The sequence below is a fragment of the Anomaloglossus baeobatrachus genome, chromosome 9 (assembly GCF_048569485.1).
Source record: "Anomaloglossus baeobatrachus isolate aAnoBae1 chromosome 9, aAnoBae1.hap1, whole genome shotgun sequence".
Taxonomy (NCBI): Eukaryota; Metazoa; Chordata; class Amphibia; order Anura; family Aromobatidae; genus Anomaloglossus; species Anomaloglossus baeobatrachus.
The window spans coordinates 4,585,608-4,729,786 of record NC_134361.1 but is presented as its reverse complement, the minus strand read 5'-3'; the positions used below and the strand labels follow the sequence as shown (position 1 = coordinate 4,729,786).

Genomic DNA, 144,179 nt, shown 5'->3' with positions numbered 1-144,179 from the left:
GGCACTATAACTGTGTGGAGGCAAAGAGGGGGCACTATAACTGTGTGGAGGCATAAAGGGGCACTATAACTGTGTGGAGGCACAGAGGGGCACTATAACTGTGTGGAGGCATAAAGGGGGCACTATAACTGTGTGGAGGCATAAAGGGGCACTATAACTGTGTGGAGGCATAAAGGGGGCACTATAACTGTGTGGAGGCATAAACGGGCACTATAACTGTGTGGAGGCATAAACGGGCACTATAACTGTGTGGAGGCATAAAGGGGGCGCTATAACTGTATGGAGGCATAAAGGGGCACTATAACTGTATGGAGGCATAAAGGGGCACTATAACTGTGTGGAGGCATAAAGGGGGCACTATAACTGTGTGGAGGCACATAGGGGCACTATAACTGTATGGAGGCATATAGGGGGCACTATAACTGTGTGGAAGCACAGAGGGGCACTATAACTGTATGGAGGCATATAGGGGGCACTGTAACTGTGTGTAGGCATAGAGGGGGCACTATTACTGTGTGGAGGCATAAAGGGGTACTATAACTGTGTGGAGGCATAAAGGGGGCACTATAACTGTGTGGAGGCACAGAGGGGCACTATAACTGTATGGCGGCATATAGGGGACACTATAACTGTATGGCGGCATATAGGGGGCACTATAACTGTGTGGAAGCACAGAGGGGCACTATAACTGTATGGCGGCATATAGGGGGCACTATAACTGTGTGGAAGCACAGAGGGGCACTAAAGCTGTATGGAGGCATATAGGGGGCACTATAACTGTGTATAGGCATAGAGGGGGCACTATAACTGTGTGAAGGCAAAGAGGGGGCACTATAACTGTACGGAGGCATAGGGGGGGCACTATAACTGTGTGGAGGCATAAAGGGGCACTATAACTGTGTGGAGGCATAAAGGGGCACTATAACTGTGTGGAGGTAGAAGGGGGGCACTATACCTGTGTTGAGGCATATAGGGGGCACTACAACTGTGTGGAGGCATAAAGGGGGCACTATACCTGTGTTGAGGCATATAGGGGGCACTACAACTGTGTGGAGGCATAGCGGGGGCACTATAACTGTGTGGAGGCATAAAAGGGCACTATAACTGTGTGGAGGCATAAAGGGGACACTATAACTGTGTGGAGGCATAAAGGAGGCACTATAACTGTGTGGAGGTATAAAGGGGGCACTATACCTGTGTTGAGGCATATAGGGGGCACTATAACTGTGTGGAGGCATAAAGGGGGCACTATACCTGTGTTGAGGCATATAGGGGACACTATAACTGTGTGGAGGCATAAAGGGGGCACTATACCTGTGTTGAGGCATAAAGGGGAACTATAACTGTGTGGAGGCATAAAGGGGGCACTATACCTGTGTTGAGGCATATAGGGGGCACTACAACTGTGTGGAGGCATAAAGGGGGCACTATAACTGTGTGGAGGCATAAAGGGGGCACTATACCTGTGTGGAGGCATAAATGGGGCACTATAACTGTGTGGAGGCATAAAGAGGCACTATAATTGTGTGGAGGCATAAAGGGGGCACTATACCTGTGTTGAGGCATAAAGGGGCACTATAATTGTGTGGAGGTATAAAGGGGGCACTATACCTGTGTTGAGGCATATAGGGGGCACTACAACTGTGTGGAGGCATAAAGGGGGCACTATAACTGTGTGGAGGCATAAAGGGGGCACTATACCTGTGTTGAGGCATATAGGGGGCACTACAACTGTGTGGAGGCAAAAAGGGGGCACTATAACTGTGTGGAGGCATAAAGGGGGCACTATAACTGTGTGGAGGCATAAAGAGGCACTATAATTGTGTGGAGGCATAAAGGGGGCACTATAACTGTGTGGAGACATAAAGGGGGCACTATACCTGTGTGGAGGCATATAGGGGGCACTACAACTGTGTGGAGGCATAAAGTAGGCACTATAACTGTATGAAGGCATAAAGGGGCACTATACCTGTGTTGAGGCATAAAGGGGGCACTACAACTGTGTGGAGGCATAAAGGGGGCACTATAATTGTGTGGAGGCATAAAGTAGGCACTATAACTGTATGAAGGCATAAAGGGGCACTATACCTGTGTTGAGGCATAAAGGGGGCACTACAACTGTGTGGAGGCATAAAGGGGGCACTATAATTGTGTGGAGGCATAAAGGGGGCACTATAACTGTGTGGAGGCATAAAGGGGGCACTATAATTGTGTGGAGGCATAAAGGGGGCACTATAACTGTGTGGAGGCATAAAGGGGGCACTATAACTGTGTGGAGGTATATAGGGGACACTATAATTGTGTGGAGGCATAAAGGGGGCACTATAACTGTGTGGAGGCATAAAGGGGGCACTACAACTGTGTGGAGGCATAAAGTAGGCACTATAACTGTATGAAGGCATAAAGGGGGCACTATAACTGTGTGGAGGCATAAAGAGGCACTATAATTGTGTGGAGGCATAAAGGGGGCACTATACCTGTGTTGAGGCATAAAGGGGCACTATAATTGTGTGGAGGCATAAAGGGGGCACTATAACTGTGTGGAGGCATAAAGGAGGCACTATAACTGTGTGGAGGTATAAAGGGGGCACTATACCTGTGTTGAGGCATATAGGGGGCACTACAACTGTGTGGAGGCATAAAGGGGGCACTATAACTGTGTGGAGACATAAAGGGGGCACTATACCTGTGTGGAGGCATATAGGGGGCACTACAACTGTGTAGAGGCATAAAGTAGGCACTATAACTGTATGAAGGCATAAAGGGGCACTATACCTGTGTTGAGGCATAAAGGGGGCACTACAACTGTGTGGAGGCATAAAGGGGGCACTGTAATTGTGTGGAGGCATAAAGGGGGCACTATAACTGTGGGGAGGCATAAAGGAGGCACTATAACTGTGTGGAGGTATAAATGGGGCACTATACCTGTGTTGAGGCATATAGGGGGCACTACAACTGTGTTGAGTCATAAAGGGGGCACTATAATTGTGTGGAGGCATAAAGGAGGCACTATAACTGTGTGGAGGCATAAAGGGGGCACTATAATTGTGTGGAGGCATAAAGGGGGCACTATAATTGTGTGGAGGCATAAAGGGGGCACTATAACTGTGTGTAGGCATAAAGGGGGCACTATAATTGTGTGGAGGCATAAAGGGGGCACTATAATTGTGTGGAGGCATAAAGGAGGCACTATAACTGTGTGGAGGTATAAATGGGGCACTATACCTGTGTTGAGGCATATAGGGGGCACTACAACTGTGTGGAGGCATAAAGGGGGCACTATAATTGTGTGGAGGCATAAAGGGGGCACTATAACTGTGTGGAGGCATAAAGGGGGCACTATAACTGTATGGAGGTATATAGGGGACACTATAATTGTGTGGAGGCATATAGGGGGCACTACAACTGTGTGGAGGCATAAAGTAGGCACTATAACTGTATGAAGGCATAAAGGGGGCACTATAACTGTGTGGAGGCATAAAGGGGGCACTACAACTGTGTGGAGGTATAGTGGGGCATGATATCTAGCCCTTTGTGCCTCCCTTGGATATGAGAATGTTGGGGATTATGAGTCTTTGTGACTTGCAGCCCAGACTACGTTAATCAGGTTACTCAGTGCGGCGTTGTAGTTGATCTTATGAGGTTATGATGTGGATGTGTTCAGGGTCCAGTTGCATTCAGAATCATCCAGTTGGAGAGTTTGGACCTTGCTCGGAGTTGGGCTTTCACTTATCCGCCAGTGACTGGAGTCAGACATAGGTGTCCATCTCACCAGGGAGCCGGTGGCACGTTCTCATTGCCTTGTTATTAGTTTTGCATTCTGAGGATCAATGATACAGCAGGATGTGTTACTGACCCATGTGAAAATCAATCCAAAGCCATAAGGAGCACTTTCATCTTTCCCCTCGGTTCAGTGTCCTCGCACTTTTTGGATGGGGTCTTGTAGGTCTGATAGAAGCAGACAGACTGGAGCCATAGTCCTAGTGTTCAGGTATTGTAGATGAATCCTCCCGTTCTGGTCGTCTCAGTAACATCTAAGTTCTGTTAGATTTGTGCTTTCACAAACATCTTCACATTTCACTGCACCTCCTGCTTTTCAGCTTCTGCGCTCTGCTGTGCTTCTCTGTAGGGGGTTTGTCTATAACCACTTTCTCCATCTAATTTAATGCTTTATAATCCGCTAGATCCAGAGTGAAGAGGTGCTCAGTGGTTTCTAGGATGATCTCAGGTCTCTTCCATGCATACTTCATTTTTCTGTGTATTTTGTAACATTTTTCATAGTAAATTACGGTACCTGTGTGCACACTGCGTTTTTTGCTGCTTTTTTGTTGCGTTTTTGGTGCAGTTTGTACTCATAAGCTTCATGCAGTCCTTCCCCAGAAAAGTCTATCAGAAATCCGAAATGCTGTGCGCACGTTGCTTCTTTTTTCCTTACAGGATTTGCTGCTGTTTTTCTGCAGCAAAATAAAGCAGCTTGTCACTTCTTTTCTGCAGGTCCCTGCGTTTTCCCCTGCGTTTTGCCATTGATAATGTTTAAAAAACGCAGGGACAAAAACGCACCAAAATGCAGTACAACTGCATGTGTTATTTCGGTGCGTTTTTTCAGCCAGTGGTGCGTTTTTTGCTGAAGAAACAAATCTGCAGTGTGCGCATATAGCCTAAAGGGGGCTTTACATGCTGCGACATTGCTACCGATATATCGTCGGGGTCACGTTGTTAATGACGCACATCCGGCGCTGTTAGCGACATCGCAGCGTGTAACACCAAGGAGCGACGATCAACGATCGCAAAAGCGTCAAAAATCGTTGATCGTTGACACGTCGCTCCTTTTCATAATATCGTTGGTGGGGCATGCCGATGGTTGTTCGTCGTTCCTGCGGCATCACACATCGCTATGTGTGACATCGCAGGAACGACGAACATCTCCTTACCTGCGTCCACCGGCAATGCGGAAGGAAGGAGGTGGGCGGCATGTTCCGGCCGCTCATCTCCGCCCCTCTGCTTCTATTGGGCGGCCGCTTAGTGACGCCACAGTGACGTCACTATGACGCTGAACGCACCTCCCCCTTGAAGGAGGGATTGTTCGGCGGTCACAGCGGCGTCGCTGAAAAGGTATGTGCGTGTGACGCTGCCGTAGCGATAATGTTCGCTACGGCAGTGATCACAAAATGTCGCACGAACGATGGGGGCGGGTGCTATCACTAGCTATGTCGCAGCGTGTAAAGCACCCTTTTGTGTTTTTTTCTACATTTTCATTTTATTTATATTTTAACACATGAATATATGTTTTTTTGCCAAACTGGCAAAAAAAACCCCCACCATAACCAGAGCATGCTGGCACCAAAGAGGCGGGAGAAACCCACAGTCGGAGCATTCTTTAAATTTACTGTAACTTTTGCAGAAGCATGTTGGGGCAAGGAAACGTCGGCGGGTCATTGTCACCCTGTTTGCAGCTTCCTACCATCTGTTAGGCCTCTGTCACACATCCGTGCCTCCGGTACGTGTTTGCCATTTTTTACACGTACCGGATGAGGAGACACGGGGCTCAGTGGGCGCTCTCGTCCACTAAAACCCGCCGCCTTTAGAAAGACAGCGTGGCTCAGGGCTCATCCCAACTGAACGCCGGCCTCCTTAACCGTGGGCGTAACACTACTCAGACAACACAGGGTGAGGGAACCACAATAATTAGACTTTATTGGATCCCCAAACAATTAACGGCACATAACACATAACCAGCAAAACACACAAATGTAACAGGCAACAGAGTCTCACCCTTCCGCTGGCTCACCAGGGATTAGAATGTCCATGCCTCACAGGTTCCAAGCTGTCTGAGGTCTGCAAAGTCTGTAACAGGTGACTGAACTGTCCCAACCTGCGTGTCCTCCTTAGGTAGTCCTGGTTTGATGATAAAATCCTGGCAGCCGGAGTCGAAATCCCTAGGCTGTGGATATGGTCTCCAACCGGGTCCGGAGTCTCTAGATTGAAGCCATAAGATATCCTGATCCTCTAGTCAGCTCCAAAGAGCTTAGACTGGATCCATCAGCATCCATCAACAACCCCTGGTGGCTTAAAGAAGTCCTTTTTATAGCCACAACCTTCCACTTGGATACACTGCGTCCTCATCGATTGGTTGGACAAGATTGCTTCTCCCATTGGAGGAATTTCAAGCTGCATGGATAATGTTCATTTAAATGTGCATAGAAAGACTGAGGGTGTACATGTAAACTGGGAGTCACCGACTAGACAATGGCTACTAAGGTAATTACATTATCAATACACAACTACAATACAATGGTTACTGGAAATGTCTGGAGAAACAATACGTTTGGCTTTCAGTGGCCAACACAATTACATTGAGTCAACAAGAGTCTTGTAAAAACAATGAGGGACTTCTCCCCCATCTATAGACAATCTATCATGCTGTCTGGCTGGATTTTAAGAAACTTTAACCCATGAGAGTCCATGTCGTCACACCGGAGACACGTGCTCACGTGAAAACATTGCTTTTCATGTTGAAAACCACACGTCAGTATTTTTGCACAGAGCGTTTGTCTGTTCCGTACATATGTGTGTCCGTGTTAAAAATACGCTGACATGTCCGTGTTGCTCTGGGATCATGGACTCATAGAACCATTATATTCTATGGGTCCGTGTTGACACGTACGTGATGCGGATGATGTCCGTGTGCTACCGTACGGTCCGTGTGGATCAAATCAGGTTTGTTACATTTTTAAATACTTGCAGGTGGCAAATTGAACATATTTTTTGAGCTCAATTCTGCATTTTGCTGTGCAGAAGTATGCAGCAAGCCTTGTGGTGGTGCGCTAAAGGATTTTTTGCTGAATTTGACTCTCTTAATATCTTTAATGTTCATTAACTGTGGTTAATGATATGATTGTGTTAATCAAACACACCTGTGTCATTAATTCAAACACATTGTCATTATCTAAATTTGAAAAAGTGGAAAACGGACAGAAAACGGAAAGCATACAGAACACACACTGATGTATCACACGCAAACAAAAACCGCACACACGTACAACACACGGAAGGCACACGGAAACTACACGGAGGTGAAAAACGGACTACAAATACAGACATCGTCACACGTCCGTTTTTTTCACGAGAGTGTGGCACGGGCCTTAGGTTGTATGTAAGGCTGAAGTGACGAGTATGGTGCCCATGATTAATGGTTAATAGAGAGGTGCTGCAGTGAGATTAGGATAACCCGGGCGCCCTCCGATTTCGCACATGTGCCCTCTCCGGTTTCGCACAGGTGCCCTCTCCGGTTTCGCACAGGTGCCCTCTCCGGTTTCGCACAGGTGCCCTCTCCAGTTTCGCACAGGTGCCCTCTCCGGTTTCGCACAGGTGCCCTCTCCAGTTTCGCACAGGTGCCCTCTCCGGTTTCGCACAGGTGCCCTCTCCGGTTTCGCACAGGCGCCCTCTCCAGCCTGGGCTCTGCTCTTGCAGACGACATTGCATTTCTATACATTGTAATACATAAATACATTAAACTGAACTGCTGAATTGGTTACAAGCCCCCGAGTTAATGTGGATCATTGCAATCCTAGTCTGCGCCATCTGTTCCTTTTGCTTCTTTTTACAATCCCATATCAGCGTAATCCACCTCTGTTAATTTCATCTAAGCCCTTCAGTCTTTCTTCACCATTACAATTTAATATTTTAAGCTTTCCCCGCTCCTCCGTACCTCGACCTTCCATTACCCACGTCCATTTATTTTTATTAGTCATCAGAGGGCGAATTTGTCTCTCTGTAGAAATGGACTTAGTGCCCAGTAGATGAAGAAAAACAAATGTCTTGTGCGGTGAGTGGCATTTTCCTCTGCTCATACATATAATCATCTTATATCTCATCTGCAATCCGCGGCTGACCTTCCTTGTCTAAGCGTAAAGCCGTCTCCTCTTTATCTTCTTACAAAAAAAGTGCAAATAAAAAATAAGAATGTTTCCTTTTCTTTTTGACGATTATCTTCATTATAATAGAAACATTTGTATCTTTCCAGATCTTTTACCTCTACGAATAATTAGTTTTTTTTCTTAAGCTATTATATATTGAATAAAACAAAAACTAAATATGTAATAGAAGTTTTTTCATGTAAAATCCCGAATAGTTGCCCATAGTATAAAGAGGGAGCGGCGCGGATGTGGTGTGTGGCGAGTAATTGAAGGCTACAGAAGAGCAGAGGATTACAGATAACAAGGCTGCGCACTGCAAAAGGAAACGCAAAGAAAAATGGTAAAAACAAGCGCAGGGGTCACCGAAAAACACTAGGAAAGTGCAAATCCCCATCTGCGAGCTGCAAAATGGGTTTAGACTTCTACCAATGTCTTTACAACAAAAGGAAACCCATCATGGCTGCCGTCATGCTGGATCGAGGCCCCGTCTGTGGACAAATTGGCTTCGGCCTGTTGGGAATCGTCTGCACAGAGCAGGATGTTTTGGTGAAGTTTTGGTTTTCTATTTTTGCATACATTGTTTAATCTTAGAGTCTATTCAGTCTTATTCTTGGGGTATACTACTGCTGGACCCCCAAACACCAGAACAGGGACTTCTGCCCCCTAATTTTACCATGGTCATTTTATGGCAGTAATGTCTTGAGTGGGAAGAGTTGAGTAGAGCGGCAGGTTGTGATGATGCTCCAATGCCACTCCGAAAATAGCCAAGGCTCCCGTTCTGAAGATCAGCGGGACCCACATCAACCTAACAATCATCACTTATCCAGGGTGTCGTAAATAATAGCACAACCTACTAAACCTCCTGGATCCATCATAACTTGGAAAGGGAACCAGAGCTAGCACTCTACAATTGCCCTGACCTCTGTCCAGCTACAGTCCTCTGCTGTGAACAGGTCATTTAACTGGTTTATCTGAGAGAGCCAGCACAAAGTTTGAACAAAAGGTTCATAGGTGACACTTTCACTGTCACCCCTGTGTGGATAACTCATCCTCACCCTCTGTTCATAATTACATAGCATACAGGAGGGCACCAGATTCTGGTTATATATGGGGGTTTCTGTGACAGGTGTAGGTTCTAGTTACAGGAGGCACATTTTCCGCATTGTGATCCCAACGGGAATGACTTACAAGTTCTTGCATGACTGTGCGATCTGTGCATCATTCCCAAATTAATATTGTCTTGTGGGATGTGATTATACAGTTAGGTCCAGAAATCTTTGGACAGTGACACAATTTTCGTGAGTTGGGCTCTGCATGCCACCACATTGGATGTGAAATGAAACCTCTACAACAGAATTCAAGTGCAGATTGTAACGTTTAATTTGAAGGTTTGAACAAAAATATCTGATAGAAATTGTAGGAATTGTCACATTTCTTTACAAACACTCCACATTTTAGGAGGTCAAAAGTAATTGGACAAATAAACCAAACCCAAACAAAATATTTTTATTTTCAATATTTTGTTGCGAATCCTTTGGAGGCAATCACTGCCTTAAGTCTGGAACCCATGGACATCACCAAACGCTGGGATTGCTCCTTCTTAATGCTTTGCCAGGCCTTTACAGCCGCAGCCTTCAGGTCTTGCTTGTTTGTGGGTCCTTCCGTCTTAAGTCTGGATTTGAGCAAGTGAAATGCATGCTCAATTGGGTTAAGATCTGGTGATTTACTTGGCCATTACAGAATGTTCCACTTTTTTGCACTGATGAACTCCTGGGTAGGTTTGGCTGTATGCTTGGGGTCATTGTCCATCTGTACTATGAAGCGCCGTCCGATCAACTTTGCGGCATTTGGCTGAATCTGGGCTGAAAGTATATCCCGGTACACTTCAGAAATCATCCGGCTACTCTTGTCTGCTGTTATGTCATCAATAAACACAAGTGACCCAATGCCATTGAAAGCCATGCATGCCCATGCCATCACGTTGCCTCCACCATGTTTTACAGAGGATGTGGTGTGCCTTGGATCATGTGCCGTTCCCTTTCTTCTCCAAACTTTTTTCTTCCCATCATTCTGGTACAGGTTGATCTTTGTCTCATCTGTCCATAGAATACTTTTCCAGAACTGAGCTGGCTTCATGAGGTGTTTTTTAGCAAATTTAACTCTGGCCTGTCTATTTTTGGAATTGATGAATGGTTTGCATCTAGATGTGAACCCTTTGTATTTACTTTCATGGAGTCTTCTCTTTACTGTTGACTTAGAGACAGATACACCTACTTCACTGAGAGTGTTCTGGACTTCAGTTGATGTTGTGAACGGGTTCTTCTTCACCAAAGAAAGTATGCGGCGATCATCCACCACTGTTGTCATCCGTGGACGCCCAGGCCTTTTTGAGTTCCCAAGCTCACCAGTCAATTCCTTTTTTCTCAGAATGTACCCGACTGTTGATTTTGCTACTCCAAGCATGTCTGCTATCTCTCTGATGGATTTTTTCTTTTTTTTTCAGCCTCAGGATGTTCTGCTTCACCTCAATTGAGAGTTCCTTAGACCGCATGTTGTCTGGTCACAGCAACAGCTTCCAAATGCAAAACCACACACCTGTAATCAACCCCAGACCTTTTAACTACTTCATTGATTACAGGTTAACGAGGGAGACGCCTTCAGAGTTAATTGCAGCCCTTAGAGTCCCTTGTCCAATTACTTTTGGTCCCTTTAAAAAGAGGAGGCTATGCATTACAGAGCTATGATTCCTAAACCCTTCTCTGATTTGGATGTGAAAACTCTCATATTGCAGCTGGGAGTGTGCACTTTCAGCCCATATTATATATAGAATTGTATTTCTGAACATGTTTTTGTAAACAGCTAAAATAACAAAACTTGTGTCACTGTCCAAATATTTCTGGACCTAACTGTATATATATTCCATGTGTTGGAATTAAGTGTGTGTATACTATACATTACTGTGAAAGTGCCCAATAACCGGCCTAGTAGTGGAAGTCGCCATCACCTCGTCGATCACTCGTCAGTCAGTTGCATATTGTCCTGATGATTGGAGGCAGCGGAGTGATATCTGTGACATATTGGTGGCAGCGGTGGCATATCTGCCTGATCTCCCCGGCTGTCCTCTTGACACCAGGGATTGAAGACCATTTGCTTTTAGCAGAATGCTCCTGCCCATTATATTGGATCTTGTAAGATCCCATTGCACAGATGTGTAGTCATCACCATACGGACAAAGTGTTAATAGATAATAACGTTCTTTCAGGTGGTTTTAGCTTTTTTTCTCCCACTATTCCACAGCTAATGACTTTTTGCAGCTTTATGGGGTCTTTTCTCTGGATGGACATGCTGTTTCTTGAAGCACAATTTTTGGAATCATGTAGATGAAAGTGTCTAGTTTTTAATAATATGTTATTGGACACATGTTTTCCTTGTTCTCTGCTGACCTACAGATATAGCAAAGGTTATCATGACTCACAACGCACCATCGTGATAACTTCTCACTGAGGAGGAATAAGATATCTCTGCCCGGGACATTGACCCTTGTCAGGTTCAGTGTCAAATACACTGCATAATTCTGCGAGATATCAGGTGCTGCACCCTCTTATTGGCTGCTGGATCTCTACCTAACAGTGTGTGTGAGTATATACAGTATATATACACACAGTATATACACACAGTATATATACACAGTATATACACACACATTGATTCTTTTTTATTTTTTCAAATACAAACTTTTATTAAGAAAATAAGTCCTATATAACAGCAAAGTTACAACTATAAGATACTGAGGCCGATGATGACCACAATGTGCAGCGATGTGATGTGGTGTGAAGAGCGGCGCAGTGTCAGGGGGGAGGACGGCGTCTGTGAGTGACAGCAAAGCCGCACCCAGACATAAGCTGCAATAATCCACAAATTTGCAGAATATTCAGTCCATGTTGTGTCCATCATATGAGCAGTAATAGGATTATATTAGTGTATGTGGAGTTTAACAATAAATTATTTTTTCAATAGCTTGTGTTAATTTTCTTCCATTTTTGGTTTAGCTTCATTTTTATGTGTGACTGTCCGTACATTGTGTCCCCGCGATTACCTTCATGTTTTAAATGGTGAACATTGGAATGTGACAATGCATTACTGCAAAGAAAACATGAAGAATTTGAAAACATTTTGGGGGAAAAAAAATGAGTTATTTTCCAAATAAAATTGGCCACATTTACTTGAGCCCAGTTACCACGCCAAGGTGTAACTCTCCACTGGATCCTAATCTAAATTTCTGCCTCTATTCGTGTCATTCCCGACCTCTTTATAAGAGCTAGAAAAGAACCTGCAAAAGGAAAATTAAAACACCTGAGGTCACTGGGAGGACAAGAACATGACTCCATAATACAAAACACAAGAATTGCCGGCACGTCCTAATCTTATAGTCTGAACATAGCAGACATTATCAAAAATAGCAGCTGCACTCAAGTAAAGGGAAGGAGAAAAAACAAAGAGATGTAAATGGTGAATATTGGAATGTGAAAATGCATTACTGCACTTATAAAAGAGGTCAGGAATGACATGAAAAGAGGCAGAATTTAGATTAGGACCCAGTGGAGATTTACGCCTTGGCGTGGTAACTGGGCTCAAGTAAACTTGGCCAATTTTATTTGCAAAATAACTCAGTTTTTTCTGCAAAAATGTTTTCAAGTTTTTGCTGTTTTCTTTGCAGTAATGTCTTTTCACATTCCAATGTTCACCATTTAGATCTCTTTGGTTTTTTCCTTCCCTCTACTTGAGAGCAGCTGTTATTTTGGATAATGTCTGCTATGTTCAGTTTGCACCAGTTCAGACTATAAGATTAGGAAGTGCCAGCAATTCTTGTGTTTTTTATGCTATAGTTCGCCTCCATGCGATATCGCAGACCCTTTTATGATTACGTCATGGCTGCTCTTCTCCATTATGGGGGTCTGCAGGTGGGGGCTCGCACACAGTGTACTATTATAGATCTGCACATGGCCTAATGTCCCCAGCCTGTACCGGGGTGCCCCTAATGTATGGGGAGGTGCACCAAGGTTTTCTGACACGTACGAGAAAGAACTGATCCGTTTCATCCCAGGCATTTTCTGCGGAAGCATTGGATGGAGAGGAGAATGCAGCACCTCATTATGGCACCATATGGCGGTATAATAGAAATCCACAGGGACTCTTTGTGCCACTGTACAGGATCTATGCAGCAGTTTCTCTAGGCTCTTGGAGCACAATAGTCAATGATGAGTTCATTTTCGCTCCAGTTTACTGACATGGGCGATAAACGGATTTTATCTCTGTAAACTAATAGACACATTATAAATAATAAAATAAAAAATGTTCACACATCTTATAAGAATGTATTATCTCCATCTAATCTCCTCGGCTGCTACATGTAAGAAGCTGTAAATAAATCAGCGACTTGTAGAAGAAGAAGTGACGGTGATTGAAGATCTCCCCAAAGAAACAAGAGACTTAAAATAGCGTCTAATGCGAAAGTGAAGAAATCACAAAACAACAGAAAGCGAAAGAAGAAATGCCACAAAGAAGAAGAGAGAAGATAAGTGCGCGCTCATAAACACATCCGCGACAGCCGTTCTTCTCCTCGGCGGCGGAGCACACGCACATTTGGGATCTTCGCATTTTTTTGATCCATAAAAAGCTTCATTTAGATTGAACACGTTCATATTGAAATGTTATAGAACGTAAAAGGCAGACTCCGCGCGCCGCTGTAATGTCGCCAAATACCCTGCAGTCGCTTTGTTTTACCGTAGAAATCACAAGTTTATCGCTTCAGCTTAGAGCAAAGTGGAAGGAAGTATCTGCGGAGAAACGTGCGCGGCGCGATACTTTGTTATTAATACATATTTATTAGATCCAGCGACAGCCGGGGATCTCACCTGCAACAACGTCATCTACCCAAAGGGACAGGGACTGGGGATGTTTCTTGTAATATTGCTGCTCCCTGATCACAATTTACTCCGATCAACCAACTATTTGCTTAAAGGGTTAATTCCAAAATATCAAAATATTCCCCATAAGATGGTGAAAATGTACTGATCACACAGGGTCTGATCACATAGGGCCTGATCACATAGGGTCTGATCACATAGGGCCTGATCACATAGAATCTGATCACATAGAATCTGATCACATAGAATCTGACCACATAGGGTCTGATCACATAAGATCTGATCACATGGGGTCTGATCACATAGGGTCTGATCACATAGAATCTGATCACATAGAATCTGATCACATAGAATCTGACCACATAGGGTCTGATCACATAAGATCTGATCACATGGGGTCTGATCACATAGGGCCTGATCACATAGAATCTGATCACATAGAATCTGATCACATAGAATCTGACCACATAGGGTCTGATCACATAGGGTCTGATCACATAGGGTCTGATCACATAGGGCCTGATCACATAGGGCCTGATCACATAGAATCTGATCACATAGAATCTGACCACATAAGATCTGATCACATAGGGTCTGATCACATAGGGCCTGATCACATAGGGTCTGATCACATAGGGTCTGATCACATAGGGCCTGACCACATAGGGTCTGACCACATAGGGCCTGATCACATAGGGCCTGACCACAGAGGGTCTGATCACATAGGGTCTGATCACATAGGGTCTGACCACATAGGCTCTGATCACATAAGGTCTGACCACATAGGTTCTGATCACATGGGGTCTGATCACATAGGGTCTGACCACATAGGGTCTGATCACATATGGTCTGATCACATAGGGTCTCACCACATAGGGTCTGACCACATAGGGTCTGATCACATAGGGTCTGATCACATAGGGTCTGATCACATAGGGTCTGATCACATAGGGCCTGATCACATAGGGCCTGATCACATAGAATCTGATCACATAGAATCTGACCACATAAGATCTGATCACATAGGGTCTGATCACATAGGGCCTGACCACATAGGGTCTGACCACATAGGGCCTGATCACATAGGGCCTGACCACAGAGGGTCTGATCACATAGGGTCTGATCACATAGGGTCTGACCACATAGAGTCTGATCACATAGGGTCCCATCACATAGGGTCTGATCACATAGAATTTGATCACATAGAATCTTACCACATAGGGTGTGACCACATAGAGCCTGATCACATAGGCCCTGATCACATAGGGTCTGATCACACAGGGTCGGATCACATAGGGTATGACCACATAGGGTCTGACCACATAGGGTCCGATCACATAGGCTCTGATCACATGGGGCCTGACCACATAGGGTCTGATTACATAGGGTCTGATCACATAGGGTCTGATTACATAGAATTTGATCACATAGAATCTGACCACATAGGGTCTGATCACATAGGGTCTGATCACATAGGCTCTGACCACATAGGGTCTGATCACATAGGGTCTGCTCACATAGGGTCTGCTCACATAGGGTCTGATCACATAGGCTCTGATCACATAGGGTCTGATCACATAGGGGCTAACCACATAGGGTCTGATCACGTAGGGTCTGACCACATAGGGTCTGATCACATAGAATCTGATCACATAGGGTCTGATCACATAGAATCTGATCACATAGGGTCTCACCATATAGGCTCTGATCACATAAGCTCTGACCACATAGGTTCTGATCACATGGGGTCTGATCACATAGGGTCTGACCACATAGGGTCTGATCACATATGGTCTGATCACATAGGGTCTGATCACATAGGGTCTCACCACATAGGGTCTGACCACATAGGGTCTGATCACATAGGGTCTGATCACATAGGGTCTGATCACATAGGTTCTGATCACATGGGGTCTGATCACATGGGGTCTGACCACATAGGGTCTGATCACATATGGTCTGATCACATAGGGTCTGATCACATAGGGTCTCACCACATAGGGTCTGACCACATAGGGTCTGATCACATAGGGTCTGATCACATATGGTCTGATCACATAGGGTCTGACCACATAGGGTCTGATCACATAGGGTCTGATCACATAGGGTCTGATCACATAGGGTCCGATCACATAGGGTTTCACCACATAGGGTCTGATCAATGTAGAACACAGACAGAAAAGGGCCCCTGTGCAAAAGTGGGCATCTACAGTCCAATGGTTCACTATGGTAGGAGCGCCTGCTGCGCTGGGGGTGGGGGGAGCGGACCCCTGAACCTCTTGGGCCCTTGTGTGGCGGCACCAAAATGGTCCCTCCAGAGGTCCGGAGTGTGCTGGGCCTCAGCATCTGCTCCGTTCATTGTCTACGCAACAGCGGAGTAAACCGGAGCTCTGCGCTCAATGAGACCCCAGCGATCAATCGATCATCACCTTTCCGATAGGATAGGCAATGACGTCATATATAATATGTGAATATGAGTGAAGTCTGATTGAAGACCTGCTGTCTCATTGTAGACATGCTGCCCCATTGGAGACCTGCTGCCTCATTGTAGACCTGCTGCTTGATTGTAGTCCCGCTGGCTCACTGTAGGCCTGCTGCTTCATTGTAGCTCTACTGCCTCATTGCAGTCGTCCTGCTTCATTGTAGTCCTGCTGCCTCATTGTAGCTTTTTCACTGTCAACGGAGCACCAGGCCACGGCCACGGCCACCAACACCCATAACACATATAAGAGTTTCCGACCCATGCCCGGGGTCCTAAGTTCATTGCGCTCCATGTGTCACCCACATATACCAGGATGGGGGACATATATACCAGGATGGGGGACATATATACCAGGATGGGGGACATATATACCAGGATGGGAAACATACACACCAACAAGGGGCCCAGGATGGAGAACATATATACGAGGATGGAGGACTTATTTACCAGGATGGGGAATATATATACCAGGATGGAAGACATGTGCACCAGGATGGGGGATATGCAGTATATGGCAGGATGGGACAAAGCAATGGGAAAGATCCAGCTGGACTCCAACGGATAAATAAAAATTCTTCTTTATTTCAGCTTGATTAAAAAAATATCCATATTGCAAATGATGACACTGATGAATGGCAGATAAATACCACACACCACACCATACGTGTGGTATACATCTGCCATTCATCACTGTGTACAAGCCGGTGTCATCATTTGTAATATGGATATTTTTTTAATCAAGCTGAAATAAAGAAGAATTTTTATTTATCCGTTGGAGTCCAGCTGGATTGCTTTGTCCCATTGTCTTCTCGGCTTGCTGTCGTGACCCGTGCCGGACCATAGGATATTACCAGGAGGACTTATTCAGGCTTGTCTCTGCAGGGGTGAGCGGTTTTTCCCGTCTCTCTATATACAGTATAGCAGGATGGGGAACATAAACACCTGAAAGGGGCCCAGAATGAAGCACATATATACCAGAATAGGGACATATACCAGGATGGTGACATATATACCAGTATGGAGGGCAAATATACCAGTATGGAGGGCATATATACCAGTATGGGGGACATATATAACAGGATAGCGACATAAATACTCGGATGGGAGACATACATACCAGGATGGGAGGATGTATAATAATAATCTTTATTTCTATAGCGCCAACATACAGTATTCCACAACGTTTTACAATTCAGGAGGCTCATATACAAACAAGTAACAGTTATAGAACATACAATAATTATAGGGAAAAAAGACAACCCTGCTCATGAGAGCTTACAATCTACAAATATACCAGGATGGGGAGCATATATATCAGGACTGGGGACATACATAGCAACACGGGGGATGTATATACCAGGATGGGGGACATATATACCAGGATGGGGGACATATATACCAGGATGGGGGACATATGTACCAGGATGGGGGACATATGTACCAGGATGGGGGACATATATACCAGGATGGGGGACATATATACCAGGATGGGGGATATATATACCAGGATGGGGGACATATGTACCAGGATGGGGGATATATATACCAGGATGGGGGACATATATACCAGGATGGGGGATATATATACCAGGATGGGGGACATATGTACCAGGATGGGGGATATATATACCAGGATGGGGGACATATATACCAGGATGGGGGATATATATACCAGGATGGGGGACATATGTACCAGGATGGGGGACATATATACCAGGATGGGGGACATATATACCAGGATGGGGGACATATATACCAGGATGGGGGACATATATACCAGGATGGGGGACATATATACCAGGATGGGGGACATATATACCAGGATGGGGGACATATATACCAGGTAAACAGTAGACTAAAAAACTGAATTTTGACGTTTAAATCATTTCCTTTTTCCTCTTGAAAAATCATTTTTGCTATTTACTTTAATTAAACATTTTGCAGTGTCGCTTATTTACCTACAATTCAACTTTGATGTGGTCTGAGAGGAGGTCAGAAAATGGTACAAGTTCACTGAAGGATTCTCAGTTAACCCATTCTGCAGCCAGCACTAGACAGTGCAGCACAGAGGCTGCGAAACACAAGCACTGACACATTTCTAATTGTATTTAGATAAGAAAAAAAAATGCCTAAAAAGATGGACAACTCATTTAAGATTTAAGGCCCTTTCTGGCCTAGTTATTAAGGAGTTTATGCTTGTGGTGCATCTTAGTCCAGTGCCCAGGGGCGGACATATCAATGGTGCAGCCTGTGGACCTGCACAGGCTTCAAAAGATAAGGGATCCACTGCTACCTGCAAAACAGGTGGAATTGTGCACTATGATGAGTTATTGGACTGCACAGGGCCCATATACTGTCCTGCAGGGAGCCCATATACTGTCCTGTACAGGGGCCATATACTGTCCTGCACAGGGGCCCATATACTGTCCTGCACAGGGGCCCATATACTGTCCTGCACAGGGGCCCATATACTGTCCTGCACAGGGGCCCATATACTGTTCTGCACAGGGGCCCATATACTGTCCTGCACAGAGCCCATATACTGTCCTGTACAGGGGCCCATATACTGTCCTGTACAGGGGCCATATACTGTCCTGCACAGGGGCCCATATACTGTCCTGCACAGGGGCCCATATACTGTCCTGTACAGGGGCCATATACTGTCCTGCACAGGGGCCCATATACTGTCCTGCACAGGGGCCCATATACTGTCCTGCACAGGGGCCCATATACTGTTCTGCACAGGGGCCCATATACTGTCCTGCACAGAGCCCATATACTGTCCTGTACAGGGGCCCATATACTGTCCTGTACAGGGGCCCATATACTGTCCTGTACAGGGGCCATATACTGTCCTGCACAGGGGCCCATATACTGTCCTGCACAGGGGCCCATATACTGTCCTGCACAGGGGCCCATATACTGTTCTGCACAGGGGCCCATATACTGTCCTGCACAGAGCCCATATACTGTCCTGTACAGGGGCCCATATACTGTCCTGTACAGGGGCCCATATACTGTCCTGTACAAGGCCCATATACTGTCCTGCAGGGAGCCCATATACTGTTCTGCACAGGGGCCCATATACTGTTCTGCACAGGGGCCATATACTGTCCTGCACAGGGGCCCATATACTGTCCTGCACAGGGGCCCATATACTGTCCTGCACAGGGGCCCATATACTGTTCTGCACAGGGGCCCATATACTGTCCTGCAGGGAGCCCATATACTGTTCTGCACAGGGGCCCATATACTGTTCTGCACAGGGGCCATATACTGTCCTGCACAGGGGCCCATATACTGTCCTGCACAGGGGCCCATATACTGTCCTGTACAGGGACCCATATACTGTTCTGCACAGGGGCCCCTATATTGTTCTGCACAGGGGCCCATATACTGTCCTGCAGGGGGCCCATATACTGTCCTGCACAGGGGCCCATATACTGTCCTGCACAGGGGCCCATATACTGTTCTGCACAGGGGCCCATATACTGTTCTTGCACAGGGCCCATATACTGTCCTGTACAGGGACCCATATACTGTTCTGCACAGGGGCATATATACTGTTCTTGCACAGGGCCCATATACTGTCCTGCACAGGGGCCCATATACTGTTCTGCACAGGGGCCCATATACTGTTCTTGAACAGGTCCCATATACTGTTCTGCACAGGGGCCCATATACTGTTCCTACACAGGGCCCATATAATGTTTTTGCACAGGGGCCCATATACTGTTCTTGCACAGGGGCCCATATACTGTTCTGTACAGGGGCCCATATACTGTTCCTACACAGGGCCCATATACTGTTTTTGCATAGGGCCCATATACTGTTCTTGCACAGGGGCCATATACAGTCATGGCCAAAAGTTTTGAGAATGACACCACAATGCTATTTTCACATGATCTGTTGCCCTCTGGTGTTTAATTGTGTTTGTCTGATGTTTACGTCACATACAGAAATATAATTGCAATCATATTATGAGACCAGAAGGTTCTATTGACAGTTAGAATGAGTTAATGCAGCAAGTGAATATTTGCGGTGTTGACCCTTCTTCTTCAGGACCTCTGCGATTCTCCCTGGCAGCTGTCAATCATCTTCTGGAGCAAATCCTGACTGATCGCAGTCCATTCTTGCATAAGCAATGCTTGCATTTTGCCAGAATTTGTTGGTTTTTGGTTGTCCACCGTCTCTTGATGATTGCCCACAAGTTCTCAATAGGATTAAGATCTGGGGAGTTTCCAGGCCATGGACCCAAAATCTCTATGTTTTGTTCCATGAGCCATTTAGTGATCACCTTTGCTTTATGGCAAGGTGCTCCATCATGCTGGAAAAGGCATTGTTGGGCGCCAAACTGCTCTTGGACAGTTGGGAGAAGTTGCTCTTGGAGGACATTCTGGTACATTCTTTATTCATGGCTGTGTTTTTAGGCCAGACTGTGAGTGGTGCGATTCCCTTGGCTGAGAAGCAACCCCACACTTGAATGGTTTCCGGATGCTTAACAGTTGGCATGAGACAAGACTGGTGGTAGCGTCACCTCTTCTTCTCCTAATAAGCTGTTTTCCAGATGTCCCAAACAATCGAAAAGGGGATTCATCCGAGAAAATGACTTTCCCCCAGTCCTCAGCAGTCCACTCCCTGTGCCTTTTGCAGAATATCAGTTGGTCCCTGATGTTTTTTCTGGAGAGAAGTGGCTTCTTTGCTGCCCTCCTTGAAACCAGGCCTTGCTCCAGCAGTGTCCGCCTCACAGTGCGTGCAGAAGCCCTCACACCAGCCTGCTGCCATTGCTGAGCTAGCTCGGCACTGCTGGTAGTCCCATCCCGCAGCTGAAACAGTTTTAAGATACGGTCCTGGCGTTTGCTGGTCCTTCTTGGGCGCCCAGGAGCCTTTTTGGCAACAATGGAAGCTGTCTCCTTGAAGTTCTTGATGATGCGATAGATTGTTGACTGAGGTGCTATCTTTGTAGCTGCGATACTCTTCCCTGTTAGGCCATTTTGTGCAGAGCAATGATGGCTGCACGTGTTTCTTTAGAGATAACCATGGTTAACTGAAGAGAAACAATGATACCAAGCACCAGCCTCCTTTTAAAGTGTCCAGTGGTGTCATTCTTACTTAATCATGACTGATTGATCGCCAGCCCTGTCCTCATGAACACCCACACCTGTGTTACTGGAACAATCACTAAAACAATGTTAGCTGCTCCTTTTAAGGCAGGAATGCAATGATGTTGAAATGTGTTTTGGGGGTTAAAATTCATTTTCTTAGCCAATATTGACTTTGCAAGTAATTGGTGTTAAGCTGATCACTCTTTATGACATTTTGGAGTAAATGAAAAATTGCCATTAGAAAAACTTAAGCAGTAGACTTTGTAAAAATTAATATTTGTAGCATTCTCAAAACGTTTGGCCATAACTGTACTGTCTTTGTACAGGGGCCCATATACTGTTCTTGCACATGGGCTTCTTCTGTGCTGCCAGTTCCAGTCACCATGAATCGTGCCCCTTCCTCAATAAAGTCTCCTCTGTTGTGACGCAGGATAATAGGAAGTGGCCTTTGCCCGGCTGACTCTTGTGGCTGCTGCACTGTGGCCCCTGCACTGTGGCCCCTGCACTGTGGCCCCTGCACTCTGGCTCAGCACTGTGGCCCCTGCACTGTGGCTCAGCACTGTGGCCCCTGCACTGTGGCCCCTGCACTGTGGCCCCTGCACTGTGGCCCCTGCACTCTGGCTCAGCACTGTGGCCCCTGCACTGTGGCCCCTGCACTGTGGCTCTGCACAGCTCAGAAGTTGCAGGGACCCCGTAGACTGTGCCGATACCTGGGGAAGCTCCATTATAATTACGGCCTCCCGGGCACGTAAACAAATTCCTGCATTCAGCATTGCAGAAAATGAATAAAGGCTTCACTTCTGTGATTCATCCATTTACACAGGAGAGAACGCGGGAGAAAAAGGAAATAAATAGCCGAAATATCAATCAGTCTTCGGGGACTTTGTGCTGCAATCACGTTGTACGTCCTCCGATCTGTCGACAGCGTAAATGACACGTTTTGCCGCGGCGTACACAAATCTAATTACACAAAGAAATGTAATTTGGCATGTGTCGAATGAGTCTGTAAATATAAATTAAAATCATTCCCGATCATCATACATGCTTATTAATTAAAGCAAACAACTTTTCTGGCTGCTGATTGAGATGTCTGATTTAATCGGAGCATTGTGCGCCGTGATTCTCAGCCGGATGAGGGTGGGGGGCGCGGATCTAACCTGCAAGTAATTGTATTAATTGCATGGACGCCCCCACCCGGCCCCCGCTATATACCCGCACTCTGATACCGTCCTGTCCGGAGCCTCTGACAAGTGTCTGATTGTGGATAATGGAAGCCGCGATTGACAGTGACAGGATCTAGCCATCAACAATCCAGGTCACTTCTGACGCTTCCATAATAAACTCCAGAAAGTCGCTGGGAGGCGAAGGAGATGTCTCCGAACTCCACGATAAATAATGGAGAGGCGCCACAATGAGCCGCGGATAATTACTGCGCGACATTTGCATATTGAACAAAATAACAGTGTAAACAAATTATGCAAATTCTGAGCTCGGAATTGTCTTCAGCCAGCGCTCAGATACTTTCTATCACAGAAATCCCAGGTGGAACGTTCCTCATTTATTTCCATCAAAAATGGATAGTGTTCATTTATCAAATGCACAAGGATGGAAATAATATAAAGGAGGCACAGCCCCTTCATCAGTGACACAGAAGCCACGAGGAGAGGAGTCACAGCCCCTTCATCAGTGGCACAGAAGCCATGAGGAGAGGAGTCACAGCCCCTTCATCAGTGACACAGAAGCCACGAGGAGAGGAGTCACAGCCCCTTCATCAGTGACACAGAAGCCACGAGGAGAGGAGTCACAGCCCCTTCATCAGTGACACAGAAGCCACGAGGAGAGGAGTCACAGCCCCTTCATCAGTGACACAGAAGCCACGAGGAGAGGAGTCACAGCCCCTTCATCAGTGACACAGAAGCTACGAGGAGAGGAGTCACAGCCCCTTCATCAGTGACACAGAAGCCACGAGGAGAGGAGTCACAGCCCCTTCATCAGTGACACAGAAGCCACGAGGAGAGGAGTCACAGCCCCTTCATCAGTGACACAGAAGCCACGAGGAGAGGATCACAGCCCCTTCATCAGTGACACAGAAACCACGAGGAGAGGAGTCACAGCCCCTTCATCAGTGACACAGAAGCCACGAGGAGAGGAGTCACAGCCCCTTCATCAGTGACACAGAAAACAAGAGGAGAGGAGGCACAGCCCCTTCATCAGTGACACAGAAGCTACGAGGAGGGGAGTCACAGCCCCTTCATCAGTAACACATAAGCCACGAGGAGAGGAGGCACAGCCCGTTCATCAGTGACAGAAGCCACGAGGAGAAGAGGCACAGCCCCTTCATCAGTGATACAGAAGCCACGAGGAGAGGAGGCACAGCCCCTTCATCAGTGACACAGAAGCCACGAGGAGAGGATCATAGCCCCTTCATCAGTGACACAGAAGCTACGAGGAGGGGAGTCACAGCCCCTTCATCAGTGACACAGAAGCCACGAGGAGAGGAGTCACAGCGCCTTCATCAGTGACACAGAAGCTACGAGGAGAGGAGTCACAGCCCCTTCATCAGTAACACATAAGCCACGAGGAGAGGAGGCACAGCCCCTTCATCAGTGACAGAAACCACCAGGAGAAGAGGCACAGCCCCTTCATCAGTGACACAGAAGCTACGAGGAGAGGAGTCACAGCCCCTTCATCAGTGACACAGAAGCCACGAGGAGAGGAGTCACAGCGCCTTCATCAGTGACACAGAAGCTACGAGGAGAGGAGGCACAGCCCCTTCATCAGTAACACAGAAGCTACGAGGAGAGGAGGCACAGCCCCTTCATCAGTAACACATAAGCCACGAGGAGACGAGGCACAGCCCCTTCATCAGTGACAGAAACCACCAGGAGAAGAGGCACAGCCCCTTCATCAGTGACACAGAAGCTACGAGGAGAGGAGTCACAGCGCCTTCATCAGTGACACAGAAGCCACGAGGAGAGGAGTCACAGCGCCTTCATCAGTGACACAGAAGCAACGAGGAGAGGAGTCACAGCCCCTTCATCAGTGACACAGAAGCTACGAGGAGAGGAGTCACAGCCCCTTCATCAGTAACACATAAGCCACGAGGAGAGGAGGCAGAGCCCCTTCATCAGTGACACAGAAGCCACGAGGAGAGGATCATAGCCCCTTCATCAGTGACACAGAAGCCACGAGGAGAGGAGGCACAGCCCCTTCATCAGTGACAGAGAAGCCATGAGGAGAGGATCACAGCACCTTCATCAGTAACACAGAAGCCACGAAGAGAGGATCACAACCCCTTCATCAGTGACACAAAAGCCACGAGGAGAGGAGGCACAGCCCCTTCATCAGTGACACAGAAGCCACGAGGAGAGGATCACAGCCCCTTCATCAGTGACACAGAAGCCACGAGGAGAGGATCACAGCCCCTTCACCAATAACACAGAAGCAACGAGGAGAGGAGGCACAGCACCTTCATCGGTGACACAGAAGCCACGAGGAGAGGATCACAGCCCCTTCATCAGTGACACAGAAGCCACGAGAAGAGGATCACAGCCCCTTCACCAATAACACAGAAGCAACGAGGAGAGGAGGCACAGCACCTTCATCAGTGACACAGAAGCCACGAGGAGAAGAGGCACAGCCCCTTCATCAGTGACACAGAAGTCACGAGGAGAGGATCACAGCCCCTTCATCAATAACACAGGAGCAACGGGGAGAGGAGGCACAGCCCCTTCATCAGTGACACAGAAGCCATGAGGAGAGGATCACAGCCCCTTCATCAGTGACACAGAAGCCTCGAGGAAAGGAGGCACAGTCCCTTCATCAGTGACACAGAAGCCACGAGGAGCGGATCACAGCCCCTTCATCAGTGACACAGAAGCCACGAGGAGAGGAGTCACAGCCCCTTCATCAGTGACACAGAAGCCACGAGGAAAAGATCACAGCCCCTTCATCAGTAACACAAAAGCCACGAGGAGAGAAGTCACAGCCCCTTCATCAGTGACACAGAAGCCACGAGGAGAAGAGGCACAGCCCCTTCATCAGTGACACAGAAGCCACGAGGAGAGGATCACAGCCCCTTCATCAATAACACAGAAGCAATGAGGAGAGGAGGCACAGTCCCTTCATCAGTGACACAGAAGCCACGAGGAGAGGATCACAGCCCCTTCATCAGTGACACAGAAGCCACGAGGAGAGGAGGCACAGCCCCTTCATCAGTGACACAGAAGCCACGAGGAGCGGATCACAGCCCCTTCATCAGTGACACAGAAGCCACGAGGAGAGGAGTCACAGCCCCTTCATCAGTGACACAGAAGCCACGAGGAGAGGATCGCAGCCCCTTCATCAGTAACACAAAAGACACGAGGAGAGGATCACAGCCCCTTAATCAGTGACACAGAAGCCATGAGGAGAGGAGGCACAGCCCCTTCATCAGTGACACAGAATCCACGAGGAGAGGATCACAGCCCCTTCATCAGTGACACAGAAGCCACGAGGAGAGGAGGCACATCCCCTTCATCAGTGACACAGAAGCCACGAGAAGAGGATCACAGCCCCTTCATCAGTGACACAGAAGCCACGAGGAGAGGAGGCACAGCCCCTTCATCAGTGACACAGAAGCCACAAGGAGACTATCACAGCCCCTTCATCAGTGACACAGAAGCCACGAAAAGAGGAGTCACAGCCCCTTCATCAGTGACACAGAAGCCACAAGGAGAGGAGTCACAGCCCCTTCATCAGTGACACAGAAGCCACGAGAAGAGGAGGCACAGCCCCTTCCTCAGTGACACAGAAGCCACCAGGAGAGGTGGCACAGCCCCTTCATCAGTGACACAGAAGCCACGAGGAGATGAGTCACAGCCCCTTCATCAGTGACATAGAAGCCACGAGTAGAGGAGCCACAGCCCAATCATCAGTGACACAGAAGCCACGAGGAGAGGAGGCACAGCCCCTTCATCAGTGACACAGAAGCCACGAGGAGATGAGTCACAGCCCCTTCATCAGTGACACAGAAGCCATGAGAAGAGGAAGCACAGCCCAAACATCAGTGACACAGAAGCCACGAGGATAGGAGGCACAGCCCCTTCAACAGTGACACAGAAGCCACGAGGAGAGGAGGAGCAGCCCCTTCATCAGTGACACATAGAAGCCACGAGGAGAGAAGGCACAGCCCCTTCATCAGTGACACAGAGAAGCCACAAGGAGAGGAGTCACAGCCCCTTCATCAGTGACACAGAAGCCACAAGGAGAGGAGGCACAACCCCTTCATCAGTGACACAGAAGCCACGAGGAGAAGAGGCACAGCCCCTTCATCAGTGACACAGAAGCCACGAGGAGAGGATCGCAGCCCCTTCATCAGTGACACAGAAGCCACGAGGAAAAGATCACAGCCCCTTCATCAGTAACACAAAAGCCACGAGGAGAGAAGTCACAGCCCCTTCATCAGTGACACAGAAGCCACGAGGAGAAGAGGCACAGCCCCTTCATCAGTGACACAGAAGCCACGAGGAGAGGATCGCAGCCCCTTCATCAATAACACAGAAGCAATGAGGAGAGGAGGCACAGTCCCTTCATCAGTGACACAGAAGCCACGAGGAGAGGATCACAGCCCCTTCATCAGTGACACAGAAGCCACGAGGAGAGGAGGCACAGCCCCTTCATCAGTGACACAGAAGCCACGAGGAGCGGATCACAGCCCCTTCATCAGTGACACAGAAGCCACGAGGAGAGGAGTCACAGCCCCTTCATCAGTGACACAGAAGCCACGAGGAGCGGATCACAGCCCCTTCATCAGTGACACAGAAGCCACGAGGAGAGGAGTCACAGCCCCTTCATCAGTGACACAGAATCCACGAGGAGAGGATCACAGCCCCTTCATCAGTGACACAGAAGCCACGAGGAGAGGAGGCACATCCCCTTCATCAGTGACACAGAAGCCACGAGAAGAGGATCACAGCCCCTTCATCAGTGACACAGAAGCCACGAGGAGAGGAGGCACAGCCCCTTCATCAGTGACACAGAAGCCACGAGGAGAGGAGTCACAGCCCCTTCATCAGTGACACAGAAGCCACGAGGAGAGGAGACACAGCTCCTTCGTCAGTGACACAGAAGCCACAAGGAGAGGATCACAGCCCCTTCATCAGTGACACAGAAGCCATGAGGAAAAAAGGCACAGCCCCTTCATCAGTGACACAGAAGCCACGAGGAGACTATCACAGCCCCTTCATCAGTGACACAGAAGCCACGAAAAGAGGAGTCACAGCCCCTTCATCAGTGACACAGAAGCCACAAGGAGAGGAGTCACAGCCCCTTCATCAGTGACACAGAACCCACGAGAAGAGGAGGCACAGCCCCTTCATCAGTGACACAGAAGCCACGAGGAGACTATCACAGCCCCTTCATCAGTGACACAGAAGCCACGAAAAGAGGAGTCACAGCCCCTTCATCAGTGACACAGAAGCCACAAGGAGAGGAGTCACAGCCCCTTCATCAGTGACACAGAAGCCACGAGAAGAGGAGGCACAGCCCCTTCCTCAGTGACACAGAAGCCACCAGGAGAGGTGGCACAGCCCCTTCATCAGTGACACAGAAGCCACAAGGAGATGAGTCACAGCCCCTTCATCAGTGACATAGAAGCCACGAAAAGAGGAGCCACAGCCCAATCATCAGTGACACAGAAGCCACGAGGAGAGGAGGCACAGCCCCTTCATCAGTAACACAGAAGCCACGAGGAGATGAGTCACAGCCCCTTCATCAGTGACACAGAAGCCATGAGAAGAGGAGGCACAGCCCAAACATCAGTGACACAGAAGCCACGAGGATAGGAGGCACAGCCCCTTCATCAGTGACACAGAGAAGCCACAAGGAGAGGAGTCACAGCCCCTTCATCAGTGACACAGAAGCCACAAGGAGAGGAGGCACAACCCCTTCATCAGTGACACAGAGAAGCTACGAGGAGAGGAGGCACAGCCCCTTCATCAGTAACACAGAAGCCACGAGGAGAGGATCACAGCCCCTTCATCAGTGACACAGAAGCCACGAGGATAGGAGGCACTGTCCCTTCATCAGTGACACAGAAGTCAAGAGGAGAGGATCACAGCCCCTTCATCAGTGACACAAAAGCCACGAGGAGAGGAGGCACAGCCCCTTCATCAGTAACACAGAAGCCACGAGGAGAAGAGGCACAGCCCCTTCATCAGTGACACAGAAGCCACGAGGAGAGGATCACAGCCCCTTCATCAATAACACAGAAGCAACGAGGAGAAGAGGCACAGTCCCTTCATCAGTGACACAGAAGCCACGAGGAGAGGATCACAGCCCCTTCATCAGTGACACAGAAGCCACGAGGAGAGGAGGCACAGCCCCTTCATCAGTGACACAGAAGCCACGAGGAGCGGATCACAGCCCCTTCATCAGTGACACAGAAGCCAGGAGGAGAGGAGTCACAGCCCCTTCATCAGTGACATATAAGCCACGAGGAGAGGATCACAGCCCCTTCATCAGTGACACAGAAGCCACGAGGAGAGGAGGCACATCCCCATCATCAGTGACACAGAAGCCACGAGGAGAAGAGGCACAGCCCCTTCATCAGTGACACAGAAGCCACGAAGAGAGGATCACAGCCCCTTCATCAGTGACACAGAAGCCACGAGGAGAGGAGTCACAGCCCCTTCATCAGTGACACAGAAGCCATGAGGAGAGGATCACAGCCCCTTCATCAGTGACACAGAAGCCACGAGGAGAGGAGGCACAGCCCCTTCATCAGTAACACAGAAGCCACGAGGAGAGGAGTCACAGCCCCTTCATCAGTGACACAGAAGCCACGAGGAGAGGAGCAACAGACCCTTCATCAGTGACACAGAAGCCACAAGGAGAGGATCACAGCCCCTTCATCAGTAACACAGAAGCCACGAGGAGAGGATCACAGCCCCTTCATCAGTGACACAGAAGCCACGAGGAGAGGAGCAACATCCCCTTCATCAGTGACACAGAAGCCATGAGGAGAGGAGTCACAGCCCCTTTGTCAGTGACACAGAAGCCACAAGGAGAAGATCACAGCCCCTTCATCAGTGACACAGAAGCCACGAGGAGAGGACGCACAGCCCCTTCATCAGTGACACAGAAGCCACAAGGAGAGGAGTCACAGAACCTTCATCAGTGACACAGAAGCCACAAGAAGAGGAGGCACAGCCCCTTCCTCAGTGACACAGAGGCCACGAGGAGAGGAGTCACAGCCCCTTCATCAGTGACACAGAAGCCACAAGGAGAGTAGGCACAGCCCCTTCATCAGTGACACAGATGCCACGAGGAGATGAGTCACAGCCCCTTCATCAGTGACACAGAAGCCACGAGAAGAGGAGCCACAGCCCAATCATCAGTGACACAGAAGCCACAAGGAGAGGAGGCAAAGCCCCTTCATCAGTGACACAGAAGTCACGAGGAGATGAGTAACAGCCCCTTCATTTGTGACACAGAAGCCACGAGAAGAGGAGGCACAGCCCCAACATCAGTGACACAGAAGCCACGTGGATAGGAGGCACAGCCCCTTCATCAGTGACATAGAAGTCATGAGGAGAGGATCACAGCCCCTTTATCAGTGACACAGAAGCCACAAGGAGAGGAGGCACAGCCCCTTCATCAGTGACACAGAAGCCATGAGGAGAGGAGTCACAGCCCCTTCATCAGTGACACAGAAGCCACGAGGAGAGGAGTCACAGCCCCTTCATCAGTGACACAGAAGCCACAAGGAGAGGATCACAGCCCTTTCATCAGTGACACAGAAGCCACGAGGAGAGGAGGCACAGCCCATTCATCAGTGACACAGAAGCCACAAGGAGAGGATCACAGCCCCTTCATCAGTGACACAGAAGCCACGAGGAGAGGAGTCACAGCCCCTTCATCAGTGACACAGAAGCCACAAGGAGAGGAGGCACAGCCCCTTCCTCAGTGACAAAGAAGCCATGAGGAGAGGAGGCACAGCCCCTTTATCAGTGACACAGAAGCCACGAGGAGAGGAGGTACAGCTCCTTCATCAGTGACACAGAAGCCATGAGGAGATGAGTCACAGCCCTTTCATCAGTGACACAGAAGCCACAAGGAGAGGAGGCACAGCTCCTTCATCAGTGACACAGAAGCCACGAGGAGAGGAGTCACAGCCCCTTCATCAGTGACACAGAAGCCACGAGGAGAGGAGTCACAACCCTTCATCAGTGACACAGAAGCCACGAGAAAAGGAGGCACAGCCCAATCATCAGTGACACAGAAGCCACGAGGAGAAGAGGTACAGCCCCTTCATCAGTGACACAGAAGCCACAAGGAGATGAGGCACAACCCCTTCATCAGTGACACAGAAGCCACGAGGAGAGGAGTCACAGCCCCTTCATCAGTGACACAGAAGCCACGAGAAGAGGAGGCACAGACCCTTCATCAGTGACACATAGAAGCCACAAGGAGAGGAGGCACAGCCCCTTCATCAGTGACACAGAAGACATGAGGAGAGGAGGCACAGCCCCTTCATCAGTGACACAGAAGCCATGAGGAGAGGAGTCACAGCCTCTTCATCAGTGACACATAGAATCCACGAGGAGAGGAGTCACAGCTCTGTGATACCAATGTGATATGACTGAAGAATGAGTGTGATGTAGATAGGGATCATAATCAAAAGATATAGTGATCCTAGATATTATTTGATCCATCAATAATTCAGTATCAAAGAGAGATGTCCTCTGGATTACCAATTTTACCATGACCAAAGAATACGTGTCAAACAGATCTCAAGCAAAACCACGATAATGAGGAAGTAACATTTACAGTTCCACAGTCAGGAAACTTGTGGTTAGTTGAAAACAGGTGCAAGGAAGCTGGCATATAAAATTTACGGCTCATTGCAATATTTCCAGGAAAACTGTGGACAACTGGCAGAATGTACAGTAAATGTGCAGGAAGCTGCTGGTGCCCACAGCAGTTTGTGGTCAAGTTACATGAACATGACTCAGCTGTCACATGCTGGTGACCAATTAACCATTCAGAAAACACAACCTACAAAGTTTTCCTATAAAACTACACTGGACTCGTTTAATGATTTGGAAAACCTTCCAGGACATTGAAGTGTACGCTTTGCTCCTGTGATGCAAGAGGCCGGGTTGTTTTTCTTTCTCACATTAATCGAGTCCCTCCGATGAGAAAGGATTGTTTCAACTTATCGGTAATGTTGATGCATATTTCTGTTATTGTATAAGATTCTATGACTAAAAAAAGTAGTTCTAATGCCTATGTACCATTGACTATTCATGTGCTATTAAAATAAATAGTATCTTGCTATAAAGAATCTTAGTATTCGTGCATGATTAGGATATCAGTGAGCGCTTCGTAAGTACGGGCTTTCAGCCCCCTTTTTAGGAGAATTTAGCAAGACAAGCCCCTTCATCAGTGACACAGAAACCAAGAGATGAGGACGCACAGCCCCTTCATCAGTGACACAGAAGCCACGAGGAGAGGAGTCACAGCCCCTTCATCAGTGACACAGAAGCCATGAGAGGAGGCACAGCCCCTTCATCAGTGACACAGAAGATACGAGGAGTGGAGGCACAGCTCCTTCATCAGTGAAACAGAAGCCACAAGGAGAGGAGTCACAGGCCCTTCATCAGTGACACAGAAGCCACGAGGAGAGGAGGCACACCTGTTCATCAGTGACACATAGAAGCCATGAGGAGAGAAGTCACAGCTCCTTCATCAGTGACACAGAAGTCACAAGGAGAGTCACAGCCCCTTCATCAGTGACACAAAGAAGCCACAAGGAGAGTATTCACAGCCCCTTCATCAGTGACACAAATAAGCCACAAGGAGAGGAGCCACAGCCCCTTCATCAGTGACACAGAGAAGCCACGAGGAGAGGAGGCACAGCCCCTTCATCAGTGACACATAGAAGCCACGAGGAGAGGAGTCACAGCCCCTTCATCAGTGACACATAGACGCCACAAGAGGAATCGCGCATCAGACTGACATTATTATTTGGAGGGTTTCTCCATGGTGGATGACGCCCTCAATCGCGGACCACAGACTCCCAGTGATCAGAGAGAAGTGGGAACATTTCCTACAGCGCCAACACAGGACAAATTAGGCACTGCATGGATCTCATTAAAATCAATGGGCAGTCTACTTAATTCACAGATGCTCCTGTGGGGTGGATAAACTTTCTGAAATCAAGAAATCAATGTACTGTAAGTCCCAAGACAAAATCCTGGAGAGGCCCAACTCAGTATGGAGACTTATTTTAAAGGTAATACTCCATTGAATGAAAGATGCATGGCACCTTCCAAACCCCAGACGTCTCTGTAGATTGCGCTGTTAGAGGCTTTCTGCCTCTCATCAGAACATAGCAGGATAGCATTTGTCCTATTGGGATTATTAAAGGGGCGGTCGGAGGCCTCGTTAGTAGTGATAGAGCCCGGTGTTCGGCTGGAGCCCAGTGTTCTTCCTCCGGACCCCGATCACCACTTTAGTGCCATACAGTAATGTTCATACTGTACTCTTTCTTCATGCGTCTCTGACACGGTCACGGTTCTCTCAACCAAACTTCTTTACTTGTCGACTTCAAACACCGTCTCTTATCTCGCCTAAGGCGGCACAGTATACACAATCTTGTTTCCCAAAGCGGTTACCATTAGAAATAAATAATTCATACATTTTGGCAGCCGGCCGCTTTTCTAGTACTTGGGTTCCCATTGGGGTACCTCAGCTCCTCATCCTCTCCTTCAGCTTCATTAGTCAGCAGAAACAACCATCTTTCCGGTCAGTCAGGACCTACTCTTCTCTCAAGAACCCACTGACCTTCCACTGACAAAGGGGATTCGTTGGGTACCCATCAGGGAATGGCCACCCTCTGGGCCGCACCGCGTGTCCAGCACCCGGATTCAACCCAGAAGGTCACGCAAATTAAAGTTATTGGGGTCTTCCTCCACCACGTCCCTCACAGACGCCGTCTGCTTCTCTCCCTCAGGGACTCTCCTCACTCTGACTAAATCCCAACTGTCACCTCACTGTTGCTGGGCAGATTTAACCTTTAACTCCTTCAGCCCTGTTCTCCATCCCAACTCTAAGCTAAGGGACCAGGGAGCAGTGACACCTAGTGCCTGAAAACAATGGACCCCAGAGCTCACACATAAACAACTTTTCCCATACATAAATACACAAAATAACCATGATGCCTTCAGGGGGGCTGCAGGGCACCGGTCACCCTCCTACAAGATGATGGAAACCTTCCTCCACCTAGAGACGTTAGCAGTAACACTTCTTCATGCATCGTTCTACTCATATAGGACAATCTTTTCCACTCAGACACATGTGCGGCCTGTCCAGTCAATTAAATGATGGCCAACAGAGAGTGTAAATTGGCTCTAACACAATTACATTCGGAAATACGTTTTCTTAATAGTTCACCGAATAATCCTGCTGACTGCTTATCCTAACCAACAAGAATGAAGACATGGAGATTCTGCTGAAGTCCTCCTCCTTCTTGATGACCCTATCTTAAATAGGTGGGCAAGGAAAAGGTTATAAAACTAAAAGATATTGTAGTCACTTTGACCTCACTTCTCCCTGCTCCTGCAGCTCTCCTCAGGTCCACAGTCCACTCTCTTCATAAAGTCCTCGCTCACGACTGGTCTTGTTGTGAACATAAACTCATATACCGGTAACGGAAAAGGGGAAAGACTTTCTACAGGGAGACAACGCGTCTGCAGCCAACTGGTTCAGACTAGTAAAACCCAACTAACAGCACCACCTCAGACCTGGCTCCTTAAAAGGCTGTCGAGGGGTTTCTTGTACCTCCTGAAGGAGCAGAGGGGAGGCTGCCACACACTGCCTACAAGGGGAAAGTAGGGGTGCACAGGAGGATGCAAAAAACCCAGAGTGAGAGAGCAAAAAATGTTTATAAAAGGTGAAAGGGAAACAAATCGACTCACAACAGAAACTCAAGTGGTGTTTACTAAAAGGTAAGTCCAAAAGCTGAGGGACTGGATCTCCTAGAAACAAATCCACTTAGAAATATAGCCAGCAAAGAAGGGCAGTGACCAGCAAACGTATATAACCCATTCCAGGATATGATAGGGCAGACCAAAAAACTCAAATGAGAAACACCTGGAGAGACGCAAGCCAAGAAGGGACAACAAAGATGATAGGAACCATCAGTATTGAGACAGGGAATAAGCCAGCAGACAGAGGAACCAACTATGAAACAACAGGTCACCGAATCGAGTTCCCAAACCAATCCAAAACAGGTCTCTTCCAGAGCAGGTTGGACCGCATTGTGTGTTCTGTTATGATGTGGATCATCGTCCCAGACACCCATCATTACATCAGAGCCAAAATGTAGGCTGTACTGGTGTAGGGGGTTGCCCCTACAAGTGGTACACGTTGCCTCTAAGAGACAGTACCCCTGTTTCAGTTCTCATGGACTGGCCGGCTTAGTCGGCTACTTGTTTTCCTCAATGTGAAGCTGCACTCTTGGTTTAGTCTTCTGGAAAGAACAGGAAAAGGAGAGCAGGAGAGCGAGCGTGTGGTGGGCAGAGTCACAGGACGTGTTCAGCAGAGGAGCCGACTGGTTGTAAAAGATAGGAGTAGTGCGGTATCATATTGACCTCGCCCTTCTTCTTTCCCAGCCATCTCAGCTTCACGACAGTCCTCCACTGAGGGGCGAGGTGAGGTCAGTATGATGTTGTAGTCATTTTTTAATTTTTTTAAAACCTTTTCAGCTCATAAGATTCCAGCAAAATGGTGTCTGGCAAAGATGTTTCAGGACTCATGGAAAGATAAGTACCTAGAAGTTCTTATTGACTATAGGTCAATTTGCTCATCCATAATGACCGGTCTTTAATAGAATTCCTTGTTACTAAGATTGAGACTGTTTCACGACCTTATCCAGTCTCAGACTGCAGGATTAAGCGCCTGCCAGTAACCCATCCCCCAGGTGTAACAGGAACACTGGCTTTAAGGGGTACTTTGCATACTACGACATCACAGGTGCGATGTCGGTGGGGTCAAATCGAAAGTGACGCACATCTGGCGTCGCAGTCGATATCGTAGTGTGTAAATCGTTTTTGATACGATTAACGAGCGCAAAACGTCGAAATCGTATCATCGGTGTAGTGTCGGGCATTTCCATAATTTCAGAAGGACCGATGTTATGATGTTGTTCCTCGTTTCTGCGGCAGCACACATTGCTGTGTGTGAAGCCGCAGGAGCGAGGAACATCTCCTACCTGCATCCTGCGGCTCACGCCGGCTATGCGGAAGGAAGGAGGTGGGCGGGATGTTTACGTCCCGCTCATCTCCGCCCCTCCGCTTCCATTGGCCGCCTGCCGTGTGACGTCGCTGTGACGCCGCACGACCTGCCCCCTTAGTAAGGAGGCGGTTTGCCGGCCAGAGTGACGTCGCAGGGCAGGTAAGTCTGTGTGAAGCTGCCTTAACAATAATGTTTGCTACAGCAGCAATACCACAATATCGTATGTGCGACGGGGGCGGGGACTATCGCGCTCGGCATCGCAAGCATCGGCTTGCGATGTCGTAGTGTGCAAAGTACCCCTAAGGCTTGGATGTTCTGTCAGAATATGAGACCAGGAGACACTCAGACTAGTCTGGCCATGATTTGGACTTATTCAACTAGATCCACATTGGGATTATGAATAAAACCACAGGTCGGTCTTATCACCAATAATAAAGCACAAAAAAGTAGTCAGGAGGCATCTGTGGGTCAGAACCAGGAGGTCCAATGATCCATGGCAAATCCACAGGATGAAGCAGAAGCTGAAGTCCAAACCAGAGGTCAAGCAGGAAAGATGAACAGATATTGATAGATCCAGGAGACGAGGCAAGAGGTAGATGTAAATCACTGGGTCAAAACAAAGTGAAGAGTTAATACAGACTGGAGCCTGTGTCCGGCCAATGTCACCTGATACCCAGGAAAGGGTCAGGAATTTCTGACTTGTGGGACGATGAAGCCCTTACACCATTGTGATGCCGCATACTCACCGGGTGCAGGGAAGCAGTGACGGTGCGAACATAGCTGCCTCCATCCAATGTTTTCGGAGGTGAACCCCTGATGGCCACCTCTTTCTATCTCCATCCATTCACTTTCTCTGATCCCTACAATTTGTTTCCATAGCCCCTGCTCTGCCTTTACCACAACTGCATGGACCTCAAAGGACATGGCTGCAGTGGAGACATCTGAGCATGGCCGGCTCCCCCTGTAACGCACCCATCTCTGCAGCCTGCTCCCCCTGTAACGCACCCATCGGTGTGGCCGGCTCCGCCTCTAACGCACCCATCTCTGAGGCCTGCTCCCCCTGTAATGCACCCATCTGTGCGGCCTGCTCCCCCTGTAACGCACCCATCTGTGTGGCCGGCTCCGCCTCTAACGCACCCATCTCTGCGGCCTGCTCCCCCTGTAACGCACCCATCTGTGCGGCCTGCTCACCCTGTAATGCACCTGTGTGGCCGGCTCCCCCTGTAATGCACCTGTCTGAGCGGCCGGCTCCCCCTGTAGCACACCTGTTCATGTGGCCGGCTCCCCCGGTAAAGCACCTGTCTGAATACGATTGGCTCCCCCTCTAACGCACCTATCCATACGGCTGGCTCCCTCGGTAATGCTCCCATTTGTGCGGCCGGCTCCCCCTGTAACGTACCCGTCTGAACACGACTGGCTCCCCCTCTAACTCACCTATACATGCAGTTGGTTACCCCTGTAACGCACCCGTCAGTGCGGCCAGCTCCCACTGTAATGCAGCTATCCATGCGGCCTTCTCCCCCTGTAATGCACCTGTCTGTGCAGCCTGCTCCCCCTGTAACGCACCTGTCTGTGCAGCCTGCTCCCCCTGTAATGCACCTGTCTGTGCAGCCTGCTCCCCCTGTAACGCACCTGTCTGTGCAGCCTGCTCCCCCTGTAATGCACCTGTCTGTGCAGCCTGCTCCCCCTGTAATGCACCTGTCTGTGCAGCCTGCTCCCCCTGTAATGCACCTGTCTGTGCGGCCTGCTCCCCCTGTAACGCACCTGTCTGTGCAGCCTGCTCCCCCTGTAACGCACCTGTCTGTGCAGCCGGCTCCCCCTGTAACACATCAGTCTGTGCAGCCGGCTCCCACTGTAATGCACCTGTCTGTGCAGCTGGCTGCCCCTGTAACGTACCTGTCTGTGCGGCCGTCTCCCCTTGTAATGCACCCGTCTGTGCGGCCGGCCCCCCTGTATTGCACCTGTCTGTGCAGCCGGCTCCCCCTGTAACACATCGGTCTGTGCAGCCGGCTCCCCCTGTAACGCACCCATCTGTACGGCCATCTCCCCCTGTAACGCACCCATCTGTGCAGCCGTCTCCCCTTGTAATGCACCCGTCTGTGCGGCCGTCTCCCCCTGTAACGCACCCGTGTGTGTGGCCGGCTCCCCCTGTAATGCACCTTTCTGAGCGGCCGGCTCCCCCTGTAATGCACCCGTATGTGTGGCCAGCTCCCCGTGTAACGCACCCATCTGTGCGGCCGTATCCCCCTGTAACACACCCGTCTGAGCGGCCGGCTCCCCCTGTAATGCACCCGTATGTGTGGCCAGCTCCCCGTGTAACGCACCCGTCTGTGCGGCCGTATCCCCCTGTAACACACCCGTCTGTGCGGCCGGCTCCTGGTGTAACGCACCCATCTGTGCGGCCGGCTCCCCGTGTAACGCACCCGTCTGTGCGGCCTGCTCACCCTGTAACACACCCGCCTGTGTGGCCGGCTGCCCGTGTAATGCACCCATCTGTGCGGCCGGCTCCCCGTGTAACGCACCCATCTGTGTGGCTGGCTGCCCATCTAACGCACCCATCTGTGCAGCCGGCTGCCCCTGTAACGCACCCGTCTGTGCGGCCGGGTCCCCGTGTAACGCACCCGTCTGTGTGGCCGGCTGCCCGTGTAACGCACCCATCTGTGCGGCCGGCTCCCCCTGTAACGCACTCATCTGTGTGGCCAGCTCCCCGTGTAACGCACCCGTCTGTGCGGCTGGCTCCCCGTGTAACGCACCCGTCTGTGCGGCCGGCTCCCCCTGTAATGCACTCGTCTGTGTGGCCAGCTCCCCGTGTAACGCACCCATCTGTGCGGATGGCTCCCCGTGTAATGCACCCGTCTCTGAGGCCGTATCCCCCTATAACGCACCCGTCTGTGTTGAACAGGCGACCAGTGAACGCAGCGTTATGGTTTTACAACGCGGGATGTACAATTTGTTAATAAAAGTGTTCAACATTTATCTGACTTGTGTATCAAAATGTTTCACTGTCGTAAACATATTCTGCCATGTTCTCCATCGTATTGACTGTATGTAATTAGTTGTATCACCTTGAGAGCACATTAGCCAAGACTAGCGCTAATTTAATACAGACGTGTTATGTTTCCACAATTCCCACTTCTTTACAGTTAACTGATAGCTCCGAGTTTTTATTTGACTAATTAGGTGAATGTGCATGTGATCTGTGGATTATGTGAGGATCTAGGGTGGAAAATGCCGCTCGACGGACGGACGGCTCTGAGCATCCAGCCCAAGATAATCACTTTATAAAGATAGCATGGTACTCTACAAGCAAATCAATAGATGCAGCCATGGCCGAAAGTGCTGCCCCCCCTAAAATTGTTCCAGAAAATGAAGCATTTCTCCCAGAAAATGATTGTAATTCCCTACGTTTTGTTATACACAGGTTTATTTCCTTCGTGTGTATTGGAACAACACAAAAAATAGAGAAAGAAAAGTGAACTGGACATAACTTTATACAAAACCCCAATAATGGTCCAGACACAATTGTAGTGCCCCTCGGCTTAATATTTGGTTGCTCGCCCTCTGGAGTAAATCCCTTCCATCAGTCGCCTCCTGTCCCCGTCCACAGCTTCTTCCTCCTCTCACCTGGAGTCTCAGACTCTTCTTTATAAACGCCTCCAGGTCTCTCATATCTGAAGGCGTCTTCTCTTCTCTTTTTTCTTCCCTTTTCCCAATTTTCAGATCTCTCCACAGGGGTCAATGGGGTGTAGATCCAGACTCATTGCGGCCTCTTCAGAACTTTCCAGCGCTTTGTTTCCATCTATTTCTGAGGCTTCTGGAAGTGTTTGGGGTCATTGTCCTGCTGGAGACCCCTGACCCAGGACTGTACCCGGCTTTCTAGCACTGGGCTCTCCATTGCCACCCAGAATCCTAGGGTAATCTTAAAATTTCATGTCTTCCACACAGTCAAGACCCCCAGTGCCAGAGTCAGCAAAACAACTCCAAACATCTCTGACCTCCACCATATATGACTGTAGGTGCTGTGTTCTTTACTTTGTAGACCTCATTCTGCTCTCGGTAAACAGTAGAATGATTCGCTTTACCATACAGCTCTATGTTGGTCTCATCTATGTCTCATCTATGTTGCTCTATGTTGGCCTCAAAAGCCAGGGAAGGAGTCTTGCGAGGATAATTTGCATATTCCCAGTGCCTTCTGGGATAAGTGAAGAGTCACCGCGTGCTCAAGGAGAACCGGGTTTTGGCCGTTACAGCCGGAAGGAAGACTTCTGAAAGCCAGGGAAGGAGTCTTGCGAGGATAATTTGCATATTCCCAGGGCCTTCTGGGATAAGTGAAGAGTCACCGCAAGCTCAAGGAGAACCGGGTTTTGGCCGTTACAGCCGGAAGGAAGACTTCTGAATTTTAGCCTGTCTTCTTCATTGTGAGCGTGAGTGAGCAAAGTGTGAGCAAAAGTAAGTGTGAGTAGAATTGTTTGTATTTAGTTGTTTAATTACTTAACATTTGTTTAGTGCTATCCCCATTAGAAAATGTGCTCCACTATTGCTAATGCGATCCAGTGTACATCTTGTCTCATGTATGCAGTCCTTGAAAAGCCGTTCGAGGGTGCATACTGTTGTTGGAGGGTGCATACTGTTGTTGGAGGGTGCATACTGTTGTTGGATGGTGCATACTGCTGTTGGAGGGTGCATACTGCTGTTGGAGGGTGCATACTGTTGTTGGAGGGTGCATACTGTTGTTGGAGGGTGCATACTGTTGTTGGAGGGTGCATACTGCTGTTGGAGGGTGCATACTGTTGTTGGAGGGTGCATACTGTTGTTGGAGGGTGCATACTGTTGTTGGAGGGTGCATACTGTTGTTGGAGGGTGCATACTGCTGTTGGAGGGTGCATACTGTTGTTGGAGGGTGCATACTGTTGTTGGAGGGTGCATACTGTTGTTGGAGGGTGCATACTGTTGTTGGAGGGTGCATACTGTTGTTCGAGATGTGAGCAAGTTGCACATTTGGAAGCCCAGATACTGGATGTAAATGAGCAGCTGGCAACTCTGAGATGCATTAGCAATATGGAAAGGAGTCTGTGCTCACTGAGCAGCAGCTTGCTTGGTCAGATGTGGGGGAGGATCGTAGTAGGAAGCGGCAGGACGGTGAGGTAGGTAGCTGGGTGACAGTTAGAAAGAGGGGTAAAGGGAAAAGTGCTAGGAAGGCTAGTCCTGAACTGACACACCCCAATAGGTTTGCAAACTTGGCAGATGAGGGGGATGTCATTACAGGCGTAGCATTGCTGCAGCAAGGCATGACCTCTGAACGCCAGAGCAGTGTCTGCTCCAGTAAGGGGGGGAATAGGAGTGCAGGGCAGGCAAGACAGGTACTGGTAGTGGGGGACTCAATTATTAGGGGGACAGATAGGGCAATCTGTCACAAAGACAGGGATCGCCGAACAGTGTGTTGTCTTCCTGGCGCTCGAGTTCGGCACATCGCTGATCGGGTTGACAGATTACTGGGAGAGGCTGGGGAGGACCCAGCGGTCATTGTACACATTGGCACAAATGACAAAGTTAGAGGTAGGTGGAAGGTCCTTAAAGATGATTTCAGGGAATTAGGTTGTAAGCTTAAAGCATGGACCTCAAAGGTGGTATTTTCGGAAATACTTCCTGTGCCACGAGCCACACCAGAGAGGCAAAGAGAGATCAGGGAGGTTAACAGGTGGCTCAGGAATTGGTGTAGGAAAGAGGGTTTTGGGTTCCTGGAGAATTGGGCCGACTTTTCAGTTGGCTACAGATTCTATGCTAGGGATGGGCTGCATCTTAATGGGGAAGGTGCAGCTGTGCTGGGGCAGAAAATGGCTAGAAGGTTGGAGGAGTGTTTAAACTAGGAATGGGGGGCGAGGGTATTCACTTTATAGAAGGGGAATGTAGTGCAGATAGTGACCAGGGCACAAGTAATGAAATTGGGGGTGGTACGGTATGGTATGGTATGACAACAAACATGCTAGAAATAGGAAGAAACCCCTATGGCTAAATAGAGCTGTAAGGGAAGCAATAAAGCCTTAAAAGAATTAAAGAGGGTAGGTAGTGATGAGGCATTATATAATTATAGAAAATTAAATAAAATATGTAAAAAGCAAATTAAGTTAGCTAAGTTTCAGACAGAGAGACTCATTGCGAGAGAAAGTAAAAATAATCCTAAAATATTCTTTAACTACATAAACAGTAAAAAACTGAAAAGCGATAGTGTTGGCCCCCTTAAAAATAGTCTTGGTGAAATGGTGGAAGGGGATGAGGGTAAAGCCAACCTTCTGAATGACTTTTTTTCTACGGTTTTTATACAAGAAAAGGCCATGGCAGATGACATGACCAGTGATACCATAAATTCACCCTTGAATATTACCTGCTTATCCCAGCAGGAAGTACGCCGCCGCCTCGAAATCACTAAGGGTGACAAATCTCCGGGCCCGGATGGCTACACCCCAGAGTACTACAGGAATTGAGTTCTGTGATAGATAGACCATTATTTTTAATCTTCTCAGATTCCTTAATAACAGGGTCGGTACCGCAGGACTGGCGCATAGCAAATGTGGTGCCAATATTCAAAAAGGGGACAAAAACTGAGCCGGGAAATTATAGGCCGGTAAGTTTAACCTCTACGGGTGGTAAAATCCTTGAGGGTTTCTTGAGAGATGCTATACTGGAGTATCTGAAGAAAAATAACTTTATGACAGAGTATCAACATGGGTTTATGAGGGATCGATCCTGTCACACTGATCAGCTTCTATGAAGAGGTAAGTTCAAGCCTGGAGCAGGGAAATGCAGTGGATGTTGTGTATATGGACTTTTCAAAAGCTTTTGATACGGTGCCACACAAAAGGTTGGTACATAAAATGAGAATAATGGGGATAGGGGAAAATATGTGTAACTGGGTTAAAAACTGGCTCAGTGATAGGAAACAAAGGGTGGTCATTAATGGTACGTACTCGGACTGGGTCTCAGTTCATAGTGGGGTACCACAGGGGTCAGTATTGGGCCCGCTTCTTTTCAACATATTTATAAATGACCTTGTTGGGGGCATGCGGAGTAGAATTTCAATATTTGCAGATGATACTAAACTCTGCAGGGTAATCAATACAGAGGAGGATAATTTTATATTACAGGGAGATTTATGTAAATTGGAGGATTGGGCTGAGAAGGGGCAATTGAAGTTTAATGTAGATAAATGTAGGGTCATGCACTTGGGTAGAGGAAATAACATTTATGATTATGTACTTAATTGTAGAACACTGGGTAAAACAGACACAGAAAAAGACTTGGGTGTATGGGTGGATGGTAAACTTCACTTTAGTGGCCAGTGTCAGGCAGCTGCTGCCAGGGCTAATAAAATAATGGGATGTATTAAAAGAGGTAGAAGCGTTCATGAAAAAAATATAGTTCTACCTCTGTACAAGTCACTAGTGCGACCGCACTTATATACTGTGTACAATTCTGGTCACCTATATATAAGAAGGACATAGCTGAACTGGAGAGGGTGCAGAGAAGACCACCAAGATTATTAGAGGAATGGGTGGGCTGCAATACCAAGACAGGAAAAACGAAGGCTTAGGGGGGATCTAATCACAATGTATAAATATATGAGGGGACAGTACAGAGACCTTTCCAAAGATCTTTTTACACCTAGGCCTGCGACTGGAACACGGGGGCATCCGCTACGTCTTGAGGAAAGAAGGTTTAATCATAATCACAGAGGATTCTTTACTGTACGAGCAGTGAGACTATGGAGCTCTCTGCCGCATGATGTTGTAATGAGTGATTCACTACTAACATTAAGCAGAGCCTGGACGCCTTTCTTGAAAAATTTAATATTACAAGTTATGTATATTAGATGTTATGACAGGGTATTGATCCAGGGAACTAGTCTGATTGCCGGATGTGGAGTCAGGAAGGAAATTCTTTCCCCATTGGAACTTATTTGCCACATTGGGGTTTTTTTTGCCTTCCTCTGGATCAACATGTTAGGCTACAGGTTGAACTAGATGGACTTAGAGTCTCCCTTCAACCTTAAAAACTATGATACTATGATACTATGATCTGTCCACAAGACACTTTCCCAGAAGGATTTTAGATTTTTATGTCTCGGTGTCAGCAGTGGGGTCCTCCTGGGTCTCCTCCATAGCATTTTATGTCATTCAGACATGGACAGATCGATCTCACTGACACCGATGACCTCTGAGCTGCAGCTTGAATTTCTTTAATTGATTATAATCTTGTGAGCAGGGCCCTCAATACTCCTATACCTGTTGAACTCTTTGCTACTTTGTTTTGTTTTTATTGTTTGCACATATCCCTGCTTAATTGTAAAGTCCTGCAAAAAAAGTTGGCGTTATATAAATAAAAATGATTATTATTATTATTATTATTGTGGCGGCTTATCCACCATCTGGACTATCCAGCCTTATAATCTTTCATCAATTTTTCTATGTAATCCACGTCCAGGGAAATTAGCTACAGCATCATGGGTTGTAAACTTTTGGATTATGTTGCCCACCGTGAACATCAGATCTCTGGAGATGGAATTGTAACCTTGAGATTGTTGATATTTTTCAACAATTTTGGTTCTCAAGTCCTCAGACAGTTCTCGTCTCGTCTTTCTGCTCCCCAGGCTTAGTGCGGCACACGCAGACACAATGCAAAGACTGAGGCAACTTCTCCCCTTTTTATCTGGTTTCAGGTGTGATTTTCATATTGCCCACCCCTGTTACTTGCCACAGGTGAGCTTGAAAGAGCATCACTTGATTGAAACAAAATTGTTTATCCACAATTTTGAAAAGGAGCTGACAATTATGTTTAGTTTTTGAGGGTTTGTGTGAAATTATGTCGTTTGCCTTTTTTCCTCTGCTTTTGTTGTTGTTCCAATAAACACAAAGGAAATAAACATATTTATAACAAAACATGTCATTCAAATAATTTTCTGAGAGAAATACTTCATTTTATGGAATATTTTCAAGGGTGTGAACACTTTCGACCATGACTGTAAATGCACTACGCAGATTGTAGAAAGTTCATATTTATTAAATAGTTCACAATAAATAATTTGCAATACATATAGATATATATAGTTTTGGTGACATATCAAAAATGTATATCCGTGTGTAATCCTGGTAAAGAGTTGCATCATACAAAGGACAAGACTTCCTAAGAAGGACATCACCAGCTGCACTTTAAACCTATAAATATCCATCACATGACCCACAGGGGGGCTCACTTCACTCCAGAGGGTCGACGCTGCCGCAGCACATGTGCTAGGCCTCAGAAAAAGCAAGACCCCTTGACACCCTGATGGTGGACATATACAAGGCCAACGACATGACTTAATCCATCGAGGATTCAGGTATGGATGAAGAAGAAACAAACCCTCAAACAAGCCATCACGTAAGATAAATTAAAGTAATATATTTTTTTAACACAGATTTATTGACTTGGCTGGAAATGTACCAACATGGTGGCAGCTGCTGCTTCTTCTTGATACCTTGTTATGTATATATTTTCCAGTTTGGGGCTCCCTCTTGTGGTCAGTGCTGGCGGTGCAGTTGTCTTGTTGAATGGGAGCCAGACACCTGTGGAGGACTGGCAATCAGGTCTTTCAGATTGGGCCTATATTTCCATTTCCTTGCCGATGCTCAATGTATCTCATGTGTGTAAGGACATTCTGTAACCAGCCCTGCTCTCTACCAGAACTCCTCTCAGATAAGTTGGTCTTTGTACCTCTGCTTATTGTTTCCACTTTATTGTAGTTTTTTCTGTTTTGGTACTAATGCTTGATTACTGATTTTGCCTGTGTGGAGTTCTTGGTGGAGTTGGATCATTCCCTGCTGGGAGTGTCTGTATACCTAGCTCCATGTTCTGCTATGTATTGTGTTTTGTCATGCTTGGTATTAAATTCAGTCCCTCATCTATTTTAGTGTTTTTTGGATCCCAGCAACACCAGAGTACTGATGTAGAGGGGGGAGAGCCTGTGTGGGCTCAGGGGTTTTCCATATCAGGCGTGCTGAGATTTATTATGGTTTTTATGGCTGCAGTCAGTGCTCTTTTCTATCCTTTCCTATACAGATAGTTTGGGCTTCATCTTTGCTAAATCTGTTTTCTAGCTATGTATTGTGTTTTCCTATATCACCATAGTCTTTACATGTGGGGGGCTATCTATATCTTTGGGGATTGCTCCGAGACAGATTAGCTTTTCTTATATTTCTCTCTGTAATAATATTTAGTTCTCCGACTGTGTTGTGGTGACTAGGTTATCGTAGGCTCATCCCACGGCTACTTTTAGTTGTCTGTCAGTATTAGATCTGCAGTCCATTAAGGTGCCAGCCACTCTGGTTACTTTTTGGGTTTTTGCATTTTTGTCTTTTTTCTGATCCTCCTCGGTCACTTAATCATAACACACCTAAAGCCCAGACTCCCCGTAGGTTGAGGCAACATCAAACTTTTCAGTATCTGCTATATTATACTTTAAATAGCATAAAAAGGTAAAAACAGTATTTAATGCTTTGCACTCTCATGTGGCTTGAGTTTCGCTCGATCGGCTTCTTCTTGAGTGTGAGTCAAATGAAGCAATGAGGCAATCTCACCCTGTACTGCTTTAATACATTGTTTTTTACAACTATATTATTTAAGGAATAATACACCGGATGATGATGTTGAAACATTAGATACCCTCTTCCTGCAGACAATCTGGGCATTTTGTGTTGTCTTCAATGTTTATGGAGGTCGTTTTGAGCATGCGCTGGGTGGAGGTCGTTGTGAGCATTCACTGGGTGGAGGCCATTGTGAGCATTCACTGGGTGGAGGCCATTGTGAGCATGCACTGGGTGGAGGCCATTGTGTGCATGCCCTGGGTGAAGGTCATTGTGAGCATTCACTGGGTGGAGGCCATTGTGAGCTTTCACTGGGTGGAGGCCATTGTGAACATTCACTGGGTGGAGGCCATTGTGAGCATTCACTGGGTGGAGGCCATTGTGAGCATTCACTGGGTGGAGGCCATTGTGAGCATTCACTGGGTGGAGGCCATTGTGAGCATTCACTGGGTGGAGGCCATTGTGAGCATGCACTGGGTGGTGGCCATTGTGAGCATTCACTGGGTGGAGGTCATTGTGAGTATTCACTGGGTGGAGGCCATTGTGCTGTACTAGGGAAGGAGATGGGCTGTGACAATCATCGATATAGCAAAATCCAATAAAATCCAATTAAGGAGGAATGAATATGAGACTGTAAGAACCACGGTACTTAAAGAAGTGGTTCACCCATATTTATTATTTTCTAGATCGATATTATGTTGAGAAACAATGTTTCTCTCAAATACCTTGTGTTGGCAATACTGCCTGTGAGTGGCGCTATTGCAGTCCACTCTTCTCTCATAGCCTGACCCCTGGGCTCCGTTACCTTGGGGATCCGGTGATGTCACGTCAACTTCCTGCTCACCTGACATCACCGCGGCCGGCCCCAGTCTCTGTGAGTCACTGGGCTGTGGGCGGAGTTTCACTGCTCGTCACAGCCCAGCATGTCTCCTGCTTGCAGCGCTCTGCAGTGAGGGGCAGGGAGGTGCTGCACTGTGACGCTGGGCTGTGCTGAGCGGTGAAACTCCACCCACAGCCAATCACTCACGGAGACTGGAGCTGGTCACGGTAATGTCAGGTCAGCAGGAAGTTGACGTGACATAACCGGATCCCCGAGGTCACAGAGCCCGGGGGTCAGGCATGGGTAACAGCAGACTGCAATAGCACCTCCCACAGGCAGTATTGCCAATACAAGGGATATGAGAGAAACATTGTTTCTCAACATAATATTGATCTAGAAAATAATAAATATGGGTGAATCACCCCTATAATGTGGCTCTTCGTCTAATCTTTTTTAGAAGTTATATGGTGGGTGTTGTGGTCATGCTCTGTGATCTGTGCAGAGGTCCTAGTGCAGAAAGGTGATGTGACTGTCGATTCGTAGCTTCACTGGGAGGCTGCGGTGGGAGAGCGCTGCAGTCTGTGTGGAGGTCATTGTACAGGAGAGGGGAGCCGGTGACCTGGGACATCGCCTGTTGACTTCTAGGGGGAGTATTGTGAATGCTGGGTCCTAGTGCTATACAGCTGCTATCTTTTATGGTAAATCTATGTGATGGTAATGAGATGACGGCTGAGAATTGTTCATCCCATGAGGCTCCAAGGTCAAAGAATAAACTGATAAAAATGTACAATTTATTTTTAATATACATTATCAAATGCAAAATTAACATAAAATAAAAGCCAGCAAGGTGAGTTTAGGTGAAACTGTTCACTACCTAAACCTCTAAGCACCAGTCAGTGTCCTCATGAAAACCCCATATATCCCACCCAGATCTACCTCTCTGGCCCAGATGCCACATCTCTGCTGTCCAAAATCCCGAAATGTCTATCTGCTATATCCTCCTTCTTCTCCTCTCGCTTCCTAAAGCTCAATGTGGCCAAAACTGAACTAATCATCTTTCCTCCGTCTCACCTACACTCTCCACCTGATCTATCTATTACAATAAATAACACCACGCTCTCGCCAGTACCCAAAGTTCGCTGCCTCGGAGTGACCTTTGACTCTGCCTTATCCTTCATACCACACATCCAATCCCTCACCACCTCCTGCCGTCTTCAACTCAAAAATATTTCCAGAATCCGCCCTTTCCTCAATTTGCAATCAACTAAAATGCTAGTGCATGCCCTCATAATCTCCCGCCTCGACTACTGTAACATCCTCCTCTGTGGCCTCCCTGCCAACACGCTTGCCCCTCTCCAGTCCATCCTTAACTCTGCTGCCCGACTTATCCACCTCTCTCCTCAATACCACCCCGCTTCTCCTCTCTGCATGTCCCTCCACTGGCTTCCAATCTTCCACCGTATCCAATTCAAACTTCTAACACTGACCTACAAAGCTGTGCATAATCTTTCCCCTCCGTACATCTCCGAACTACTCTCCCACTACACTCCAACACGTCACCTCCGGTCCTCCCAAGATCTCCTCCTCTCCTCCTCTCTCATTCGCTCCTCACACAACCGACTCCAAGACTTCTCCCGAGCATCCCCAGTCTCCTGGAACTCGCTGCCTCAACACGTCAGACTATCCCCTACCCTTGCAAACTTCAAACGGAACCTGAAAACGCACCTGTTCCGAAATGCCTACAATCTACAATGAACTCGCTGCCGCCCGACCACCGTGCGGAGCTGCCGCCCGACCACCGTGCGGAGCTGCCGCCCGACCACCGTGCGGAGCTGCTGCCCGACCACCGTGCGGAGCTGCCGCCCGACCACCGTGCGGAGCTGCCGCCCGACCACCGTGCGGAGCTGCCGCCCGACCACCGTGCGGAGCTGCCGCCTGACCTACACCCCACCTATTGTCTCCTCCCCATAATCCTATAGAATGTAAGCCCGCAAGGGTAGGGCCCTCTTCCCTCTGTACTAGTCTGTCTACTGTAACTTGTATACGTATTTTGTATGTAACCCCCTTCTCATGTACAGCACCATGGAATTAATGGTGCTCTATAAATAAATAATAATAATAATATCCTTGTCTGTGCCATGCTTATACATCCAGAAAGGTCTCACAAATGACAACTCGCATCATGTAATTGCTTGAATTGGCCGCCGTTAATTTACTCATTGCTGAACATTGTGTCAGTAACACCAGGATGAGGAGTGGCCGTGCAGCTTTCCCCATAATGCAGCTGTCATGTAAAACTTTAAGGTCACTTAAAGCTTGGCTCTACAGCAGTATGATTTTACCATTCTACACAAGAAGGGTAGTAAGCATGGCAACGCTGATGGGCTGTCCTGGCAGAGGAATGCCAGCAAGGTAGGCTTGAGAGACAATTGGCTAATCAATCTCCCATGCCACCTCAAGAAGGGGGAGGTGTCATGTAAAACTTTAAGGTCCCTTATACCCCAAGGAGAGCTAGCATTGAGATAAGTGTAGCTGGGGCAACCTTATCTGATCGGCTCTTGGAATGCGGTATTTACGACCGGAGGATGTAATTAACTGGAGGGAAAATGTGTAGAGAAAGAAATCCCTTTGTTCTTCTAAGTAAAAAAGTTATGAACCCAGATTTCAGGTGCCATGTTAAAATTAGAAATATTAAAAGCATATTGTTGGAATCCTGGTGAAGCGGCGAATGCAATGCACTGTTTTGCTTTGCTGGGCGATCGCTGGTATCCCAACAAATAGGTACTGACCAATAAAATCAAGCTAGATGCGTCATGTTTGATATCTATGCGAAGGAAAAATCGGATATAAAATATGATGCTAATATCCCTCACCTGAGTGAAAAACTAGAATTTCCTAATTTTCTAAAGCTTTTGGCTCAGCCCCCAACACATCCCAAAATGAGGTCACAAAGGGGAGAGTGACCTGAGTTCATATAAGTCAGCTGTCTGTGGCATGAGTTTAGTAAGTTTCATGTTTATCCCTTTCATTTTTATGTAATTGTCTTTGTAGTATTTGTATTATTCCCTTTTGTAACATCTTGTATATTTTTTATAAACACTGCCTATTCTTTTGGATTAAATATATAAAATGTAATAGCTTCTATCCTCTTGCTCTATATACGATCCCCGAACCTGAAGAGCCTTATGCTATCTGAAACGGGTGACCGAACTACCTGTAAAGTTTAGTAGTGCTAGTGAGATTACTTTTGCGTAGAATTATTGGGCTGCCACCAGTAAGGGTACCGAGGTGTGTGTATATATATATATATATATATATATATATATATATATATTCCATTATTCCATTAGTGGGAATCAGTGATATATACATTACCCATGCTGTGAGACCTTCAATATTTGGCATAATAGTGGCTCAGCAGCCTAATTTACTTATTGTCTGGCAGTTCTGAAATTGACCTGCTGACAAGGGGGCGCTAGAGAGCAGTCATGATCATGACAAATTGGTAACAGTGGTGGGATCTTGTGTGACTTCCCCCGGCTGTTCATGACAAGTTGGTGGCAGCGGTGGGATCTTGTGTGACTCCCCCCAGCTGTTCATGATAGCAGCTATCACATGGCATAGCACAACCAATCAGGAGGGGCTATCAGAACCAGTATAAAAGCCAAGGCAGGGAATGCAGCAGCCATTGGAGGCTTTGCAGGACTTATGATTTTCATACTACCTGTAATTGAATTTTTTTGGGAAAACATGTGGCTAATCAGTGGAATTGAAATCGTGGTCTCAATTGTAATATGAACCAGGACCCCAGAGCCGAGATAGGCCCTGAGGAGCTCTTCCACATTAATCTTCTCAGACTTTTATACACATGATATAAAGTGAGTACAAAGCTCGGCTCTATCCCAATTCTATTATGGCATGGGCCGTGCATATTCACAATCACAAGAATGTTTTTCTTCTATTACTTGGTACATCAGAATAGCAGAAAATCCCGAGGTTAACGCTAATGATTGGAATAAACATTTCCTATAGAAAAGTCACTTATGGCAGGTCCATTGTTACCGTTTAGTATTGGAAAGCTTTGAAACATTTCTCCTTTCTCCATTATTGAGCCTCAAGACGCATGGCACTTGTCCTAGTTACACTTCAAGGTCCCCACATTACAATGCAGTCACAAGATTTTACAATTACATTATGCACGACCGTATTGTTAACGATTTGCCGAGCTCAGAGGAAGGACAGAACAAGCGCTGAGCGAAATGTACAAGAACGCGGCACAATACCAGACCTTAACCCGTCTTTAAGAAAGCATCGCTCTAATCGCTCCTTCCAAAGTCTGCAGCTGGCGCAAACCGATGATAAAATATTTGCCACAAGACAAAAGAGTTAGAGCGCATTGTATCCACCGCACACAATCATTTGTTTTTGGACCAAGGTAACGAGAGAAAAAAGTTCCAGAAGAAAAGTTCCAGAAGAGGGAAAAAGTGACTTTCCAAGTTACTGTGAAACCTCAAAGTATTGGGTAACTTCCTCCTACTCATAGACCCGCACCTACACACGGAATTGCGCTATGCTACTACTATGTAACTCTCGGACCTCCCAGAAGAGCCGCACACCCCTCTCCTGAAGTACTCTGTGCTGCTGGAGAACTCTGGTCCCTCCATTATGTAACTGTCAGTCTCTCACCTCTCTTAAGGACAGACCTTTTCTATCCAGAAATTCTCTGTACTTGTAGGACGCTGGCTCGCTCATCATCCTGACCACCCAGCAGTGGCTGTTCCATCTCCTGCCACCTCCTAGGGTCACCACATGCCTCACAGGCCTCCTGGGAGGTCTCTTAGGGCACACGCACACCCAGACGTTTCTCTCAACTTATGGCTGAGAGCCATCAGCTATTTAAGGCACCTTCCCCTTATGGGAGGTGCCTGGGCAACATGGTCTATTCCTAGAGCGGCATTGCTAGTTGTGCAGGTCCCTTATCTATGTGCTGCTGCTGCTGCATTGCTAAACAACCCACTGGCCATCTGTCACTCCTTCTACCTTGGACTAAGCTTCTTTACAACCAGGAGCTGACTAATACTACTACATTGGTAAAACCTATACCTTCAGCTTATCTATCTAATCTATTATTAATACATCTGCAATACATAAACATTACATTACATATACTTTACATTAAGAGGTCTCGATACTAAGTGGTGCCACCCGCTACACAGCTCCAGCTCTGCTACATCCAACAACTGGACTCACCAGCAGCAGCACATATCATTGCATACATTGTAACACTCAGCAGGACATGCAACACACTTGGCATAAAGCTTACACTTTATAACACAGTAGGACAGCACCACACAGTAGGGGTGGGGGCAGCACGACCACCTCCTACACAGAGACCAATGACATCATATGTGGGGGCGGTGCTGGTCTCTGCAAGCCAGGTTTTTGCCAGTGCACACTGCCAGTGCGCTCTGCTCTGTTCACGGCTTGTTACTAGCCCAGCTCCTGAAACGAGAGTCACTGATGATGCTTCATGTTAAGAAAGGTGAAGAGGCGGCAGCAGTGACTGCAGTCTCCCCCCTGATGACGCTTTGTTTGAGTATCTCGGTGAAGCGTCATCAAAGAGAAAGTGGAAAAAAATATAGATTAACAGTTAGATACAGTAGTGTAGTGAGGGAAGGAGAAGGGATTTTTACTGCAAGTACATTAGAAAATAGTTTAGATTATGGCACTAACTAGGGATTTAGAAAGTATTTTGGCCTTCAGACTCCCCCCTTTAGACCTTAGATGCGACTTAAAGGTATTGGTTGGAATCGCATCTTCCTTTCTGCAGAGAACGGATTCTGGAACCTCCAAGCACCGGATTATCTCTGCATTTATGGATAAGAAAACGCGTTTGAGTTCATGATCTCAATGAGAGAAGTAAGACTTCAATTACAAGTGAGAGCCGGGAGTCTTCTTCTCTGTAGGTGACTTGGTCCCACGCGCAGCACCAGGCATGGCCATCACTGCTTGGACTTCTGTCTCTGCATGTGTTAGTCACTGTCTGCGCCGGCCGTAATAAGACGTAATGAGGAAGATCCGTCTTTCCACTATAAAGTTAATTAAACTGCAACAGAGAAACTTTGTCTGGAGAATGAAGGTTACGGGAAGCACTCGCTGCGGAGCGCAATGTTTCTACCTTACACTAATTTACACTTCCCACCAGAACTTAACGATACAATGTTTGGATTTTTCCCCTGCAATTTACATCTCCCAAAAGGTGAGAACTTACAAAAAGCTCGCGATTCTCTGCTGATTGCTTAACAAGCTCGCGCAGCACTTTCCGTAGACGCAGCTGTGATAAATACTCATTCACTTTTTAAGAACTGTTGGCAAACTTTTATCCAGAACATATAATCGGTGCACGGAAGTTTCCACAAATAGATGACACTCGTTTTCTGTATTTATGTTGGATTTTATCATTTCAGCAAATCGACAATTACAGATAGCCACAAACATGAGAGGATCCGGCCGCCATAAAAAGGAGACATCAGACCCATCCAGAAGCACTTAAGCCTCGATTCATCATGGTCTGTGTGACTTTTATCTGTAGTAATAATGGTTTTATGCTGCATGCACAGATCCGAGTGCGCACGGTGATGCACACACTGTCTGCAGGGTCCTGGCCTGAACGTGTCCCCCTCACAGGCATATATGAGGCTGTCAGGAGCCCCGCGGACAGTTCAGTCATCATGGTCTGTGCTCAGCCCCTGCCACACAGACGCGTGCATGCAACATAGCGTGACTTTTATGTTTGTGTCTTGTTTATTAGTTCATTTACTTCTCTTTTCCATTCATTTTATGTTTTTTTATCTTTTTTTTACTTATTTTTTTAACAACATGGCTGCAGTTTTCCATATCTGGGTGTTTTAACCTAATCCATCACTTGTAACGTTTCAAAATTTGAGAACCAAAATTGTTGAAAAGTATAAACAATTGGAAGGTTACAAGTCCAGCTGTTACATCTCATAAGTCCAGCTACAGAGATCTTGATGTCCCTTTGTCCACAGTGCATAACATAATAAAGAAGTTTGCACCCCATGACGCTGCAGCTAATCTCCCTGAACGTGGATGGCAGAGAAAAATTGATGAAAAGTTGTAACGTAGGATAGTGCGGATGGTGGATAAGACCCAATCACGGTCCAAAGTAATCCAAGCTGCAGGATCAGGGGCATCAGTGTCAGGGCGAGCAGTCTGCAAAAGAACAGTCCAGAACTCCAGGTGAGAAGCTTGTAGACGGGTATAGGAAGCGACTGATTGCAGTTATTTATTGCCAAGGGTGCAACCAAATATTAGGTTGAGGGGGATAACATTTTTGTTCGGCCTATTTTTGCAGTTTTGTGTGACATTATGTCCAGTTTGTCCTTTTGCTTTGTGTTTTTTTGTGTTGTTCCAATAAACACAAAGGAAATAGACAAATGTATAACAAAACGTGTAACTGCGATCATTTTCTGGGAGAAATAATTTTCTGGAACAATTTGAAGGGTGCCAAGACTTTTGACCATGACATCATCTATTGATTTGCTTTCAGCCATGACTGTATAAAAGTATCTGATGAAATGAAGCAGCGTAGAACTTTTGTCCACTTTACATATGTAAAATAAGATATTGTGACCCTGAAATGAGTCCGTGGGTCGCTTCCGTTCCGGCTGCGCAGGCTGCACATCCAGATGACTGATCCGCCCTTACATTGCTGGGTCTTAAGAGTTAGATAATTCCATATTAATATGTATCTTCCTTACAAGCAGCCAATGTTTCCTTCTCCTCATTGCAATTTATTAGCATTTTGAGATAAAAGTTCTGGGAGACGCGGCCGTTCCACAGGAGCCTGACACATTGTAATTCTGTTCATTATGCAGCCGAGCAGCGCAGGCAGCAGCTCCGCGGCCGCCGCTCCCTCTTGACCCTATCACTTCTATTGCACCGGCTGCTAATCTAACTCTTTGGTTTCAGCATTTTTGTCTTCATCAGTCAACAGGTTTGTAATCGTTTGATCGGGTGTTTGTGATATCCCGTCCGCGCCGCGCATTAATAAGGAGCAAAGAAATGAGATGCACAACCAGTTAGCACTGAACCTTTGACCCCAAAGTCATTAAATTCGTGGGCTGACAAAGTTAGAACTAATTACTGTGGATGCCCAATTACTTATGTATTCTTTTGGGAGAAGGAAAGATGAGGAACATCAGTTTGTTCACAAAGTGTTTTTCTTTTTCTCCCTGCAATATTGACAATTTTGCATTAACTATTTTACTTGGGTATAAAGGCACCTGACCCGCTAACACTGGTATTAAGAAAACACATCAATCTGGGGGGGCCGCGCCGAGGAAATACTTTCCAAAGTTTAGAAAGTTCCTCCATTTGCTGATACTTTTTAATTAATGAAGGTTAAGACGTTGTAGCTTCTTTCTGGCGTCTTGTAGACGGATCCTTTGTTTTAACTACAGAGCTTTAATAAGAAGCTGAACAGAGAAAGGAGCCGGGATCAGAAATAATGATCAAGGATTGATGCAACTTTCCCGTCTCACCTGCTATTAAATATCTCACAGGGACACTTAAAGGAATCCGTCACAATAAGTGCAGCCTCATCCACACTGGATTATGTGAAGGAGAGGGATTAATATATAGATGTATGCAGAAATATTCAAGAACTTGTCATTTATTGATTGAAATGTATGCCTTTTCCATCTCAGGAGTCCAGTGGGCGGTGCTAATTAATGATTGACGGCATGATACTACATATGTAGCATTTCTTAACATAATATATAAACCATGGTGCTGGAAGCTCTTGTGTATCTTGGTATACTCATACAGTGAAGTCTGTCAATCAGTGGACTTCACTGTATGAGTATACCAAGATACACAAGAGTTTGTTATCATAAGTTCATTAAGAACTTTTCGGTTATAGTCAAACCTCTTTCTGATATGACCAAGAAGGGTGCTGCTGCTTCTTTTTGGTCACCTGAGGCTGTTGATGCCTTTGTGGCTCTGAAGATGTTTTTTTCTAAAACTCCTGACCTCAATCAAATTGTGGTTTGATTTGCCTTTTATGGTTGAGTTAGATGCCTCTTCTGTGGGGATGGGTGAGGTAGATGCCTCTTCTGTGGGGATGGGTGAGGTAGATGCCTCTTCTGTGGGGATGGGTGAGGTAGATGCCTCTTCTGTGTGGATGGGTGAGGTAGATGCCTCTTCTGTGTGGATGGGTGAGGTAGATGCCTCTTCTGTGGGGATGGGTGAGGTAGATGCCTCTTCTGTGGGGATGGGTGAGGTAGATGCCTCTTCTGTGGGGATGGGTGAGGTAGATGCCTCTTCTGTGGGGATGGGTGAGGTAGATGCCTCTTCTGTGGGGATGGGTGAGGTAGATGCCTCTTCTGTGTGGATGGGTGAGGTAGATGCCTCTTCTGTGGGGATGGGTGAGGTAGATGCCTCTTCTGTGGGGATGGGTGAGGTAGATGCCTCTTCTGTGGGGATGGGTGAGGTAGATGCCTCTTCTGTGGGGATGGGTGAGGTAGACGCCTCTTCTGTGGGGATGGGTGAGGTAGATGCCTCTTCTGTGGTGATGGGTGAGGTAGATGCCTCTTCTGTGGGGATGGGTGAGGTAGATGCCTCTTCTGTGTGGATGGGTGAGGTAGATGCCTCTTCTGTGTGGATGGGTGAGGTAGATGCCTCTTCTGTGTGGATGGGTGAGGTAGATGCCTCTTCTGTGTGGATGGGTGAGGTAGATGCCTCTTCTGTGTGGATGGGTGAGGTAGATGCCTCTTCTGTGTGGATGGGTGAGGTAGATGCCTCTTCTGTGGGGATGGGTGAGGTAGATGCCTCTTCTGTGGGGATGGGTGAGGTAGATGCCTCTTCTGTGGGGATGGGTGAGGTAGATGCCTCTTCTGTGTGGATGGGTGAGGTAGATGCCTCTTCTGTGTGGATGGGTGAGGTAGATGCCTCTTCTGTGTGGATGGGTGAGGTAGATGCCTCTTCTGTGTGGATGGGTGAGGTAGATGCCTCTTCTGTGTGGATGGGTGAGGTAGATGCCTCTTCTGTGGGGATGGATGAGGTAGATGCCTCTTCTGTGGGGATGGGTGAGGTAGATGCCTCTTCTGTGTGGATGGGTGAGGTAGATGTCTCTTCTGTGTGGCTGGGTGAGGTAGATGCCTCTTCTGTGTGGCTGGGTGAGGTACATGCCTCTTCTGTGTGGATGGGTGATGTAGATGCCTCTTCTGTGTGGATGGCTGAGGTAGATGCCTCTTCTGTGTGGCTGGCTGAGGTACATGCCTCTGCTGTGGGGATGGGTGTGGTAGATGCCTCTTCTGTGTGGCTGGCTGAGGTACATGCCTCTTCTGTGTGGATGGGTGATGTAGATGCCTCTTCTGTGTGGCTGGGTGAGGTAGATGCCTCTTCTGTGTGGCTGGGTGATGTAGATGCCTCTTCTGTGTGGCTGGGTGATGTAGATGCCTCTTCTGTGGGGATGGGTGAGGTAGATGCCTCTTCTGTGTGGATGGGTGCGGTAGATGCCTCTTCTGTGGGGATGGGTGAGGTAGATGCCTCTTCTGTGGGGATGGGTAAGGTAGATGCCTCTTCTGTGTGGATGGGTGATGTAGATGCCTCTTCTGTGTGGATGGGTGAGGTAGATGCCTCTTCTGTGTGGCTGGCTGAGGTACATGCCTCTTCCCTGGGGATGGGTGAGGTAGATGCCTCTTCTGTGGGGATGGCTGAGGTACATGCCTCTTCTGTGGGGATGGGTGAGGTAGATGTCTCTTCTGTGTGGCTGGGTGAGGTAGATGTCTCTTCTGTGTGGCTGGGTGAGGTACATGCCTCTTCTGTGTGGATGGGTGAGGTAGACACCTCTTCTGTGTGGATGGGTGAGGTAGATGCCTCTTCTGTGTGGATGGGTGATGTAGATGCCTCTTCTGTGTGGATGGGTGAGGTACATGCCTCTTCTGTGTGGATGGGTGATGTAGATGCCTCTTCTGTGTGGATGGCTGAGGTAGATGCCTCTTCTGTGTGGCTGGCTGAGGTACATGCCTCTGCTGTGGGGATGGGTGCGGTAGATGCCTCTTCTGTGTGGCTGGCTGAGGTACATGCCTCTTCTGTGTAGATGGGTGATGTAGATGCCTCTTCTGTGGGGATGGGTGAGGTAGATGCCTCTTCTGTGTGGATGGGTGCGGTAGATGCCTCTTCTGTGGGGATGGGTGAGGTAGATGCCTCTTCTGTGGGGATGGGTAAGGTAGATGCCTCTTCTGTGTGGATGGGTGATGTAGATGCCTCTTCTGTGTGGATGGGTGAGGTAGATGCCTCTTCTGTGTGGCTGGCTGAGGTACATGCCTCTTCCCTGGGGATGGGTGAGGTAGATGCCTCTTCTGTGGGGATGGCTGAGGTACATGCCTCTTCTGTGGGGATGGGTGAGGTAGATGTCTCTTCTGTGTGGCTGGGTGAGGTAGATGTCTCTTCTGTGTGGCTGGGTGAGGTACATGCCTCTTCTGTGTGGATGGGTGAGGTAGACACCTCTTCTGTGTGGATGGGTGAGGTAGATGCCTCTTCTGTGTGGATGGGTGATGTAGATGCCTCTTCTGTGTGGATGGGTGAGGTACATGCCTCTTCTGTGTGGATGGGTGATGTAGATGCCTCTTCTGTGTGGATGGCTGAGGTAGATGCCTCTTCTGTGTGGCTGGCTGAGGTACATGCCTCTGCTGTGGGGATGGGTGCGGTAGATGCCTCTTCTGTGTGGCTGGCTGAGGTACATGCCTCTTCTGTGTAGATGGGTGATGTAGATGCCTCTTCTGTGGGGATGGGTGAGGTAGATGCCTCTTCTGTGTGGATGGGTGCGGTAGATGCCTCTTCTGTGGGGATGGGTGAGGTAGATGCCTCTTCTGTGGGGATGGGTAAGGTAGATGCCTCTTCTGTGTGGATGGGTGATGTAGATGCCTCTTCTGTGTGGATGGGTGAGGTAGATGCCTCTTCTGTGTGGCTGGCTGAGGTACATGCCTCTTCCCTGGGGATGGGTGAGGTAGATGCCTCTTCTGTGGGGATGGCTGAGGTACATGCCTCTTCTGTGGGGATGGGTGAGGTAGATGTCTCTTCTGTGTGGCTGGGTGAGGTAGATGTCTCTTCTGTGTGGCTGGGTGAGGTACATGCCTCTTCTGTGTGGATGGGTGAGGTAGACACCTCTTCTGTGTGGATGGGTGAGGTAGATGCCTCTTCTGTGTGGATGGGTGATGTAGATGCCTCTTCTGTGTGGATGGGTGAGGTACATGCCTCTTCTGTGTGGATGGGTGAGTAGATGCCTCTTCTGTGTGGATGGCTGAGGTAGATGCCTCTTCTGTGTGGCTGGCTGAGGTACATGCCTCTGCTGTGGGGATGGGTGCGGTAGATGCCTCTTCTGTGTGGCTGGCTGAGGTACATGCCTCTTCTGTGTAGATGGGTGATGTAGATGCCTCTTCTGTGTGGCTGGGTGAGGTACATGCCTCTTCTGTGTGGATGGGTGATGTACATGCCTCTTCTGTGTGGATGGGTGAGGTAGATGCCTCTTCTGTGTGGCTGGCTGAGGTACATGCCTCTTCCCTGGGGATGGGTGAGGTAGATGCCTCTTCTGTGGGGATGGCTGAGGTACATGCCTCTTCTGTGGGGATGGGTGCGGTAGATGTCTCTTCTGTGTGGCTGGGAGAGGTAGATGTCTCTTCTGTGTGGCTGGGTGAGGTTGATGCCTCTTCTGTGGGGATGGCTGAGGTACATGCCTCTTCTGTGGGGATGGCTGAGGTACATGCCTCTTCTGTGGGGATGAGTGAGGTAGATGCCTCTTCTGTGTGGATGAGTAAGGTAGATGCCTCTTCTGTGGGGATGGGTGAGGTAGATGCCTCTTCTGTGGGGATGGGTGAGGTAGATGCCTCTTCTGTGTGGATGGGTGAGGTACATGCCTCTTCTGTGTGGATGGGTGAGGTTGATGCCTCTTCTGTGGGGAAGGGTGAGGTAGATGCCTCTTCTGTGGGGATGGGTGAGGTAGATGCCTCTTCTGTCGGGATGGGTGAGGTAGATGCCTCTTCTGTGGGGATGGGTGAGGTAGATGCCTCTTCTGTGTGGATGAGTGAGGTAGATGCCTCTTCTGTGGGGATGGGTGAGGTAGATGCCTCTTCTGTGTGGATGGGTGAGGTAGATGCCTCTTCTGTGGGGATAGGTGAGGTAGATGCCTCTTCTGTGTGGATGAGTGAGGTAGACGCCTCTTCTGTGTGGCTGGGTGAGGTTGATGACTCTTCTGTGTGGATGGGTGAGGTAGATGCCTCTTCTGTGTGGATGAGTGAGGTAGACGCCTCTTCTGTGTGGCTGGGTGAGGTTGATGCCTCTTGTGTGTGGATGGGTGAGGTAGATGTCTCTTCTGTGTGGTTGGGTGAGGTTGATGCCTCTTCTGTGGGGATGAGTAAGGTAGATGCCTCTTCTGTGTGGTTGGGTGAGATAGATGCCTCTTTTGTGGGGATGGGTGAGGTAGATGCCTCTTCTGTGGGGATGGGTGAGGTAGATGCCTCTTCTGTGGGGATGGGTGAGGTAGATGCCTCTTCTGTGTGGCTGGGTGAGGTAGATGCCTACTTATGTGTGGATCGGTGAGGTTGATGCCTCTTCTGTGTGGATGGGTGAGGTAGATGCCCCTTCTGTGGGGATGGGTGAGGTATATGCCTCTTCTGTGTGGCTGGGTGAGGTAGATGCCTACTTCTGTGGGTATGTGTTAGGTAGATGCCTACTTCTGTGTGGATGGGTGAGGTAGACACCTCTTCTGTGTGGATGGGTGAGGTAGATGCCTCTTCTGTGGGGATGGGTGAGGTAGATGCCTACTTCTGTGTGGATGGGTGAGGTAGATGCCTCTTCTGTGGGGATGGGTGAGGTAGATGCCTACTTCTGTGTGGATGGGTGAGGTAGACACCTCTTCTGTGTGGCTGGGTGAGGTTGATGCCTCTTCTGTGGGGATGAGTGAGGTAGATGCCTACTTCTGTGTGGATGGGTGAGGTAGACACCTCTTCTGTGTGGCCGGGTGAGGTTGATGCCTCTTCTGTGGGGATGAGTAAGGTAGATGCCTACTTCTGTGTGGATGGGTGAGGTAGATGCCTCTTCTGTGTGGCTGGGTGAGGTAGATGCCTCTTCTGTGGGGATGGGTGAGGTAGATGCCTCTTCTGTGGGGATGGGTGAGGTAGATGCCTACTTCTGTGTGGATGGGTGAGGTAGACACCTCTTCTGTGTGGATGGGTGAGTTAGATGCCTCTTCTGTGGGGATGGGTGAGGTAGATGCCTACTTCTGTGTGGATGGGTGAGGTAGACACCCCTTCTGTGTGGCTGGGTGAGGTTGATGCCTCTTCTGTGGTGATGGGTGAGGTAGATGCCTACTTCTGTGTGGCTGGCTGAGGTACATGCCTCTTCTGTGTGGATGGGTGATGTAGATGCCTCTTCTGTGTGGCTGGGTGAGGTAGATGCCTCTTCTGTGTGGCTGGGTGAGGTTGATGCCTCTTCTGTGGGGATGGGTGAGGTAGATGTCTCTTTTGTGGGGATGGGTGAGGTAGATGTCTCTTTTGTGTGGCTGGGTGAGGTACATGCCTCTTCTGTGTGGATGGGTGAGGTAGATGTCTCTTTTGTGGGGATGGGTGAGGTAGATGTCTCTTCTTTGTGGATGGGTGAGGTAGATGTCTCTTCCCTGGGGATGGGTGCAGTAGATGCCTCTTCTGTGAGGTTGGATGAGGTAGATGCCTCTTCTGTGTGGATCGGTGAGGTAGATGCCTCTTTTGTGTGGATGGGTGAGGTAAATGCCTCTTATGTGGGGTTGGGTGAAGTAGATGCCTCTTCTGTGGGGATGGGGGCTTTTTCCTCAGAAGAAAGACAGTTACCCTCATCCTGTGCTTTTTTTTCTCTGAAATTCTCACAAGCAAAGTCCAACTATGATATAGGCAATTGGGGACTCTTGGATGTTAGAGCTTCAGATGGATGGAGGCATTGGTTAGAGGGGGCATAGAGTAAAGGCCGCTTTTACACGCAACGACATCGCTAATGAGATGTCGTTGGGGTCACGGAATTCGTGACGCACATCCGGCCTCGTTAGCGATGTCATTGCGTGTGAAACGCACAAATGACCGTTAATGAGCAAAATTACTTACCTTAATGTTGATCGTTGACGCATCGTTCCTTTCCCGATTATCGTTGCTGTTGCAGGACGCTGGTTGTTCGTCGTTCCTGCGGCGGCATACATCGCTACGTGTGACACCCCAGGAACGAGGAACATCACCGTACCTGCGGCTGTCCGCAATGAGGAAGGAAGGTGGTGGGCGGGTTGTTCGTTCCGCTCATCTCCGCCCCTCCGCTTGTATTGGGCCGCCGCTGTGATGCCGCATGAACCGCCCCCTTAGAAAGGAGGCGGTTTGCTGGCCACAGCGACATCGCTAGGCAGGTAAGTATGTGTGACGGGTGTAAGCGATGTTGTGCGCCACAGGCAGCGATTTGCCCCTGACGCACAACCAACGGGAGCGGGTACACTCGCTAGAGATATCGATAGCAATATCGCTGCATGTAAAGTGCCCTTAAGTCTTTACTGATTACAAAATATTGCGTTTGTTGATGCCGCTAAATGCTTGAATACTTGATAATCCCAGTGCGCCTTCCATTTTGCTTGGTTTGATTTTTCTGTGACATATCTCCCCAGTAATAAGAATATTTAAGCTGATGCTTTATAACGTAGTTTTGTTCCAGAGTTGAGTGATGGAAATCCGGTCAAAATTCTTAGTGAATGAATGGTGGTGGGTGCTCTGGGGATTGATCTCAGACAGGACATTGTGGAGGCTCAGATTGGTGCACTGGAGGGCTCGCCACCTGACAAGCTGTTTGTGCTGTCCTAGTTTTGCATTGACCTTCTTAATGAAGTGCATGACTGGTTCTTCTGCCACCTGGAGACCTCTTTCCCGGTCCTTTTGGTGGCAGAGTGCTCGAAAGGATGTTGTTGAATATGTTCATAAATGTAAAGTTGGTGCCAGGTCCAAAGCCATTCAGCAGTCTCCGGAATAGTTTATTTTGCCTACTGAGGTTCCGTTTCAACCTTGTACTCATTTGTCTATGGATTGCCTCATGGATTTACCTAATTTTGATGGTAATATGGTGGTATGGGTGATGGTGGGCCATTTCAGGAAGAGGGTTCATTTGATCCTCTACTAAAATTGCATATGGCTAAGAATTTAGCTACATTTTTTATCTCTCACATTCTTGAGTTACATGGGCTTCCTAAGAACATCATTTCCGATAGAGGGGTTAAGTTCATGGCTAGGTTTTGGCTTCTGCTCCAGGTTAGGAATGAAGCTTTCATTCTCCTCAGGAAGTCATCCTGAGACTAATGGTCAGACAGAGAGAGAATGAACCAAGGATTAGAACAATATTTTCTTCCTCTGGCTGAGTTTGCTCTCTGTACCTCTCGCGGTACCTCGCCTTTTTTTGTTGTGAAGGTTTTTATCCAGTAATTGGAGAGTTCTTGGGTTTGCAGCCTTCTGTCCCAAGGGAGGAAAAATGTTCTTCTTGTTTGATTAAGGTCTGGAGAGAAGCTGAAAAAGATTTTGTGATAACTAGCGATTGGACCATGAGAACGGTGAAGCGCGGATGTAGGAAGGCTCCTGTCTTTAAGGTAGGAGATTTTGTTTATCTTTCCTTAAAAAAATCTTCATCATAAAATTCCCCCAAGGAAATTTGCTCCTGAATTTGTTGGTCTGTAAGAGGTAATTAAAATCATTAATCCTGTGACGGTTAAGCTCCAACTCCCGGTGGTGTGTAGGATCAAAAGTGTGTTCCATGGCTCTCTTCTTAAAAGGTTTGAGGGGATGCAGGGTCCATATGACCTTATTGAGGTAGACTTGGAGGAGGACATGAAGTAAGGGAGGGAATGAGTTATGGGTTCCAGATCTGTCAGATGGAAGATAAAGGAAGAAAAAGATTTTTCAAACACCAGAAGCAAAACAGTAACAATGCAGTGACATGAGAAGAATCTGAAGAACTAATCATCTGCTAAATAGCTGCAAGTCACATTTATGTATGAGAAGCCAAGATGATTGTCTATAAACTGAAGGTCGTCTCATGCTCAGAGCTGTAGAGGATGGTGTGATATGGAGCCTGAAAGGCACAAGTGTAAAACATTGTTTTTGCATGTCAGTATAACGCTGTCCCATGGCCAAGTCTTGTTTCACAGTTAATCGCTGTAGCAGCGATAGAGATAGAAGCAGAAAGCTGGCCTTGCACTTACCTCTCCCACACCTTTTATCAGTGCCATGGATTCAATATGTCTTCAGAAGGTGGCGATGCAAGTAATGGTAGTAGCTAACTGCTGCGCTGATAACATCTTGTTCTGTAAGGGGTGATAGTTGCTTTGGGGAGTGAGTGCAGCTCCAGCATCCTGGGACATCTCGTGTTAGACTCCTCTCAAATGAGTTTTGATGGGAAGTGCAGTAAAAACACATTTAGGGATTAGCTAGATAGGGAGAATTGTAGGGAATTGTGTAATAAAGCTAATTATAAAAGTGGTTAGGGTGAAAAGATAGATATTAAGAAAACATAATTTATGTGCCGGATCGGCGCGCTAAGCTCCGAAAAAGCAGAGATTTCAATTACAAGTTGTACTAAGTCTTGTAACCGTCCTGCCCTATACTGTGAGGCTCAGAGGTCGGCTGCTCGTGTAGTAGGACAGGTTCAATTTAAAGGGGAGTTCAGGCTCCAGCAAAGAAATGTTTTTTAATTTAATTATTTTTTTAAGGAAAATGTTCACAATTTTTCAATACATTTATGGGAAAAATTCTATTCAATAATTCTGAGATCTCCGCTTGCTGTAATTAACTGGACAATGTATATTGCTGGTGTGAGGTAGTGTGGTCGGCTGCGCAGCAGAAGACACGGGATCCAGGCACCAAGGGTCACAGCACACGGTTTAATATCCAAACAAAAGTCCACAACAGTACACATGTGCCTCTCCGGCAGAGAACTCAGGAAGTTGTGTTCACTCCCTCACACTCGGCACACCCCGCCCTTGTTCCTGTTTCCTTTTAACCCTTCTTTCAGCCTGTAGGGAAACAGCATTAACCCTGGAGTGGAGTTGCTTTCTATCATGGAGTGAGCACAACCGGGGCGAGACATACCGGCCGTCATAGATAACCCCGGTCACAGTCTCACATACCCCCCCCCCTCAGTTCAAGCGTGCGGGGTTGAACTCCCGCCATCAAACACGGGCCGCGGGACAAGGCATCGGCGTTGCCCTGCAACCTACCGGCCCGGTGTTCAACCGTAAACCGGAGGTTCTGCAGAGAAAGGAACCACCGGGTAACCCGGGCATTCCGTTCCTTGGCGGACCTCTTCCAGACCAGTGGAGAGTGATCCGTCACCAAGCGAAAATGCCGTCCCAGCAGGTAATAGCGTAGGGACTCCAAGGCCCACTTGATCGCCAGGCACTCCTTTTCCACTACGCTATAATTCCGCTCGGGAGGGGTGAGCTTCCTACTTAAGAAGGTGACGGGGTGTTCCTCCCCCTGAACCACCTGAGACAGCACTGCCCCCAGGCCGACCTCAGAGGCATCAGTCTGTACTATGAACTCCTTCCGGAAATCAGGGTTTACAAGAACGGGCTGTCCGCACAGAACCCCCTTCAGGGCCCGGAAGGAGTCCTCGGCCTGCGGAGTCCAGCGCACCATGACGGACTTCTTGCCTTTGAGAAGGTCCGTCAAGGGGGCTGATAGTCCCGCAAAATCTTTTACAAACCTCCTGTAGTACCCGACGATACCCAGGAAGGCCCTAACCTGCTTCGTGGTCAGGGGTCTAGGCCACTTCTGGATCGCCTCAACCTTGTTAATTTGGGGCTTCTCCAATCCTTACTTCCGGTTCGTCCTCTCCGGAGGTCGCTGGAGCCGGATGTGAACGACCCGAAGAGGAGGGAGATGGGGAAAAAACAACCATCAGGCTTTCCCGTTCCTGCCAAGGTTTTAATAGGTTGACATGGTATATTTGTTCAGGTTTCCGCCTACCGGGCTGCAATACCTTATAGTTGACCACCCCGCTTCTTTCCTTTATCTCGTAGGGGCCTTGCCACTGAGCCAGGAATTTACTCTCCGCCGTGGGGATTAAAACCAACACCCGATCCCCGGGTTTAAAGGTCCGCACGGTGGCTTGTCTATTGTAGCGGCCGCTTTGCGCGGCCTGAGCCTCCTGTAAATGCTCCTTCACAATTGGCATGACCGCGCTTATGCGGTTCTGCATTCCTAAAATGTGTTCAATCACACTTTTATGGGGGGTGGGCTCTTGCTCCCATGTTTCCTTTGCCAGGTCCAACAATCCCCGGGGATGTCGCCCGTATAACAACTCAAAAGGCGAAAACCCCGTGGATGCCTGTGGCACCTCTCGTATGGCAAACATCAAATAGGGAAGCATCATATCCCAGTCTTTCCCGTCTTTGGAGATCACCCTTTTGAGCATGGTTTTCAGGGTTTTATTGAATCGTTCTACTAACCCATCCGTCTGAGGATGATACACAGACGTACGCAACTGCTTGATCTGGAGTAGCCGGCATAGCTCTTTGGTCACTTTAGACATGAATGGGGTCCCCTGATCCGTAAGGATCTCCTTTGGTAACCCCACCCGGCAGAACACAGCAAACAACTCCCGAGCTATAAGCTTCGCCGCAGTATGTCTGAGAGGTATCGCCTCTGGATACCGGGTGGCATAGTCAACAATCACTAGGATGTGTTGGTGCCCTCGAGCAGACTTTACGAGGGGCCCCACCAGATCCATCCCTATCCGTTCAAAAGGGACTTCTATAATGGGTAAGGGCACCAACGGACTGCGAAAGTGGGTCAGGGGTGCGGTAAGCTGACACTCCGGGCAGGTTTCGCAGAACCGTTTTACCTCCCCAAAGACCCCGGGCCAATAGAACCTTTGCAATATTCGCTCCTGCGTTTTCTTGACCCCTAGGTGGCCACTCATCAGGTGTTTATGAGCCAAGTCGAGGACCCGCTGGCGATACGGCTGGGGCACCACCAACTGCTCTACCCCCACGCCCCGTATTTCATCTACCCGGTAGAGTAAATCCTGCTTAAGAGCGAAATGGGGGTACCTTACCTGGGCACCGGGCAGCTGTGCCACCCCGTCAACTACTGTCACCCGACTCCGGGCATGTATTAATGTAGGGTCCTGGAGTTGGGCTGTCCCAAACGTATCCGGGGACGCCTCCAACTCCGGGATGGGCTCGACCGTCTCAGCCTCTCCTGCCAATACCTCTAGGGGTGACCTATCGGGTTCACATTCTGTCCCTATCATGGGAACCCCTACGGCAGGCGTCCCGGATTCAGGATTGTAGGGCTCAGGTCCCGGACTGACCAATATCTGAGGGGACTTAGGAGGTCCCTTCCATAAAGTCCAAAAATAGGGCAGATCCCTTCCTAGGATCACGTCATAGGGAAGAGTGTTAATAAGTCCCACCTCATGTTGCACCTGACCGCAAGGTGCTGTGATGGTGACAATCCCCGTGGGATAGTCTCGGCGGTCCCCATGTATGCAAACCACCCCCACGGTACGTCCTGTGGCCTTTACTTTAGCCCTTAGGGTTGATCGCATAAGGGTCACTAAGCTTCCGGAATCCAACAAGCCTGTAACCGGACATCCATTCACCTGTATTTGGCACAAGTGGGGCTCAGTCTCTGGGGAGACCAGGTCAGCGGTACACACCACCTGAGCATACATTGAACCCCGCCGGGTAACCCCACAATCCATGGGCTCCGTGGTGAGTGGACACTGGGCTTCCATATGTCCCACCCGCTGGCACCGCCAACATCTAATAGGGAAGGAAACCCCCTTGACGAGTTGTCGTTTAGGGTACAGAACCTTCCGGACCTCAGGGACGGCGGGCGCGGCATCAGACGGGACGGTAGCGGACTCCTGCACTGGTGTCGGCGGTGGGTCCTTGGCCCTAGGCTTGGAGGGGCCGGACCGACGGGCGGTACGCAAAGTCTCAGTGTCCCGTATCAAGTCCTGCGTAGCCACATGCCGCTCTACCAGGGACACTAATTGGTCCGGGGTACTCGGGTCGCCCTGTCCTACCCACCGTTGAATGGTGACGGGTAAAGTGCGCACAAAACGATCAACTACTACCCTTTCCACCATTTGCGCCGGGCTCAGAGTGTCAGGCTGCAACCACTTTTTTACGAGATGCAACAAGTCATAGGCCTGGGAGCGTACGGGTTTGGCTTCCTCATAGAACCACTGATTTACCCACTGAGCCCGTACATAGGTATTCACCCCCAACCGAGCCAGTATTTCGGCTTTCAAAGTCGCATATTCTATGGCGTCCTCGGTACAGAGGTCCAGGTACGCTTTTTGGGGCTCCCCCGTCAGATAGGGCGACAATACCTCAGCCCACTGGGGGGTCGGCAGCTTTTCCCGCTCGGCCACCCGCTCAAACACCGCCAGGAACGCTTCCACATCATTCCTCGGGGTCATCTTTTGCAACGCTTGTCTCACCGCTTTCCGGACGCTGCCGTCGTCACCCGGTCCCAGGGTTGTTGCTGCCGGTCCGGCACGGATCGACTTGGCCAGTAGAACCATCTGTTCTTGGTGCCTTTGTTCCTGCAATTTCAAAGATTGCTGCTGATGATCCAACGACCGGAGCAGGTGTGCATTGATCTGTTGCTGCTGCTTTAGTATTTCCTCCATGGTGTCGCCGGGTTTGGGCTGTAGTATAGCCGCTTGAATCCAGGACATGTGCTATCGGGTCACCAGAAATGGAAGCTACACCTCACCGGGCTGGCATGCCCGCCGATTCTCCACCATATGTGAGGTAGCGTGGTCGGCTGCGCAGCAGAAGACACGGGATCCAGGCACCAAGGGTCACAGCACACGGTTTAATATCCAAACAAAAGTCCACAACAGTACACATGTGCCTCTCCGGCAGAGAACTCAGGGAGTTGTGTTCACTCCCTCACCCTCGGCACACCCCGCTCTTGTTCCTGTTTCCTTTTAACCCTTCTTTCAGCCTGTAGGGAAACAGCATTAACCCTGGAGTGGAGTTGCTTTCTATCATGGAGTGAGCACAACCGGGGCGAGACATACCGGCCGTCATAGATAACCCCGGTCACAGTCTCACACTGGATAAAAGCAAACTAGTAAATCCGGTGCAGTTTGAAAGTTTGTGAACCCTTCAGGATTTTCTATTTCTGCACAAACTTGACAAAAACTATATCAGTTCTTATAGTAGATAAAGAAAAACAAGTGCGTAAAACTGATTGGACTCAGTCATTTATTTTTTTGAGGAAACTGATTGATCCTGATTGATCCAATATCCCAAGTCTTTGAATGGTAAAAGTATGTGACACGAAATTTCTGTAGGATTAAAGTCAGGACTGTGACCAGGGATGGGTGAACCCGCCCGGTGCAGCTCAGGGTTGATACCTGACACCTGCTGCTCACGGCCTCAAACTCAAATGTACACGTTTATAAAAAAACTCTGTGTCTGAGTTTGGAGTTTGGGTGCGGATTGTATGCTAATAAAGTTTGTTGAAAGGCTACAGCCAATCAACAAGCTTTTCAGCATGCAGAAGATAATTGTACACTGCTGTGAACAAAAAAAATAAAAAAAAAAATGACTTGGGGACCATCCCTTTTTTTGATAGCCAGCACAGGTAAAGCAGAAAACTGCAGGCTGCAACCCTCAGCTGTCAGCTTTACCTGCACTAGCTATCAAAAACAGAGGGGATCCCTTCCCAGTTTTTAAAATAATTGATTTAAATAATTTAAAAAAAAACGCATATGGTCCCCCCTTTTTCATAACCAGCCAAGTTAAAGAAGACAGCTGGGGGCCAGAATTATTAGGTTAAGAAGGCCCATGGTTATTTTACCCTTCCCAGCCTAAAGATAGCAGACCCCAGCTGCCTCAGAAGTGGCACATCCATTAGATGATCCAATTCTGGCACCTTACCCGACTCTTCCTGATTACCCTGGTGCAGTGGCAAACAGGGTAATATTGGGCTAGATGTCACTTGTGAATTGACAGCTGGCATCAAGCCCAGGGGTAAGTAATGGGGAGGTGTCTGCCCATGAGCTGAATCTCAGGGGAATAATGGACATTCAACAAGACAACAACCAGAAGCTACAAATGGTTCTCCAGAAGAATGGTGAAGGATGAATAAAGGTGAAATATTGGTGTGGAGACACGGGACTCAGTGGGTGCTCTCGTCCGATGGCCCAGCCGCCTTTAGAAAGACAGCATGGCCCAGGGCTCATCCCAACTGAACGCACGACCTCCTTAACCGTGGGCGGAACACGACTCAGACAACACAGGGTGAGGGAATCACAATATTAAGACTTTATTGGATCCCCAAAATATTATCGGCACATAACACACAACCAGCAAAACACACAAATGTAACAGGCAACAGAGCCTCCCCCTTCCGCTGGCTCACCAGGGATTTAGAATGTCCGTGCTTCAGAGCTTCCAGGGCTACTTACTCCAATCCAGCAGCACCCCGCTTTTGACGGGCATCCACCGAGAATGGAATAACGCCAAATTTAGGAAGCTGGCTGAGGTCCTTAAAGTCTGTAGCCAGGTGACTGGATTGTCCCAACCTGGATTTCCTCCTTAGGTAGTCTCTGGTATGATGATATAATCCTGGCAGCCGGAGTCGAAATCCCTAGACTGTGGATATGGTCTCCAATCGGAATCGAAGTCCCTAGATTGAAGCCCTGTAGCCAAGTGATCCTCTAGTCGGAGCCAAAATCCCTAGACCGAGTCCACAAGGCATCATGGTTCTGATCCCCTAGCCAGCTCCTAAGAGCTTAGACCGGATCATGCACATCCATCAACAATTGGTGACTTAAAGAAATCCCTTGTATAGCCATAACCTTCCCTTAGGATAAACTGTGCCCTTATCACATTGGTTCTACAAGGTTGCTTCTCTTATTGGATGAATTTCAAGCTGCATGGATACTGTTCATTTAAATGATGTGGATAGAAAGACTGAGGATATCTACATGGAGTCTGCAAGTCACAGACTAGACAATGGCTGCTAAGGTAATTTACATTAGATTAGCAATACACAACTACATTACAATGATTGCTCCAAAGGGTCTGGTCCCAAACAATAGTTTAGCAAACATGAGTTAACACACAGAAGAACAATACGTCTGGCTGAATTTTAAGAAACTTTAACCCATGCTAGGCATTGGGTGTCCATGTTGTCACAATTGGTAAGGACAATTCACAGTTAGGGATGTGTGGACTCTGTATTTATCCTGTATTATTCCATATAACCTGTATTATTCCGTCCATATTGGCACCGATTAGGAGGTCAGACGTGTCTGTGACATCATAGTGAGGGGTGTTGGGCGAGGGACGGTGGGCACCATTCTGCAGCACCACTAATTGATGCTCCTCTGGAGGACCGGTGCTGTCCACGAAGTTGGATTCGGCTCTAGGATTCCTTTGGACTGCAGATGGAGCTCAATTGTCTCTATTTAGGTCGGGCCTGATTGTAACCGGAGAATTTAGTAATCTATTTACTAAACTCAAGAAAAAGAAGTTGATGAATAAGAAATAAAGAAGTAACTTCCCCAGTTCCATCAGACGGATGAAGACGACGGCGGATCTGAGGCTTCGGGAATCCAGAGTTGTGTGTGCAGATAATGCATTTACTCTGCGCCCGGGACTGTAATGTCCATTCTCTAAAGTCAACATGGAAGTGTTTGCACACGAACAAATTCTATCAAACCTGTAAATTGACTTCACTTTAAAGATTTAATCTGCGTTTAACAAGGACAGACGTTATCTGATCTTAGGAGGAAAAAAATGAATGTTAGTAAATGAAATCCACGAGCGGCCACAGATGAATAATTTCTCCTCAAACTGTTGTGGCTTCTTATCTTGTCTGAAGTCTTAAGGCCCCTTTTACACACTGAGACTTTCTAGCGATCCCACCAGCGATCTCGACCTAGCCAGGATTGCTGGAAAGTCTCTAACAGTCGCTGGTGAGCTGTCAAACAGGCAGATCTGGCCAACGACGCAGCAGCAATATGGACCTGCAGAACGACCTCGCTGGAAAGGGCACGCTAGCACGCCTATGGGCTGGGTCGCTAACGTTGTTGTTGCAACAGTGTCAAACATGCCGATGCATGCTGCGCAGCGGGAAACAAAGAACCAAAGAATGGTCCTTAATGACTTGTAGCAATCAGCGACCTCACAGCGGGGGCCAGGTCACTGATGCATGTCACACACTGCAATGTCACTGAGGAGGTCGCTATTACGTTACAGCAATATCGCTAGCGATGTTGCAGTGTGTAAAGGGGCCTTTAGAATCTCGACTGAGCAAACACCATCCATGCAGCCAAGTGAAGGACACATGGAAACAAACCCTGAGGAACATTCCTTCCAAAGGGAAGAAAAATCAGAGTCCTACAAGTTCTCGAGCTCAGTGGTTCGTGGTTAGGTCAGAAGAAATCGGCCCTGCATGGGCCGTCAGCCCCATCTCTGGAGTAACACAACATCTTATGTTACTTGTAACGTTACTTTACAAGGATTTACCCAAGACTTTGATAAAGTGAGGAGACAACTCTAATAGTTGCTGTAATAGTGACTCCATCCATTGTCTGCTGATTGTTCTTTTAAAATATAACTGCCGCCTCACCACCCGCTGAGCTGCCGCCTCATAACCGCCAGAGCTGCAGCTTCAAGACTGCCAGAGTTGCCACCTCAATAACTTATGAGCTGCTGCCTTACCCCCCCTGACCTGCCACCTCACCACTGACAGAGCTGCCACCTCACCACTGACAGAGCTGCCACCTCACCACTGACAGAGCTGCCACCTCACCACTGACAGAGCTGCCTCCTCACCCCCCCTGAGCTGCTGTTTCACCACCTTCAGAGCTGAAGCCTCACCACCTCCAGAGCTGAAGCCTCACCACCTTCAGAGCTGAAGCCTCACCACCTCCAGAGCTGAAGCCTCACCATTGCCAGAGCTGCTGCCTCAATATCTTCTAAGCTGCGACCTCACCACTGACAGAGCTGCCGTCTCACCACTGACAGAGCTGCTGCCTCACCACCCCCTGAACTGCCACTTCACCACCTCCAGAGCTGCCACCTCACCACCTCCAAAGCTGCCACCTCATCACCATCAGAGCTGTTGTCTCACCATCTCCAGAGTAGCTGCCTCACCACCACTGAAGCTGTGTTCTCATGACCATTGGAGCTGCCGCAACTCCTTAACCTGGTGTCCTCCTTTGTGTACCCCCTCCTTCTCGCTGTACTGGGCCCTCTCCCCTCTGTACTGGGACCTCTCCCCTCTGTACCCCCTTGTCCCCTCTGTACTGGGTCCACTCCCCTCTGTATCCCCTTGTCCCTTCTGTACTGGGCCCTCTCCCCTCTGTACCCCCCCTCACCTCTGTACTGGTCCCCCTCCCCTCTGTACCCCCTCCTCTCCTCTGTACCCCTTGTCCCCTCTGTACCCCCTCCTCCCCTCTGCACTGGTCCCTCTCCCCTCTGTACCCCCTCCTCCCCTCTGTACTGGGCCCTCTCCCCTCTGTATCCCCTTGTCCCCTCTGTACCCCCTCCTCCCCTCTGTACTGGGCCCTCTCCCCTCTGTACCCACTTGTCCCCTCTGTACCCCCTCCTCCCCTCTGTACTGGGCCCTCTTCCCTCTGTACCTCCTTGTCCCCTCTGTACTGGGCCCTCTCCTCTCTGTACTGGGCCCTCTCCCCTCTGTACCCCTCCTCCCCTCTGTACTGGGCCCTCTCCCCTCTGTACCCCCTTGTCCCCTCTGTACCCCCTCCTCCCCTCTGTACTCGGCCCTCTTCCCTCTGTACCCCCTCCTCCCCTCTGTACTGGGCCCTCTGCTCTCTGTACTGGGCCCTCTCCCCTCTGTACCCCCTTGTCCCCTCTGTACCCCCTCCTCCCCTCTGTACTGGGCCCTCTCCCCTCTGTACTGGGCCCTCTCCCCTCTGTACCCCCTTGTCCCCTCTGTACCCCCTCCTTCCCTCTGTACTGGGCCCTCTTCCCTCTGTACCCCCTTGTCCCCTCTGTACCCCCTCCTTCCCTCTGTACTGGGCCCTCTCCTCTCTGTACTGGGCCCTCTTCCCTCTGTACCCTCTTGTCCCCTCTGTACCCCCTCCTCCCCTCTGTACTGGGCCCTCTTCCCTCTGTACCCCCTTGTCCCCTCTGTACCCCCTCCTCCCCTCTGTACTGGGCCCTCTCCTCTCTGTACTGGGCCCTCTCCCCTTTGTACCCCCTTGTCCCCTCTGTACCCCCTCCTCCCCTCTGTACTGGGCCCTCTCCCCTCTGTACTGGGCCCTCTCCCCTCTGTACCCCCTTGTCCCCTCTGTACCCCCTCCTCCCCTCTATACTGGGCCCTCTCCCCTCTGTACTGGGCCCTCTTCCCTCTGTACCCCTTGTGCCCTCTGTACCCCCTCCTCCCCTCTGTACTGGGCCCTCTCCCCTCTGTACTGTGCCCTCTCCCCTCTGTACCCCCTTCTCCCCTCTGTACCCCCTTCTCCCCTCTGTACTGTGCCCTCTCCCCTCTGTACCCCCTTCTCCCCTCTGTACCCCCTCCTCCCCTCTGTACTGGGCCCTCTCCCCTCTGTACCCCCTTGTCCCCTCTGTACCCCCTTCTCCCCTCTGTACTGGGCCCTCTCCCCTCTGTACCAGTGTTAGTCTGATCCCCGTAATCTATATCTGTATTTGTGTCGCCCCTTCTCATGTATGGCATCATGGATCCAATCGTGCTCTAAAAATAAAGACTAATAATAATTGAATCATCTGCAGCGTCAAGATACGAGTGAGATTTACAAAGCAGTAGATACTTCAGTAGACTTCCTCTCAAATCCAGTAAATTGCCGAGACCCGTCGCCCGTCTCCAGATCCCATTACATCTTATAAAAATCATGGTGTAGAGACGTAACCAATATTGGGGATAAAAGGAAAACCTCCAAAGTCGTTCCCAAGGTCAATCAAGCGTCTCCCAATGATCCAATTCCACATGAATGCGCTTTATTGTTGCTTTTTTAACCCCAGCTTTCTACTACAGAGGAGACAGATTATTTTAACGTCTCTCCTTACTAAGCATCATGCGGTGATATTGCCGCCTAAGTACTGCGGTTTTACATATCTCTCTATTATATCTGAATATTTGTTCTTTTTAGTAGTTGGATTTCTTTAATCTGAGATTTCAAGGAGAAGAGAAAGTCTTGTGTGACTTTTATTTTTCCATTATTTTTCTTTTTTAACTACAAAGCTCGCCACCTGTTTTGCAGAGGAAAATGCAATTCTTCTTGCAAACCAAATGGCAAGCTTTAAACTGCCGGTGACACGAGGAGCATATTTTACCTTCAGATGTGGGGGGGGCCTTTATGAATCACACCAGAGGAATAATTTACTGGTAAGATGCGGATTCCTGAGAAGCATCGGATGTAACATAATATCTTTTTTTTTACATGGGATGGAAGCGAAGTTTTGCTTTTCTCTTGAAGAACTTTTTTTTCTAAAAAATGAAGCAGAAAAAAAATCCCCATCTTGGTTCATTCAGCTTTTCTAGAACCCTGAACGGCAGCTTTTCCCAGTCCTATCATATATCCACCATTCATCTTAAGTTACCCAGGATTTGCTTTAGTGAGTGGTCACCGGGGGTTCACAGTTTATATTAGTGATGAGCGATTCTGCCGAAAATCTGCAAATTCACTCAAATTTCACCAAAAAATTAAATTCAATTTTTGCACAAAATGTATCTGTGTGAATGGGATGTATATTAGTGTGCGCAGGGGTCTGCAGATTCCAGAGATATATTACTCCCACCCTCTCCTGTCCTGCCGCGTACCGTCACTCTCGTCCGGTCACCAGTGTGGTCATCACCTAACAAATCCCACGACTTCTGGTGCTCAGCATTTCCGCATCTCCTCCGCTGATTATCGGCTGCAGAGATATACCATCGCATGGTAAAGACGTCATGATTAGGGATGATCGAATACTTTGATTATTCGGCTTCCCGAATATTTTCCGAATACCTCGCTGCTATTCAACTATTCGCGAATATTCGATGCACAATGTAAGTCTATAGGAAACCCGAATAACAACTATTCAGTACTATTCGGGCTTCCCATAGACTAACATTGCACATCGAATAGTCGAATAGTGGCAAGGTATTTGGAAAATATTCGCGAAGTCGAATATTTGAGGTATTCGATCATCCCTAGTCATGATGTCTTGGCCAAGCTAGTGCTGGAGACTCCAAATATGTCGGGTGCTGGAAGATGCTGAAGATGGCGATGTGAAGACTGGTCCAATGATGGCAGGTGAAGGCCGGGGGAGTATTTTTTTACCTTTTCCAGGCACTTTATAATGTGCAGGCCAGCTGACATCCATTTTTCATGATTTGCAAAAATCGAAACATGAAAAATTAGATTTTCATCAATCCTAACATTTTGTGAAATTCAGTGCAAGTTCGATTTTGCGTCAAATTTATTAACTTATCTTTAGTTTACATTTTTCTTTCCATTGTGAGGATCATTTTATTTTGACTTTTAGAATTTCAAATCTACAGGTCCGAGAGCACTTGACAAATCCAGAAGCACTTGGGCAGCAGCGACCATAATATAGGAAGTTTCAATGTAATATTCAATACAACATTTCACATGGGAAACATTAAACCTGGATTTTAGGAAAGATGACTACAACAAATTAAGGGAAGAGCTTAAATGTGTAAATTGGGACAATGGCATGGCAACTGGGGATACCAAACATAACTGGGGAAAGTTTAAGGATATACTGCTAGAGTCCTGTAAAAAGTTATACCTCCTGGTAATAAAATGTTCAGGAATGAAAATAAACCACTATGGATAAATAAGACTGTACAAAGTATAATAAAACAAAAGAAAGAGCATACAAAATCTTGAAGGCTGAGAATACAGAAATAGCATTCCAGGAGTATAAAGCTCTCAATAGGCAATGTAAAACAGAAATCAAGCTACAAAGTTAGCTACTGAAATAAAAATCGCCAAGGACATTAAAATAAATCCCACAAAAATTGTTTAAATAGATCAATACCAAAAAGAAAACAAAGGATGGTATTGGCCCCTTAAAAGTAATAACAAGATAATAATAGAAGACAAAGAAAAGGCTGAGATATTAAACAGGCACTTTTCATCCGTGTTCACCAAGAAACTGACTTTTCCAGGGATCATTCAACAAGGCAAAAATCAAAATTCACCACCCAATATAACTAGTTTAACACAAAAAAAATACGCTTGCGTCTGAGTATATTAAACATTGACAAATTCCCCGGGCCAGATGGCATTCATCCACGGATATTGAAGGAATTTAAATTAGATTCTAAGATCCCAATGTATTGCTACCCCTCTATAAATTAGTCAGTTCAAAGGCAGCATCTAGATTATTATAAGGAATGGAGATCGCCCGTATGATGAGAGGTGGAAGAAAGGCGATTTCGGCAGCTAAATAGGAAAGGGTTCTTTACAGTTAGAGCAGTCAGACTGTGGAATGCCGACCACTATAACAACTTTTATAGGAGGACGGGATGATTTCCTCAGTACACAACATTGTGGGTTATAGAGGATTAGTGACAAAATGTATAATTGGTGGAGGAAGGGGAACTAGATGGACGGGGGATTTATTCACCCTATGTAACTATATAAGTATGTAACTATGTAGGAATTGTCAGCACTTAGTAAACTTAAGGTCTGAACTGGTGCAAACAGAACATAACATTAGCATGCTGGAGTCATGTCCTTTGTCCCCCCAGTTACTTCATGTGTATACTTTTTCTTGTGCAGGTCCTTCACTCACCCACATAAGAGGTAACTTCTGACATGAAGGCATAAGAGATTTATGAGAGGCATAAATTAGATTAGGATCTAGTGGAGTTACACCTTGGCGTGGTAACTGGACTCAAGTAAATTTGCCCATTTTTATTTGCAAAGTAACTCATTTTTCAAAAAATGTTCATGTTTTCTGGGCAGTAATGCATATTCCCATCCCAATGTTCACTAGTTACATCCTTCAGTTTTATCCCTTTGCTTTATTTGAGTGTGGCTGTTATTTTGGATAATGTCTGTACCTATGTAGCTCAGGTAGAATGACATGTATAAGTGCCCCGGTGATAGGGTGCTGCCAGTCTTACGCGGGGTGGATGCCCAGTAGACACCGCGGTCGGCCGCTGGTCCAGGAGGAGCGATCTGTTACCGTGTAATGACTGCACTTCTCGGCTTCATTCAGCTTTTGCTTTTGGAGCCTCCATGATAATGCTGTGCCTATGGCGCAGATAATGTGAGCCTCAGAGGCTACCTCTCTACTAACCCCATAGAAGGAAGTCGCAGACGACTTTATAGCATCCGTCAGAAGGGATTTGGCTATAGAGACATTTGCTTCCAATGAGTGAAGCATGTGACTGCATTTGCCTTACAAAAATGCAGAAATGCCATATAGATGGCTCCTGAGCAATGTATTAATCCTATACATAGCTATTCCCCTCCCGTCTTGCGGCCTGATGTGTATTGTACTGTGTCAGCGCCTGAGGCGGGCCATCTCAGCCATTGTTAAGAGTCCCGCTAACATTTCTGCCTGAAGACTGCACCAATTGTGTACAGGAGCCCGAGGCCAACACTAGCTGTTTGCTAAACCCCGAGGCCATCAGCTCATCTGCATCACACAACGTTCCTGGTGAGGTCTGCACCCAGGCGCTGGAAATAAATGCCTGCCTTTGCAAGTGCCACAGAATCTTAATCTAGATAACATTCAGCCATTAATGGATTCCTTTGAGACTTTGATTCTCACATCACCTTTTCTGTCAAATAATAACCTAGTGACAGACGTATCAGACGCGGTGCGCAGCCTATATGTGCTCTGCTCCTCAGATGGCGGCCATAATCACCGATAATTAATCTGCTCAACTTTGGGAAAGCATAGTGACAAGGATGCCTAATGCTCTGCAATGTGACTTCTTCCAGGACTCCTGACGAGTCTGACCTCCGCGTATCCATCCACGAGCTCCGATGGATGAGGCTCTGCGCAGTCCAGGCGACTTACACAAAGCCAAGAATCTTCCCTCGATGATGAAGAGAATTTATCATCAGAATATGAACATGTCGACATGTATATAAATAAAGTCTACCGTTACTTAGAAAAGAAAAAAGAATCCTGAAGTATTGCCGTTTTCAGTCCTGCCACTTATGAGCTTTGCTGTGTAGCCTGGGACTGATGAAGAAGAGCAAACTCATCATATCAGAGAGATTTAAAGGGGATTTCCAGATTAAAGGGATTCTCTAAGAATGAGATAAATGACACCCCTGATGTATGTCATACTGCAGCCCGTCCTAGTCATGTGTCATTACCGGCTGCAGACTGAAGATAAACCACTCCCGAGACCTGAGCTTCAACCGATGAAGACCTTCTGGTGGACCGCGCTGCTGTGAAAGAGGACTAGTTCCACGAGTGGTAAAGCTTCAAGGAGCCTTTATTTACGCTTCTCAGGTATGTACTGAACACTTTCTCACCACTGAACCACTGATCTGTAGCTCCGATTTGAGAAAGGGTTCGGTATGAACCCGAAACACGTAAATAAAAGCTACTTGAAGCTTTTCCACACTTGGAGCTACTCCTCTTTCACAGCAGCGTGGTCCTCCAGAACGTCTGTCTCCTACGTTTCCTTTTATCTGCAGAAGAAGATGTTCTTTTATCTGCAGAAGTGACTGCAGCCGCTGAATAATCTATGGGCATTTATTGGAGTTGTGACATACACAACCCACTCAGGTGAGCAACCCCTCACCCTCAATTTCAGTTTTAAAACACAATATTACCCTATGTGCACTTGTCTCCCCTTTTTTTCTTTGAGCTGTATCTTACATACCTCAGTCAGCTGCCGGCTGTGATGTGTGAAGAAATATTTTAACTCATGTTGTGCTTGACGAGGAGATCTCTTCACCCCCTCCTCCATTAATCTGACAGCTTTATAGCAGTGCACGGAGACTGCACCCAGCTGTAAGACATAAACATTGAGAATGACCCTGGAGACCCTGAAAATAATCCCATTGTGCTCAGCAAGGAAGAAATATATGTCCTCACATATGACAGCATGGCTGGGGTATGTGTGATACAGCTCTTGTGAGTTGACACAAAGGTCTTGGGAGCTGTAAGTCTTCAGTCTGCAGCCTGTGCTGACACATGACCAGGATGGGCTGCAGCTTGAATTATCTGTGACACCATTTTACCTTATTCTTGGACAACCCCTTTCATGATTGACAGGGGTCATGAATTGTAAGAATCACAACATTTTACAGAGAAAAAGACTCAACTCCCAACTTTCTTTAACACCTCCAGTCCTTGTGTGGAAATAACACCTCCCCCACTTTTCTGTAGGGAGTCAGAGCCTACCCCATCTGTTGTGGAGAGACAAGGGCACTGAATGTGCACGCCATCTTCTGTTTGCTGAGATGCTATATACAATTTTGTTTTACGGGACGGATAAACTGTTGCGTTCTTCAATCCCCAAACTCCTGTGCCCCGGTGCTCGTTACATGTTACAACGTTACGACCCTCCGGTGCGGAGGACCTGCAGGAACGTTGCCTTGCCTGCTGTATCTCCTCTTGATATTGGTTTCTTTGTCGCTAATGTCTGTTTACATTCGGCCATTGAAATCTCTGTTTTCAGGTCTAAGCTCATACGACTTGCTCCATGAAAGAAGGGGAGGCTTTGTTCCTGTTTTTGCTGCTGATAATATATTCTTCATGTGTTTTGAAGCTGTTGAAACAGTTTTACAGTCGCTAAGCGAGAAAGCGTGATAAACAGTCAAAAGGAACAAAGAAGTGCGTCCCCGGCTCCTCCGCCGTCCACCGCCATGCTCCTAATTTATATATAACACAAAGACTCCGGAGAATAAGGAGACTGTCAATAAACACGGCAATAAAGGCAGAATCCGCCATCTCCTGCACATACCGCCATCACGATTACAGATCTGCCGTATCCCGCGTGCTATACAGGTCCCGCTAATAAGCCCGCTCATTACATTACAGAATATTCAGTAGTCTGATGCCGCCGTATTCTCCAGCTTCTTGTATGGAAAGAACCTAAACAAGTCTGTGTAATAGAGAGGAGCAGACTGTTCAATAGCAGATAACCCTGCCTGTGACCTCCACATGTCCTGACCTGGAACTACATGGAACCTGCTCTCAAAAGGGCATAGAATACAAGGAAAGAAAACCGCTGTCCGATGAAGCGGAAAACACAGCGGCTGTTACTGAGTGATGGAAAGTAGGATAATGTCGGCATGAACTTTCTGAATACATTCACGTTTCACGTTTACAGTCTCCACTTCTTATTAATCAGCAGAAATCTCTCATTTACTCAAACTAGAACCCAACAAGGGGATGTCAGATCCAGGGGGCAAACTCCCAATACACCCCCCACAGGGGCCGGAATATCATTGGTGCAACCTGTGCCTCCGCACAGGGGCCCGACAGCCAAGAGGGCCCACTTACACCTCCAAAAAAGGGAAAGTTGTGCATTGCGAGGAGCTTTTATGCTGCAAAGAGCCCATAGATTGTTCTTGTATGAAGCCCCACAGGTGTTGTGTCGGTGCATTACCTTCAGGGACTCCACGTGGGATGGTCTGGTCACAGGTAGGGAACCTTCTCTTTGAGATTTTCGTGATGCCACTCTCGGAATTGCGGTCAGGGTACCGCCACTGCAGGTTAAGGGACGCCTGGGGTTGTTGGTAGGTGCAGTTATGTAACGGGGGCAGGGGGCGCCTCAGGGGGTGTAGTCGAGTCCCCTCGCCTTGTGGGCCGTAGGCTGAACCCCGGCCCGGCCGTTACTTGCAATACAGGTGTGTTGTTGGGGCAGAGTGTGGATGCATGGGGCCCATTCATGACAGCGTTCCTTCTGTGCTCTCCAGCTCCTTCTTCACTTTCAGGAAAGAGACAATTGCAGGCAGCAGATAAACCAAACACCGATTTATTAAACAAAGCTTCCATCTTTTTGTTTGCAGCAGGTTTACTTTAGTATGTTACAAGTTACAGGTCCTTTTCTACAAAAACGGTTTCCTTCTTCTCTACGGGCACTTTCCTTTGCCTGCAGGGGCCAATTGTTATCCCCCTAGCAGTGGTAATCCTATCCCGATTTTAGTCCAGCCCTTTCCCAGGGATTTGTATTGAACTAGGGGACGGCTCCAGTACTCACTACCGGCTCCGGATTAGCTCCAACTTCTCCACTCCACTGCCACAGCACCCACTCCTGCACTCTGCCCCGGCACTTCTCCTCAGCTCACTCTCCTGTTACATCTCCCAGCACACAGCCCTGCATTCAGAACCCTTCCTTCCCCACCTAGGCTGCCCTGCCCCTTCCTTCCCTGCCACTGTTACCAGGGGAACCACTGCTCTACACTGGCACCTAGTGGGGAAACAGTTTATGACAGGTAACATTTTACCATTAACATTTACAATTTGCCACCATACTACTGTGGCTTCTTCAGGGGGGGAAAAACCGCTCCTTCACTACCAGGGGTCCGACTACCCCTTACAGTTAGATGGTGTGGCCCCCCGAGAGTAGGGCTGGCCCCAGGGCCCGTTTTGAGTGGGTGGAACCACAAGGTGCAGAATGACTCAAACACAGTCCAGGCAGTCTTTCAGGGGTTTTACTCACAGTAGGTGGTAGGGTAAGTGTCACAAACCACCGGGGGGTCACTCAGAAATCCCCCGCGCTGGCTACCAGTACGTCACAATCGGGGGGTAACAAGTGGGGTCACCCCTCCTTTATACCTCCCGACCGACAGACAGAGCACGTGACGCGCTCTCTAGCGCCCCTCTTATAGTCAGGCCAATTATGGAATTGCCCGACAATAAGCAAGGAGGCCGCTATACTACTTATGCCGATTATTGAAGGGTCCCCGGTGAGAGTAAGGTATATATTCCCCCGACCTCCGCGGGCGGAATATATAAAATCTCCCCGAATCTCACTGGCCTCCCCACAATAATCCTTGGCACAATTCGCTGCCACCAACCGATTTACGGTAACTATTAGCCGAACACACAGACGTGGGATTCAAGATCGAGATAACAGAACAGCCCAAGATTAATTATATAATTTAATCAGCCTAAAGCACACTAGAAACTACAATATATACAATAAAGAATCTACAGAATATACATATGTCAGAGTACAGTTACAGATAAAGCATGGTTTACAGACAGGTATGCAATTCAATCAGTTACCTTGTGCGTCTGGCCACAGGGGGGCGCTGTAGACCAGGTTTCCAGGAACTCCCACAGATGTTTCCTACACGTGCCCCCAGCGAAAGAACACTGGAAAATGGCCGAAGTAGGGTTATCAACCTGGGCAGATCCAGGTCCCCTCCTACCTTAGTGACCTCACAGGGAAGCACTGCTCCACCCCTGGCTTGAGTTATGGACAATCCACAACATGGAATATGGGCCATAACTTTGCCTGGGAGCGTCGTAGGCGGACGCCAATGCTCTCATTGTGACAGTTATGAATTTAGCTACAGAACGAGGGGACTCATGACCTGTCTGCCAGTTCCCCATTGGCTGATATCACGCCTGGGGCATTTCCCAATGTCCTGCTCCCATAAAAAGGGTGTGCCGGCATCGTCCGCATGCGGAGACACCATTTTTATGGTTGCCATATTTATCGGACATATGGCTTGCGAGATATGAACCATTTTTTACTGGAGTCGTTCTGTCTAGCTAGTTCCATAGCCTTGCTAATGAGATACAACTCTTGTTACAGGGTGACGGCAGGGAGTCATCCTGTGTCCATTGTTCCCACACCACCTCATCTCCATATCACAGGAGATGGCCATGGGATTTGTTGCTAAACCAGTTGTGTGAAGGAAAGGGGGTGTGACACCAGGAGAGGGCTTCCTGACATACTTGAATATCATGATTTATCGTCATATCTCCGGATTTACCTCACAGTAAGTAACCCGGGCGTAGCTGGGATGAACCAGGCTGGAAACAGGTATCCTTCCGGCTGGCTGATGAGGGTGACTACCAACTCGCCTTCCTAGCCCTGTGTGTTTTGGGGTGACCCCTACTTGAAGCCCTGCTGGGGTCGCCCAGGGAAGTTGCTGATGCCTCTCTCGCCTTCTTTTGGCCCGTTTGCTTGTAGCCTGGACCAGGTCACTCCGGCTGCTTGCCTCCTGTGAACTATGGGCCCTCTCTTCGCTACGTGGCTGCGGACTCTGTGTGTGGTGGTGGAGGGCGTGAAGTACCCCCACCTGCAGGTTGAGCAGGACAACTGAATGGTCCCCTTCCTCTGAGAACCTGCACTCGTACGGGCCTGGTACCTCCCTGGCAGTCCCCTTACTCTGCCACCTCTTTGCTCTCTCTAGCCTTGGGTGGATTTTGGGTGGCACTACCAGGTGACCGATCTCCCCCGTTGGTAGTCACTGCGCGGACATTGTCAGTGTTGTGTCAGCTTCCAGGGTCTGCTCCACATGTCTGCTCTCCCTGAGCTGCACTCCAGACTGGCTCACTACTCCCTCCCCACTGTGCCTGCCTACGCCACCTAGCAACCAGGCTCTCTACCACACCCCTTGAGTGGAGATGGAGGCCGCGCCGCTTCCTAGATTCCCCAGGGGTCCACTCAAAGGTAGATGTGTGAGACCTGATTACTATGCGCCTGTATAGTCACACCTCGGTCAGCCTTCTGGATTACCTGTATTGTACTGCCCCCAGCATGGGTGCAGTACTCAGTGGTGCCTGACCAGGTCAGGGGCGCCACACTTGCACAGGGGTTCGATAGCCAAGAGGGCCCATTTACACCTCCAAAGAAGGGAGCACTGTGCATTAGGAGGAGCTTTTATGCTGCAAAGGGCCCATATATTCTTTTTGCTCAGGGGCCCATATTGTTCTTGCATAGGGGCCTATATACTGTCCTCCACAGGGACCCATATATTAATCTTGCACAAAGGCCATATATTATTTTTGTACATGGCCCATATATTGATCTTGTCAGGGGCCTATATACTGTCCTGCACAGGGACCATATATTGTTCTTGCACAGGGGCCTATATATGTGGCGCCCCTGACCTGGTCAGGCACCACTGAGTACTGCACCCATGCTGGGGACAGTACAATACAGGTAATCCAGAAGGCTGACTGGGGTGTGGAACACAGGCACATAGTGACCAGGTCTCACACATGTACCCATGAGAGGACCCCTGGGGATCCCAGGAGGGGGCAAGCCTTCACCTTCACTGGAATAGTGGAGGGGGTAGAGCCTCCATCTCCTCTCAAGGGGTGTGGTAGAGAGTCTGGTTGCTAGGTGGCGTAGGCAAGAACAGGAGAGGAGGAGCAGTGAGTCAGTTAGAGCAGAACTCCATAGGGCTCAGTGAGGAGCAGACCTGTGGGGCTGTTGCTGTCTAACAGCGCCCGCGCAGTGGCTACAGACGGGGGAGAACGGTCAACTAGGAGTGCTGCCTGAAAGCCAGCTTCAGCTAGCGAGTGCAACGGAGTGGGAAGTAAGGAGACTGCTAGAGAGCACCAGGCCCAACCGGGCGGCAGATCCCGAAGCAAGGATAGATCCACCTTTCCCTGCTAAACCTGCCGGTGTGGGGCTCTCAAAGCCCACACCACAACACCACAAAAGCCGCAGCCACGTAACCACAGTGAGGGCCCATAGGTCGCAGGAGGCAAGCAGCTGGAGTGGCCTGGTCCGGGGAACAAGCAAACGGCAAACGAAGGGGAGAGAGGCTTCAGCATCTTCCCTGGGTGACCCCCATAGGGACTAAAAGTCGGGGTCACCCCAAACCACCAAGGGCTAAGGAAGGCGAGTCAGTAGTCACCCTCATAAAGTCAGCCTGAAGGATACCTGGTTCCCACCTGGTTCATCCCAGCTACGCCCGGGCTACTCACCCTGCCATCAAATGTGAGTAAAGCCCTTGAAAGACATTCCTGCCTGTGTGGTTATTCTGCGACTTGTGGTACTACAAACCTACACAGGGCTCTGGGGCTTGCCTCACTCTCAGGAGGCTACTACATCCGACTGCACCCACCATCAGCCCCAGGCGTCCCCTAACCTGCAGTGGCGGTCCCCACTGACCGCAATACTGAGAGTGGCGTCACGATCAAACAGAAGATTTCCTACCAGTGACGGAGATCCAGCAACGTGGAGTCCCTGAAGGTAATGCACCGACACCGACACAATACCGGCGGGGCTTTACATCTTCTGGCGTCACGAACAGGATAAGGACTAGACCTGTTCAGACAGGTGACCATGTGCCTAGGCGGTCCGCTTGAAAAATTGGAAGCGCCGCCATATTGCCACCATGAAAAGCGCGCTGAAAAACAACAGCAGCCCGCGCTGGAAGAAGTTACCGCCCACGAAGGGGTGTGGCTACCCAGAGATCCCCTGCAGAGTCCTGACCTCGCTGATGAAGAGAGCGGAAGCGTCCAGAGACGGCGGAGCAGAAGAGAAGCCGGCAGCTTGTTAGAGAAAATGGAGTCCAGACGTGGATACCCAGAGCCAGGCTCTGCTGCCTGGTGGTGCCGGGAGCTTGCCATCTTCTGCGACCGGCTGGAGGCCGGGATTGTGCGACAGCTTAGGGAAGAACGCACGGAGCTACTGGAGATGGCTGCGGCGGTGCGGACCTACGAGGAGGGAGCCGCGCGACGCATGTCAGACCGAGCGGCGACGACGCAGACCCCGATGCAGCCACAGATGGGTGAGTCGAGTGATGCCCCGGCCAGCGCAAGTGCCCCGACCCCTGCTGCCACGCCCGCGGTCCCAGAAGAGGCGCCCGGCGCGGCGCCACCGATCCAGGCCGCAGCCACGCTAGATGCGGCCCGCCAAATCCAGGCCGCCGCAGCGATGCCCCGCCTGTCCCGCAGGGCTCCGACCACCACGGCAGTGCTTATCCGTGCTGCAGGTGTGACGCTGACCCAGGCTGCCACCCTGCTAAACCCGGTCCGCCAAGACCCCAACGCAGCAGCGACGCTCGTCCGCGCCGCAAGTGATATGCTGAACCAGGCCGCAGCCCCGCCGGGTGCGGCCCGCCAAGCTCCGATCGCTGCAGCGACGTCCAGCCCAGCCTGCACAGATCCCATCGCAGCTGAGACGCCGATCCAGGCCGCCGCCATGCCAGGCGCGGCCCGCCAAGACCAGGCCGCCGCCATGCCAGGCGCGGCCCGCCAAGACCAGGCCGCCGCCATGCCAGGCGCGGCCCGCCAAGACCAGGCCGCCGCCATGCCAGGCGCGGCCCGCCAAGACCAGGCCGCCGCCATGCCAGGCGCGGCCCGCCAAGACCAGGCCGCCGCCATACAGGGCGCGGCCCGCCAAGAGATTGCATCACTATTTTCCCCGGCCTGCAAGGCCAGAGCAGATACCGCTCCCCGGTCTGAGGAAGTCCCTACTAGGAAATCCCTGATAGGTGAAGACTCCGCATACTGGCAGCTGAAGGCTGACCTGGAGGCTAAGTTCCCACAAGAGATGGTGGATCGGTACCTGCTCCCTCCGCATACCCCCAAGGAGATTCAGGCAACCCCTGCAGCCGCGCCAGAAAGTCCACCACCCAGACCAGCTGAAGAAAGAAGTCCATCCCCAGCACTGCTACCCAAGGAGTGCCAGGAAGAACTAAGGGGGAGAGGAGACCATGAAGCAGAAGGGCTGACTCCGACGCCCACCGCAGCAGACCCCTACCCAGAGCCGGAGATGCTGCCCTATTCTCGCTGGGATGAGGAAGACCTGACACCGTCTGCAGACGAAGATCAGCCCAAAGACCTCACCTGGGAGCCTGCAAGCATGAACCCAGCCCGCAAGACACGGCGCAGCAGAACACAGGTTGCTCCAGCACCACAATCCCCAGAGCAGAGAGAGGTCACAGCCAGAGACCTGCAGGAGAAAAGGTGCCTAAGAAGGTCCAAAGCCCAGGCCAGAGGACCCCTGTGTTGTGGCGTAGTGGAAGATTTCAACCTGAGAAGTGGTTATGGATTCATTGTAGCCCCTGGCATCAAGGAGGGGATATTTGTTAACAGGAGAGATGTAAGCGCTCATCTGCCTAGAGGACACCCTGGCAGAAATCTAAAGATGGGAGACTCAGTTCAATTCACTATGCATGAAGGCGAAAGAGGACTGTACGCGCTTGACGTAGCGTTATGTCCCAGCAAACCTTACAGCCATCCCATGCTACAAGAAAGACAAGAAAGACAAGAAAGACAAGAAAGACAAGAAAGACAAGAAAGACAAGAAAGACAAGAAAGAAAAGACAGAGATAAAGAAACAGATACGGAAAAGGAAACAGATGAAGACCAAGAACGGAAAGATAAAGATCCTACAGATGAAACAACCATAGACAAAGATCCTACAGATGAAACAACCACGGACGACGACGGAGAGCAAGAAAGTCACAGGTGCCGGTGCCCTACATGCCCACGCCCTGGTGAAATGGAGGAGTAAAAGTAAAGTAAGAAGAGAAGTTACCAGTTTGAAAAAGTTTTGTTTTGCAACGTTCACGTTTAAGCATGTGCCCACAAAAACTATTGTGAGAAAACCATAAACCTTAAGGCTATGAACTGGCTATAGCCACAAACTCTCGCAGTGTAAATAGTTACACCAGTGGCACCACCACCAGGGCCAGCCTGTTTAGGGGCTTGGCTCGTCTGCAACCAGGAGGGGCCCGTCCGTATATAGGGCCTTGGCTCACCTGCGACCAGAGAGCACGCCTGTTTATGGGGCCTGGCTCTCCACCACAAAGAGGGTACCTGGTCAGCACCAACTGTGGAGGCCGCCTCTGCATCCTGCCAGAAGAGGCTGACGGCGCGGATCCACCAGGCCAGGTATACCCTGAAACCACCAGCCCATGAAAGCCGCCTCTACATCCTGCCAGAAGTGGCTGAAGTCGCGGCCAACGGGAGAGGAAGATTGGAGGAAAGGTCTGGGGAAACGGATGGCCCAGACCTGGTTACCAACAGGACCGGTGACCTGCCTCCTGAGAGGGTTTTGGGTGGGTTAACGGACTTGTGGGTGGAGGGTGGTGATGTCTGATACCTGGTGGTTTTAAAAATGTTTTACATGTTTTAATGTTTTATGCATTTTAAAATGTTGTCTTGCAGCCCGAGGACGTGCTGGTGATAACTAAGGGGGAATGTGGCGCCCCTGACCTGGTCAGGCACCACTGAGTACTGCACCCATGCTGGGGACAGTACAATACAGGTAATCCAGAAGGCTGACTGGGGTGTGGAACACAGGCGCATAGTGACCAGGTCTCACACATGTACCCATGAGAGGACCCCTGGGGATCCCAGGAGGGGGCAAGCCTTCACCTTCACTGGAATAGTGGAGGGGGTAGAGCCTCCATCTCCTCTCAAGGGGTGTGGTAGAGAGTCTGGTTGCTAGGTGGCGTAGGCAAGAACAGGAGAGGAGGAGCAGTGAGCCAGGGCAGTGTAGAGTCCAGGGAGCTCAAGTGAGGAGCAGATCCCTGGAGCTGTGCAATCTGACAGCGTCCGCGCAGTGGCTACAGACGGGGGAGAACGGTCAACTAGGAGTGCTGCCTGAAAGCCAGCTTCAGCTAGGGAGTGCAACGGAGTGGGAAGTAAGGAGACTGCTAGAGAGCACCAGGCCCAACCGGGCGGCAGATCCCGAAGCAAGGATAGATCCACCTTTCCCTGCTAAACCTGCCGGTGTGGGGCTCTCCAAGCCCACACCACAACACCACAAAAGCCGCAGCCACGTAACCACAGTGAGGGCCCATAGGTCACAGGAGGCAAGCAGCTGGAGTGGCCTGGTCCGGGGAACAAGCAAACGGCAAACGAAGGGGAGAGAGGCTTCAGCATCTTCCCTGGGTGACCCCCATAGGGACTAAAAGTCGGGGTCACCCCAAACCACCAAGGGCTAAGGAAGGCGAGTCAGTAGTCACCCTCATAAAGTCAGCCTGAAGGATACCTGGTTCCCACCTGGTTCATCCCAGCTACGCCCGGGCTACTCACCCTGCCATCAAATGTGAGTAAAGCCCTTGAAAGACATTCCTGCCTGTGTGGTCATTCTGCGACTTGTGGTACTACGCACCTACACCGGGCCCTGGGGCTTGCCTCACTCTCAGGAGGCTACTACATCCGACTGCACCCACCATCAGCCCCAGGCGTCCCCTAACCTGCAGTGGCGGTCCCCACTGACCGCAATACTGAGAGTGGCGTCACGATCAAACAGAAGATTTCCTACCAGTGACGGAGATCCAGCAACGTGGAGTCCCTGAAGGTAATGCACCGACACCGACACGACACCTGTGGGGCTTCACATATACTGTCCTGCACATTGGCCTATATACTGTCCTGCACAGGGGCCTATATACTGTCCTGCACAGGGGCCTATATACTGTCCTGCTCAGGGACCATATATTGTTCTTGCACAGGGGCCTATATACTGTCCTGCACATGGGCCTATATACTGTCCTGCACAGGGTGCATATATATTTTTCTTGCACAGAGGCCTATATACTGTCCTGCACAGGGCCCATATATTGTTCTAGCACAGGGGTCTGTATACTGTCCTGCACAGGGCCTATATACTGTCCTGCACAGGGGACCCATATACTGTCCTGCAGGGGGCCCATATACTGTCCTGCAGGGGTCCCATATACTGTTCTGCAGGGGGGCCCATATACTGTCCTGCACAGGGGCCATATACTGTCCTGCACAGGCCCCATATACTGCTCCTGCATAGAGCCCATATACTGTCCTGCACAGGCCCCATATAATGCTCCTGCACAGAGCCCATATACTGTCCTGCAGGGGGCCCATATACTGTCCTGCACAGGGGCCCATATACTGTCCTGCACAGGCCCCATATACTGCTCCTGCACAAAGCCCATATACTGTCCTGCACAGGGGCCCATATACTGTCCTGCACAGGGACCCATATACTGTCCTGTACAGGGGCCCATATACTGTCCTGCACAGGGCCTATATACTGTCCTGCACAGGGGCCCATATACTGTCCTGCACAGGGGCCCATATACTGCTCTGCACAGGGGCCCATATACTGTCCTGCACAGGGGCCCATATACTGTCCTGTACAGGGGCCCATATACTGTCCTGCACAGGGCCTATATACTGTCCTGCACAGGGGCCCATATACTGTCCTGCACAGGGGCCCATATACTGCTCTGCACAGGGGCCCATATACTGTTCTGCACAGAGCCCATATACTGTCCTGCACAGGGGCCCATATACTGTTCTGCACAGTGGCCATACACTGTCCTTGCACAGGGGCCTATATACTGCTCCTGCACAGAGCCCATATACTGTCCTGCACAGGGGCCTATATACTAACCTGCACAGTGGCCATACACTGTCCTTGCACAGGGGCCTATATACTGTCCTGCACAGGGGCTTATAAACTGTCCTGCACAGGGGCCTATATACTGTCCTGCACAGGGGCCCATATACTGTCCTGCACAGGGGCCTATATACTAACCTGCACAGGGGCCTATATACTGTCCTGCACAGGGGCCTATATACTGTCCTGCACAGGGGCCTATATACTGTCCTGCATAGGGGCCCATATACTGTCCTGCACAGGGGCCTATATACTGTCCTGCACAGGGGCCCATATACTGTCCTGTACAGGGGCCTATATACTGTCCTGCATAGGGGCCCATATACTGTCCTGCACAGGGGCCTATATACTGTCCTGCATAGGGGCCCATATACTGTCCTGCACAGGGGCCTATATACTGTCCTGCACAGGGGCCTATATACTGTCCTGCACAGGGGCCCATATACTGCCCTGCCCAGGGACTCTTTTCTGTCCGTGTCCACCAGTGAGCTGCCATCAACTGATTGCATGGAAGTCCTGGAAAAGCCCTCCAGCACAGTATAGTGGAGATACATTATATGGAGGAAAGTATTGTTATACATGTCATAATCACTGAATTTAATTTTTCACTTCAGTCCTATAGCCCTCGGTATATAAGCAATGGCCCTCATTGCCGTGATGAATAACAAAGTGCCCCATCGCCCCCAGTGTATGATCTGTGCCCCCATCCTCAGTGTATAACATCTGGCTCCATAGTGTATGGACGTAGGTTCACCTTCCAGCAGGACAACTACCCTCAACATCCTGCAGAGCCACAATGGAGGGTTCAGATCAGAGCATGTTTGTCATGATCTGTGCCAGATTCAGGCACCGCTGAGCCATTGCATGTATCTCTCCACAGGGGTAGAGGTCATGGGTGGGGCTTATTCCAATCTGCTTCGTCTCTGTGGTCAAGCCGCTATATCCTTCTGCTGCTGTTACTGGAACACTGCCAGCAATAGTAACTGCTCTGCAGCACGTGAGTCTGGCTCCCGTGAGTGTTCCCTGATCCATCCTACCTTCCAGCTACTGTCCTGACCTGAGCCCTCCCCGTACCGTCTGTCTGCCCAGCTCCTCCTGACTTCCCAATCCCATCTCATGACTCTCTCAACCCTGTTTGTTGCCCTGATCTCCAGCCTCTGACCTTGCTTTGTTGTACCTGACTTTGGCTCCACTTCTCCCTTCTGTCATTGCTGTTACTTCCTGGTTCCCAACCTCTGGCTAGCACCTGACCACAATTTGCTTCTCCCCTGGTTTTGACTTGACATCCCAGTACTGACTCAGCCTGCTGACTATTCTATTGTTTTTACACCCTCTAGTGGGTAGTCTGCTAACTGCATTTAGAAACAGCTTCTCCAGTGTTTTTCAGTGCCCATACTAGTACAGCATGACATTATTTTTGTGTATGAGCGGCCGAGTCATAGTCTAGACCCAAATCCACCGAGATCACAGATGTCTCCATCCAATCTCACTGAGCGAGAGAAGAAGAGCCCATCCTCTAGGAAGCCCAGTTTTTATGAATCCCAGCCTCTATGAAGCCCAACCTCTCTGAAGCCCAGTCACCATAGAAGCCTCGGCTCTATGAAGCTCAAACTCCTATGAAGGCCATCTTGTATGATTCCTAGACTTTAGGAATCACAACCTATATGAAGTGCAACCTGCTAGGAAGCCCAGCTTCTATGAAGCCCATCCTCTAAGAAACCCAACCTCTATGAACCTGAACCTCCAAGGAAGCCCAGCTTCTATAAAGCCCAGACTACAAGAAACCCAACCTCTATGAAACCCAACCTCCAAGGAAGCCCAGCCGCTATAAAGCCCAGATTACAAGAAACCCAACCTCTATGAAACCCAGACTATTATACCATACTCTGCCATATAGTTGGGCTTCATAGAAGAACATGTATTACACTATGTATTACAATACTGTAGCAGTATATAGCTAAATAAACAAACTATCACAGGTTCAAGTCCCTTAAGGGGACAAAAAAGCAAAAAATATATACATCTATCTTTTTTAAAACACAAATGTATAAATCACTCTGTCCTTTTTTCCAATTTCTAATGTAAAAAAATAAACACAATAAACTTATTCATTGTTGCTTTGCCCATAAAGTCTTTACCCTTCATTAAAGACCAAAAAAAAAGAAAATATGAACTACAGAATTGCTGTTTTTTGTTTGCTGCACAACCCAAATGCAATAAAAAGTAATGAAAGTTACACAACCCAAAATGATACAAAAGCCAACTAAACCTCGGCGCACAAATAACAGCCCTCACTCAGCTCCATCAATAGAAAACAAAGCAAAGTTACGGGTTTCAGAAAATGGCGCCGCAAAACAATATCTTTTTGCAACATTAACCCCTAGAATATAAAAAACACCATAAACTGTAAGTCTGATTTCAGTATAATTATACCGACCTGGAGAATCTCCGAACTTTTCATTCTTAGAGCGGAGAGAACACCATAAAAAAAACAGATAACATTAAAAAATTGCATTTTTCCAGGACGCCTCATGACAGCACTGTAGGAGTTGCTCCTTTGACCTTTACAGGGACAGGAAAACGCAAGAGGTTAAAAGCCCCTCCCCATCCCCCTCTCCTCAGTGTTTTTCCTGTCCCTGTACAGGACGGACGCAAGTCTTACCGTCGGATGTACGGGGTCCAGGCGGATCGGGGGGGCTTGCTCTCTCCTTCCTGCCGGTCAAGCAGCCCCTGGCCGACACCTCTAAAGGAGAGGTCCCTCAGCCAGCCGGTGGAGCAAGAGTTCCCGGCAACAGCCGCTTCCCTCAGGTGAGGGCTCTCGGCATCCCGCTGTCCACTGCAGGCCATGTGGCACTTCCGGGTATGCGCACGCCATGCGTTCCAGCATGACACGCACACTGACGCATGCGCAGTGTAGAGATTGCAGCATTTCCTGGTCGGAATATGGCGGCACCCTGGAAGGCAGTAGGTGATCTGGGACGGAGCACTGGAGGCAGGAACGGACCCTGACGTCGCCCAAAGAGGTAATAAAACCGTGGGAACGGGGGATGAGCACACTATTCTCTGTGTATCGACTTACTCTCGGCTTGAAATGGATGAGGGTGACAGGTCGGATGCTGGGCCCCCTGCAGAGTCCCAGGGTCAAGTAAGTGCAGGTGTACCTGGGTTCTGACCAGGGATGATGAGGGTAGTACCTGATTCAGTCTACCCCTTCATTTTAGGATTCTTCCACAACTCGCACCGGCACTATTCCTAAGAAAGTTCAGAGGAAATCAGCCAGGATAAAAAAATGTGCAGTCTGTCATTCACATCTGTCAGAGTCCTGTACTAAGCAGCTATGTGACCCTTGTATAGCTGAATTGGTCTCCAGTGAACAAAATTCCCTGCTGACGGACATGAGAGCTATGATACGCGAGGAAGTACAGTCGGTCATTGCCAGTACCTCATCCCACCTGGAATGTCGAGACGCGCCTCACAAAAGACAGCGGCACCACATGGGGATCTCTTCAGAAGATGGAGAGGTTTCTTATGACTCTGATTCTCAGTTAGAGGAGGAGACGGCAGGTCCGGCACCAGAGGAGGGCCGTCGGTATCTTTTTTCCTCCTGTGATACGGATGACCTTCTTCGAGCCGTCAGAAAGACAATGATGGTGGAGGAGCAGGAGAAACCGAGGTCTGTCCAGGACGAAATGTTCGGAGGGCTCAGGTCTCAACGCCATCGAGTATTCCCGGTCAATCCCCATGTCAGAGCAATGATAATGGAGGAATGGCAAGAGTCTGAGAAGAAGTTAGTAATTCCCAGGGAATTTCGGGCTCGCCTCCCATTCGAACCTGATGATATTAAGGATTGGGAGGATGTACCTAAAATCGATGTACCGGTGGCTAAGGTAGCTAGAAAGACTGCTATCCCATTTGAGGACTCTTCCGGGTTGAAAGACCCAATGGACAGAAAGGCAGACGGCCTTCGGAAAAGGGCATGGGAAGCTGCAGCCACCACTATCAAAACTAACATTGCGGCTACTTCAGTGGCCAGGTCCATGTCCAGGTGGTTAGATGACCTAGAATCCCTGATTGTGGATAGGGCTCCCAGGGAGACTGTCCAGGACTCTATATCCCTCCTGAAACTTGCCACAGGATTTATGGCAGATGCTTCGGCGGAATCGATTAGATTTTCTGCTAGAAATGAGGCATTAACTAATTCTGCCCGCCGGGCCATATGGTTAAAAACGTGGTCGGGGGATTGCGCTTCTAAAAACAAATTGTGTGCTATCCCATTTTCAGGTGTTAGAGTTTTTGGTCCCGCTCTAGACGATATACTAGAAAAGGCTTCTGATAAGAAAGGTGGATTCCCCGAGGAAAAGCCACGTCGGGGCCCTCCTACTCGTCGGTTTCGATCCTTTAGAAATCCTGACTACAAAAGTAGGGGTAAATCAGGTAGATGGAGTTATTACAAAGGGGGAAAAGAGAGGAATCCCTCCTTTGACACTAGAAAAAAACAAAATCGGTCCTGACGCCAGGGTGGGCGGACGCCTGGCGGTGTTTCAAACGGCGTGGGAACGTATAACGTCCAATCCTTGGGTTCTCCAAGTGGTATCAGGGGGTCTCCTGATAGAATTCTCTCGGGTGCCCCCCGACAGATTTCTTCTCACACGATTTCGCTCCCCAGACTCGTCCATCCGTCTCTGGTCCGAGGTCCAAAATCTGTTACGTACCCAAGCAATATGTCCTGTTCCTCCTCGGGAACACTTCAGGGGCCACTACTCCAGTCTCTTTACCGTCTTAAAACCATCGGGAGATGTGCGCACCATTATCAATCTAAAGCCCTTGAATCGGTTCGTTCGCTACAAAAAATTCCGTATGGAATCCATCAGATCTGCCATCCCACTCATCAGTCATCATTCCGTTATGGCCACAATAGACCTGTCAAGCGCATATTATCATATTGCTATACACCCCACCTGTCAAAAATTCCTGAGATTTGCTGTGGAAAAACAGGGTGTAATCTATCATTACCAGTTCCGGTGGCTTCCCTTTGGCCTGTCATCCGCTCCCCGAACCTTCACAAAAGTTATGGCAGAGGTGGTGGCCCACCTAAGAACACTGGGTGTCAACATCGTTCCATACCTAGACGATCTATTCCTCATTGCAGCCAACCCAAGAGAATTGTCCCACCAAGTGGAGCTCGCTCTGTTCCAACTCCAGTCTCTGAGGTGGATGGTGAACATTCACAAATCGAATTTACTGGCGGAATCCAGAAAGATCTTCTTAGGCATACTTCTGGACTCGGATGCCAGAATGTCATTATTACCGGCCCTGAAGGTGAGGTCACTCCAACGCAGGATACGGGCCTTCCGAAGTCAAGAGAAGTGCACTATCCGGGAAGCTATGAGGGTGTTAGGTCTGATGACGTCCTGTATCCCATGTGTACGGTGGAGCCAGTTCCATTCAAGACCGCTTCAGCAACTGATTCTTTCAAGACCAGTGGGTCGCCACTGCTCGCTGACCAACCGAGCCACCTTGAACCGCAAGATCTTCCTTCCGGTGCGGCTCCGACGCATTCTGCGATGGTGGACAAACAAGGAGCATCTCTCGATGGGAGTTCATTGGGACTACTCGCCATCTGTTGCGCTCATTACCGACGCCAGCCAAACAGGTTGGGGGGCACACGTGGGCAACGTTTCTTTCCAGGGAACATGGCCAAACCAGTCGATGGCCTACTCTTCCAACTACAGGGAGTTGAACGCAGTCTGGCAGGCCCTCAGCTGCAGAAAACACCTATTCCTGAATCAACATGTCCGCGTCCTCTCGGACAATGTAACGACGGTGGCGTTTCTCAGACACCAAGGCGGCCCAAGACATCACCAGTTGCAAGCCTTGGCGCACCGCATCTTCCGCTGGGCCGAGACCTCTGTCCTGTCCATTTCGGCTGTCCATCTGAAGGGATCCGACAATCATCTGGCGGATTATCTCAGCAGACACCGGATAGACCCCGCAGGTTGGTGCCTCAACGACTCAGTGTTCCAGTCACTAATTGCCCGGTGGGGGACGCCTCATTGGGACCTGTTCGCATCCAGGAGCAACTCGAAGTGCAAGAACTTCTTCTCTCTCAATCCCAACGACCGACCAGCCGCAGTGGATGTGATGTCTCAACCTTGGGTAATGGACCTGGCATATGCCTTCCCTCCTCTTCCATTGGTTTCCAGAGTCCTTCAGAAGATCCGACAGGACAGGGCCAAGGTCATCCTCATCGTTTCGTTTTGGCCGAGAAGGAGCTGGTTCTCACTCCTGAACAGCATGGCGGTGGACGAGCCCGTTCTTCTTCCCCTACAGGAGGATCTACTCAGCCAGGGTCCGGTGTTCCACCAGGATCTTCCCAATCTTCATCTGTCGGCTTGGATCCTGAGGGGCGATTCTTGAAGAATAAGGGCTTATCCGCAGCAGTTATTATTACCCTACAATCCAGTAGGAAGCCGGTTACCCAGGCGATTTATCGGCGGATATGGACTCGGTTTTGTGCCTTCCTAGGTGAGGAACCGAGGGACAGTGCCCGTCCAGATATTCCTCAGATCCTTGATTTTCTTCAAGAAGGTTTCCGCCAGGACCTGAAACCTAGTACAATAAAAGTCCAGATCTCGGCGCTCAGTGTGTTCTTCGATGCTTCCCTCGCCTCCCATCCTTGGATAGTCCGTTTTGTCAAAGGGCTCCAAAGATTACGGCCTACTATTCGATCCACAGTTCCTCCATGGGATCTGGGTCTGGTTCTCAATGGCCTCTGCGAAGTTCCGTTCGAACCTCTGGATAATGTAACTATTCAGCAATTATCATTCAAAACGGCTTTTTTGGTAGCCATTACCACTGCAAAGAGAATTGGAGAACTGCAAGCTTTATTCAGTCGACCTCCATATCTCCAGGTCCTACCCGACAGAATCATTTTGAAGCTTGATCCAACGTTCCGGCCGAAGGTGGTGTCCACGACCAATCTAGAACAAGAAGTGGTCCTGCCGTCGTTCTGTTCCGACTCTTCCACCCAACAAGAAGAAACCCTTCGCTCTTTGGATGTCAGAAGAGCGGTGCTGGCTTATTTGGAGGCTACCCGGAGCTGGCGAATAGATTCTACCCTATTTGTGCAATTTGCGGGAAAAAAACCGAGGGAAGACGGTGTCTAAGACAACTCTGTCTCGGTGGGTTAGGTCTACTATTACAGCTACTTACCAGTCCGCGGGTCGGGACCCCCCAGCTCACCTTAGGGCCCACTCCACCAGAGCTCTGTCCACTTCATGTGCAGAGAGAGCAGGGGTTTCCTTAGAACAAATTTGCCGTACAGCGACGTGGTCTGGTCCCCACACGTTTTGTAAGCACTATAAACTGGATCTTCTCACTGATCAACATACATTGTTCGGTAGGAAGGTTCTACAGGCTGTGGTCCCCCCTCATAGGGATTACTTTGGCATTCTCCTACAATGCTGTCATGAGGCGTCCTGGAAAATAGGAATTACTACTTACCGGTAATGATGTTTCCAGGAGCCATCATGACAGCACTATTATTTCCCTCCCGTCTGGTTATGTACCATGTTTGTTGTACGTTTATGCATTAATAAAATGGTGTTATCTCCCATCCTGGTGTGGTACTTGAAAAATCACTGAGGAGAGGGGGATGGGGAGGGGCTTTTAACCTCTTGCGTTTTCCTGTCCCTGTAAAGGTCAAAGGAGCAACTCCTACAGTGCTGTCATGATGGCTCCTGGAAACATCATTACCGGTAAGTAGTAATTCCTATTTTTTCACCTTTTCATCCCAATTGGAATTGTTTTTCCCATTTTTCTGTACATTGTATGCTAAAATGAATGGTGTCATTGAAAAGTACAACTGTCTGAAATATCAAATCTTCATTAGGATATGTCAATGGAAAAATAAAGAAAAGAAGGAAAAAACAACTGCAGAAGTTTTTCATAACATCATAGCTACTAAAAAAAATGTCATCCAAAATTCTTCTTATAAATAAAAGATCTAACAAACAATAAATAAATAAAAAAAATAAATATATAAATAAGTGATGGCCATTGGAATATGGGATGGAAATTTGAAACTTCGCCTTTTAAGGAAGGGGTTAATGTATAAAACTTTTTTATGACTGCCAATAGAGGAGAATAAATTTATAACACAAAAATACACAGATTGAGAAAACACAAAATGTGGAATTTGTCAGGATTAAAACAAAACAAAAAAAATTATAAAAAAAGCAAATCATTGACATGAATAGTAATAAACTGTATCGCGCTGTGAACAGTGGTTAAATTACAATAGCTCCAAAATCAGTCATCCTGCGGAGGCGATTACACTTCATTTTTATGAAAAGGAAGTCTTTTAGAAACCTCCGTTAATGAGAAGAATTGTCCTTTCACCTAAACTAAACTGCAGCTCAAACGCTTAAATGCATGTGAAATCATTACCAGCGCGCGCGGCCCGGAGCCTAACGACGCGGCTGAGAGCAAAAAATGCCTGGATTTCGGCCAGAATTGCTTCGGGGGGGGGGGGGGGGGCAGATCCTTTTCTCTCTTTACAAAGCGACCTCCGGAAAAAACATTTATCCATAATGCGATCTTCTCAGGATAAAAATACATTTGAGGAGAGAAGATGATTAAAATTGTAAGTGTATGAAGTATGTGGCATTGTCTGTCACCGGCCCCGATCGCTGACAATTCAGACGCAGGATCACACAAACCTCCTATTATTCAATTACTGCTTTTTTTATTATTTTTTATTTTGTTTAAAAAATAAAAATCAACATTTTTTTTCTCATTACATTATAACAGTGATTCTATTTTAGGGGCAGGAGGTTTGTAAATTCTTGATATTCTTGTTTGCGATCTCTTCGCGGTCGCTTTACCGATTGTTCTTGGTTATGTGTGATCAATGTTCCATTAAGACGCTGCCACTGGAGCCACGGATTTCTGCGACGGTCACAGATACATTTGTGTGGACGCTCATACACAAGATGCATAACGTGGCTGCGCCAATGTAAAGTCAATGAGGAGCGCAGCACAACAATTCGATGACGACGCACTAACTAAATGATCGCGGCATCGGTATCGGTTCTATTTAACCCTTTCACCCCTGAGCCTGTTTTCACATTCATGACGCGGCCATTTTTTTCAATTCCGACCAGTGTTGCTTTATGAGGTTATAACTCGGAGCTTCATCAGATCCCGCTGATTCTGAGATTGTTTCTTTCGTGATACTTTGTACTTCATGACAATAAGTTTACGACAATATTTTTTGCTTTTCTTTGTGAAAATATCGGAAAGTTGGCAAAAGTGTTGCAATTTTCACATTTTAATTTTTAGAGTTCTGTCACAAAATAGTTAATAAATTACATTTCCCACTCGTCACTTTACGTCAGCGCAATTTTTGAAACATAATTTTTTTTTGTTAGAAAGTTAGAAGGGTCAAAGTTCATCAACAATTTCTCATTTTTCCAACAAAATTTACAAAACTAATTTTAGGGACCACATCACATTTGAAGTGACTGAGAGGCCGAGGTGACAGAAAACACCCCACAGGAACCCCATTCTAGAAACCGCACCCCTCAAACTGCTCAAAACCATATGTAAGACGTGTATTAACCCTTCAGGTGCTTCAGAGAAGCTAAAGCAATGTGGAAGAAAAAAAAAATTTCTTTTTCCCACAAAAATGTTACTTTAGCCCCAAACTTTACATTTTAAAAAGAGAAAATGCAACACACAATTTATTGTGCAATTTCTCCTGAGTACGCCGATACCCCATGTGTGGTGGAAATCTACTGTTTGGGCGCACGACAGGGCTCAGAAGGGAAGGAGCGCCATTTGAATTTTAGAAAAAACATAAATTAGCGTAAACTTTATATCATACATCCTTGATTGTGTATATAGAGCATGGACAATAACGTCCTCCATATAGGATCTTGATTCAGTCCTTTTTGATGAACCTCTAATTATGTATTTTGTGCAAATTAGTGCATGTGCTGTGCAAAAGTGTGGTTCATAAACCTTCATGGCTATATTTTCTATAAATATGGGATGTGCTATACCTCTGTCTGGAAAAAACCCTAGAATATGCGCTTTATGCTGTTAATATAAGCGCCTTAGGAAATCCTATGTATCTAATATAGCTTAGTCTATTGTGACTATGCTGCTTCTCCTCCTGTATTCTAATATTCTCTAATGTAGGTTGCACTGTATTGTTCTATTTGCAGAACCTTCCTAACATGTATTTTGCGCAAGCGTTGTTTTTTGTTTTTTTTTTGTTCAATGCTGTTCCAAGACTGTTTTTGGAAATTCACAGCTTAAACGCTATTTGCGTAAGTTGCACTATTTTTTGGTATTCACTAAACATCCTAAGTAAGTACTTTGCGTAAACTAACGCAGGTGCTGCATGAGCTGTTAGAAATGACTTCCTGTTTCATCGAGCATTTCCTGATTGCAATGCCATGAGGGATCATGCACCACACTGGTAGGCAATATGGTTTTAATAGTTTATTGGCACGTGTATAAATGTTTGTCTGTGTGATTATTTCCTGTGACACCCACTGCCCCTGATGAAGCTAACATAGTGACACGCGTTGGGCCAGGTTCTCCACCTCTATTTTCAGATAGGGAATCACCATGATAGGGATTTTCTGCCTATGCGGCATTGCAGTTGCTGTTCTGACTATTTGGTCACAATGCTGCTTGAAAGATAGAATGTCTGTCTCAATGTATACCTATTTATAAGATGGTTACATCTCTGATTCATTATCTGTATTGTTATACATTTTGAACTATCTATGGTGATTCTGGTACAATATTTATCTTTGAGAGGACTTATTCTGGATTGGGTCTCATTATTATTGTCCTTGGTGTTTTTTAATATGTCTGCACTGTGTTGTATTTTGTATGTGTGTTTTTAAACTTTTTGATACACAAATAAAAATCGTATTATAATCTAATTCTGGAGTGAGTGCCTTTTGGTCAAGCGCTTTTCTTGTGATTGATACCATTTGAATTTTAGAGCACAAAACTCTTTGGAATCGATAGCGGATGTCATGTTGCTTTTGCAGAGCTCCTGAGGGGCCTAAACAGTAGAGCTTCCCCACAAGTGACCCCATTTTGTAAGGTAAACCCCTCAGGGAATTTATTTAGATGGTTGATGAGCACCTGGAACCCCCAGGTGCATCACAGAATTTTAGTATGTTGAACCGTGAAAATGAAAAAATAGATTTTTGACATAAAAAATGTTGCTTTAACCCCAAATTTCACATTTTCACAGGGGTAACAGAGGAAAATGCAGCATAGAATTTGTTGCACAATTTTATCTGATTACACCAATACCCCATAAGTGGTCGAAAACTACTTTTGAGGCACAGTACAAAGTGAACAAGGGATGGAGCGCCAGATTTGAAATCAGATTTACTTGCAATGGCTTGCGGGTGTCATATCACATTGGCAGAGCCTCTGAGATGACAGAACAGCAGAAACCCCCACAAGTGACCACATTTTACAAACTACATCCTTCAGTGAATTAATCTAGGGGTGCAGTGAGCAAATTAACACTACAGGTGTATCACAAGATGTTACACTTTGAGGCGGTGAAGAAACAAATATTGCATTTTTACCACTAAAATATTGTTTAAACCCCAATTTTCCAATTTTCCCAAAGGGAATAGGTAAAAATGTGTTATTCAATTTCTATTGAAGGTGGCAATACTACACGCACGACTGTGCAGTACTCTTTGTCTTCACAGGGCTTGAGAGGAAAGGTGCACTATTTGATGTAAAAGTGATGACGGTTTTATTCTTTAGGTCAGTACAATTACAGCAAAACCACATTTTATTTTTTTTTATGTTTTGTCACCATAAAAACTATTGTATAGGAAGAAAAAACAGTTTTTGCATTGCTGTGTTGAAAGAGCTATAGCGTTTTTATTTTTTTGCTGACGGAGCTGTATGGTGGCTTGGTTTTGTGGGACAAGATGACGTTTTAAGCGGTCCCTTTCTTATTTATATATAACTTTTTATTCGTATTTTATTTCGATTTTTTTTTTTTGCCAGCTGTATGATGAAAATACATAAGTTTTGCTTCATTTTTTATTTTTAGTTTTTACAGTGTTCACTAGTGTGACAGTTTTATAGATCGGATTGTTATAGACGCAGCGATACCAAATATGTTTTCTTTTTTTATTTGTTTTTACATAAATATACATATTTATTTGTATAATTTTTATTTTTTGTTCTTTATTTTCTGATTTTTAAAACTATTTTCACAATTTTTTTTTTTACTTTTTTTTTCACTTTTTTGTTTAGTCCCTATATAGGACATTACCTTTTACTGCTCTCATTGCAGATATAATGTATTGCAATGATTCAGCATTGCAATACATTATACTGTCAGTGCAGCGCTGACAGAAGCCTCTGGAATCATGCTCCTGGCATGATACCAGAGGCTTTCCATACCTTGGTTACCCTTGGTGACCTTAGGTCCCCATGGTAACTATCGGGCCCTCACGATCAAATGGTGGGAGCATTGATCGGAGAGGAGATGGAGCTCAGTCGATCAGATATCGATCGCATAATTTAGGAGGTTAAAAGGCCAGGGATGACACGGGGACAGTCTCCGGCTGTGAGAGCTGGGTTCCTGTGCCCCCACCATCGCCAGCACATACAGAGTACGTCCAACGTCGGGAATGCACTGACCATCAGGATGTACGTCCAATGTCCGGAAGTGGTTGAATGGATTTTATCAACATTGTTGTTTATTAGATCACAACTTTCTGCATGCTCTGGAAAGTGTAAGCCTCATGATTGACATTTAGAACAGGGGTGTAACAATCTCGATTTCAGAGGTCGTGACCACAACCTGGCCGGGGAGAGCAGAGGGAAGGTGAACAGAGTCATTTAATTTTTGTATGATTTAAAAAAAAGTCTCCTATACATATACATCAGTATGGTGGATATATACCAGGAAGAGGACATATATACCAGGATGAGGACATATATACCAAGATGGGGACATATATACAAGGATGGGACCAGGATGGGGGACAGATACAAAGATGAGCGATATATACCAGGAAGGGGACATATATACAAGGATGGTGAACATATGTATCAGGATAGGAGGCATATATACCAGGATGGGAGACATACAGTTAGGTCCAGAAATATTTGGACAGTGACACAAGTTTTGTTATTTTAGCTGTTTACAAAAACATGTTCAGAAATACAATTCTATATATAATATGGGCTGAAAGTGCACACTCCCAGCTGCAATATGAGAGTTTTCACATCCAAATCGGAGAAAGGGTTTAGGAATCATAGCTCTGTAATGCATAGCCTCCTCTTTTTCAAGGGACCAAAAGTAATTGGACAAGGGACTCTAAGGGCTGCAATTAACTCTGAAGGCGTCTCCCTTGTTAACCTGTAATCAATGAAGTAGTTAAAAGGTCTGGGGTTGATTACAGGTGTGTGGTTTTGCATTTGGAAGCTGTTGCTGTGACCAGACAACATGCGGTCTAAGGAACTCTCAATTGAGGTGAAGCAGAACATCCTGAGGCTGAAAAAAAAGAAAAAATCCATCAGAGAGATAGCAGACATGCTTGGAGTAGCAAAATCAACAGTCGGGTACATTCTGAGAAAAAAGGAATTGACTGGTGAGCTTGGGAACTCAAAAAGGCCTGGGCGTCCACGGATGACAACAGTGGTGGATGATCGCCGCATACTTTCTTTGGTGAAGAAGAACCCGTTCACAACATCAACTGAAGTCCAGAACACTCTCAGTGAAGTAGGTGTATCTGTCTCTAAGTCACCAGTAAAGAGAAGACTCCATGAAAGTAAATACAAAGGGTTCACATCTAGATGCAAACCATTCATCAATTCCAAAAATAGACAGGCCAGAGTTACATTTGCTGAAAAACACCTCATGAAGCCAGCTCAGTTCTGGAAAAGTATTCTATGGACAGATGAGACAAAGATCAACCTGTACCAGAATGATGGGAGGAAAAAAGTTTGGAGAAGAAAGGGAACGGCACATGATCCAAGGCACACCACATCCTCTGTAAAACATGGTGGAGGCAACGTGATGGCATGGGCATGTATGGCTTTCAATGGCACTGGGTCACTTGTGTTTATTGATGACATAACAGCAGACAAGAGTAGCCGGATGAATTCTGAAGTGTACGGGATATACTTTCAGCCCAGATTCAGCCAAATGCCGCAAAGTTGATTGGACGGCGCTTCATAGTACAGATGGACAATGACCCCAAGCATACAGCCAAAGCTACCCAGGAGTTCATGAGTGCAAAAAAGTGGAACATTCTGCAATGGCCAAGTCAATCACCAGATCTTAACCCAATTGAGCATGCATTTCACTTGCTCAAATCCAGACTTAAGACGGAAAGACCCACAAACAAGCAAGACCTGAAGGCTGCGGCTGTAAAGGTCTGGCAAAGCATTAAGAAGGAGGAAACCCAGCGTTTGGTGATGTCCATGGGTTCCAGACTTAAGGCAGTGATTGCCTCCAAAGGATTCGCAACAAAATATTGAAAATAAAAATATTTTGTTTGGGTTTGGTTTATTTGTCCAATTACTTTTGACCTCCTAAAATGTGGAGTGTTTGTAAAGAAATGTGACAATTCCTACAATTTCTATCAGATATTTTTGTTCAAACCTTCAAATTAAACGTTACAATCTGCACTTGAATTCTGTTGTAGAGATTTCATTTCAAATCCAATGTGGTGGCATGCAGAGCGCAACTCGCGGAAATTGTGTCACTGTCCAAAGATTTCTGGACCTAACTGTATATGCCAGGATGGAGGACATATGTACTAGGATGGGAAATATATCTACCAGGATGGGGAGATAGATACCAGGATGGGGGACATATATAGCAGGATGGGGACATATATAACAGGATGGGGACATTATACCAAGATGGAGGACAGATATACCAGGATGAGGAAATATTTAGCAGGTTAAAGACATATATACCAAGATGGGGGACATATATATACCAGGATGGGGGACATATGTACTAGGATGGAAAACATATCTACCAGGATGGGGACATAGATACCAGGATGGGGGACATATATAGCAGGATGGGGAGATATATAACAGGATGGTGACATTATACCAGGATAAGTACATGTATACCAGGAAGGGGAACATATGTAGCAGCATGGGGACATATAAACCAGTGTGGAAGACATGTATAGCAGGATGGGGACATATATACCAAGATGGAGAAAATATATACCAGGATGGAGGATATATATACCAGAATGGAGGACATATGTACCTGGATGGCAAACATATCTACCAGGATGAGGACATAGATAGCAGGATGGGGGGACATATATAGCAGGATGGGGGCATATATGTCACGGCGTGATACAAGATCACATGGTACAGGGGAGCCTACACTGGCCCTCAGGCTAGGGGAACTTTAAGCTGACCCTGATCCCAAAGGTACACCTGAAGGCGGTGATGTTTCCTTGCCTTAGCTCCTGAACCCAGGCCCCCCACCCTCCATCCAGTAGAGGGCCAGGACAGGAGTGATTCATCTCAGACAAATAAACAGAAGGAGGGAAACCAAAACTCAAACTCACAGCAATCACTCACAGGGGTATAGACAATACGTGGTCAGGAGGAAACTAAGGAAGGGAGGACATAATCAGACAACATGGGTATTTCCACAACACACCAAACAGCATACAGAAACTCACCATCGACAAGATAACAAAGCACAAGGACAGAGATCACATAAAGCTATCATCGGCATGGGAGAACAAGCTCCACCATCTTAAAAAAGGTGGAGGCGACTGTGATAGGCCTCTTGCATCATGTAACGAAAGCAACAATCCCCTGGCTAGGAGAAATTAACTCCTGCAAGCCTGATTACTAACAAGAGCACAGCTGGTCAACGCCCGAGACTGTCTGTGAAACTCAAAAGCAGCATCATATGGAGTGTCAAAATCTTCTGTGTGAACAGCATCAGAAGACGTCCTAACATTTGATGAGATTTGAGCCAGACACCAGGTGACAATATATACCATCATGAAAGACATAAATACAAGAAAGGCAGACATATATACCAGGATGAGGATATATCAGAATTAGGATATACCAGAATGAGGATATATATCAGGATGGGGGACATATATACCAGAATGGGAGAGATATACCAGGATGAGGACATATATACCAAGATGAGGACATATATATCAAGATGGGGGGACATATATACCTGGATGGGCCCAGAATGGGGGACATATATACCAGGATGAGGACATATATATCAGGAAGGAGGTCATATATTCCAGGATGAGGACATATATACCAGGATGAGGAGATATACATCAGGATGGGGGACATATATACCAGGATAGGTCCAGGACGGAAGACATTACTACATAATGAGGGAGGGCAGATCTCGTATGTCTTTATAGGATTTAGAACGCTCCAAGGGCCCAAACATCTGACCAGGATGGGGGAGGGGGGAATAGGACCATGATTTGTTGGGTATTTTGAACTCCTTACGGTGCCTTACTTTGATTTAGTTGACAAGTTGATACCATGAGACCAGTCTCAATCAGACATCTCCTGCCGTATGCCGGTCTTCATATCTTCACATTTCTTTTTTCAGCTTTCTTTCCCTCCTGCACCATAGAGTAACAGAAGAGGCAATCCGAATGTCGTCTTTATATTTTTTAGTCTTTTCTTCAGAGGCTTTACACGTAAAAGCCGATGTGTAAATGAGTTTGTCTGGTAGAGAACATGCAGTGTGAATATTGCCCGGGGGTGGAATTGTTCATTAGTGCCAAGATTATTTTTTAATCTCGATTCATAAACATAACCTAAACTAATAATAATAATAATAATAATAATAAATCTTCTGACTTATAAGTATAATCTAAAAAGTGTAATGGAAATACAAATATAAAATAATAATAATTTTAATAAAATATACACAGTTGTGACCCGTACTTCTAAAGAAATGGTAGAAAATGAGTAGAAAACACTAAACTCGCACCCATGGCTTCACTATTGCAGATTTACAGCTGATCTCAAACAATAAATTTACATTGTAAAGTGTCATTAACAATGATTATTAATTAAGGCGAGGTATATGAAAACAACGGGATTACAAATGGGCCATTAATTAGAAAGGTTTTTCCTGTGCTCTGACACTGAGCTGTTTTAATTAAAGATACATTTGCTCTCATTAAAACCTGCTAAAATGGCTCCTCGATCCTCGTTCCCACCCCCCGCCCGTTATGATTTTATTTTCCCACATCTGTGAGAAGTCATTTAAATAAACATTATAAAGCCCGGACGAGTTGATTCGATATTAATGTAGTTGCGCACTTAGGAATCCCATTTGATGCTGATATGAGCGCGTTCTGCCGGTGCTCACAATTTAATGTATCATCCGGTGGAGTTACATAAAACGCCGGGACACTTAAAGGGATTTTACACTTTGATGCCAATTATTTCTAATTACTCGTCATATTTTATTAACATTCCCAGGTCATCGCAGTAATTACACTGATGACCCCATCTAGGAAATGAATGAAAGCAATGGAAATCCATCCTTATCTGATGACTTTCTGTAATGAGTTCCCTTGACATAATCATTTCGGCAGGTTCCTGGGGCGGGGTCTGATGTCACGTAATGTTATTAATTACAAACTGGAAATATGATAGAAGATGGCAAATAACGCTGCACTGCGGAGCCACTGGCCGCTGTATGACGCCACATCGGGCCCCGTATCGCCCATCGTTATTCTGCAGCTGAAGGAGCCGATTCATAAACCTGGACATCATCACATAAATTGCCTCCATATAGAGAGAGTAACGCCCCATACCGGTCCATGATAATCATTGCGGGAAATGTAACAATACTACAGCGCTCACCATTGTAAATGGGAGAATCATCTGTATCTCTGGAAATAGCAATTCATGGAGTTGAGTTTGAAAATCGGAGAAGGATTTTAGAGCAATCGTGGAGCCACGAGCTTATGGCTGTAATTTAGAAGTCATCCTGTTACCCCACAGAACACAGGCGGACTGTGGTGTACGCAGGAAAAGAACCTCCTAGCACCGGTACTGTGCGCAGGTAAAGAACCTCCCGGCCCCGGTACTGTGTGCAGGTAAAGAACCTCCCGGCTCCGGTACTGTGCGCAGGTAAAGAACCTCCCGGCCCCGGTACTGTGCGCAGGTAAAGAACCTCCCGGCCCCGGTACTGTGCGCAGGTAAAGAACCTCCCGGCCCCGGTACTGTGCACAGGTAAAGAACCTCCCGGCCCCGGTACTGTGTGCAGGTAAAGAACCTCCTAGCACCAGTACTGTGCGCAGGTAAAGAACCTCCCGGCCCCGGTACTGTGTGCAGGTAAAGAACCTCCCGGCCCCGGTACTGTGCGCAGGTAAAGAACCTCCCGGCCCCGGTACTGTGCGCAGGTAAAGAACCTCCCGGCCCCGGTACTGTGCGCAGGTAAAGAACCTCCCGGCCCCGGTACTGTGCGCAGGTAAAGAACCTCCCGGCCCCGGTACTGTGCGCAGGTAAAGAACCTCCCGGCCCCGGTACTGTGCACAGGTAAAGAACCTCCCGGCCCCGGTACTGTGTGCAGGTAAAGAACCTCCTAGCACCAGTACTGTGCGCAGGTAAAGAACCTCCCGGCCCCGGTACTGTGTGCAGGTAAAGAACCTCCCGGCCCCGGTACTGTGCGCAGGTAAAGAACCTCCCGGCCCCGGTACTGTGCGCAGGTAAAGAACCTCCCGGCCCCGGTACTGTGCGCAGGTAAAGAACCTCCTAGCACCAGTACTGTGTGCAGTTAAAGAACCTCCCAGCACTCATGGTCTCGTTGGGTATTCTGCGCTCTCTTCACATTCTGCGCTCAGTTGGCTTCTCAATATCGGCACATTGCACCCACACGTCATCATATGGCAAAGACTGATGGATATTGGATTTGCCAGAGACCCAGCACAGGATCCGCAGAGTGGAGAAGGATGGCGTCCTGTGATGAAGACTTACCGGAATACATTGCAGCTCAGTAACTCCACACAAGGACCTGATTGATCCTCTATTCATAGGTCACATAAGTGGGAGGGTCGGCGAGTCCAGGACATGCGCGGTGCCTGTCACCTGTTACTTTGCCTTCATGTTTAGTGTAAATATTCCATCTTTCAGTTCTTTCTTTTGTTTTTCTGCAGCAGGTTTGTAAGATTTCTCTCTGTTCACCTTCATTTTTTATCTCTTTCCACAGACCTTCCTGGGCTTCAGCACCATTATTTTTTATGTAATATATATTTAGGGGATTGTACATAGAAAAAGAACCAGATTGTTACATTAATGCTATACTGTAATTAGTCCGGAAATGGAAACATTTGGATAAAACTAAATTTCCTTGGCGCAGAGGAAGCAAACACTGTGTATTCAGTCACACGCCTTTTTGGCCCCAGCGCACCGTACGGGGGCTCAGTCTCCCAGATGCCACCTTGGCTTGTACGATGCGTCAGCTCCAGGCGCAGACGTGTCACTTTAGTGAAAATCTCTTTATTGTTACATGTTATTTATTGTATAATGCTTAGGAACAGTTTTGCACATGAATTTGGATCACAAAAAGAAGGAATTTGGGTAAATAATTGATATAGAAGGTTGTGGCTGCAAATCATGAAGGCTAGAAGGAGCTTGCTGATGTCATACCCGTGTGACCAGAAGAGGCGGGGCCTCAGCCAACATAGCTGATACCAGGAAGCAACATTATTTTTCTGTTGGCTGAGGCCCCGCTCCTTCTGGTCACATGGGTATGACATCAGCACAGGTCCTTTTAGCCACCATGATTTATAGCCACCAACATCTATAATGGAATTAGCATAAATAATAGATATGGGGAGGAACAACAGGCAAGGGGTGGGAATCACTAACAAACCCCACCCAGCTTTCAGCTGATCGGCAGCTGCTGCCAAATAAAAAGCTGCTCATTTTACAAAGTTTAATCTGTGCATCCTAGCTGACAGCTGAAGGTATGTATAGAATCAGACTGATAGCACCAGTATAGCACATATACACAACGAGAAGGCACAGCGGAGACACGATGAGGAGACTCAATGAGGAGACTTAATGAGGAGACACGGAAGGTCTGCTGTTCCGGTTTGGAGTGGGATTCATGGAAATAAAGAAGACTGTGCAAGCATGGAAAGACAAAAGTGGCAGTGTGATCCCTTTTGCCGGGTCAGTGTGACCACTTGTGCCGGGTCAATGTGATCCCTTGTGCCTGGTCAGTGTGATCGTGGCGCCCCTGTGGCATTAGGCACCACAGGGTACTGCACCTCACCCGAGGTGCAGTATTCATCTCAGATACAGTAAGGTCATCACCGGTAATCACCACCAACACACTCATCCAACACATAAACACGAGAGCTGTTCCCCTGGGACTGGGCTAGGGTAGGTACCAGGGGTGGCGATCACGATGTTTTGGATCTCTTGCCCACTGGTTTAGCAACCCAGGCAGCGGGACACCAACAGAGGAAGTTATGAGCCATCTCACACACATAGGGAGTTAGCTCCGGGCGCGGCAAGCACCAGGTCACACTTAGGAAGAGATAGCAGTGAGAAGTGACACGGACAGTTCGGGGCCTGTGGGCCGGAGCTGGAGGCTCGACCTAGGTTCTAAGGAAAGATGAGGGATCCCAGGGTTTGTGGGGAGTGTAGAAAGCACCCGTGACGCGTTCTACGGCTTAGGAGCTGGGGTGGAGGGAAACCGTTGAAAGGTGACGCACAGAAGGAAACACCGGCCTCAACCTCCGAAGTATCCGGGATTGGCTGAAGCCCACCACAGCGTAGCTCGGTACTCCAACAGCAGCGTGTTTCCAGTGAGTAAAAGAACTTGAACTGCACCCTCTGTGTTATCCCATCACTGCCTGCGCTCGCATCTTTGCGTCCCTTCGCCATAGGCTACTACAACCCCCATCATCCTCCCCGGGACCTGAGCTCTGCCTGTGGAGGGCTGTACCATCTGAGCTGCGTTATCATCTCCTCTGGAGAAGACCTCCCGCAGAGGAGGCTATTATTGACTGCACACCACAGGTGCCATTACGAGACAACTACTCATTCCCATCCCTTCATCTTCATTGACACCACTGGGATCACAAAACTGGGCCAGGCCGCTGTGACATCCCAAACCAACACCGGCCCGGTGACAAGTAACCCCCAAGACCCCATGGGCGCATCATGATCCCTTGTGCCAGGTTAGTGTGATCCCTTGTGTCCGGTTAATGTGATCCCTTGTGCCGGGGCGGTGTGATCCCTTGTGCCGGGTCAGTGTAGACATTATTTTCTTCTCAAACTTCAGGATGTTTCAGTAGTTTTCTTGCTATAAACATAATAGAAGCCCAAGTGAGGATCTGGTGCGTTTGACCCATCGGTGGGTGTCTTCCCATGGATATTTCTGGCTAGCACAGGAACACACTATCATTTTTATTGTACATGGTAAGTTTAGGAGATTCAGTAAAGTATCTGTCCTTGATGATGTGTCTTCTGCTCCTGTCCTCCACATCAGCCATCTTGGATTTTACGGTTAAATGGTTCTGCCGCCATCTTCTGCTTTTCCTACACAGCCTTTGATGTGACGTCCTCTGTACTGTCAGTCATCATAGCAGTTACATTTATGTGAAAAGCAGAGAACCCCATGATGCCTGAACTATACGGCCTGGTGGCTCCATGTAGAGATATTCAGTAGCGAACCCTTGGGATCACAAGAGCTAGAGGGTTTTGTCTCTTGTTTGTTAGGGTGCCGGCATCCATTGAGGTCATTTGTTTCCTATGGCCACTGGCGGAAGACACCAAAGATGAGACAATGGCGGTGGCGCCATGTTCCTGGGCTCCATAAAGTCATATATATATATATATATATATATATATATATATATATATATATATATATGTATATGAAGTCAAGTGCTCGTAGTAAGCAAACTAGATGGTAAATTAGCCATGTAAGCAGTGGAGTGATTTGTGGATATTAGCTGGCATTTAGTGGGTTAATCCTTGTCCTAAGTCTCTCCGCCACGAGGCTTAGTGTATAAATGCAAAGGATGAAAGTCCATAAATACATTTCATAAAGCTCTTGCTCCTCATCTGTCTTTGACAAAGCATTTCTGGAGTCAGCAGTTTATTGTGGAAGCCGCCATATGTTGATGAGTTGATTTTTTTAGCACTTTTAGCGAGAGCCGTGTGGTTAAACCAAACCAATGTAATATTCAGTCACAGAGATGAGCGGCGCTTTGTGCGCTAAGCTCCAGCTGGTCCGGCCGGGTCATCCGTCCGCCACACAATACAAAGGATTAGGGGCCGCGTAGAACCAGAACTTTCTTCTTTTCTTCCATGAAATGAATCTTTGCAGCGTTCCATACCGGAATCCTGACAAACATTAAGGCATTGCCTGCGGTATAAAATCCCTCTGTGCTAGGAGGGATCCCCCCAAAATGAGCCGCTCTACTCCTGGGACCCCGAGTGATCAGTCTATAGCAGGACATGATCCTATGTGCTGAATTAGGAAGGGGATGTATGGAAGAAACAGGCCATGTACTGTGCATGGTGCCCCCCCTACATTATCCCAGGGTCCAGTCACAGACCTGAGATTGGAATATTAACATCTAGGCCGTCCTGGAAGCCGGAGCCCAGGGTCACACGAATAAAAAGCTGGGTGGCACAAAAGAAAGCTGTTCACGCATGGCTATACCGGACTGTGATCCGTATTTCATTATCTCTTCTTCTCCAAGGAAACACAAGGCAACTAAGGGGCACTTTGCACAGTACGACATTGCAGGTGCGATGTCGGTGGGGTCAAATTGAAAGTGACGCACATCCGGCGTCGCTCTCGATATCGTAGTGTGTAAATCCTTTTTGATAAGATTAACAAACGCAAAAGCGTCGAAATCGTATGATCGGTGTAGTGTCGGTCATTTCCATAATTTTGAAAGGACCAATGTTACAATGTTGTTCCTCGTTCCTGCGGCAGCGCACATCGCTGTGTATGAAGACGAAGGAGCGAGGAACATCTCCTACCTGCGTCCTGCGGCTCACTCCCATTATGCGGAAGGACAGAGGTGGGCAGGATGTTTACGTCCCGCTCATCTCCGCCCCTCCGTTTCTATTGGCCGCCTGCCGTGTGACGCCGCTATGACGCCGCACTACCCGCCCCCTTAATAAGGAGGCGGGTCACCGGGCAGAGCGACGTCGCAGGGCAGGTGAGTGCATGTGAAGCTGCCGTAGCGATAATATTCGCTATGGCAGCTATCACAAGATATCGCAGCTGCAACGGGGGCGGGGACTATCGTAATCGGCATCGCAAGCATCAGCTTGCGATGTCATAGTGTGCAAAGTGCCCCTTAGACTGGAAAGTTTACCAACCTCTGTAATACTTGGTACAAAAGCATCCGGTGATTAAGCGTCTGGACGCCTCCTGTATGGAGACACTAGTCACCTGCATTGCTCAGGTGGATTTTGGTCCATTCTTCTGCACACACTCCTCACATCCTGTATGGAGACACTAGTCGCCTGCATTGCTCAGGTGGATTTTGGCCCATTCTTCCGCACACACTCCTCACATCCTGTATGAAGACACTAGTCGCCTGCATTGCTCAGGTGGATTTTGGTCCATTCTTCTGCACACACTCCTCACATCCTGTATGGAGACACTAGTCGCCTACATTGCTCAGGTGGATTTTGGCCCATTCTTCCGCACACACTCCTCACATCCTGTATGGAGACACTAGTCGCCTGCATTGCTCAGGTGGATTTTGGCCCATTCTTCCGCACACACTCCTCACATCCTGTATGGAGACACTAGTCGCCTGCATTGCTCAGGTGGATTTTGGCCCATTCTTCTGCACACACTCCTCACATCCTGTATGGAGACACTAGTCACCTGCATTGCTCAGGTGGATTTTGGTCCATTCTTCTGCACACACTCCTCACATCCTGTATGGAGACACTAGTCACCTGCATTGCTCAGGTGGATTTTGGTCCATTCTTCTGCACACACTCCTCACATCCTGTATGGAGACACTAGTCACCTGCATTGCTCAGGTGGATTTTGGCCCATTCTTCCGCACACACTCCTCACATCCTGTATGAAGACACTAGTCGCCTGCATTGCTCAGGTGGATTTTGGCCCATTCTTCCGCACACACTCCTCACATCCTGTATGGAGACACTAGTCGCCTACATTGCTCAGGTGGATTTTGGCCCATTCTTCCGCACACACTCCTCACATCCTGTATGGAGACACTAGTCGCCTGCATTGCTCAGGTGGATTTTGGTCCATTCTTCCGCACACACTCCTCACATCCTGTATGGAGACACTAGTCGCCTGCATTGCTCAGGTGGATTTTGGCCCATTCTTCCGCACACTCCTCACATCCTGTATGGAGACACTAGTCGCCTGCATTGCTCAGGTGGATTTTGGCCCATTCTTCCGCACACACTCCTCACATCCTGTATGGAGACACTAGTCACCTGCATTGCTCAGGTGGATTTTGGCCCATTCTTCCGCACACACACTCCTCACATCCTGTATGGAGACACTAGTCGCCTGCATTGCTCAGGTGGATTTTGGCCCATTCTTCCGCACACACTCCTCACATCCTGTATGGAGACACTAGTCCCTGCATTGCTCAGGTGGATTTTGGCCCATTCTTCTGCACACACTCCTCACATCCTGTATGGAGACACTAGTCGCCTGCATTGCTCAGGTGGATTTTGGCCCATTCTTCCGCACACACTCCTCACATCTTGTATGGAGACACTAGTCGCCTGCATTGCTCAGGTGGATTTTGGCCCATTCTTCCGCACACACTCCTCACATCTTGTATGGAGACACTAGTCGCCTGCATTGCTCAGGTGGATTTTGGCCCATTCTTCCGCACACACTCCTCACATCCTGTATGGAGACACTAGTCGCCTGCATTGCTCAGGTGGATTTTGGCTCATTCTTCCGCACACACTCCTCACATCCTGTATGGAGACACTAGTCGCCTGCATTGCTCAGGTGGATTTTGGACCATTCTTCCACACACACTCCTCACATCCTGTATGGAGACACTAGTCACCTGCATTGCTCAGGTGGATTTTGGGCCATTCTTCCGCACACACTCCTCACATCCTGTATGGAGACACTAGTCACCTGCATTGCTCAGGTGGATTTTGGCCCATTCTTCCGCACACTCCTCACATCCTGTATGGAGACACTAGTCGCCTGCATTGCTCAGGTGGATTTTGGACCATTCTTCCACACACACTCCTCACATCCTGTATGGAGACACTAGTCACCTGCATTGCTCAGGTGGGTTTTGGACCATTCTTCCGCACACACTCCTCACATCCTGTATGGAGACACTAGTCACCTGCATTGCTCAGGTGGATTTTGGTCCATTCTTCCGCACACACTGCTCACATCCTGTATGGAGACACTAGTCGCCTGCATTGCTCAGGTGGATTTTGCCCCATTCTTCCACACACACTCCTCACATCCTGTATGGAGACACTAGTCCCCTGCATTGCTCAGGTGGATTTTGGTCCATTCTTCCACACACACTCCTCACATCCTGTATGGAGACACTAGTCGCCTGCATTGCTCAGGTGGATTTTGCCCCATTCTTCCACACACACTCCTCACATCCTGTATGAAGACACTAGTCACCTGCATTGCTCAGGTGGATTTTGGCCCATTCTTCCGCACACACTCCTCACATCCTGTATGGAGACACTAGTCGCCTGCATTGCTCAGGTGGATTTTGGCCCATTCTTCCGCACACACTCCTCACATCCTGTATGGAGACACTAGTCACCTGCATTGCTCAGGTGGATTTTGGCCCATTCTTCCGCACACACTCCTCACATCCTGTATGGAGACACTAGTCGCCTGCATTGCTCAGGTGGATTTTGGCCCATTCTTCCGCACACACTCCTCACATCCTGTATGGAGACACTAGTCGCCTGCATTGCTCAGGTGGATTTTGGCCCATTCTTCCGCACACACTCCTCACATCTTGTATGGAGACACTAGTCGCCTGCATTGCTCAGGTGGATTTTGGTCCATTCTTCCGCACACACTCCTCACATCTTGTATGGAGACACTAGTCGCCTGCATTGCTCAGGTGGATTTTGGCCCATTCTTCCGCACACACTCCTCACATCTTGTATGGAGACACTAGTCCCCTGCATTGCTCAAGTGGATTTTGGTCCATTCTTCCGCACACACTCCTCACATCCTGTATGGAGACACTAGTCGCCTGCATTGCTCAGGTGGATTTTGCCCCATTCTTCCACACACACTCCTCACATCCTGTATGAAGACACTAGTCACCTGCATTGCTCAGGTGGATTTTGGCCCATTCTTCCGCACACACTCCTCACATCCTGTATGGAGACACTAGTCACCTGCATTGCTCAGGTGGATTTTGGCCCATTCTTCCACACACACTCCTCACATCCTGTATGGAGACACTAGTCACCTGCATTGCTCAGGTGGATTTTGGCCCATTCTTCCGCACACACTCCTTACATCCTGTATGTAGACACTAGACGCCTGCATTGTTCAGGTGGATTTTGGTCCATTCTTCCACACACACTCCTCACATCCTGTATGGAGACACTAGTCCCCTGCATTGCTCAGGTGGATTTTGGCCCATTCTTCCACACACACTCCTCACATCCTGTATGGAGACACTAGTCGCCTGCATTGCTCAGGTGGATTTTGGCCCATTCTTCCGCACACACACTCCTCACATCCTGTATGGAGACACTGGTCGCCTGCATTGCTCAGGTGGATTTTGGCCCATTCTTCCGCACACACTCCTCACATCCTGTATGGAAACACTAGTCGCCTGCATTGCTCAGGTGGATTTTGGCCCATCCTTCCGCACACACTTCTCACATCCTGTATGGAGATACTAGTCGCCTGCATTGCTCAGGTGGATTTTGGCCATTCTTCCGCACACACTCCTCACATCCTGTATGGAGACACTAGTCGCCTGCATTGCTCAGGTGGATTTTGGCCCATTCTTCTGCACACACTCCTCACATCCTGTATGGAGACACTAGTCGCCTGCATTGCTCAGGTGGATTTTGGTCCATTCTTCCACACACACTCCTCACATCCTGTATGGAGACACTAGTCACCTGCATTGTTCAGGTGGATTTTGGCCTATTCTTCCGCACACACATTCCTCACATCCTGTATGGAGACACTAGTCGCCTGCATTGCTCAGGTGGATTTTGGCCCATCCTTCCACACACACTCCTCACATCCTGTATGGAGACACTAGTCGCCTGCATTGCTCAGGTGGATTTTGGCCCATTCTTCTGCACACACTCCTCACATCCTGTATGGAGACACTAGTCGCCTGCATTGCTCAGGTGGATTTTGGCCTATTTTTCCGCACACACACTCCTCACATCCTGTATGGAGACACTAGTCACCTGCATTGCTCAGGTGGATTTTGGCCCATTCTTCCGCACACACTCCTCACATCCTGTATGGAGACACTAGTCGCCTGCATTGCTCAGGTGGATTTTGGCCCATCCTTCCACACACACTCCTCACATCCTGTATGGAGACACTAGTCGCCTGCATTGCTCAGGTGGATTTTGGCCCATCCTTCCACACACACTCCTCACATCCTGTATGGAGACACTAGTCGCATGCATTGCTCAGGTGGATTTTGGCCCATCCTTCCACACACACTCCTCACATCCTGTATGGAGACACTAGTCGCCTGCATTGCTCAGGTGGATTTTGGTCCATTCTTCTGCACACACTCCTCACATCCTGTATGGAGACACTAGTCGCCTACATTGCTCAGTTGGATTTTGATGCATTCTTCCGCACACACTCCTCACATCCTGTATAGAGACACTAGTCGCCTGCATTGCTCAGGTGGATTTTGGCCCATTCTTCTGCACACACTCCTCACATCCTGTATGGAGACACTAGTCCCTGCATTGCTCAGGTGGATTTTGGCCATTCTTCCACACACACTCCTCACATCCTGTATGGAGACACTAGTCGCCTGCATTGCTCAGGTGGATTTTGGCCATTCTTCCACATACACACTCCTCACATCCTGTATGGAGACACTAGTCACCTACATTGCTCAGGTGGATTTTGGCCCATTCTTCCGCACACACTCCTCACATCCTGTATGGAGACACTAGTCACCTACATTGCTCAGGTGGATTTTGGCCCATTCTTCCGCACACACTCCTCACATCCTGTATGGAGACACTAGTCACCTACATTGCTCAGGTGGATTTTGGCCCATTCTTCCACACACACTCCTCACATTCTGCAGGTCCCGGCTCCTTCTTGAACGCTGAGCTTTAGTTCCTTCCAGACATTTTCTATTGGATTCAGCTCCGGTTATCGGCTCGGCCATTCTAGCAGATTTATTTTCTCTCCTTGGCTCTCATTGTCTGCTGAAATGTCCTCCCTCGTTTCATCTTCATCATCCTGGGAGATGGCAGCAGATTTGTATGATGTTCCCACCTCCACACTTCACTGGTGTTGGTGTTTTGGAGTGATTTGCCGTTTGGCCTCCAAACATGGTGAATTATGACATCTAAAGAGTTCAGTTTTTATCTCATCCGACCGGACTATATTCTCCAGTATTTCACAGACTTGTCTAAATTGTTCAATAAGCGTCAAATGCTCTTCAAGCTGCTTTTTGTTCAGCAATGGAGTCCTGCGTGTGAGAGTGCATACAGTCCATGGTGGAGGAGTGCATACAGGCCATGGAGGGGGAGTGCATACAGGCCAGGAAGGGGGAGTGCATACAGGCCAGGAAGGGGGAGTGCATGCAAGCTATGGAGGGGGAGTGCATACAGGCCATGGAGGGGGAGTGCATACAGGCCATGAAGGGGGAGTGCATACAGGCCATGGAGGAGGAGTGCATACAGGCCATGGAGGGGGAGTGCATACAGGCCATGGAGGGGGAGTGCATACAGGCCAGGAAGGGGGAGTGCATACAGGCCAGGAAGGGGGAGTGCATGCATGCTATGGAGGGGAAGTGCATACAGGCCATGGAGGGGGAGTGCATACAGGCCATGAAGGGGGAGTGCATACAGGCCATGGAGGGAGAGAGCATACAGGCTATGGAGGGGGAGAGCATACAGGCCATGGAGGGGGAGAGCATACAGGCCATGAAGGGGGAGAGCATAGAGGCCATGGAGGGGGGAGTGCATACAGGTCATGGAGGGGGAGCGCATACAGGCCATGGAGGGGGAGAGCATACAGGCCATGGAGGGGGAGAGCATACAGGCCATGGAGGAGGAGTGCATACAGGCCATGGAGGGGGAGTGCATACAGGCCATGGAGGGGGGAGCGCATACAGGCCATGGAGGGGGAGTGCATACAGGCCATGGAGGGGGAGTGCATACAGGCCATGGAGGGGGAGTGCATACAGGCCATGGAGGGGGAGCGCATACAGGCCATGGAGGGGGAGTGCATACAGGCCATGGAGGGGGAGTGCATACAGGCCATGGAGGGGGAGTGCATACAGGCCATGGAGGGGGAGTGCATACAGGCCATGGAGGGGGAGTGCATACAGGCCATGGAGGGGGAGCGCATACAGGCCATGGAGGGGGAGCGCATACAGGCCATGGAGGGGGAGCGCATACAGGCCATGGAGGGGGAGCGCATACAGGCCATGGAGGGGAGAGTGCATACAGGCCATGGAGGGGAGAGCATACAGGCCATTGAGGGGGGGAACGCATACAAGCCATGGAGGAGGAGTGCATACAGGCTATGAAGGGGGAGTGCATACAGAAAATGGAGGGGGAGTGCATACAAAAAATGGAGGGGGGGCACATACAGACCATGGAGGGGAGCACATTATTTATTGTTTTCTGTGAAATAATTGTACCTGCTGATTTCAGGTTTTTCTGTAGCCTCCACAGGTGTCCTTGGCTCTTGGACAACTCTTCTGACTCTTTTCTCTTGCAGGGAACACCTGGTTGCAACTGGTTTATGGTCAAGTGATGTTCTTTCCTATTCCGGATTATGGCCCCATCAGTCACTAGAACCTTCAGTAGTTTAGAAATTGTTCTGTAACCAATGCCATCAGTATGTTTTCTAACATTAAGGTCGTGAAGGCCTTGAGACGGCTCACTGGTTTTACCCATGATGAGATGTTTCATGTGTGGCTCCTTAGTAATGAGACTCCTTTTTATCGCCCATCTGTTGGACCAGCTGATAATATTTTTCACTAAGTGGGAGGGTTGCTTTCTATTTACTGGTAGATATCATCCGGTGTCAGGACTTTCCAGGGCTCTTTGCTCTTCTCTTTCTTGATGTGCAATAGTTTCTTCTGTGTCATTTCTTATTATTATACATAATTTATGGTTATCTCTGCTTTGATTTCTTTGCCTGTGTGGATTGGATGGGTTGTTACCGACATTTGGTGATAATTTCATGGCAATAGCAGCTTTAGAAATATATTTACTTAGAGAACTGATGACGTGTTCAATACTTATTTCACCCGCTGTATATAATATTATTTTTTATTTTATTTTCAACAGTTCAGTATTTTAGAAAAACATTATTGAAGAAGAAAGAGTCTGTCAATTACTTGTGGATGTTTTATACTGGAGCCCTACAACCCCACGTCTGATCTTGTCACCGCACAATTCTTCAATCTTACACATTTTCAGCCGACTCCGTTAAATCTTCTTAAGTAAAGCTGCTGCCTGCTGGGCCGTGGAAGATTGACAAAGCTATTTTCCAACTATCTCTACCTATTTTAGTCCCAATAAGTATTTTAAGAAAACTCAATGATACCAGTTGGAGATGTAAGTTTTCTTTCTAGTCCTCGGTGAAGCAATCAGTCCTTCTTGGACACAACATCTCTTTGAAGTCCACGGCCTCACTGCAGTCTCTCCAGGTTTCTTCCGTCATCATTGACTCCAGAGCAAAACAAAAAGACTTGAGAATTTGTAGGACTGTAGACGAGGGGTCAGCGGCCGCGGGGATTACGCAATATCGGGCGAATCTTTCCGCGGCTTCCATAAGCCGTGTAACAGGAGGGATCAACTTTCTTTTGCCTTTGTCTACGCACCCCAAAGTCAGTGCATCCGCGTCAATAAATGTGGAGGTTTACTGAAGATGAGCGTTAAGGCAAATCCAAGTCACCGTGAATTTTACAAAAAAATCCAGATTTGCCTGAATTCAGATTAGTTGGGACTCATTGCTGAATGGATTGTAGAAGGCTCAGACCAGGGATCAATAAAGGCGTTTATGAATCTGTCCTCTCACTGGCCCCAACAATGGTGAAAGGAGCGTGAAGTGTCTCCTCAAACTGCGCCATGGTTTATTAATCCACGCGTTTCAAAGCCACGAGCCTCTTCATCAGGATATAACCATAGAGGCAAACTGCTGAATGTAGATATTGTTGCAAAAAAAGAGCAACAAAACCAGTTAGCAGAAACAAATGTATAATGGAGGAATACATACAAAATATTTGTATAAAAAAGGAAAGAAATTTTTTCTTGTAAGTGAGAAAAACATTAAGAATAAATCTTTTTTCCATTCAAACCCATTTTTCATTTCATAGGGTGATGTGGTATTTATCGTGGCGTGCCACACTGAATATACTCTTGTGTGAAGGAACGTGGCACGCCACGATAAATACCACATCACCCTATGAAATTAACAATCAGGAAACAAGTTCAAACGCAAAAATTTTATATCTAATGTTATTTCGTACATAAAAATTTTCTTTCCTTTATTTTATATATTTTTTATTTTTCCTGCATTATACATTTATTTCTGCTAACTGGTCTGTCACATACAACAAGGTAACAGAGATATGTTTATTGAATGCATCTGTTTCTCCTTGTAAGAGTCGCTTCTCTTCCAGACGTATGTTGCTTTTGACGCTCCATTTGCCGCTTTTTTAAAAACCAAATCTACAGACAGGAGTTTGTTCTGCATGTTTGATCTACAGACACCAGTTTGCACCGCATGTTTGCCTCTATGGTTAAATCCTAATGAAGAGGCTCGTGGCCTTGAAATCCGCGGATTAATAAACCATTCCCAGTCCATGCTGATCACGCTGATGTACGTCTGCCTGAATCCACCTTCACTGACTACATCTCAGGTGGCGGTGAGGGACATGGTGACACCTACCATGAAGACCAGATGTGATCACAGCCAGAGTGAGCCAACAGAGGACCTGCCAGGGAGTTGTGAGACAGGTGAGGGGTGGGGTGAGAATACTTAATAGCAAAGAGTCTGCCATTCCTAGAAATGAGAAATCAACTCGCAAGAAATTTCCATAATCCAAAGTTTTGCTCTCCCTCTCCAGTCCTCCTCTTCCCGGTCTTCTGGTTGACTCCTCTGTTGTGGCGCCCTATCAAGGTGCAGTGCTCTTTGGTCACAGGTGAAAGAGAGAGGAAATGCAGAGTCTTATATTAGATTGAGTAACATTGACTCAGCAGCCCCTACCTTCATATTCCTGGGACTGTTTATATAGTAGGTCCATAAGGGTGTGGAGCCTAGCTGAGCGTTAGACGCGACGTGATTGACAGGACGACTGAGTGACAGTCAGTTAACAGTCAGTCAATAAGGAGCGACAAGAAGAGACGAGAGTAAATTGATGACGGAAAGAAGGGCTAGAAATAACATAGGCCCAACGTCCTGAGCGAGGGTACCCCAAAAGAAAAGGGGGACGCTTTAGGTCTGGCGAAAGCCGGCTGAAGAGTTTAGGTTAACACCGGTATAACGAAACCGAGGAGGTTTGTCAGGTTTATCCACAAACCATTGACCGTTAACCTGGAATCCTAAATAAGAGGAGTCCCGGTACCCATCAAGAGTCTGACTACTAACCCCAAGCCGAGTTCACGATGCTGTTGCGGGATAGATAAAGAAACCGTGCCGCATCAGACCCCGGGGAAAACCAGTGACGAGACTAACAAGTGGGTTAAAGAGGGAGTCACAGAGCCCTCAGAGCAGGGACCGAGAAAGAGACAAGGAAAGGTTACCTCAGAGAGAGACTCTGTCATCAAATCTCCTCCGAAACTTGTGACCATTGGCCTTCTGGAACTGTTTCTGCTGTGAACTGTGCAAAACAAACCAGATGCCAGTAAAAAGGACTTGTTTAAGCTGATGTGGACTCGGTGTGTCATCTCTCCACCGTTCGACAGGACCCTGCGACGTCAGAGAAGAAGGCAGCCATCACCGCTCGGTTGCTTCCCTTCTGGTCAGTGACCCGCTGCTCTGAGATAAAATAGCTCCACCTGTGGGAAGCTGTGAGGTCTTAGGGGTACTTTGCACACTACGACATCGCAGGTGCGGGGTCAAATCGAAAGTGCCGCACATCCGGCGTCGCTGTCGACATCGCAGTTTGTGAATCCTTTTACATACGATTAACGAGCGCAAAAGCGTCGTTATCGTATAATCAGTGTAGGGTCCGACATTTCTATAATTTTGCAGCAGCGATGGTACGATGTTGTTCCTCGTTCCTGTGGCTGCACACATCGCTGTGTATGAAGCCGCAGGAGCGAGGAACTTCTCCTTACCTGCCGCCGGCTGCAATGCGGAAGGAAGAAGGTGGATGGGATGTTTATGTCCCGTTCATCTCCGTCCCTCCGCTCCTATTGGCCGCCTGCCGTGTGACGTCGCTGTGACGCCGCACGACCCGCCCCTTAGGAAGGAGGCGGTTCGCCAGCCAGAGCGACGTCGCAGGGCAGGTAAGTGCATGTGAAGCTGCCATAGCGATAATTTTCGCTACGGCAGCTATCACAAGATATTACTGCTGCAACGGGGGCGGGTACAATCACGCTCGGCATCGCAGCATCAGCTTGCGATGTCGTAGTGTGCAAAGTACCCCTAAAACTACCATCACCATCGCCTCAGAGGATGGCCGCGGGCAGCGCTGGTATATCCCGCTTACCAGACACCACAGGTGGCGTCACGTATATCCCCAAAATCATCCCTGTACCCCATTGCCCAGCCGCAGAGTGAGAGCCCAGGGCACGAAGCCGGGACCGACCATCTGTGATAACCCCACCGAGAGTAGGCCCGTGAATAAGAATAGAGAAGATCGGAGAACTGGTGGGATCAGTGCAGGGTCGGCCAAGGAGAGCTGAGAATAAGCTTATTTTTATCTCTTCCCAGCAGATTACATTTCCTGGCCAATTTTGAGCCATTTTTTGGATTCCACAAGATCCCTCATCTACGTATTTTGTACCTTCATCACTGCTGATAAACCGCGGCTCTGGCTGTGGAGGACCCGGCACATCCATCCCAGTGGTATCGGTGTAATTCTTCATTTCTCCTGCGGGGGTGCTGTTGTTGGACACTTAGATTTCTCGAAGAAATGATGATCATAGACAACAGTAAGTGCAAAAAAGACGAAATCCTGCAAATGTCTCCGTAATTCCACGTTTCCACTTGGACGCCGATATCTTCTGTTCGGAAATCTGCTTTAAAGCTCCACAATGAAGCCATAATCTCCGCGCTCTCTTTCTATGTTGTTTGCAGAAGTTCCAGCTGATTCGGTCGAACAGAACAACTAACCGGATAGACAAGACGCATTCAAGCTCACTGGTGGAGTCTTATTAATGAGCCAAGGAAAAGAACATGAATCAGAGACATGTTTGCAAAATCAAGGAAAACCCTGGGGTGCGTAGTGGTGTTAAGAGATAACAGCGTGAGGCATTGCTTGTTCTTCCTGAGGCTGAGTGTAATCTCATCGCGCCATTGTGCCCCCATCCCCCACCCAACACGGCTGGAGCCGCGCGTTTAATTAGAACACTTACTGAATGTATCCGCCAATCTGCATTACGTGGCGGGTGTGCGCGGTGCATATGTCCACTGGCAAATGATTTCCACACTGTCACTTCAGTTAATGAACATGCTAAAAATAAAACAAAATACTTTTAAATATAAAGCCATTTTACATTAATAATAATTTAATTACAGCCCGTTAACTCCCGGCGGTGGGAGATATGGCGCTCCGCTAATAACGCTGATGAATCTGCTCTCCGCGTATTTTTCCACCGTTCCAGACTTGTATTTTTAAGGCTCTTAACAACAATCAATTTACTTTTGCCCATATTAAATCCCATCTAATTAATTCACCCAAAAATAATGGCTTCCGGTAATTCAGGATCCGTCAAATTATTATTTTAAATTAAATGCGATGATGAATTTGTGCAGCGAGAAGTCAACCCAAAATGGTGGATGGCGGAAATAAATGAAGAGGAGACAATCTGTTCCCCGCGCAGAAGCATCCGCACATTTATTACATTTAATTGCACAAAGTTATTTTTTTCTGCCGTGATCACAAAATTCAACATTTAGAAGATATTAATATAAGAAATGACCGGAGAAAGGACGAAGGCTCCGAGAGCGGCCGGGCCGTCATCAAACAATGGCGAGACCCAGCTCCAGCCCCCGAGAGGTCAGGGGCCGGCAGCAGAGCCCACCGAGGGTCTCAAGAGAAGATACCCCTGAGAATGCCCAGAGGGGTCCCCAACAGCAGCCAGGTATCAGCACACAGACACAGGTGCCAGCCGCTCGTCACAGCTCCTACTGTGCCAAAGGGGAGGGGCCTGACACAGAAATGTGGTGCCCTGTGCCTGAGTCACCACAAATAACAGCTGCATGTGTATTTCAATCTATGTTACAAGGGAAAATGTTTTTCAATCTACTTTATATAACATGTATTGCCAGCTTCAATGAATTTGGTTTTCATGCTATTCACCACATACACACATTGGCCCACACTCCCTTACTGGGGCTGTTCACCACATACACACATTTGTCCACACTCCCTTACTGGGACCGGTCACCACATACACACATTTGCTCACACTCCCTTACTGGGGCTGGTCACCACATACACACATTTTCCCAAACTCCCTTACTGCGGCTGTTCACCACATACACACATTTGCCCACACTCCCTTACTGGGGCTGTTCACCACATACACACATTTGCCCACACTCCCTTACTGGGGCTGTTCACCACATACACACATTTGCCCACACTCCCTTACTGGGGCCGTTCACTACATACACACATTTGCCCACACTCCCTTACTGGGGCCGTTCACCACATACACACATTTGCCCACACTCCCTTACTGGGGCTGGTCACCACATACACATTTGCCGACACTCCCTTACTGGGGCCGCTCACCACATACACACATTTGCCTACACTCCCTTACTGGGGCCGGTCACCTGAGTTGATAACAAGGCTTGTGTTCCCGCCCTAGAAGCAGAAAGGGGAGGAGCTTAGGTGTGAGGTAAATTCAGGTGTGAGGTGAAATGAGGAGGTAACGTGGAGACATCCTGTCCTGAGGTGACTGGTGCAACCTCTAGAGCGGCAGCTGCACATAGGCAGATATCAGTCCCTAGGCCACCATGACTTTCAAGTTCAGTTGCAAACTGAGAGACTGCTATCAACCTTTTTCTAAAGAACAGTGAATTGCCTGAGCACAGTGGTACATGTGAGTCTGGAAACTTCTAGAAGACACATTGAGTTTTCTCTCAGGATTCAAGTCTCTGCTCGCTGGAAGGGATTAAAGATCCAGAGTTTCCTTGTTTTGAGAATCCCAGACACCTTCGTCCAGGTAGGGAAGTAGCGGCTGGAGGAAACAAGCACCACACAGCAGAGAAGCCAAACTCTCATCAGGGCAGGTCAGACCGCCATCATTGTGAAGGCTGTAAGGAATGTTCCGGACTGTTCTGCAGAGCGTCAGTAACAGGTAACAGCTCCTGTCCTGTCTGTGGCGGATTATTCTCTGCTGTGCCTTCCCTACCTCACCATCCCCAGGAACCAGCCCTAGTGGGGGGAGGGGACAACCCTCTGGCACTGCGCATCACCACCTAATTCCTGGGGACCTTCAGCAGTGCCCGACCATACCAAAGCCGAACATCCAAAGGAACCAGCCCTAGTGGGGGGAGGAGACACCCCTCTGGCACTGCGCATCACCACCTAACTCCTGGGGCCTCTAGCAGTGCCCGACCATACCAAAGCCGAACATCCCAACTGGCGTCACAAACTCTTTTTTTATTTATTTATTTTATTATTTTTCTCCCCCTTTTTAATATTATTTTTAAGCCCCCATGACAAAAGTCTGTCGCTCATGCCCGATACGGCCACATCGCCACTCAGACGCACCACCCTGACATCAGAGGTTTACCGGGGCCCATACAGTTCTGCTTTTCCTGGCATCATGAACGGGACACCATTGGTATCAATGTCGAATGTGACCTCAATTTGAGGAATGCCACATGGAGCAGGAAGAATGCCGGTCAACTCAAACTTGCCCAGCATGTTGTTGTCCTTGGTCATGGCCCTTTCACCTTCCTAGACCTGAATCAGGATACCAGGCTGGTTATAAGAGTAAGTGGTGAAGGTCTGTGTCTGCTTGGTGGGAATGGTGGTGTTACGATGGTTACCAGCATAGGCCATGGCCTCGTCTGGGTTGATGCTCTTGTTCAGCTCCTTCTCGTTGAAGAAGTCCTGAAGCAGCTTCTGGATTTTGAGGATACGTGTGGAGTCGCTGGCCAGCATGATGTGGTGGATCTGGGACTTGTTGAGTTTGGCATCACAGAGAGCCTTCTCTACTGGGTCTATGAAGAGATCGGTGTTCAGTTCTTTGAAGCAAGCTCTGGTGATGGAGGTGTAGAAGTCGATGCCCTTGTACAGGGAGACAATCTCGATGTTTGTCTGTGTGCTGGAAAACAGGGTGCGCTTTGCATGCTCGCAGGCAGTGCGGAGAAGGCGAACAGCTTTTTTGTTGTCAATGATGTCCTTCTTGTGTTTGCTCTTGAATTCGGCCACTAAGGGATTTACCATTCTGTTATCGAAGTCTTCACTGCCCAAATGAGTGTCTCCAGTGGTCGACTTCACTTCAATGACACCATCTTCAATGGTCAGGATGGACACATCGAAAGTGTGGCTTCATCGTGGAGTTCAAGACCGGACACCATGTGTTTGTGAACCGGATGTCAGTGAAGCGGGGCTACCTACCCCAAAGAATGCACAACCTACTTGTCGGAGAGGTGGTGCAATTCCTGAAACTGCCATGCTGGGGGGTTGATATGCGGTGACCAGGCGCTGCACTGCCTCTGACATGGAAAGGTGGGAGAAAGAAAAAGAGGAAACGAGAGCCCGACACCTGCATCTGGAGAGACGGGATCCTGGCCGGGCGCCTGCCCCAAAAGTTTACCCCTATCAATGTTTATACCTGTTAATTGAGTCATCAGTGGGATTGTACAGCCGCCACTCCCTTCATGCCCTATGTGGCTGCCATGTGATGCCCTGGTATCCCGATCAGTGCATTTCTCTGCAGTCAGGCTCCACCGATCAGCAAGTTATCAGCTATCCTGTGGATTGATGATTATTGTTTGTACCGGACATCCCTTAAATTTTCCTTTAAAAGACTTTTACCTGTTATATTTAAAAAGAGAAAAATTGAGAATATTTTGGTGCCCTTTGCCTTAGCTACCCTGTTGGGCGCCAGATGCCCTTCCCTAATTGTATCTGTACTGGGATGATCCAGCGTTGCAAGCACGTGTCTTCACCGTGGAGGCTGCAATGTGCTGTGGAGCACAATCCTATAATAACAGGACCCCTGTCACTGCTGTAAATGTGCTGATATTGTAATAAATTCATCCCAAATCCTCATAATTAACTCCGAAACACCAATATTCTCCGGATAAAATACCAGAGGCTGCAGCAGAATTAGTGGTGTCTCACAAGGTAGACCCTCCCGCCACTTGCGGACCCTCTAGGGTGATTCTCCACATCTCCAGGGTAAATAGTATCAGCCAGCTGCGCTCGTTCTCTGCATTTTCTGCCAGCTGATCCATGGAAGCCCGATCTTCAGGGATTATACTCTCTGATCTCATTAGTGCTTATGACAAGTCATAATGAAACCAAGTAGCATAGAAGACGCTCCGGCTGTCATTCACTACATATCTTCATAGCGTCGTCCTCTGGGGCTTCTTAATGTCGCTATTGTTAAGCTTATTCTCTACATGAATCTTCGTCCTCGCTGTTCAGATTGGCTAATTTATCACTAAACGGAGATGAAAGTGTAAAGAATGAGCTCAGGATGAGGAAATACTCTGTAAAGTGGAGGAGACCTGTAATTGTAGCTTCTGGACTCATCGATGGTTTCTGTAATATGGCGCAGGTTTCCCAATCTCCGGGAAGGGCAGCACGGATGCAGGTCTCAGCAGACGGGGAATCCTCCAACAATGGAGATCAATATCAGAGAAACGTCACATACAATCGATACCTGACATTATTATATGTGACCAGCTGGACGTAGGAACGATACATTCACAAAATACTGGGCCACAAGAGGGGGATACAGCGGCCTCATGAGGAGAAGACTATGGCCCAATCATCACTTGGCTTATTCTGTGTGTTATGATGGCCCCATCAATTGTAATGAATGTGAAGTCAGATGGAGGAGGGTGATATTAGGGCCAGCCGGGCCTGTGCTTGTTACAAGTGTCTCTCGTGTTTGAGTGACATGTGACAACTCTGGGACCGGATCTTCACTTTGCTCTGTGATTATGTAAAATCAGTCTTTTGCTTTCTGATGGTGCAGCAAGGGTTAATGATGTTTTCCTTGCTAGTTGCACCTGGTTAGTTCATCTCAGGTGCGGCCGGTTTGTGATCACTCCCATCTCCTTTAAATAGTAATATGGTTCATCACCTGATGCCGGTAATAGAGTCGCATTCTGTTTTCTGACCAGCGTGTAGGGTGGAAATTCTTTTGGAGCTGCTGGTGTTATGCTGCTGGAGCTTAGCTGTTGCATTTGGAGCTTAGCTGTTGCTGTTTGAGCTTAGCTGTTGCTGCTGGAGCTTAGCTTTTGCTGATGGAGCTTAGCTGTTGCTTCTGGAGCTTCGCTGCTGCTGGTGCAGCTTAGCTGTTGCTGTTGGAGCTTAGCTGTTGCTGCTGGAACTTAGCTGTTGCTGCTGGAGCTTCGCTGCTGCAGCTTAGCTGTTGGAGCTTAGCTGCTGGAACTTAGCTGTTGCTGCTGGAGCTTTGCTGCTGCTACTGGAGCTTAGCTGCTGCTGGAACTTAGCTGTTGCTGTTGGAGCTTAGCTGTTGCTTCTGGAACTTAGCTGTTGCTGCTGTATCTTCGCTGCTGCTGCAGCTTAGCTGTTGGAGCTTAGCTGTTGCTGCTGGAACTTAGCTGTTGCTGCTGGAGCTTCGCTGCTGCTGCTGGAGCTTAGCTGATGCTGGAACTTAGCTGTTGCTGCTGGAGCTTCACTGCTGCTGCTGGAGCTTAGCTGCTGCTGGAACTTAGCTGTTGCTGCTGGAGCTTCGCTGCTGCTGCTGCAGCTTAGCTGTTGCTGTTGGAGCTTAGCTGTTGCTGCTGGAACTTAGCTGTTGCTGCTGGAGCTTCGCTGCTGCTGCAGCTTAGCTGTTGCTGTTGTAGCTTAGCTGTTGCTGCTGGAGCTTAGCTGTTGCTGCTGGAGCTTAACTGCTGCTGGAGCTTAGCTGTTGCAATGCTACAATTTGGAGTCTAGTTGGCTGCAGCCTTGGTCTCCAGTTGCAGCAGTGAAGTTTGTATGTGTATCTTTTTGTCTTTGTTCCCCTGTTTGTTCTCCTTCCCTTGTGTGTTGTTACCATAGTGGTGATGTCTAGCGTACTCTCTGGCTCTGTCACTATCCAGGATGAGTGGAGGGACAGTAAGGGACTAGTTACATAGCAGTGACGAGAGGCAGGACTCGTATAGGGATGTTAGGGGAGTTCAGGAATAAGACCCAGGTTAGCGTCAGGAGGTGACCCATCCCCCGCTCTCTATCATCAGGGTCCTCCAATAGTATACCATTCCAGTTGATACCTATGTATTTTGCCGTGCGCCAAACAGTCTTTGGTCCGTGCACATGTCACGTCATGTGTCTGACACTCACTAGTCCAAGCGTGACACTGGTACTTAGATCACCACTGATTATATTCACTAGGTAGCCATCAATTACATTGTTCGGGCACAGTTATTCCTTCTAGATTCATTTCACATATGGCTCCTCTTTTCTAGAATCTTTCCAAGTATTGAGCCTTTGTTCTGTCCTCTAATCCAGCAGAGGACAGGGTACATTGGGGGTATGTCAGTGTATGTGCACACCCAGTATTTTTTAAGAATCTTCGGTGCTTATTCCATCCAAAAACAAACAACTGAAAAAGTGCTACAAATTAGCTTGGAACACTTGTTGCTAGTGTAAAACCTAAATATAAAATAGTTTGGATATCTCCCCGGTGCAGCACCGGGTGACTGACAGGAATAGCACCAGGTGCACACAACTGGAGCGGCGCAGGGAGGAGCAGGACGGTCGTCGACTACTCTCCTCTTTGCCTTTGGATCTTTAAAGTATATCATGTCTGAACTGCTCCAATTACAAAAAGCATTCCAGTCTGCAATCTGCCCAGATCACAGTCATGCTGCCCGTACTTTGTGCCGCGCGAATCAGCAAAGGTTCACTGCAAGTGTCAGACCTCAGTGTGAGTCGCACACTGCTCACTCATATAACAGAACAATCCTGATGGTTGGGGGAACGCAGGGCGACGTCTATCGCTAGCGCTGACAGATTTCTGTGTTGAGATGAAACTTCTACGAACTTTACTCCAGACACGAAACTTTTCTAGAAACTTATTTTATGCAAAAAGCCACTTGCTCTTCAGAAGCCCCAACAGAAGTCTAACAAGATTGTGTGGTGCCGGTGAGCCTGGACCTGTACCCGGGGACGTGCCTCTCCTCGTCATCCCAGATAATGACGCTCTGCTCTATTCCCATCACTTGTATCCGCTTTGTCCCATTGTCTTGCTCTTTTCTAATGTTCACAAGATTTGATCATTTCAGTTTGTAAAATATCAAATTTCCATTAACAGATCAATAACAATTTAACAGAAGCCATTTCACGCCGCACATATAAATCAGCCCACATTTTGCATATATTAGAATTATCTGCTGCTCGGCACGCTTTGTCGCCAGAAAGAACTGAATGCAAAAGATTTTAACTACTGAGCAAATGCTGCGTCAGCTTCACTGTAATGTCATGTTCATTTCTGAGCCTGTGTTACGTTCAATCCAGGAGTGGACCCACTGGGCCGTGCACCGGACTCCCCGAGGGAGGCCACCAGGAGCGAACCCCTATACAGGGACTGTCTGGTGACCACCCCAGAGGGCCTAGATGCACAGTGGCCTGAACACAGGCGGGATACCGGGAGCGTCCTTGGAAAGTCCGGAGGGAATACTGAGGCCAGTCCCGTGATGACTTCGGACCAGAGGGAATCGGAACGGATGACTGGAGCCTGGTGAAGACAGCAGGCGGAGTGCGGAACCAGTGACGAGTGCAGGCTGGAGACTTCAGATGTAATACGGAGCCGGTGGCCAAGTGAAGCAGAGGGATGATGGAAAGGTCCACTGCAAACGGACACTGGGGAATCTCCAGGGGGCCGGACCAGCTGTGGCACACACCGGGCATCAGGATCTGAGGACAGAGACAGGGTTAATCCCGGAACAGAATACAGAGGGCTTAAACACTATTACAAGATACTAAGCTGTGAGAACTTGTTGAACAACAGGAAGTCTTTTATACCCTGCACCTGTAATCAGCCATATCCTGTTCCAGGGATACTGGACCTTTAAGAAAAGGTGAATAAGCGTGCCCGCACCCTAATGCGCATGCGCGAAGCCCGGGAGTCAGAGGCAAGCACAGGAGGCCGGGGACAGGAGGCAGAGTCCCAAGTCGCAGCAAGCCGGGGGGACCGCCGAGCAGGAAGCACGGGGGACGCAGGGGAGCAGGAGAGGGAGCGGGGGCTGCAGTCGGTGAGCACGTGGATCAGATCAGTGGGTACGGAGCGGCGCCGGGACACTGGGGGCGTGACAGCCTGATGAGGCCCAATCCTGACAAGTGATCTTATGACGGCTGCTAATACCGGCACTTACACCGTGCGCAGAATTATTAGGCAAGTTGTATATTAGAGGATTTTTTTATTATTAATCAACAACTATGTTCTCAATCAACCCAAACGACTCATAAATATCAAAGCTTAATATTTTTGGCAGTTGGAGGGGGTTTTAGATTTGGCTATCTTAGGAGGATATTTGTTTGTGCAGGTGACTATTACTGTGCAGAATTATTAGGCAACTTAATAAAAGCCAAATCAATTCCCATCTCACTTGTTTATTGTCACCAGGTAAACCAATATAACTGCACAAAATTTAGAAATAAACATTTCTGACATGCAAAAACAAAACACCAAATAAATGAGTGCCCAATATAGCCCCCTTTCTTTCTGATGACACTCAGAGCCGACCATCCATAGATTCTGTCATTGCTTGATCTGTTTACCATCAATATTGCGTGCAGCAGCCACCACAGCCTCCAGCCACCACAGCCTCCAGACACTGCTCCCAGAGGTGCACTGTTTTCCCTCCCTCTAGATCTCACATTTTATGAGGGACCACAGGTTTTCTATGGGGTTCAGATCAGGTGAACAACGGGGCCATGTCATTATTTGTTCATCTTTTAGACCTTTACTGGCCAGCCACGCTGTGGAGTAGTTGGATGCATGTGATGGAGCATTGTCCTGCATGAAAATCATGTTTTTATTGAATGATACCGACTTCTTCCTGTACAACTGCTTGAAGAAGTTGTGTTCCAGAAACTGGCAGTAGATCTGGGAGTTGAGCTTCAACAGTCTGATGCCTAAATTGTGGTGACCCCATAAGGATCACCCCGATACCTGTACACCCCGATACCTTGGACATCACAGACCAGGACCTCCCTCCGCTCCAACAGGCCAACAACCCCGGTAAGTGTTGCATATTGTGTATTCGCTGCCAATATGGTTGTTCTTGGAGAGGAGGGGGTGACAGGCCTTGTGTCGCCATTGGAGTTAAAGGTACCCGATAGGGACTCGGTGATGGTGCCCGCTGGTGGCCCAGTAGCTCGAATCCTACCCTGTGGTGTGGATTTCAATTGTCACAAAGGATCCGGAGGAAGCATAATAGGGGGTAATATGGCAGCAGTTGAATATAGCTGGTTAGACTGACCCGATCCATAGTATGAGGATGCGGGGGGACACCCGTGATTGAAGATAGGGATTAGGACAATAAATTGGTATAGCTGACCGTCCGGAGGACAAGACATTCTTGTTGTATGTGACATTTTTGTGCGGCCTCCTCCTTTCACGGGACACCTTTGTTTTTACTTAGCTGAGGGAGCTAGAGTAAGGGTGGAACGCCCCAGTGCCAGCCGTACTGTAGCGTGCACCATATGGTCTTGAATGAGTGTAATACAACTGCCGCCAAGACAGCAACAATGTTTAGGTGAAGAAAGAAGAAAGTTGAGAAGCCGGAAGTTTTGCAGAATGTTATAGAATTAGTGACAGACAGAGAGGAAAAGAAAGTTGTGCGCCATGCCTCAGGGATTTGTAGCGGACAGTTACAACCGTCACAATGGAATGAGGCGCTGAAGTGAAAGAAAGGAAAGTTGAAAGATAAAGGATTGTGGGAAGATGCACAGGTGTTTGGTAAAGTAGCGCAGATGTTGCAGTCAGAAGGATAGATTGAAATAGAAGAAGGTGCAGGAGGAGATGCTGTGTATTATTATATGTTGCCTAAATCCGAGAGCAGTGCAAATGAACATGTGGGGTGTTTTGTTGCAACTACTGCCCCGATACCACAGTCAACCTCAAGGTTGTTATTGCACACGGCAGACTTGTCCGGCAAATGGTTTTACAAGGTGGTCAGACAATTCAGGAAGAATCAGAGGAATATGTTGGACAGCCTGGTGTCAATAGAGAGTTTACAAGTACAAAATTTGTTACTTTGAATCCCTGAAGTGTGGACCCCTTATTGTATGATGTTGTATAGGAAACATGCATCAATGTAGGAGTTTATAGAATAGTAGCCAATAGCAAAGCGCATAAATGCATAATAATCTAGAAACTCCCAGGCCCCTCTCAATGGTTCTTTGTTCCAAAGTTTAAACCCCATCCCCTTTGCATTTTTTTTTCTTTTTAGGGGGGGAAGAGGTGTGTTCTGGTATAAACGTCTAAAACATTTGAATAAGTATAAAATAGTATATTTGCTTACTTAGCTATCTAATAAATATAAGTCAGATATAAATAAGTGAAAATTTTGAACAATTGGTGTTTTAATAGTCCAGCAGCATTATATCTTAAAAAAAAAGAATAGAGGCAGGTAAATACATATCTCTGTACCTTGTTAGCTAATCTAAAAATCTTAAAAGACTTACCCCAATGATGTTAGAAGGTATTATATCCATTTGTAAAACAAGTAAATAGATCTGGGTATATGTGTTATGAGGAGCAGAAGTTATGGGATTTTTCTCCTTCTGTACTGATAAGAATGGAATGTGGACTCTCCCAAATGGTAAAGTAAGCCCTTCGTTCAAATTTTACAGTTAAAGACTTCAGAAATGAAATGAAATTATTAATAGTTTGTTTTTATTTTTCTGCTCATACCTAAATGATTAAATTAACTTTGCAGGGAAATTAGATTTCTTGAGATATTCAAATTAGTTTTTTTTTCTTTTGTTTTTATGGTGATTTATTTGGACAATATATTTTTATTTTGTGTCTCTGCATACAGACTGCCAGTATTTTATTAATATTTTGGTTTTGCTTTCTTTCATGGATATTAGTGTACAGTATATACAAACCATGTTATCTATCGTAAGGTCTCAAAATTCCCCAGCAATGTATATTGTTGCAGAGATATGGGTTATATCCAGTGTTTGTGAAGTCTGAGTTTTAAAGTAATTTATTGTCTGCTGTCTTATTTTTCTTTTAGAGAGTAGCAGCATAAAACTGTGAACTTTGCTAGATTGGTACACAAAAAAAGAGGGGGGGACAGAAGTCATCTATTATATTCTCCAGCAGTAAAGGGCACAGTAGACATATTAGAGAAAACTCTGAACCTGGCCCTTCCCCGCAATAGTCATATTTACTGGACTACTATGAAACATGTCTGCTAACTGTAACAGGAAAATCTTGTCCTATATGTTATTTATTTATTTAGTATTTTCAACCATGTAAGGTATAGATGACCACTAACTATCATTGTCGGCGTTAAAGTTCTAAGAATGATCTAATGCATATTTTTAGTTTTCATTTTCATAGATGGAACAAGATGTTGGTCGATTCTACACTGGATATGCTACGGTTTACACAACATGAGGTAATAAAAATTTGAACCACTCCCTCCCCTCCTATTGCTACAGGAGACAGTGATGTATTGATGCCCTCTCTGAATGGGTAGAACAGAAGTGGGTAAGATGGTTAAATGTGTATGTAGGTTGTAGATCTTTCCTGTTGTCAAATGAGCTAGGTATACTGAAGATAAAGTCTAGACCTGAGCTGACGGTGATGGAGCCAGAGGAGATCCCCGCACAGGTGCAGCCGACAAAGAAGCAGTGAACGGGCCTAGAGTTGAGACTTCTTTACCAATGCAGACCAGTACCATACCACGGTGGCACCTGTCACGTCCGTGACATTTGTCACTCCTTGTGTTCTTAAATCCCTAGAGGAACAAGCGATTCAAGAAGGAATGGAGTGTGAGATGCAGGGAGCCCAGCTGACTGAGGAAGGTCTGTGGATAAAGGGTGGTAAGGGTGGTAAGCTTTTCTCTGCCATGAGTTCTCTTCTCATTGATGGCCCAGGTAGCCTATGGACTAACATCTGTGAAAGACGGTTATTAGTGTGTGCTTTGGTGGCACAAGAGTTCAGTACTCAGGTGGGTAGACTCACCCAGTCTTGTAAAACACGTCCAAAAAACAATATGAGAAAAACTGTAAAGAGTCCGCAGAAACACACCCTGAATCTGCTCTACCCATTTCAGAGACTGCAGATTGATCATAGATGTATATCATGAGCAGGTTTTATGGAAGTTTGTGCGTGTTGTCTAAATTTCTTTCCAGGTTTAGTCAGAAGCAGTGTAGAAAATGACGTTATTGCTGAAAACACATGATGGAGGTGGTATGTAAAAAATGGGTTTACAGAAAAAAAGTGTATATTTTATAGAAAAGTGGAATCTGGCAAGTTGTAAACCAAATGTATGTTTTCTTTTCTTTTAGTAATAAACAGGTCTATTTGTAAGATATTTTTTGGTTTAGCACAGGCATGTACAATTTTTTATATGATTGACTAAATAGTGTAATAAACAGGTGTATTCTCCAATTCCAGATCCTAAATCAGAGCTAGTAGCATATGGTCTTCATTCAGGGGACTGATTGATCTTAAAAGGATAAGCGAGAAAGAGTCATGAGTCAAGACTAGATGAGCTGATCCAGCTTCTCCCAACCACAGAAATTTCGATGAAGCTCGACGGCAGGGCAACATGGATTCACACCTCGCTTTGTAGAAGGGTCAACCCACCAGAGCTGCACTGAGCGTCTTGCTTGTATTTATCCTTTTCAAAAGACCTGTACAGTCTCAGGCCACCATTGCCAAAACAGATAGAAGAGAGGACTTAGAGAACTTTGAGACATGGGAAAGTCCAACTACAAAGGGTGAGGACTTGTCTAGCAGTCCTTGGTCTCAAACCGGTGAAGAAAACCCTTTCCCCTCTCCGCCCATGCTTCATCGTTCAGTCAAGCAGGTTTTCTGAATGCTTATGTATTGCCTCTCCACATGTACTTAATTGAAATATTAACGGAATGTATAAACCAAAACAAACTATGTGTTAGGGCTAAATAGAACAGATACTTTGAAACCAGTTAGACTCATGAATAAGTAACATTCTTGAGTAGACCCTCGTCCACGCCCAGACACACCTGAATAACTTACTATGGAATGTTGCTGTACAGGAAAGACTGTCCAAAGAGCTGTATAAAATGTTATGCTCTTGAATACAAGGGTCAGAAGAACACAACTGTACTTCTCCCAAATAGAGATATGTCTCTGAGTGGTCATTTTCCTGATTCATGTACATCTGCACAGATCTGATTTGAAATCCTCCTCTGAGACCCTGAGAGACCCGGAGGTCTTCCCCAACACATCCTCAACCCGAAAAGGTCCCACAAGTTGATCTTTGATGATCCCAGCCCATACCAGTGCCCACCTCCACCTTGCTGGCATCTGAGTCGTAGTGGAGCTCTCTGCCCTTTACTGATCCAGCCTCTGGCCCATCCATCTGGCCCATCAAGAGTCCCTCTCATTTCATCAGTCCATAAAACCTGTGAAAAATCAGTCTTCAGATATTTCTTGGCCCAGTCTTGACGTCTTATCTTATGTTTCTTGTTCAGAGGTGGTGTTTTTCAGCATTCCTTACCTTGGCCATGTCCCTGAGTATGGCACACCTTTTGCTTTTTGATATTCCAGTTACGTTACAGCTCTGAAATATGGCCAAACTGGTGGCTAATGGCATCTTGGCAGCTTCACGCTTGATTTTCCTCAATTCATGGGCAGTTATTTTGCGCCTTTTTGCTTCTTGATTAGAAATATGAAGAAAAGTTTCCAGCGCCAGGAATAGATTAAAAATCCTTTTTTATTGAAAATAAGGTAATAAAAATCCAGCAGATATCATAGTAGATGTCAGAAATTGGCAGAACAACGTGTTTCGATGCTTCAGGTCTTAGTCATGTTCTGACTTTAAGTATAACCAACTCCCTTATATCGGATCCCTGGTCTACTGATTAAATTCACATATGTGGTTTCACTAGAGGCAACTCCTCAAGTAGTAGTTACAAGGGATCCGAGAAAATGGAGATATGCAATGGGAAGTTCATATATATGAATGTATATGATATGATATGACCATACAAATATACACAAATACAAAAAATATATACAAAAACATATATACACATAAAATGACAAACACATTAAAAAAATCTACCACTTCTCCCCCTCCTGCACTCTGCACTAACAACTATCTACCACTTCCCCCCCTCCTGCACTCTGTACTAACAACTATCCACCACTTCTCCCCCTCCTGCACTCTGTACTAACAACTATCTACCACTTCTCCCCCTCCTGCACTCTGTACTAACAACTATCCACCACTTCTCCCCCTCCTGCACTCTGTACTAATAACTATCTACCACTTCTCCCCCTCCTGCACTCTGTACTAATAACTATCCACCACTTCTCCCCCTCCTGCACTCTGTACTAACAACTATCCACCACTTCTCCCCCTCCTGCACTCTGTACTAACAACTATCTACCACTTCTCCCCCTCCTGCCATCTGTACTAACAACTATCCACCACTCTCCCCCTCCTGCACTCTGTACTAACAACTATCCACCACTTCTCCCACTCCTGCACTCTGTACTAATAACTATCTACCACTTCTCCCCCTCCTGCACTCTGTACTAACAACTATCCACCACTTCTCCCCCTCCTGCACTCTGTACTAACAACTATCCACCACTCTCCCCTTCCTGCACTCTGTACTAACAACTATCTACCACTTCCCCCCTCCTGCACTCTGTACTAACAACTATCTACCACTTCTCCCGCTCCTGCACTCTGTACTAACAACTATCCACCACTTCTCCCCCTCCTGCACTCTGTACTAACAACTATCCACCACTTCTCCCCTCCTGCACTCTGTACTAATAACTATCCACCACTTCTCCCCCTCCTGCCCTCTGTACTAACAACTATCCACCACTTCTCCCCCTCCTGCACTCTGTACTAACAACTATCTACCACTTCTCCCCCTCCTGCCCTCTGTACTAACAACTATATACCACTTCTCCAACTCCTGCACTCTGTACTAACAACTATCTACCACTTCTCCCCCTCCTGCACTCTGTACTAACAACTATACACCACTTCTCCCCCTCCTGCCCTCTGTACTAACAACTATCTACCACTTCTCCCCCTCCTGCACTCTGTACTAACAACTATCCACCACTTCTCCCCTCCTGCACTAACAACTATCCACCACTTCCCCCCTCCTGCCCTCTGTACTAACAACTATCTACCACTTCTCCCCGTCCTGCCCTCTGTACTAACAACTATCTACCACTTCTCCCCCTCCTGCACTCTGTACTAACAACTATCCACCACTTCTCCCCCTCCTGCACTCTGTACTAACAACTATCTACCACTTCTCCCCGTCCTGCCCTCTGTACTAACAACTATCTACCACTTCTCCCCCTCCTGCACTCTGTACTAACAACTATCCACCACTTCTCCCCCTCCTGCACTCTGTACTAACAACTATCTACCACTTCTCCCCTCCTGCACTCTGTACAAACAACTATCCACCACTTCTCCCCCTCCTGCACTCTGTACTAACAACTATCTACCACTTCTCCCCCTCCTGCACTCTGTACTAACAACTATCTACCACTTCTCCCCCTCCTGCACTCTGTACTAACAACTATCTACCACTTCTCCCCCTCCTGCACTCTGTACTAACAACTATCTACCACTTCTCCCCCTCCTGCACTCTGTACTAACAACTATCCACCACTTCTCCCCCTCCTGCCCTCTGTACTAACAACTATCCACCACTTCTCCCCCTCCTGCCCTCTGTACTAACAACTATCCACCACTTCTCCCCCTCCTGCCCTCTGTACTAACAACTATACACCACTTCTCCCCCTCCTGCCCTCTGTACTAACAACTATCCACCACTTCTCCCCCTCCTGCACTCTGTACTAACAACTATCCACCACTTCTCCCCCTCTTGCACTCCGTACTAACAACTATCTACCACTTCTCCCCCTCCTGCCCTCTGTACTAACAACTATACACCACTTCTCCCCCTCCTGCCCTCTGTACTAACAACTATACACCACTTCTCCCCCTCCTGCCCTCTGTACTAACAACTATCCACCACTTCTCCCCCTCCTGCACTCTGTACTAACAACTATCTACCACTTCTCCCCCTCCTGCACTCTGTACTAACAACTATCCACCACTTCTCCCCCTCCTGCACTCTGTACTAAGAACTATCTACCACTTCTCCCCCTCCTGCCCTCTGTACTAACAACTATCTACCACTTCTCCCCCTCCTGCACTCTGTACTAACAACTATCTACCACTTCTCCCCCTCCTGCACTCTGTACTAACAACTATCCACCACTTCTCCCCCTCCTGCCCTCTGTACTAAGAACTATCTACCACTTCTCCCCCTCCTGCACTCTGTACTAACAACTATCCACCACTTCTCCCCCTCCTGCACTCTGTACTAACAACTATCTACCACTTCTCCCCCTCCTGCACTCTGTACTAACAACTATCCACCACTTCTCCCCCTCCTGCCCTCTGTACTAACAACTATACACCACTTCTCCCCCTCCTGCACTCTGTACTAACAACTATCTACCACTTCTCCCCTCCTGCACTCTGTACTAACAACTATCCACCACTTCTCCCCCTCCTGCACTCTGTACTAACAACTATCTACCACTTCTCCCCCTCCTGCACTCTGTACTAACAACTATCCACCACTTCTCCCCCTCCTGCCCTCTGTACTAACAACTATACACCACTTCTCCCCCTCCTGCACTCTGTACTAACAACTATCCACCACTTCTCCCCCTCCTGCACTCTGTACTAACAACTATCCACCACTTCTCCCCCTCCTGCACTCTGTACTAACAACTATCTACCACTTCTCCCCCTCCTGCACTCTGTACTAACAACTATCTACCACTTCTCCCCCTCCTGCACTCTGTACTAACAACTATCTACCACTTCTCCCCCTCCTGCACTCTGTACTAACAACTATCTACCACTTCTCCCCCTCCTGTACTCTGTACTAACAACTATCTACCACTTCTCCCCCTCCTGTACTCTGTACTAACAACTATCTACCACTTCTCCCCCTCCTGCACTCTGTACTAACAACTATCCACCACTTCTCCCCTCCTGCACTCTGTACTAACAACTATCTACCACTTCTCCCCCTCCTGCACTCTGTACTAACAACTATCCACCACTTCTCCCCTCCTGCACTCTGTACTAACAACTATCTACCACTTCTCCCCCTCCTGCACTCTGTACTAACAACTATCTACCACTTCTCCCCCTCCTGCACTCTGTACTAACAACTATCTACCACTTCTCCCCCTCCTGCACTCTGTACTAACAACTATCCACCACTTCTCCCCCTCCTGCACTCTGTACTAACAACTATCTACCACTTCTCCCCCTCCTGCCCTCTGTACTAACAACTATCTACCACTTCTCCCCCTCCTGCCCTCTGTACTAAGAACTATCTACCACTTCTCCCCCTCCTGCACTCTGTACTAACAACTATCCACCACTTCTCCCCCTCCTGCACTCTGTACTAACAACTATCTACCACTTCTCCCCCTCCTGCACTCTGTACTAACAACTATCCACCACTTCTCCCCCTCCTGCACTCTGTACTAACAACTATCTACCACTTCTCCCCCTCCTGCACTCTGTACTAACAACTATCCACCACTTCTCCCCCTCCTGCACTCTGTACTAACAACTATCCACCACTTCTCCCCCTCCTGCACTCTGTACTAACAACTATCCACCACTTCTCCCCCTCCTGCACTCTGTACTAACAACTATCTACTACTTCTCCCCCTCCTGCCCTCTGTACTAACAACTATCCACCACTTCTCCCCCTCCTGCCCTCTGTACTAACAACTATCCACCACTTCTCCCCCTCCTGCACTCT

The 144,179-nt window shown here is 47.9% G+C and overlaps 1 pseudogene; it reads right to left on the bottom strand.

Moving 5' to 3' along the window:
* Nucleotides 1-128,705: 128,705 nt before the first annotated feature.
* Nucleotides 128,706-130,685, bottom strand: LOC142250939 (heat shock cognate 71 kDa protein pseudogene; annotated as a pseudogene).
* Between the last annotated feature and the right edge of the window lie 13,494 nt (nt 130,686-144,179).